Source organism: Amblyomma maculatum, chromosome 8 (genome assembly GCF_055883805.1).
Source record: "Amblyomma maculatum isolate TAMU_Amacu chromosome 8, ASM5588380v1, whole genome shotgun sequence".
In the NCBI taxonomy this organism is placed as follows: domain Eukaryota; kingdom Metazoa; phylum Arthropoda; class Arachnida; order Ixodida; family Ixodidae; genus Amblyomma; species Amblyomma maculatum.
Window position 1 is genome coordinate 120218510 of NC_139351.1, and position 107762 is coordinate 120326271.

Consider the following 107762-nt stretch of genomic DNA (forward strand, 5'->3'; position numbering starts at 1 on the left):
CTTTGAAATGTTATATATACAAAGTTTTGCGGAGTATTGTCAATACAGCGAGCGGCCCAAGTTACAGTATGCTGCACAGAAGAAAAGAACGATTGCTTCAATAGCCACCTCTGTCAGGAATTGTTATGCTGTCAAGAAGAAAAAATTTAAGCACGATTTCCCGCTTTTTCGCCTGACTGAAATTGTTTGAGAGAGTTGTGTGTGTATAAAAAGGTGCAAAGAAAAGGGGTCGAGACACAATAAATTCCATTAGCAATCAAAATAATCGGAAAACGCCGCAGTATTGCCCACGACGACTTAGGCGATATAATGACAGCGAAATCAATAGAGACGGGAACGGAATAGGGACGGGAACTCAGCGAGATCGGAGTGCGCTCAAGCAGGAAGGAAATGGCTGGAGCGAAAACTAGAGCAGCCGTGAGCTAGTTTTTCGTCCCAACGCGAGGAGCCGCCTCAACCAGCAGTTCCTTCAGGCGGCTTTATGTAAATCGTGTTGAGTCGAGTCCACTCAGCTTGAGCCGCACTGTCGGGTCTTTATAAGCAGGTCTTGGGTTGAAAATCAGTGAAGTCGACTGGACCCAAACAATAAATCCGCCGCAAGGAGTGAGTTTTTCTGAGCCCCCTCTCCAAATTACCCTTAACCCTCTTTCCCGCTTGGAGAGAACATTTTCTGCAAAGGCGAACGTAAGCGGGAGCCTATTTGCATACGCTCGAGCCTCGCAAGGCGCTCGTATTAAGCGCGCTATAGAATTACAGCAGACCGGTTTCTGTTGCGAAAGCAACACTATTGCAGCCAAAGCGAGACCTCGGGTGGCCGCAGCTACGCCCTGAAAATGTGTAGCTACGGTCTTCTCTTAAAAAAATCAGCCTGCCATGACATTTGAATTCACGTTACCCCTATGCCACGGGCAGGAGCTGCCAACTCGAGTTGCTTCTTTCATATAGGAGAGTGATATCGGAATCAGCCTGCCAGAACCGCTTGCATTCTCGTCACACTTACGACACGCAGGCACGTCCATACGGCTTGGTTGAAGCGTGACTTTATATGTGGGCTGGTAGCTTATGCTCTCGCGTCATACCCTCGAAGGATGAGCTTAAAGGGCCACTGTCCAGGGAAGGCCCTTTTAAGCAAAGGAGCCCAGTGTTTCGATCAGGTACCGGAGATAGTCTGTGCAAAATGCTAGAGTGACACGCGCGCCGCAAAGCATCGAAAATACAATTCAAAGCTCTCTCATGCTGTCCTTTGGGAAGCCAGCTTCCCCGTTTCCTGCGCTGGCCCGACGGGCCCCAGTAATGACGTACGTACCGCGAACGACGTCCATTGGTCCGTCTCGCTGACTGACGGGAGAAGGATGGGTGTCTACCGCTCGCTGCGCGCTTTTCCCACGCCACGGCCAGACTGAATCTAGCGGCGCGCGCTCCCTCGCCTGTTTTTTTTTTTCTTTCTTTCTTTCGCGCTCGCGGAGTGCCCCGCCCCATCTCCCGCCAAACGCGGAGGAGGAAGGGGAATTTGTCTTGCGGAGGCTAGACGACCTCGGGCAGGAGAGTGAAAAACCTTTGTGAGGGAACGGAAGGAGAGAAGCATGACAGAATCGGGTGATTGCGGTGGCTGTAACTGCGTTATTAGCTACTTTTTTCAAAAACATTTTGCGGCCTTGCGTTCTAGGGGCGAAGTCTCACAGTCACTGGGAAAGAAAATATTTTTGACCGGAGGGTGGACAGTGGGCCTTTAAGTGTCCTAAATTATATAGCATCTTACATTGATAGGGCGTGATAGGGGAATAATGTTACGGGCAAAAGAAGCTTCCGACGTTGCTTTCAACTTAAGCTAACCAGAGCTAAACTACAGCCAACTATTTATTGCGTCGACATCATGTATAGGTTTTCTGTATAGGGAGTCGCTGAGCAAATAGAAAGTACAGCGAGACACAACTGTGCCTTGTGTGTTGCAGAAATCACCAGCCTCACTACACGCACTGCGGAACAAAGCTTCTTCCATATCCTACACAATTTCCGACAGCTTATTAATATTTATTGCGTCGACATCATGTATAAGTTTTCTGTATAGGGAGTCGCTGAGCAAATAAAAAGTACAGCGAGACACAACTGTGCCTTGTGTGTTGCAGAAATCACCAGCCTCACTACACGCACTGCGGAACAAAGCTTCTTCCATATCCTACACAATTTCCGACAGCTTATTAATCTCATCCGCCCACCTTCCATCGGAATCTAGTATGTCACAATTACCGACCCTCAGTTACCTTTCCTTCACATTATAGGTCCTGCCCATGTTAATTTCTTCTTTTCTTTCATAGGAACATCAGTAACTCGCGATTCTACCTATATCCTAACGTTACACATATTTTCTTTTCTATAACTCTGAGCTGTCTTTAGTTTGAGTTGAATACTTTTCGTTGGGTTGTACGTTTCTTTTAATGCCGGACGGTTGTAGTAGTGTGCTGTTCTCTGCTGTGATACGGTAACCTGTCACTCATGATGTGGATGAGTACTTGCGCAGTGTGCTCCATCCCACTCTTCTAATTATATTTTTTTTCCATTTCGTGGTCCAGGTTTAGTGCCTGGCTATACCTGCCGTAAACTGCCGTTCCCTTCCGAGGCTTCTGCGTATTAATTTTTTAGGCCAGCCATTCTGCTCTAGTTATCTAGGCCATTAATCATCATTTTCAGGTCGGCCCTTCAGTTGCAAGGCAATGTCATCTGCTACTGAGATATTCTCTATTACACTTTAGGTTTACGTAAAAACATTCCCGGAAAAAATGCCCCCAGAAAAAACCTCCCCAGATAAAAAGGCCCCTGAGAAAGTGCCTCCTAGAAAAAAAGCTCCCAAATTAAACATTTGCCATAAGAATTACTTGTTTTTGGGACCGACTCCGCCAACAAACGAAAAAGTGTCTGCTCCCCAGTTCCCCAGCTCTTTAAGCATTCAATAGCAAGTCTCATCAGCTGGCCAATATTACTTAATAAACATACTATAGGCTGGCCAAACTGGTGGTTTTCGAGAATCGTTCGCAGAATCGGGGATCACTGGAAGAATCTTTAAGGTGCTCTTGCCATGAGCGTCAACCCTTTCGGGGGCGACAGTGTAGATTTATTGCCCCACTTCCGGTGGTGATTGCGATGTGTACTAAGGACGGCAGGCCCAGCTCTAACAGGTCGTTCACCATGGCCACCTGAAGCCCTGCTCGAAGCGTCCGAGCCACCAAAGGCGATCATAGAGAATCATAATACATAAAGAGCGGACACTCCCGTATAGCCCAGCGGCCGAGCTACTACACTGCCTCCAGCGCTCCGAGCGGCTGGTCAGACCGCTAATTTCGTCTTCCGGGATTTTAGGCGCGGGCTTTTGCTCTCCTCAGTTTCGGGTTCGACAGCAATGCTTCCGATTCTGATTTACCTTTGGCTGTTAAAATAATAAACTAAATCGCCGATACATATAATAAAGCGGCGGATCGAAACTTTTTACTGGAAATACCGCCGAGCTTCTCGCAGAACCTAAGCACGGCTGAAATGGTTCATGCAGGTTGCAGCGACGGAATCGGAGCTGTTCTTATTGCAACTTTTTTGCCGTATTGAGCCGCTTCTTAGTGGGAGACAATAGTTCTTCCCAAAAATGTTTATATTTATTGTTTACATTTTGAATTGCACAGAAAAAATACTGGATCACACACTGTATGAAATGCGCCATATTACGAAGACTAACAAGAAAGAAAGAACTGTGCACAGTGTCACGAAGAAAGAAAAAAAAATGCACATGTCCACGGCGTGTTTCTACTCTGAAACATCACCCTTGAGAACAACAGAAAGTAGTTGTGAACGGCTATGCACAATTAAGGAGAAAAAAAAATGCACATACAGCCCGCGCGGAATTTCTACATCAGCCTTGAGCTATAGGCTTTTCAGAAATTTAAACACAATATACTGAATACAAAATAGTGTCACAATAGTATGATTGGGATCAAAACTGCCGGCTGTCCGTTTGACAAAGATATTACAGGGGGCCTATACTTGACTAAAAGCTGTAGATGTCCTCAACAATGCAGGTCACGAACAGGCAGCACCGCTTTTTCGATCTCAACGAGAATGTAATGTTTAAGCCATGACAAGGAACGCGACAATTAAAAATGGCGCTTAAGAACCAGCATTGTGCATATACAGTGAGGCCAATATAATTCGGAAATTGATCCCAAATGCGCAATAAACTGTTCTCGTCACGCCAAACAATGTTTGGGTTATGGTAAGGGTCAGATATTGATAAATGCTGGGTTTTAAACCCTAGGTCTTGCGAGTCACTCAGGAAAGTACGCACTGGAAGCGATGCACACGTTCTTCAGAAAAACACGACCCAAAAACAGTGGCTGCACGGAAAAAGTGCGTCACGGCTCATATTATATATTACGCGTGCAAGGTATGTTCACACAGCACAACAAGCGACTTGCTAACAGCGTTCTCAGTTCAAGAAACACCAAAATAATTCTGCAAAAAAAAAAAAAAAAAAAAAAAAAACAAGTTACCGGAAAAACGAGGCGACACGTTGAAAAGCACGGTGAGGGGGGCGTATATCCAGCGGCACATGACTGGCGCCTTATCAACGTATATGTGAAAACGGTACTGCAACCCGGTGTATGCATCATAAGCTGTCTACCTTTTAAGTTAAGGCACATCGCTACGCCGTCTCGCGGGTGGCCAGAGCCTTACTCGCTCGGCCGCGAAACGGCTCAAGTGTCCGCTCTTTACGTATGTTTCTCTATGAGGCGATGATCAGCGCACCCTTTATCTTGCAAAAATAAGAAAGCGAAAACCAGGACGCTGTTGACGCGGGGCTGCTGCTGAAATACCAATCACACCACGACAGTGCAGTGCAGGTTATTTGATATTGCATAGAAAGGGAACCAGCGAATACAGACGCAGGACAATAGCAAAGAAGGCGCACACCACAACGCTGGTGTTGTGGTGTGTGCCTTCTTTGCTCTTGTCCTGCGTCTGTATTCGCTGGTTCCCTTTCTATGCAATATGAACCAACTAGCCCAGCTGTTTACACTCCCGGTTATGTCATGAAACATTACACTAAAAACCCTTCGTCTAGTGATATCGTTCAAGCACAGAAGGATCCATGAAAGGTCCTTGCCCTCTGCCTATAATTTTCTGCTACCATCATTATTTTTGTTATGAACGGCCTGCAGCAGTATGATGTTTTACAGTTCGGCCACTTCAAATCCGACGGGCGACAGAGTTGTATACCATACAATATTGCAGCACGCTACGGGGAAACGTAGTCTGCGCCTTATAGTACGAGGGAATTAAAGAAAGGAAAGATGAAACAAAAGAGGAACTAGGTTCAAGTTAAAACCAAAGAAGATTCAAAGTAAAATCAGCTAAAGCCAGTGACGGTAAAACCAATTCATCACTGTAATCCAGGTATCGGGCAAAGCGAATGATACGTTCGTTACAGGGTACAGCAAGTTTGACGACACCCGTTAGAGGCCTTTTGTCCTACTTCGGAAATCGGAACTTTTCTTCCGTGGACGTTTTTTCCTCGGACCGTTTTTTCCGGGCGCGTTTACTCCGGGGCAGGTTTATTTCGGGGGACGTTTTTACCGGCACCCATTAAACCTTACTGTTCGCTGCACCTTAATCTCGGAATACTTCCTCGAAACAAGCGCTGAATGTGTGCCTCCTTGCCTAACACCCTTTCTTATGAGGACTTTATTACTTCCATTATGGAGGACTTTCTTTATACAAATGCGTACGTGTAAACGCGAAACCCCATCGCAGTGAAGCTAGTGGGAAGCTATATAGAAGACGTATGCTAGGGCGGTCCGATGAGACAATGGATGCTTAAGCTGAATGCGATGCTTATTCATTTGATTACTTTTATGATTATTTTTTTTCTTTTTCCGCATCGCATTGCCTTGAGTTTGCACCAATTAATTACGTCAATTATGGGCTGGAACTCTAATTCGCTGCTTCTAGTTTAATTTACGTTTCGCTTTAGTTCAGCTGGCCTAGTGCTCGTTAATTAATTTTATGCATTAATAGTTGTTACATTACACTCATTTAGCATGATCAGCCGATTACGCTTGCAAAAGGAACTTAACGGCGGATGGAGCGAATCGGCGGAGGATGCCTCGAAGCCTACAGCGGACAAAGGCGGCGAGAAACAGGAAATTGCTGTACGTAGGGGAACACAGCTAATTCGAATGCTGCGATCTACCACTGTAACGAGTGTTTTTCGCATCTGGCGCTGCTCCTACTCTCCCCGATTCACTTGCGTCGCAAACATGTTAGTTTGGCCTGTGGGCATTCAACTCCGTCTCTTTGAGAATATACTTGTGCAAAGCGAGCTCACCTAGATAAGCATCCTTCCTGTTTATCCGAAATCTCCGAGACAACGCACCGAGGCATGCATCCCCTCTTCGTTTTCTTCCTTGCATGCTGCGTCATCTTGTACGTTTTCATCGATACGCCGTGAACTATTGCCAACTTATTTAGGACGTACACGTACAGTCTTTGTCAAACGTGCAGAGTCCAGGGGGTCTGCTTTTGAGCCGCTTCATGCGGCTTGTAATGCATGTCCAGTGTTCCGAATCTCTCGATGGTAAGATTTTTTGCCCTACCCTCTCCAGTGGGAAGGACCCCCACTAACGCTAGATTAGCGCCGCTATTTGGCTCAAAAGCAGACCCCTCGGGCTTTACACAAAGGCTGTACCTGCTACTAGACACACGCCACCGTTTTTTTTTTTTAAATGGAAGTATACAACTGATGCTGTCGAGTTTAGTTAAAATGCCGAAATTTTTTTATTGCAGCTTGGGTCAGCGTTGCCGTTACATCGAGACCGAGACATTGTAAAGTGTTTATTCACTGCGCAATGACAGAACCAGAATGCGTGAATCTGGCTTGCGAGTTCTCCATCGATGGGTTCGTGGCGCGGTCGCAGTGACTTCGATGAAGTTAAAATTGTCTTTTCATATTAAAAGTACAACGACATCTAAATGCGCCGGTAGGGCATTCATAAAGGCGCCACTAAACGGTTGCGCGCGCTGCCGATTCTTGGGTCGATCGGATCGCGGCACTGCGGCAGTGTGACTGCGATGCCATATAAACAGCCAAGGTTTTGATCCTAAAATAAGTAAGATTTTGATCCTGAAATTACAATGACGTGTGAATGCTCCGATAAGTATAATTCGTAAAGGAAGCATTAAAAGGTTCCATGTGCTACTGATTATTCTTAGGCTAGAATTCTGGGCACGCGTAGTGGCACCCCGCCGTTCCCCTATCAGCATAAGTCACGAACACACTACTTTTTGGTTAATTTAACTTGTTATTTTATTTTTACTAGACATTAGTTTACTATCCCTTGCTCTAAAACTCGCGCATATCTGGGAGCCAGCTGCGACAACTCGTTCCTCACCATGCAGAGGAGTAGTGCAGGTCCTGTTTTTTAGTGTGTTCTTGTGTCCACGTTTCTTGCGTTGCTCCGCTGCATGATGCCTCACCAACTGGCCCACATGAAGGTATTAATCATTCATCACATATGCCTCTCCACCAGCGCCATCGATAAACCAGATATCGGCACTTGGCGCTCCTCCTTCGACCGAAAGTTCTATTCAGACCGTAAGACACCAGAAGGCCGGCGTCACACCTCCCGCGTCCCGCATTCGCAAAGGTGAGCCCAGAGGCATCGCCGCAGATGTTGGTGCTCCCGTCTCCGAAACAGGCGCGGTGCTGTCTCGGTCTCACCGCCGACATGACCACCGACAACCGCCGCAGACAGCGCCTGGTGACACGAATGGAACTGGTGGGGGCGCCATGGAGGAGATAGCGACTTCTGGGCAGAGGTCAAGGCGTCGACGACGTCCGAAGCGTCCGAGGAATCCACGGAACACGAAGGTGGCCTCCAACGATGGCAGCGGCACAGCTGACCCGCGGCGGTCTAGGCGCCACCGGACGCCCGCCGAGGCAGCGGACAATCCCCAGGCCTCGCCTGTCCGGCGCCGTCGGAAGCCAGAACCTGCGACGCCTCCTATTTTAGGGAAAGCCCCTTCCAACGCCGCACGACCGGCCATGTGATTAGCCGATGACAACTGCGGCATATTTACGTTGTGTGTAGTTCATAGAGGACGCAGTACAGTGAAAAGGTACTTTTATCAGGACACATAACCGGCTGCTACACTATGCACTGCTGGTTCTTTGAATAGCTGCACTGTGTCCAGCGTTAATTCTTGGGACAATCATTTTGCCCCTCACTAACGAAGGTTTCTCGCAGGCTTGCGCACTTTATCTATAGGATTGATTTCTTTCCTCATTGCCAATCGATGGTTGAACCTGTTGGCTCGCACAGAGAGAGCATGCAGTGCGGGTTCTGTGCAGAATCCAGAAATGGTAATGTTGTACAGCATGTTTTGCGTTAGTTTATTTAACACCTTTACAAAGCAGAGTACAATAATAAAATCATGTCGCGCTCATGTCCGAGTGCCTTGTCACGCGACGGTCGCGGACAGTCACGTGACCATGCAACGTCAAGCGCGTGACCGTGTTTCCTTTGCGTTCTGACTTAGCCCAGCCCGTCACAATGTTTCCAGTCTCTACACCTCACTGTATACATTACACTATAGCAAAATAAAAATTGCGGCCTTCGTCTAGGTTAGCGCTTGACGCCATAGTGTAAACAATTGATAGACATAATTGGTTAAAGGTTTCGTTAACGAGAACATCGGGCGTCGGTGTTGTGAGCGAAAATACACGGGAATGGCGTTGGCAAGTGGTAATTATCATCAGCCGGACTATACCCTCGGTAGGGCTAAGCCTCTCCCATTTTCCTCCCATTAACCTGATGCTGTGCTAGCTACATCCACTTGACCCCTGGGAACTTAACCTCATCTACCCACCTTATTTTCTGCCACCCGCCTGCTACGCTTTCTTTCCCTGGAATCTATTTGGTTATTCTTACAGACCAATGGCTATTCTCTCTTCGAGCTACATGCCCTGCCCATGCCCATTTCTTCTTAATTCCCAATATTTATTTCATTGGCAGGACATGTAGCTGACCCACTCTGACCCATTCTGCGCGCTCGCTATCTTAGCGTTACACCTACCATTTTCCGTTCCATGGCCCTCTGCGTTGTCCCTAACTTAAGTAGAATCCTTTTCGTTAGCCTCCATATGCATGTTTCAGCCTCATAGGTCAGTACCGGTAGGATGCAACTGTTATACACTTTTCCTCTTGAGTGATACCGTTAAGCTGCTAGTCATAATGTTTGAGTATACTTCCAAATGCGCTCCATCCCAATCTTATTCTATTAGTTATTTCCCTTTCGCAGTCCGGATCTGCGGTTCCTACCTGTCCTAAGTAGACATATTCACCTACCACTTCCAGTGCTCCGCTACCTATTTTAAACCGTAGTTCTTTTTCCAGGCTGTTTAACCTTTTTCAGCGTATTAATATTCAGGCCTACCTTTCTGCTTATCCTGTCTAGATCATTAATCATTAGTTGCATTTGGTCCCCTGAGTTACTTAACAAGGCAATGTCATTAGCGAATCGTAGATTACTAAAATATTCTCTATCGATCCTCATGCCTTACTGCTCCTATTACATATTTGAATAAACCCTCTAAGCAAGCAGTAAATAGCACTGGGGTGATCGTGTTTCCTTTTTCCGTTCCATGGCCCTCTGCGTTGTCCCTAACTTAAGTAGAATCCTTTTCGTTAGCCTCCATATGCATGTTTCAGCCTCATAGGTCAGTACCGGTAGGATGCAACTGTTATACACTTTTCCTCTTGAGTGATACCGTTAAGCTGCTAGTCATAATGTTTGAGTATACTTCCAAATGCGCTCCATCCCAATCTTATTCTATTAGTTATTTCCCTTTCGCAGTCCGGATCTGCGGTTCCTACCTGTCCTAAGTAGACATATTCACCTACCACTTCCAGTGCTCCGCTACCTATTTTAAACCGTAGTTCTTTTTCCAGGCTGTTTAACCTTTTTCAGCGTATTAATATTCAGGCCTACCTTTCTGCTTATCCTGTCTAGATCATTAATCATTAGTTGCATTTGGTCCCCTGAGTTACTTAACAAGGCAATGTCATTAGCGAATCGTAGATTACTAAAATATTCTCTATCGATCCTCATGCCTTACTGCTCCTATTACATATTTGAATAAACCCTCTAAGCAAGCAGTAAATAGCACTGGGGTGATCGTGTTTCCTTGCCTAACACTTTTCCTAATAGGAATTTTATCACCTTTTTTGCACTGAACTATGGTTGTTGTGGAACTATGGAAGGAAAGCGTAGCAGGGGGCGGCAGGAAGTTAGGTGGGCGCAGGAGGTTAAGAGGTTCGCACAGAACAGCTAGCACAGAACCCGGTTAATTGGAGAAATATGGGAGAGGCCTTCGCCCTGCAGTGGGTATAGTCAGGCTGCTGATGAAGACGATGGTTGTTGTGCAGCTACTATAGATATCTTCCAGTACTTTCACATATGGCTAACCTACAACCTGATCCCGCAACGCCGGCATGACTGCCGAGGTCTCAACCGAGTGAAATGCTATCTCGTAGTCAACGAATGCTGTGTATAGGGGCTGGTTATATATACCTGGTTGATAGTATGGATATGATCGTTGGTACCCTTTCTGAAATCCTGCTTGTTTTGGTTGATCAGTCTTAGGTTGCCCCGACTCTATTAGCGATTAGCTTCGTACCTTGCACGTAGCGAATAGTAAGCTGATTGGTCTGTATTTTTACAAGTGGCAAGTGGTACCTGGCGGCTAACGTGGCCGAGCACCGATTTTGTAGCGAGAGCAACCCATTACGTCAACCACTTCGCCTTTTCGCCATGGTCGCACTTTCGTCGGGGTCGCACCTTGGCCGTGGTCGCACTGACCTTGAGCCGAAGAAAAGAAGAGGAGGAGAAGGAGGAGGCAGAAGAAGGAAAAGAAGAAGAAGAAGAAGACGAAGAAGATGAAGAAAACAGATAACTGGGTAGTTGGTAAGAGACGAACGGCAACAACGAGTTGCTATAGCACGGAACCATAGAGTAAACTACTATGTGCAAAATCAATTTCTTTACTTTCAAGCCGAACCTAAGCGTAGCCATGCAGATTGCTCTCGCATAACTCGATTTAACCACACGGTTTCCGCGACTTAACGAGACCGCGTGGTATCAGGCGTGGTATAACGTGGCAGGTTGGTGCTATATTAGGATCACAACATTAAGTAATGGGCAAATAAGCTTGCCGCAATCGCGTCATACTCTTAAAGAAGGAGCTTGCATTTCATCCATAGTCCTTGTTTTTGCAGCGAGTTGTGCTAACCGCCTCATCATAAGGGAAAGTGTCATTGTGCCTAGGAGTCTGCATAACCGGAGGGCGGTCAACATAGAGGGCTACGTAGGATTGCACAGACGTTACTGGAAGATTCCACGTCTCCACGTCGGTGCACCCCATTAAGTAGTCCGAAGCCAATGATGTCAGTCATGAGAGCGTAGTTCTATCGTTGTTTGAGCGCATACACACTAGGACCTTGACAAAAAAATTGCAGGACTGCGCTGAAGACTGCTTTATTAAGAGCGGAAATGGTGAAAGCTACTTTACAGGAGTGCTTTCACTAATTGCATAGTCATTGTCATCCATACTATCACCACTATCGGTAGCATCATCGTTATCAACTAAATGCACCATCATATTGTCATCGCTACAATCATCACACTAGACAAGGAGAATTGCAATGTTTCTGACGAGCCCGACGTGCAGTAGTGGTTTGCGTGATCAAAGGGATTCAATCTGCAGAAAAACCATCGTCTTTGGTTGCTGTATTGGCGGCGATGGGGCTAAAGCACAGAACACAAGGCTGCTGCCCGTAGCCTAACCAGGGCGAGGGAGCGCACCAGAACGGTTTTTCACATGCTCACACTTCGTCGCAGTCATCAGGCGCCCCGCGGGACCCCTGGCGGGATATGATACTTCTTTCCCTACGCGGTTTTTTTTTCTACCAGTATAAAAGTCAGGTTTTCTAGGCCATCTTCCGAGCAAAGATCTTGGAAGGGGAGTCTGTATTGATGGAACGATACCATTAACAGGAGCGGAAGAGCTAACGCTGTTTGTCACTTCCTAGGAAGTCATGGCGGCGGAGTCACAGCTGTCAGTCACTTCTGGTGGAGCCTCGTCAGCGGAGTTGCAGCTGTCGGCCACGTCAGTTGGTGCCACATCTGGGAAACGGAAGAACGTGTTCTGCTGAAATCCGCCTTCGTCGTCGGCAATGGGAAGCCTTCGCACGTGGTCGACATGTCTCCGATGAAGTGGTCCACCGTCATGCAGAGATGCCTCATAGGACAGCTTACTAACCTGTCTGGTAATGCTGGCAGCCAACCACTTCGCTGAGCAAGGTTCTCTTGGCACGTAGACTGGAGCAGATTGGCTTTCGCATTCCTCTACCGGCGCACTTGTTGGATGAACCAAATCCAACGCTGTCCTAATCAGTTGGGCTGGCATCTAACGAGTTGTCCCAAGAACAGCCGTGAGTTGTGTGAACAGGAACCTTGACAGGGTGGAATGACGCACTTGTGACGTGTCAGATGTCGTTGCTCTGCCAAAATGTGTTAAATTCGGTTGATGTAAACGAGGAACCATTGTCGCCGACAGCCATCTCTACAATGCCAAATGTGGCAAATATAGAACGCAGCTCCTGGCTGACCGTAGCTGAGGTTAAATTTCGTACGTGGAGAACTTCAAGCCACTTCGTGAAAGCGTCAACCAGGATGAGGTAACAGTTCCTGTTGACTGGACCTGCAAAATCCAGATGCAGAACTGACTAGGGAGTTCCATGTCTCGTCCATGTCGGCACAGAGGCCGCGGGTCTAGCTCTGGCATAGGACTGACATATGACATCCAGCCAAACGCTCTTCGATATTGCAAAGCCGTGGCCACCACAGATGACTGCGCGCAGCTTGTTTCATAGCTGTCATTCCTCGATGACCGGCGTGCAGTGTCGGACGGCCGCTTCCAGGAGACCAGAAGGAAGACCACATGAGATCCCCAGAGAACGCATCCCTTGTTCAGATTTACGCGCCTTGTACGGAGCAAAATATGGTCCAACCCACGCTGTGCAGTCGCCGGCCTAAAGAATGCATTACGGCCAGGACAGGGCCGGTTCTAGTGAAATTCGCTGGATTAGCAGCCGTTAATGGAGCTACGTGCTTTGCCTCTATCGTAAGAATATCTCCCGAAGTCGTAGGCTCGTCTCCGGTGGCTATAAGCTGTGTAGCTATAAGCGCCCAGCAAGAGGCACTATCGCATCATCCTTGGAGGCAGATGGCCGCAATTTGATGATCCGGTCCCATTATCCCCAGCAGCGACTTGTGGCCTGTGAAACTTGCAACCTCCCATTGTCGGTGTTGTGAAAATTACTCGCAGGTATGTATTTGATAGATATAGTAGTTTCCAGTCTACATGTTCTTGCACCGACTGGTCAGCGGATTGTGTGACGTCATAAGATCACGTGGCATGGCAGACTTGGCAGAGATGCTAACTCTGGCACCTATTCTGAGATGGAAGAATTTAACCCAACGGGACATTTGTATACAGAGTCGCACATACTGCCTCTTTTTCCTCCTTTTCTCAATGAAGGTAGCAGTGTGATAAGAGAAAGGCTGCACTGTGTTTCAGAAACTTTTTAGATTAGCCAGCTCTGGGTGCACAAGCAAGTTTGTATGGCTTGGTTATAGCGTGGATTTATTCAATCACGTGGCCTAGCTTTCACATTAGAGACTGAAATTAAGGGATTATGATTAAGAGTAGCAAGGTGCATGTTTGCTGAATGGTACGGTTTGGTGAATGGGTAATGGATGGCACTTTTAAGGATAGCGATGAGCGAGGGTAGAAAGTTTGGCTGATGGGGGGCACTCCTGAAGGGTGGAGGCTCATTAACTCTCCCAGTGTCCAGACATTAGTCTTTAAGCGCAACAGCATTATAGACAAATGATCATGCATGCCTCTGGCTGGTTCCTTTAACTCTTTGTAAAACTCCAAAAGTTCACATTAGAAATTTGGCAGGAGCTGCAACTCGGCTTACTCATTTCAGGTGGGAGCGGGGGATAGAAATTAACCTTCGATTGCTCTTGGATGACGAGTCAGAAACGCTATAGTTCTAGTACGTACCCGCGTGCACTTTGAAGCAACGTTTTGTTTCGGGCCGCATGCGCGCGCGGAGAATGAGACAACTGACAGCTGGGCGTCTCTGCACATCCGATGTTTCGTGAATGTGAAGGCCCTCACTGTAACAATGTCGGGAGCTTGCGTACGACCGGAAGCTCTATAACGTGGTAATTTAAATCACGATCAGCAAGACTATACCGAAGTACTGCAGGGCGAAGGCCTTTCCCACATTACTCATACCCCGGTCCTGTGCTAGCTGCAACCACTTGACCCCTTCGAACTTCTTAACCTCATCCACCCACCTGACTTTCTACCGCCCCCTCCTAAGCTTTCCTTACCTTGGAATCAAATTTGTTACTTTTGGCGACCACCGGTTATCCTCTTCGCACTATACGCCCTGTCCATGCCCATTTCTCAATTTCCACCAGACCTCTCGAGTTATTTCTCAGGCCCACTCTGCACGCTTCCTATCTCTTACGTTACACCTACCATTTTCTGCTGTGTAGCTCTCTTCGTTGTCCTCAACTGGAAGCTGGTCTAGTTTAGTACTGTATGCTAATAATAATGTGCGACATATTACAGCTCTCTAGAGTGGATCCGAAAAGTCGTGAGGCCAGTTTACAATTTGATGACCGTCTCCAGCTTGCAGCGAATTGAAAAAATTGTGAAACGGCAGTTCGTTTTCTTCAGTTACCTTTCGGCAACTATGTGGTTCTTTAGCGATAGTGCGACAAACCCCTCAAAAGGAAATAAAAACAAAATATTAGGGAGACAGTAAGCAGAGCGAGCGAAGAACATTCAGAAGTGAAGTACGCATAAACACTATCTGCTCTCTTTTTCCCTCTTGCCACGAGGCGCATCCGCGGTAACGCACGAAGCCTTCCGAGGATTCGGACAGTTTGGCTGACTGCTGGAGTGTTCTGATACGCACAAGTTTCGATTACTGCATGCCAAATCCGGTATGAATTCGTACGACGTGCCTGTGCGACTATCGTTAACATTGCAATCGATAAAAAAATGTTAGACTAGTTCTTTAAGTGCAAACAGATCGATTAGGATGGTCATCATTCAATCTTTCTTTTAGAACATACCTTTCAGGTAAGGCAAAAGGCATGCGGAATCTACTATAAACCGACGTACCCACGGAAACATACCGCCCTGCCCGTGTGATGACGAACCTATACGAAAGCCTCGCCACGTCGGATATGCTTGATTTCGAAAACTGACGTAGTCGCAGAAAAAGTACCGGGTTCCTTCGGGCAATATACCTTTAACCACATGCACAGCATCAAAACACAGCAGGCCCGTACGACGTGCCCGGAAAAAAGAAAATACCGGGTCTGTTCGACATAAGTTAAGTCAGGGCCTTATTTCAAACACCATCAAGCAGCGACAGCGGCTGTAAAACAGGCCAACAAAGTCAACAAAGGACACGAAAACGATTAGCGGGATGTACCCCAAATCAATGCTATAATCTCACATTCTCACAGTTCGTTCGCAAAGTCACAAAGTAATGAAGTCTGTTCACAACAGCCTTTCTTAATAAGCTAGGAGGTGCGCAATGCGGCATTGCAATCACGTGACTATGGTTAAGGCGTCCAACTTCGCCAAAGGCCCAGCGCGCGCATCCGCACCACCCTAAGGCGAACATAAGTCTGCAGAAAAATGCGGCGAGATGACATTTCGATCACTGCACCACGCACAACACATATAGCCACATTGAAGCACGTGAGTTCGATCATGATTAGATGGTCAGTGCATGATATACTACAACACGAGCGCCACCTACATGAAAGGCATTAATGCCTGCCACGGCGGCGGGTGAAGTGCAGCCTTTTCATTAGTATAGTCCACGCGTATCGTTTCTATAATAGGGGCGTGGAAACAAACTATTCATTCATATAGTGCCGAATAGTCCTTGCTAGCGGAGCCTACTGAATTGTCGGTTCCTTCATTCCGAATAAAACAAAGCAATGCAAAGAGAAATTATAAATAACACAGCGCGTTACACAATAAATACAGTATATACAGTGCTATGTACAATAATATACAGGAATTTATACATGGGTGTGCGCCTATTAAACCGAGTGCTCACCACTCTACGCGCAAGCGCTCGGTGCCCTAAAGAGGCCTAGCACTACGGCGCGTCGTCGATCAGGAGGTAGTGGCCGCCAGCGCCTTGGTGAAGTTTATCTGCTTGCGGGCGTAGCTGACGAAGATCTGCTCCAAGGTGGTGTCGCTGACGTAGAACTCCTTGAAGCGGTACTTCTTCTGAATCAGCGCCATCTTGGAGAACATCTCGCTCCACGTGGTGTAGGTCGTGGCGATGTGGTACCCCAGCACGCCCTGCGTATGTCGCGTTTAAGCTGACTTTTCGAAGCTATAGAGCAAATTACAGGCCTACAAGAAGCCACCCCGAAGTTATCTAAAATTGCAAGCGCTATTCCGTGTAACGTAGATAAGCGCAGCAAGTTCCGTGCAGTAGCGAAATGAAAAGGCCTCTTTTAAGAATGTCGATAGAGGAGAGGGTATACAAAGTGGTGTATACCCACATGGTGTATATTTTTATTTTGCCGTCTGTCCTGTGCTATTACCTTTAACATGTGGGTAACTACTAGCACTTTCTCATTTCTGTTTCGGCCTCGTCCCCAAGACTGGCCACTCAGAGGTCGTTGCTATGTTGGCAACAGTGCAGAAAAGAGCTGCAAACAACACTGCGCAAGGTGTGTGTCGGATATAAAGAAAGAAAGTTTATTCGACAACTCACGAGGGAGCTCATTGCTGTTTGAGGCTAGGACAGGGGCCCTCAGAACAAAAACGTACAGGAAAAAATTCCAGGAAGTAGATATATTATGCGCGGCGTGCGGAACTGAGGCGGAAACAACGGAACATGTTGTTCTAAGGTGCCAAAAACTTCGTCATGCCCTTCCCGCGGGAAAAGCGGCAGATCTGGAGAGAGCACTGGGATTTGCTGGGGAAGATGGACGAATGGATGAGGAACGCGTTTTGATAACAAAAGAGAGGTTAGAGGATTGGTGGAAAAAGTCAAGAGAATAAAGAGAAGAAAAAAAAAGGGAGGGGGGCAGATACGAGCGAATTAGAAGCTAAAAATAGGGAAGAGATAAATATATTTCTTTTAATTTTTTGGCTAGGCGGCACAAGCTGCCGTCCGATACAAAGGGCAGAGCCACTATCATCCATCCATCCGTGTTTATTTTTGCTGCCCATGCATAAACGGCCCTCTTCGAGTCCTAGTATACAGGAGCAGCGCTCATTGTCTTGTTTGCGACATGGTCCCTAACAAGTACAGTGTCCCTGCTTAAGCCGCAATCCCAGCAGCCACTAACAAGGTGTTAAAGGCAAAAACACCAGCGTTCGATATTTCTACAGATAAGTCTTGAAAAACGGTCCCGTCCACTGCTCACGAACTTTTGCGGGAGCTGCTTTATAGCATACGCGTTCATCCGACTTGACCACACCGTCTCCAGGACTTCAGTTGAAAATGACCCCAATATGTGTGCGTGTCCCAAACGACCAAATAAGGCAAAATATATGGCGCCTGTATATACGACAGCATTTTCGTTGAGAGGCACGGTTGCTTTAACAGGACAGAACTGGTTGTGCCATGGTTACCGAGGTTTTACAAATATAACGGGGGTGTAGAGAAGAGATTCAGCGTGGCATCCATTTCAAAAGCCACAGACGAGTGCTCTGCATGGACGGATAGCTATCTGTCGTTACCGCTAGCTGCCCGCCATTTTTGTGTTGCCACGCTAAACGTGGCGTAGAATACAATCGCTCTATATATATCGTCATCAGACCTACCGTTCGTTGCATATCGTGGCTCCTCCATATACTTTACATGTACCTATATACACACATATACCTGGTTTTGCAGCTAAATGTTACCAAGAAACTAAAAAAAATGTATCCTAATGCCAGTGAAACGAAATGAGAGCTTTTGTGTCATTACCAAGCCTCATCTTTTTCCCTCCAACCACGAGTATTTGTAAGACTAATTAGCCAACTATTTAATTATTGCAATAAATAACGAAGTGCCAATACAGAAGATGTGGATCATCTGCAAAATCTGCTGACTGAGGTGTTTGCGCCAAGGTGCCGTTTGCGTAAAGTAGCTTCTTTTACCGGCTTTAAACGACAATTCGCGCATTAAAAAAGCACCCACGTGACAACGGCGTGACCTCAGCGTCCCGAGAAACATTTCCGGAAACGAAAATCGTTTTAATCTACAGCACTGTCCAAATGGAGCTTTTCGCATGCATTGGGAGAGAGAGATGAGCCAAAGGATGGTCGCGTGATATTGTGCCTTGATGCAGACATCGAAGCTTACTGGTGTAACATTTCAATTTATTTTCTTTCTCCATATAAGGCAGACAAGGCCAGGCGATAGCTCGTATGGTTTGATTGGACTAGGACATGGCTATATGTTTTAAATGTTTTATGACATTTGATTGGGAGAGCCGGTGTACTTTGATACTCCTGTCACACTCTCGCGTTCTCCTGAAATCCATGTTGTCGCCCTAGGAGCCCATCAACAAGAAGGGCATAGCTGCAGTTGAAAAAGTGACCTGCCTGGAAGGAGTGGTCCAGCTGGCAGCCGTGGAACTCGCGCTTCATGTCGTGCGTGAGGTCCTCCTGGTACTCGGAGTCGTCGAAGCTCTCCTGACGCAGCTTGATGGTGATGGTGTAGCCGCGTCCGAACTTGCTCTTCAGCTCGTCCACCGTGCCGATGCACTCCAGTTGCCCCGAGAGCAGGATCGCGATGCGGTCGCACAGCACCTCGCACTGTTGCATGCTGCAGTATTTCAAAACACTGTTGTCACTTATACTTTCAGCCATCGACAGATTTTATAATTTTGTACAATGCAGAACGCCAAGAGATGTCCTGGTACACTGTTTTCGTTCCGTATTATCTTAATTATATTATATTTATATTATATTATATTATATTATATTATATTATATTATATTATATTATATTATATTATATTATATTATATTATATTATATTATATTATATTATATTATATTATATTATATATTATATTTATTATATTATATTATTTATTATAAGACGTGCGAACATTTTAATCACAGCTGGATTATCACGCCAATAAAAAACGTATTGTTAGCACAAAATACGCCAGTCTGACCTATGTTTGTTTTGGTTTGGCTCATCCCAAAGCCACAAGGGCTATCAGAGACAGCGTAGTGGAGGGCTCCGAAGATTTTGACTACCTGGGGTTCCTTACCGTGCACTGACATAGCACAGCACATGGGCGCATTGCTTTTCGCCTCCATTCCACCATTGGGTACAACAATCGAGCGCCCTAACCACTGCGCCACCGCGGCAAGTGTGTGACGTGTGTTTTCATCAAACGTGACGCCAGGTTTTGACGCCATAGCGAGCGTGCCTCGCAGGAAGAAAGAAAAGCAGCTGGAAAGTCACAAATCGCAAAAGCATACAGCAACTGCGCTGAATATAAGCAAAATGAGAACCATAATTGTCGAGGGGTATTTTCTTGTCAAGGCGACTGCTTTTGAGGAGGTCTCTCGCGCGCGTCTCAACATACGTCATTTGATCCTTTTCTCATTACCCTCGCCCCCCTCGTTTTATTACTCAGTCCATAAAATACTCAAGCCTGCCTTTCTTTCCTTTCTGTCTTTTTCTGGGGCAAGAAACTGAAGCAAACGTACGACTGCATAATCTACTTCGGCTTTCCATCGTCGTCCTCTCCGCCATGGGCCCACACACAGAGCTTGGAACTTCCCTATATGGCACATGTATATAAAAACTGCGGTCCTGATAGGTCAAAATCCGGCTGTTTACTGATAGTGGCGACTCTTCCGGTCATGAAAATAAACTGCGTCCACGTTTCAAAGTTTCAGGCTGTTAAATTTACGGCTACCTGACAGCACAATCAGTTGGGGAGATGCAGTAGAAAAAATTAGCTGTGGTTTTAGCTTGTGGTTAAACCTGGAGTTATGTGAGAGCTATCTGCATGGCTACGCTTAGGTTCGGCTTTTGCACATAGTAGTTTACTCTATGGCTTCAGCTTTATTTATGCCATAGGGGGCACTTTTGACCACTAAAGTGCGGTGAGGCGAAAGCCTCTATCGCGCGGTGGTCTGAAGCCCTCCACTACGGCACCTCTTTCTTTTGTTGACACTCCCACCTTCGCGATGACGCGATAGCGTAAGCTACCAGCCAACATATAATGCCCCGCTTTAACCGAACCGTTTGAACGTGCCTTCGTGGCCTAGGGATAACGTGAATGCAAGGGGTTGGCAGGCTGATTGTGATATCACCCTCCCATATGAAAGGAGAGTCCCGAGTTGGCAGCTCCTGACAAACGTAATATCAGTAAGCCCTACGTCAAGTTAGTGCTCGGCCATGTCAGCTGCCAGCTACCGCCTCCCACGACTTCTTCTTCTTCTTTCTTCGCTCTTCGGACAGGCACGGACAGGCACGCCGAAATGGCGAGACTGTGGCCAATGTAGCTCTCGCTACAAAATATTTTGCAATGTAATAACCGTAGAGGCAATTACATGAAAATGCGCTTTTATTCAGTAGATGACAATTGCAGACAACTTTCAGTGGCTACTTTCTAGACGGTACAATAATCCGCAAAAAACAGTGCATATTAATAATGTCACTTTTCTGAGCACTTTTCTAATAGGTATGATAAAAAGCTCTGCCTAAAGATACGGTCAAGGCGTAGTGACAGACGGATTTAAGGAATTTTTAATGTCTAGAATATTGTCTTTAAGTATGAAAACAGTAATCTTTAGGGACGGTTGCAAACTCGAATCTTAAAAATTCAGGCTTCCGGCGCCGCTGTCTGAATGGGACAGTGCTAGCGTATGATGAGCACAGACAAGATATTAGGAACTCGAGGGCCGGCGCGAACAACGTGTTTCTAATTACTCTCAGCCATTCTCGTCTTAACGCTACGCCGCCGGCAACACTGTGGTTTACGAGGTAAGTCAGTTACCTGCAAGTGAAACTCAGCGACAGAGAAAGCATGGAATTCTGCAGTCATTTTCAAAAGGTATCCGCTTCTTTCACTCAATGTATTCTCTTCACTATGATCCAAGCGTCAGACTAGTACTTTAGCTCAGACATGGCGGTTTTCCTATTTCACCAGTGCAAACACCCGCAGGGAGGAGGGAGCTCTAGAGAGTTTCATGACGTTCTTATGAACGCACGCCCCAGCAGATGAAAACGAAATGTGCGTGCTCTGGGTTTACTCTTGCTCGCCGAAAAGGGCTGCACGCGTGGCCAGCCGGAAGTACACATCATTTACGTCGTAAAGTGTTCCTCATGCAGGGCTATATCGTTGTAAAAATGGACAGTGAGTTCACTGGCCGACCTGTTCACGTGCATGAGCTTAAGTAAGCCACATACAAAGCTTGCACACGTACTGCTCATTAAAGTGTATCATAGTGCAAAAACAAAGAAAAGAACAATCAGGAAAGAGTTTGCGTCTCGTTATTATGTAGGGGAGCCCTACATCAACCGTATATACGTCAGACAGTCCCAGAAAATAATAATGTCGGTTCTTCTTACCTTACACAGGTTTATGACCCATGCTCAAGGGCTGCTTTACGCGACTTAGAAACAAGTCCTACTGTCTGGTTACTTTTGGACAAAGATGAACCTTCATGTACGCGTTAACCTGATACGACTGAGCGACGAGGATATGAAGTAAATACAGAAAGATGAGTATTCGAATGCGGGTGCAGAAAGGCGAACCTTCGCTCCTTGCTACAATATGGCACACATTCTCACGAGGTTCTACTTTGCTTAGGGTTTCGCGACCGTATGCCTAACCCGTTTTGTGTTCTCGCCGCTGCACGGCAGCACAGGTAACTTTCGATCCTTGCTGCATTGTTCCAGCTAAGAATATTGGTAACTGCGGCTAAACAGGCACTGCATGCACCTACCTGTTGGAGGTGAGCAAGATGGCGCAATCGGTCTTCTCGCGGATGATGGCTAGACTGCGGCGAATCTGGGCCCTTGCGGAGACATCGACACCCGTGCTCGGCTCGTCGAGGAGGATGACGCTTGGCAGACCCGCGATGGCCAGTGCGATGCACAGCTTGCGCTTGTCACCCGGGCTGCAGCGTCACAAAACGCTCTCGCACCACAGCGGTAGGACTGCCATCAAAAATTAACATGCGGAGGGAATATGACGGCTAGGTGCAGCGCAGTTCCTCCACGTGGTGGGTAGGCGTAAATGCATGTCGATGCAATAGCATTTAAGGTCCAGTTCTCCAGAAAACCAGACGCTGGACGGTAAGCAATCTCGGGCACGGGTATGCTGGTTGTTGCTGGCCAGAATGGTCGGGCGCTGATTGTGGGGTTGTCTGACATCACGCGACCACATCCGATTTTGCAGGAGCCGCCAACTCTGGTCCCTTCTTTCAGACGGAGGGCTGAGATTAGAGTCCAGACTTCAAGTAGGAGCCTTGTATTCCTAGTCAGACAACCTTCCACTAGGGCATGTAGGCACGTTCGCACGGCGTGGGCTTATCTTTGCCTGATTTATTTTTAAGGCGCAAGTCTTTCTAGGCTTATGGTGGGCGAAAATGTTCCCAGGAAATGTCCGCAGGAACTGTCTCCAACGTGAGCCTAGCCACTATCCCTCCGATCCCCTGCCGAGAGTGCAAACCACTAGGCCAGACCGGAATCGTGAGAAAGTGATCGTAATTATCCTTGTCTAGCATGAGGATAAATAATAGCGGTGGCAACGACGATGCAGTCACTGACAATGATGATGATTGCAGCGATGACAATGGCGGTACATTTAGTTGATAGTAATAATAGTAGCGATAGGGATGGCGATGATGGTTGGAATGACAGTGACGATGCAATTAGTGAAAACAGTCCTGTACAGTGGGTTTCGCCATTTCCGCTCTTAAGCAATACAGTCCTGCATTATTTACATATGGCTGTAGGCTGAAGTGCATGTGTAAGGTATCAGGGGAACAAATTAAGGGAACAGTAATCAGGCGAGTAGCACAGTTCATTTACGCGGACAAGGATACGCAAGGAGAGCCGGCAAACGGAGCCTGATGTGTAAAATAGGGAGACCCTATATCAGTAAGGGAAATAGGGACAAGAAGGAAGCCAGTGTACATGCGTACCCCCCTAGTCACACCCTCCGCCCTTTCATCGCAGCATTCTGCGCATTGGCACTCCCGTATTCCCCTATCTCCATAACTGGTTTGGTTTGGTTTTGGGGTTTAACGACCGAAAATGGACTCAGGCTATGAGAGACGCCGCAGTGGAGGATTCCGGAAATCTCGACTACATCGGGTTCTTTAACGTGCACTGACATCGCACAGCACACGGGCGCCTAGGTTTTTGCCTCTATGAAAAAGCGGCCGCCGAGGCCGGGATTCGATCCCGCGTCCTTGGGCATAGTAGTCGAGCGTCCCACTGCGCCACCCCGCCGGGACCTATTTCCCAACTGATATAGGGTCTCCCTATTCTGAACTATTGATTAACTCTATTGCGTCATACCCTTAAAGTCGGAGCTTAAGTGTCCCTTCAGATTTGTTAACAGACGGCTTGCACGTGATTTAAGGACGCCGCGATGCACCATACGAAACTTTCACCAAGTTTCTACGGAGAATGGCGGCAAGAAGAAGATCAGAAATTTTGGGATTCAACAGCGAAGTGGCGGTACTAACCTCAATAGAAGCAGTGTTCAGTAACAGAGTGAAACAACCTAGCGTATTCCCTATGGTTCAATGTACGTGAAGATGATTGGCCCAAATGTTTAAGGTTATCCGACTGTCACATCGCTTCACATAAAATCAACGGCTAACTCTTCTTCGTAACATGAACAAGAAAAGATGCAGTGCGTCATTCGTCGGCTATAAAGCAGTTCCAACTCCTACTAAACATTGAAATTTGGTAAGACTTGCACAGTCAACTGGCTCATCGTTACTTGAAGGCATAATTTTCGAAAGTTTTTCAGCACCATGCATAAACGCGTCATCTTCCGCTGCCAATAAACCATAGCTACACAGATGGTACCAAAAAACGATTTGTGATTGTTACCTGGTATGCCCCTCCTGCTTGGGCCATAAGGCCTGCAGTATTTTGAAGTAAATAAATAAATAAATAAATAAATAAATAAATAAATAAATAAATAAATAAATAAATAAATAAATAAATAAATAAATAAATAAATAAATAAATAAATAAATAAAAGCGACCCCTTCAGAAAATATGCTAGAATGAGCGAGGATGTGGCAGACTTTGCTGATGATGCTCATTACGATTATGATAGGCGAACATGAGGTGGCTCTTACGTGTAGCTCCTGATGATGTCATTCGCGACGCTGGATAGTTCCATGATCCTCAGCAGGTTCTTCACCATCGCTTTCGTGTCATCCAAACGGAATCCACGCAGGACACAAAAGAGCTCGATGATCTGCGAAGTTCGCATCCAGCTCTGTAATCGAACATCAAAGCTGCGGCGACGTGAAAAATATCTCGCGTTAACTGAACACGCTTAGAGAATTGAATGATTGCGTGTGAAGTCTGTCTTCGACTGGAATCGCTCGTAGCTTTTGAAATGGCAATATCCTCGAATTGCCTTTAATAACGACAGGACAGTATTTAAATAAGAAGAACAGTGTGCATCACCAAGCATGGTAGCCTTTAATCGACTACAAGCAAACAATGAAATCACATGCAGAATGTCATAAGCTGTAGCCGGTATTGCCCTAGACGGGGCTACACCATAGATGCTTGGATCAACCTAACATGAACCTGTCGCGGAGCAACGCTGTAGACTCCATTACGGAACCATTTGCTTAGACTGCCTCAGTCTTAGACTGCCCTCGATTTGGCCGCATCAGCCTGCACTCCAAACCCAGGAGGCCTCTGAGTTTTGCATCGAGCAGCTTGGGGCCACGCCCCTCACAGCTTCGATAATACCAGTAATCATATTCGATATTAATCATATTCATCTATTCGATCATATCGTCACAAGCTTTCCTGCTTTATATACTTTCACGGAATTTATAATCCGCGGCTTCATGACAATTTCTTCACCCATACACTAAATAGTTTTCCCTAGCATAACATCAATTACAAGATCAAACGCATAACATGCCGCACTTCAGGGTATGCCACATCATTGTTACCCGAAACCTTGTTACTGACTGTAACCAGCTGCCACTTAATAACGCCATTGAAATTATTGCGGCAGTATTTCTTGAGCTAAAATAGATAGCAATATGCTGTTTCGCTGTTACCTCTCCTGCTTAGTTTGTGCTTATTGTTCAATTTCCGTATTGTTGTTCCATTTTATTTTCATTCTGTTCGTTTCTCATGTCTATTGCAACTTTCCAGCTTTTTCATTTTGTGAGTATTCCAACTTTTGTTCATTGTTTTGTTGGTCCGACTAGTCAAATTTCTTGCATATGTTTTGATTTTAATTGCTTCCATGCCTCAATGATATATCCTAGAATGGCTTTAAGGGTACCCTGAATTAATAAAGTACGCCTATAGTGTGGCGCGACTAGACTACGTGGACGACTGTATACTCAGTTCATCTGGGGGTCGTGCTGTCGCACTCACCTCTCGGCCGGTCAGATGGTCGGGTAGTCCTAAGCTGTCCGGGCAGTAGCCAATCTTGGAGGCGTACTCCTTGGGCGAGCGAGACAGGGACAGCGAGCCCAGGAAGACGTCGCCGGACGAGCTCTCCGATAGGCCGGTGAGCAGCTGCATCAGTTCTGACTTGCCCGCCCCGGTCACGCCGATTATCCCAAGGCACTGGAAAGAAGGGACGACAGAGGGGAATACGTTTACTGCATATCCGCTTTTGCCTGGCGAAGAAAGCTTAGCCTGCCCTGGACGGTGTATTGTCACGTAGTGGTGACAAGGCTGTTGACACCAAGAGAAGACACAGGCCAGATGGTACTGAAATTATTAACTCTTTATTGGGCTGACTTGCGCCCGCAAAAGAACTAAGCAACTCGGCGGCGGCGATAGCAACAAACGTGCTCGTCGATCGTCGAACAAAGAATGCTCGAGTCGTCACACTCGTCAACGCTCCATTTAAAGGCTGCTCAGAACAATGTAGATAACGTCGCAAGCTGCTACTAGCACAACCTGGAACATTGTAGAAACATACGCAAGTGATCGGAATCTTCGAGAAAGATTTCGGCGCATCTTTCGCGATAAAGAAAATAACGTGTCGCATCGCGACAACGAGCATGAACGAACAAGGGATACAGAATTGATACGCGTGCCAGGATCGTAGTGATAAGCCCGCATGCCGGCGGCTGTTAAAAAACAACAAATACAGTTTTGAAGGTTTCGTGGCAGTATATAGTAACGCAAAAAAAAAAAATGGCCCAGTTTAACCCTGCTAAACCTAGTTAGGCGAAACATCGTTTTGCTTGGTATTGCTTTGGTTAGGCTTAGGGTTATACATGGGCAGACATGATTTTGCAGCGATTAAATTAGCGAGACTATTCATGACTCGAGGATGTCATCGTCGACAAGAGGGAACAAATGATGCTCTGTCTGCCGTCCAAAGATAAAGGTCAAAGGTCAAGTGGTGGTACGCCATAGGTGGTACCATGGTAAATCTATTTAGCCACACTGACATCTGGCTCAAGGAAGATCAAGAGGACGCCCATGGGTGATACCGACCTTGGAACGACCTTGGGTGATACCTGCATGGCGTGGCGAAGCATTTCCTTCAAAAAACAGGCTAGGACTGTGGGCACGAAGAATTCCCTTCAACTGCTGTTCTTCGCCTGTACCTTGTTTGCGATGCGCATCCTTGCCAGCTGATTTTTGGCTCATTAAATGTTTCAAATAAGTGGCTTTATTAAATAAAGTTGAATGTTATTGCCTATTCTATCCCCTTCTGTGAGATTCAATTATTTCGCCCTTCTCTATAACGCATTTTCCGCCGGCACGTTTCGTGCATATAACGAATTCCGCCTCTGTAGGCCTTCTGGTACTGGTGCAATTTTTTCTAACCGTAGAGCCAGTTCCGAGCTCTACACGAAGCGCGTTCAGCTAGTGTGGTCGAAAACGCTTCGCCGTCGCCGTAACCCAGAATTGGGAAAAACGGGTCGCAAAAAAAAAAATACGTGCGCGATTCCGTACTGAAATCGTGAGGCAACTTTTATTTTTGTAGCGTTACGGATGACGTCATACCATCTCGCTTCGCATTTAGCATCCATCTTCTAGTCACGTTGGAGGCTAGTTTGCGAGAGAGATTCAAACCAATGACAAATATATGCACCTCCATCTGCATGCCGCTCACTGTAAATGTGAGTGCGCATGTGCATCGAGAAGAAAGATACAGCGCCTTCCTTTGCCCCTTTGCATGCTGTGTCCATGTCACTGTTCACGACGCACGCATGCGGCACACTGTGCAAAACACTAATGGCCGACTTGGGGCGATCGGTCGTTATCGTCCGGAATAGCACACGCGGAACATTCGGTCACAGCGCATCTGGCGAGGTGAAACAGGCGGGACGTCAAGCCCGCCTGTTCGATGTATTCACATAGGCTCACATTCGTTCGCTCGTGGACGCGCGCACTGCCCGGCGGTCACAGGGGCACAGCTACCTTTATGCCGCCAGGAACACGCGGCGTGGTTCGGCTAGCGTGGCGCAGTGCAGAAGAACATGAGGGTTTCTACCGCGCCGCAGCCGTAACACATGGCACTGGTGGCGATGCATGAGCCAGTGTGCTGCGTCAGAAGGTGGTCGGTAATCGACGACCACCTTCGCTTTACACTTTTGTTTCTACCTTCTTTCCATGCATCGCAAGAGGTGAGCGCATTCACAGTGTCAGCCGCCGCTCGATGATTCGGCTGCAGCGCTCACTGATCCGCTGTGCGCGCACTGGATGCGTGGGGCCTGGGGAACGACTAATGCGCCACGGACTCGCCACCAGTGACGTGCGTGATGGCTGCGGCGAGGCAAGAAACCTTCGAACATCTTCTGCAGTGCGCTGCGCTAGCTGACGACGCCACGTGTTGCTGACGGCTTACAGAGCGCAGGGGTTAATTACGCACAGCTGTGGTCGCCAGGCAGTGCACGCGTCCGCGAGCGAACACATGAGCCTGTGTGAATACATCGAACAGGTGGGTTGGATGTCCCGCCTGTTTCACCTGCCCAGATAGTACACGCTGTGACCGAATGATCCGCGTCTGCTATTCCGGACGATAACGAGCGATCGGCCATCAGTGTTTTGTACAGTGTGCCGCGTGCGTGCGTCGTAACCGGTTACATCAACACAGCACGGGCGCGGATCGTATCTCTGTACTTGGACCTTTGTGCCTCTGCACTTGGAGTTATTGCGGAGGCCCGCTTGATGTGCCGAGAGCTCAGAGACCTAAGACATCTGCGGGCAGGCTCTAGCAAACTACTGTATATTGTGCCATAGTGTATATATTTTTACCTACCTTGTCCTTTCTCCCTATCACACCTCTTTGATTTCCTCTACCGGTTCCTCACCATCCCTTTATTTCCGCCGCCGCAGTACAGGTAAAAAGGCTGGCAAATAACTTTTCCTTATTTTTCGATATACAATAAAATAACCACACACTAGTTCCTCCCTTCTTAGATGCCCAACTGCTGTACCGGAGTACTCAGGTTCGATCCCGACCGCCAGCGACTGCGTGTCGATAAAGGGGAAACGAGGAGGCGTCCGTGTGCTGTGCGATGTCAGTGCATGTTAAAGATCCCCAGGTGGTCGAAATTACTCCTTGGCCCTCCATTACGGCACCTATTTCTCCCTTTCCACTTTCTCTCCCACATTGCCCCTTCCCTTGCGACGCGGTACAGGTGTTCACAGAACAAGTATGGCAAATACTGCGCCATTCCTTTCCTGTGAACCAATTATTTAATTCGAAATAAGTTAGCCCGGGTTCGAACCCGATCGCCGGCGGCTACATTTTCGGTGGAGGCGAAACAGAGAGACGTCCGTGTGCTCTGCGATGTCAGTGCTCGTTAAATATACCCAGGTGTTCGAAATTACTCCCTAGGCCTCCACTAAGGCTCCTCTTTTTCTCTTTCCACTTTCATTCCCAACTTCCTCCCTTCCTTTGCAGCGCAGTCGTGTGTCCACGGAACAGGTTTGACAGATACGGCGCCTATCCGTTTCTTGAACCAATTATTATTATTATTATTCTTATCATTATTAAAGAAGTTACTCATGTCCTCAAATTTTATGAAAGGACGGTGTTAAAGGTGCTATCACGTCTACTCTTGAGGCGAAGCTTAAGCGTCCTCCTAATTTTTGTAGCACTGCGCAGAGCAAAAACTGACAGCACAATGCCTGCTATCGGCACATATAATCATTCAGTGAGTTTGTAGTGCGCTATGGAGCGTGCAGACTGTTGCAATGACGTCATGAAGACCCAATTACTCCACACGGGACTGCTGCAGATGTGACGTGGGGACTAGCCGCAACACAATGGCGCCTATGGGTCGCTCACCGAGCTTCCAGAGTTGGCAGCTCTTTCCAACTCGCCCATGTTATGTAGCCTCATGAGTTGCACAATCCGCTGATCGGTTCCTGTCTATGTCACGCGCCAACGACGATCCCTCCTAGGTGCGATTTTTCGCCCAGAACGCTGATGCTAGAGTTTCTTTTTTTCTCTGCTGTAAGGTTTAAACATGGCGCAGAGTAGCTTATGCGGCTTATGACATATGCCTGCATAAGTATGATCAAGCTCCTTTCTTTTAAGCATCGGCCCTTCAATGTTATTCTCCTGGATATGCCTAGTTTCCAGTTTCTTTATTATCCCGTCGTTGTATCCGTTCTCTTGAATGTATAGCCCTAGGATTCGTATTTGGTCATCCTTTCTTACGGACAATCCTTCCACTTCTTATCGCTCTCACCCCTCTCTATGGGCATTGTGTGGGGCTATGTAGGGATTGGGCACGTCGGCTGACACGAGTGCCACCAGACATTGATTAATGCGACGGCGCCAAAGACCCCATTCTCTTCTGCGTGCATACGGGTAATTTTAAAGAGCTCTGTGCTGAACGGGGCGTATACCTGTCCACGCTTGAGAGCGAAGCTGATGTTGCTGACTCCCCGGCAGAGGCCGAAGGACTTTGTAAGCTTTCGCACCACGAGCGCGTACTCGGGCGGCACGGGACCCGCGCCGAGCCGCTCGACCAGATGGGCCTCGTTGGCCACGTCCGAGTCGAGCGGTGACGTGGTGAGCCGCGGCCCTACCTGGCCATCGGACGGCGAGCCGTTGACCTCGCTTCCGTGCAGGCGTACCTGTACAAAAGGCGCGCAGAGTGAAGCATCACATATGCGCCGTGGATCAGCACCTTTTCTGCCGCCAATTCGCCGACAGTGCCGTCGTCAAGTCTGCCAGTGAGCTTGAAAATAAGCAAAACATTTTCATGAAGACGAAGAAATTGGAGGTTACGGTGTTTTCTCTTGCGAGAGCTCTATCTTCATATTGCTTATTAATCTCTTTTAAAGCCGGCTCGGATAGCAATAGTCTACAAGCGTCCTGCAGGCACGCTAGGTGTAAAGCCCTGCACGTATTGCTGTCCAGTGGATGGGTGAGAATACTCCGAGACGGAGAGGATGGTCATAAAACAGAGAAAGTGAAAATAAAGCTTCAAGATGATATTGAGCTGCGTGGTTTAGGGTCAGCCTATGTGACTCGCAACCCATTGGTCACCGACTCAAATCTCGACTAAAATAATTCTTAAAATATTCGTTTGAATGAAAATCACTTACTTATAACAAAGTTTAACTATTTGAGACATGTGGTGACCCTTAGTCCCAATTCCGTAGCTTGTTTTATTCGCGTTCACCAGAACGTCACGACACACCAGTTTCCCGACACGTCGACGCAACCTTTCCTGCTGAACCGGAGCCTTGAAAAATTCCAGGGGTGCACTTACATCTGCTTAGATGCAGTCGTGCGAAAGCATTGCGAGCTCTGCCACGCCGCCTGGTGGATTCGCCTGGCACTACACTAGCGGACCTCGACCGCACTCGGCCAGATGGTCTATGTGTATTGCGTACATGTGCAGGTTAAATGAAAGAGCAGCGCAAATGAAAATTCGGGAATGTGATGAAGTTCACTGCACCGCGGGAAAGTGAGTTGCAGTTTTACACGAGGCGTGGTCGACAGCGGCGTTAGTATGGTGCTCTTGTGCACGAGCCAGGGATGCCGATGTGTTCTTTCTGGCACGGGTTGAAAACTGATTGAAAACCTAGCGCAGTCTTGCTATCTCTACCCTGCGCTAGGTTTTCAAGCCGTCGGCGTGGCATCGTGGCACCATGGCGAAAAAGAAGAGAAAGAAGAAGAAAAAAAGGAAGAGAAGAAGAAGAATTAAAAGAGTTAAAAGAAGAAGAAAAGGAAGAGACAGAAGAAAAAGACGAAGAAGGAGAATAAGTAGAAGAAGAAGACATAACTCGGCAGTTGGTAGAGGCGAACGACAGCAGCGAGTTGCTAGGACAGAAGTTTAGTTCGAACGTTGTGACGGCGGCACATTATATCCAGGTGTCCGCCGAAAAATTCGCTGCAACACTCACAGCTTTCGCTCTATCACTAGGTTGAAGCATTGCGTAAAACCCCCAAATTGTTTCCTCTATTTACTGTTCGTTCGGATACCCTTTGTCCACAGTTCCTGTCCCCGAATCCTCTCCACGGCATTCGTGAACCAAGAAATGCTGTCGCATTAAGTGTGGAGGCTAAAATCAGCGCACACATAAAGATTGACGTGTTTTTGTGAGGGCGTACCGATCCGATCAGCTTTTTGCGCAGTCGTCCGTACGCTGTGGCGTCCATGATGGCCACGAAGGTGAGCAGCACGATCGCTTCGGCCAGCATCACGTACACCTCAATCATGACGGCGCACGTCGGCTCGTAAGGGTGCACCATCGTCTGGCGGGCCTGGCCGGCATTGACGGTGGTACCGTTGCGAGAAGGAAGCGCTGTGTAATGATTGAACGTTGGTAAAAAAAATTAACCTAATAAATTAACGCAACTTATTTCTGCTACGTATAAGGATAGCATCCAGCAATATACAACCTTGGCTAACATTGGCGCAACGACTATCAGAGCTCAACCTCCTGGCCATCGCAATAGGCCAAACCCTTATGAGCAAGATACACCTCATAGTATCCTACACGGTTGACCAAAGGACGGAACTTCATCTACCAATCCGCAAGAACATCTCGTCCACTGAATACCCACAAGTATGCACCCGGCACATAACGCGGAGCGAAGAAGCGCCAGAGCCGAAAGCCTGCGCAAGAAATGGAATGGACACCCGGGCACGCTCTACGTGGACGCAGCCGATCCAATCCAAGGGCGGATGACCATTGCCATAACGAATCACGTGGGCAAATTAATCAACTACGCGTCAGTTCTCACTTCCAACCCCACTCACGCAGAGGAGGAAGCCATTGCGCTAGCGCTAACTACCAACCCAAATGCTACTGTACTCACAGACTCGGAAATTCCTGCAGAAATATTAACAACGGACTAATCCATCAATCATGTCTCATGCTCTTAGCAAAACGTCCCCCTACTCCAGCCTCAATCATATGGTTTCCGGGTCACACGGAACCAACGGGGGGGGGGGGGGGGAGGGGGGGGGACGCAGGCCACTGGGCTTCCGGACTAAGGGGACCACCCAAGGTTTTCGAGACCACATGACACCGATGCTGCAACGGCTCGATTGTTTGTGACGTCAGGCAAAAGCAGCTTGTTGGGGGTCGGTTCACTATCATAACATAGATCACAGAAATATTTAGGATTGCGCTCATTGCCCGAAAGTAAGATTAATAAATAAGCGTATCCCTTCGGTGTCATCAGGTACTATAAGTTCAATGAGAATGTGGTAAAAAATGTGTGGTAGAAACGAAAAGTGGGAAAAATAAGTAGCACACACGATGCAATTGTAATGTGTTAAAAATGGCAGTCATTGGAAGACAAAGGTAAATAATCTAATCTTGCTGGGCTGGCTTAGTTAAGAAAAACGAAGAGCTATATGTAATAATAATGACAGGCGCAGATTTCAAGGTATTCTTTCCTATTGGGCAGGCGGGAAACATTTTAGAAGGCTGCAAACCAGCATAAAATATAGATAATTAATAAATCTTTTTGTCCCATATATTGGAAAGATGAGATGCTGAAAAAAGGGGAGTGCCTCCCCTTTGCTAGTGTGACCCTGAGTGATCTGAGTTTATATTTATTTATCTGATATTTATCTATAACCTTTGAAATAAAAAAAATATTGCACTGAATAATTTGAAACGCCCTGTATGTGTGATATAGTCTTCTATGTGATGGTGGTGACGGATTCCTCTTTTCACGTTATCTCTCAATTATTTTTGGATACAAGACGGGAAATGAGAGTAGAGGTAGATTGTCACGGTTGGTATTTGTAGGAGGAGAGATATTCGTTGAACCGTTGTTCCCCAATGTACTTAATGGAGAGTTCACTAATAATTTTACTGCACTCTATAGAAGTCCATTAGTCTAATGCGGGCAAGTTTAAATAGCGCCACGAGAGGGCTCTCCTGTCCCAATGATTTTGTGGGCATAGTGCATGTTTAAGAGGGCCTTAATTAAAGAGCCCCCTTCATGGATCACTGCCTTGTCGTGGCGGAGGGGCTTGCGAAACTCGATGAAGTCGTGAGCTCTGCTGTGTAGGGCCACCCAAGATAGACAGGTCACGGCAGAGAGTTCTGACAAAATGTGATTCACTGGAGAAGGTAATGGCAACCCACTCCAGTATTTCCTGCCAAGAAAACCCTATGGCCAGTCACAATACCATTAAAGATATGGCGCCGGAAGATGAGCCCCCCAGGTTGGAAGGCGTCCCACATGTTACTGGGGATGAACAAAGGGCGATTCCTAGTAGCTCCAGGACGAATGAAGCGGCTGGGCTAAAGCCAAAAGGACGCTCAGTTGTGGATGTGTCGGGAAGCGACCGGAAAGTCCGATGTTGCAAGGAGATATATCACATAGCAACATGGAATGTAACATCTATGACGCAAGGTAAACTGGACATCGTCAAGCGAGAAATGGACAGATTGAACATTGATATCTTGGGTATCAGTGAGCTCAAGTGGACCGGAATGGGAGAATTTAACTCCGGCGACCATTATGTCTTTTATTGTGGGCACGAATCCAAGAGAAGGAATGGGGTCGCTCTCATAGTAAACAGAAGAATGGGCAAAGCAGTGCTAGGGTACAACCCCAAAAACGACCGAATGATGTCACTTCGGATCCAAGGTCACCCTCTGAACATAACAGTTATCCAAGTCTATGCACCGACCACTACTGCTGAAGAAGCTGACGTTGAGAGATTTTATGCGGACCTACAATGCCTTTTAGACCGCACCCCATCATCAGACGTCGTTTTTCTCATAGGAGACTGGAATGCTAAGGCAGGGAGTGAAGAAATATCCGGAATTACAGGCAAGTTCGGTCTTGGTGAGCCAAATGAAGCTGGGCAGAGGCTAGTAGAGTTTTGTCAAGAAAACAACCTGACCATAGCGAATACTCATTTTCAACAGCACAAGAGGCGCCTGTACACATGGACTTCACCGGACGGTCTGTACAGGAATCAGATCGATTATATTATTTGCCGGCAGAGATGGAGAAGCGCTATACAAGCAGTAAAAATAAGGCCTGGGGCCGATTGTGGCACCGATCATCAGCTTCTTGTTGCCAAAATTAAGCTTCGATTGAGGAAAACGCAGAAAACTAGAAGGCCCTTCAGGTATGATCTGGATCAAATTCCATTAGAATATGCTGTGGAAGTGAGGAATCGATTTCAAGAATTAGATCTAGAAGACAAAGAGCCCGAAGAGATGTGGACGGATGTTCGTGATATAATACAAGAAGTTGCTACTAAGGTAGTTCCAAAACAAAAGAAATGCAAGAAAGCAAACTGGTTATCTGAAGAGGCTTTGCAAATAGCTGAGGAAAGGAGGATGGCAAAAGTTATGGGGAAAAGAGAAAGATACAAGGTTCTCAATGTGGATTTTCAGAAAATAGCAAGGAGAGATAAGAATGCCTTCCTGAACATACAGTGCCAAGCAGTTGAGGACAACTGCCAACTAAGGAACACAAGAGCTCTGTATAAGACAATCAAAGATATCAAAGGAAGCTTCTGTGCTAAGCTGGGCGTGATAAAGGACCAACGAGGCAAGGACCTCACTGAAGCCTCATAAAGAAGAGGTGGCAGGAATACACAGAAGAACTGTACAAGAAGGACCCGAATGTGCAAACCCAACATCAGACGGTTATGATCACTGATCTCGAGCCGGGCATCCTGAAGAGTGAAGTTGAATGGGCCTTAGCCAGCCTTGCTAAGAACAAAGCTAGCGGAATTGATGGCATTCCAGCTGAGTTGCTTCAAAACCTCAACCATGACGACGCTGTTAACATTCTGCATACATTATGTCAGAAGATTTGGACAACCCTGCAGTGGCCACAGGATTGGAGGAGGTCAGTTTACATCCCCATTCCAAAGAAAGGCAGTGCCAAAGATTGTTCCAACTACCGCACGATCGCGCTTATTTCGCATGCTAGCAAGGTGATGTTGAAAATCCTCCAAGGTAGGCTGCAGCAGTATGTGGATCGGGAGCTTCCGGACGTGCAAGCTGGGTTTCGCAAGGGCAGAGGAACTAGAGACCAAATTGCCAACCTTCGCTGGATCATGGAAAAAGCAAGAGAGTTCCAGAAACCCATCTACTTCTGCTTTATTGATTATGCGAAAACGTTTGACTGCGTAGATCACAGCAGATTGTGGCAAGCTCTCCAAGAGATGGGAGTTCCAATTCACCTTATCTGTCTCCTCAGGAACCTGTATGAAGGGCAAGAGGCCACAGTCAGAACTGGGCATGGTCTTACTGATTGGTTTCCGATTGAGAAAGGAGTGAGGCAAGGCTGCATACTGTCGCCCTGCCTATTTAACCTATATGCAGAGTGCATCATGAGGAAGGCCGCTCTGGACGAGTCTTCAGCTGGAGTGAAGATTGCTGGAAAACGTATCAACAACCTTAGACATGCGGATGATACCACTTTAATGGCAGAAAGTGAAGTGGAACTCAAGAGACTTCTGATGCGCGTACAAGAAGAGAGTGAGTAGTTTGGGCTTAAACTGAACATCAAAAAGACAAAGATCATGGCGTCTTGCCCTATCAAGTCTTCGAGCATCAAAGTACAAGAAGTGGAAGCTGTGACAGATTTTCTCTTCTTGGGCTCGATGATTACCTCGGAAGGAGACTGCAGCCATGAAATTAGGAGACGCCTGCTTCTGGGAAAGAGAGCAATGGTTAGCCTTGATCGCCTAGTAAAGAGCAGAGACATTAGTTTGCCAACCAAGATCCGTATAACTCGTGCTATGGTCTTTCCAGTTGTGATGTATGGATGCGAGAGTTGGACTGTGAAAAAGGCTGACCGCGGAAGAATTGACGCGTTTGAATTGTGGTGCTAGCGAAGACTCTTGAGAGTTCCTTGGACAGCCAGAAGATCAAATCAGTCGATATTGTCGACCATAAACCCGGACTGCTCATTGGAGGGTCAAATTCTAAAGTTAAAGCTCAGCTACTTTGGCCATCGGATGAGAAAAGAGGAGTCGCTGGAGAAAGATTTGATGTTGGGAAAGGCTGAGGGTCGCCGGAGAAGGGGTAGGCAGCGAACGCGATGGTTAGATGACATCCTCGAGGCACTGCAGATGAAGTTATGTGATGTTAGGAAGATAGTGAGAGACCGGAAAGCGTGGCGTGACATGGTCCATAGGGTCACGAAGAGTCGGACACGACTGAACGCCTGAACTGAACTGAATTAAAGAGCGATACCCGTCCAGTACTGCGGACCTGACTGTAGGTGCTGATCCTACGTACCGCGGTTTATCTCCCGACTGGCCATGGAACACTTAACACTCCCCAAGCTTCCGTGTTTTTAGGAATGACACTTCTGTCGAGGACGCCCCTTTTTTATACCACAGCCCCCGGGGAAATATGGCGACTTTATAGCAGCCAGTTACAGAAACACGACGCAGCGGAACGTAAGTTCGGGCCATTCTTGTACTGCACAATACAAAACAAGAATTTGCAGAAGCCCAAATCAAGTCACAGCTAAACAGACTTCTACAAACGAGGACGGGAAGACGGGTGTTGGAAAGACTGGGATATAGCACACACCTACAGGCTTATAACAAGACAAGAGAGGTATCGCGGGAAGTCAGAAATTGGTACCGAGTTCGGCCCATACCAAGAAACATGGACCCCCGCCTACACCCGGGAAGGAGACAGGCAAGGGCAGAGTATTATCAAAAAACAATCGGCCAACAAGACACGTCAAGGTTCACCGACGCAGCCTTATTAGAAACGAATGCAAAGAGGGCGATAGCCACGGTCACAGACTGCGAAGGCCGGGAGGTAGTTAGCGCCTCGATCCAAAACTGTACAGTCACGGAGGCAGAGGAAGTGGCTATCGCACTGGCTATTAGGCAAGGAAGAGAAACGGGAGAGAGTCTGACGATACTGCCGGACTCTCAATCCGCGTGCAGAAATTTTCAACGGGGTAAATTATCTAAGGTAGCGCACCAAATCCTTACTTCCACAAGCGAGCCAACACTCAAACACTAGTGTGGATTCCGGGGCATGCAGGGATCACGGGGAATTTGTACGCAGACAGGGTAGCCCGAGGACATGCAACCTACCGTGCGCCCAACAGTCTCGCGACAGAGGACCTGATTCCGCTTGACCCTGACTACACCACAATACTACAACACTACAGAGGCTTGCGGAAAGTATATCCGGAGCCGCATAAAAAGCTCAGCAACGAGGAGGCCATAGATCTGAGGCGGCTAGAGACGGGCACCTTCATTAATTTACACATATTGCACATGATGCATCCCACGACATTCGGAGACGAGTGCCCGTGGTGCGGGAAGACCCCTACCCTGTACCACATAACATGGGAATGCATCTCACATCAACTACAAAAAATTGAAAACCCAAATAAAAGACAGTGGGAGCCTTTGCTGGCCAGTTCTGACCCGGAGGCTCAGCTCTACCTGGTCACAAGAGCTCGCAAACTGGCGAAAGCCAGTGGTGCCCTGGACTGGGGGCGCCAACCGCTCGTCAGCCTCGGTTGAAGAGGCGAAGAAAAAGATCCCCGAGCAGTTAATAAAGTTTACTCACTCACTCACTCACTCACTCACTCACTCACTCACTCACTCACTCACTCACTCACTCACTCACTCACTCACTCACTCATTCACTCACTCGGGCCATTAGGGCAATTTAGCTTGCCGGATACGTGCTGACGTAGACGCAGGCGCAGTGGGCGCTATTGTACTCACCTCTGTCAATGCGCGTGCGCAGGAGGGGTCCGCCAAACCGGTATACGTCTAGTCAGTACGTCTCAGGCAAGCTAAATCTCTCTATTGACGGAGTCATTCGGCCACTCTATAATAGAGAGATTAGAGACATCAGAGCGTAGACGTACTATACCGGTTTACAGGGCATCTCTTGCGCACGCGCATTGACAGGGGCGGGAGCAATTGCGGCCACTGCGCGTGCGTAGGAGGCATCCGGTAAATCGGTATACGTCTAATTACTCGTCTTCTCTGTTAAGAACTATTCAGGGCGTTTTGGCGTATCGACGAGGTACTGGTATACTCCTACGTTAGTATGTCTCGGCTATGCTAAGAGCCTCAATTATCTACAAGAGCGATTTAGCGCACCGGAGTTGTAGAGGCATAGGCTTATGCCGGTTTACCGGAGCCTCCTACGCAAGCGCAGTGGCCACATTTCAACCCTCCCCTATATCACTGCGCATACGTAGCAGGCGTATGGGTAAACCGGTATACGTCTGCGCTGGTACGTCTCTACATTACAACCCTTCCCTTTATCACTGCGCATACAGCGGGCGCAGGGATAAACCGGTATACGTCTGCGTTGGTACGTCTCTATATTAAATGTCTTTCTGTGACGTCGCGAAGACGTATACTGGAGGAGGAGGGGGCCGAGCAAAAGCGCCACCGACGCCATTTTTTATCAACTCCAACGCTGTTCTGATGGTCGTTTAGAGCTCCTGGACAATTCATTGCTTCACAAACCACATGACTTCTGCCATGCTCCTCATTTTCGTGCAGCGGTACTGTAGGGGTGTGGCTCTCAGTTCTTTCTGCTGGTCGCAGCCACACCACCTTTTCGCTAGCCAAATAAAAGCAGATTTCTAACACACTTCGCAAAAGAGGCTATCCTTTTGGGTAACCTATCGTTGAAAAGCAGATGAGATTAGAATGCACTAGCCTGGCAATATGGGTATTTTCAAATCATGTGATGCAATTATCAATGGAATGCTGCAAATTCTGCGGCTATATAACTAAGACAGCATTCTAACAGCGTTTGTAAAGTGAGGCTATATACTAACTAGTAGTACTGAAAGGTTTTCTCCGAGCAGACTGCCACACTTGTTGAGAACTGAGGTGCTAACTCATTGGTATGAGCAAGAATTTTAGGGAGTAGTACTATAATCAAAATAACAATTTATTGCGTCAAATGTAAACAGTGTGTATAAACATTGAGTCTACCAGCCTAACAAGACCTGAGCGGCAGAACCAGGTAGAAAAAGTCGTAACCGCGCATACATGTACAAAAGGCATGATAGAGCATGTTAACATAATAAAGCGACACAATTTCATTAACCAAAATAAATACAAAAAGTATGCTTCGTACCAAATACTGCGCCAAAAATAGCGACGAAGTGAGCAATAAATTATACGCCAACATACAATATTGAAATAAAGTTGTGAATGCAGTATAAGGTCTCTACCAAAAGCTTCGTTCCAATAACCCACCGTTACGATGTAAGTTTACGTCATTCTTCTTCCTTCTGGTTGCAAATGAAGTTTTTCAATTAATCAATCGATTACAAGAAAATTTTTAAGCTTGGAAGAGGATCCTAAATTCACAAGAATTTACGTGAAATTTTCCCTAGCACGTCATGATTAACACACTATTTGCTACTGTTCTCAACACAGTTTAAAGGTAATGTTTAGTTTTTAAGTAAAAAAAAAAGTCGTTTGTTATGACGGCCGCGCAGATCACAGCTGCAGGTGCAACGTCCACTTCGGTAGCGCGCATACCGTTGCAGCAGTACTTGAGCGAGAGCGTGCGTTCCAGGTCGACATTTCGGCAGGCGTTGCTGAGGAACTCGCCGCCCAAGAGGCAAACGTCGTTCTCACGTCGCAGCTGCAGCAGCTGAGACATGCCGCGCGTGAGCGTGAAGGTAGGCACGCTGCGTAGCAGCACGTTTAGCACCTGCGGGAGCAGCGACAGCATACGCGCCTCGGCCACCGTCACCGTGTAGTGCAGGATGACCGGCTCCAGGGCGCCCATCAGGCCTGCGCCGAACGAAGGCCAGTGTGTCTTCACAATGAATCCGAAACAAAGCATCCCCCCGATTCGAGATATGACAATGTTGGGGCATTTTAAATACAGTTTTCCTCACGTTTCATTCCATTTTATTTCCGTGGAACGTTGCCACAAGCAAGGAGGCTAATTAAAAACTGCCTAATGACGTCATCATTGTTGTACTCTGTGATCGTTATGGGGTGTTATAACTACTTGTGTGAGTTCGTGTGGTTGTGATGTCACGTTCTTTACGAGCGATATGGATTTTCGTCGCGGGACATAAGGATTTTACCAAAATTATAGCCTCGGGCAGGATTCGAACGCACGGTGGCGCGAATTGATCAGCTTTTCTTGCGGCCTTTTTCTCCGAATGATGCCAGTGCTGCCAGCTTCTAGCGCGACGCTCACACGTGCTGCACGCAATAGTTTACGAAGCTGTGCACAGAGGGCGCCAGAAATGCGTTTTGCCGACGATTAGGTTACTTCCTAATGCGAAATTTGAGCGCAGCTTATCGGCTGTTTCAGCTTTTCGATAGATTGAGGCAAAGGTTTCGAGCAAGACATGTATGTACAATTACAAACTTTTTATCTTTCACATATATTCCTTCAAGAAATACTCCACTAACAGTTCTTGTCTGTCACGAAGGAAGCTTTGTGGTTGGAGAAATGAAGAGAGCAATTAAGTTATCGGGTGGTCACGGGAGGCAACGCGTGGGCCCATAGGAACGTTGCGCGGCGAAGGGGTATAGCAGCGACTGACTGATGGCGCTGACGCCGCTAGCGAGTCAAGTCAACGTGGCTCTGCACGCACCGTGATCCTCTGATGCCGAGCCGGCGCTGCAGCAACCGGAGCACACCATTGCCGCCACGCAAGACGTGGGAGAGGGGTACACGCAGTGGCGAACGGTGGCAGCAGGAGCGCGCGCTGCCCCGGCTGCGGAGCTGGTTACGAGGGACAACGCCGACGGCGACGGTGACGCGAAACTCAGGAACGGGCGCCAAAGAGTTGCGCTCTAAAAAGCAGCGTGAGTGCTCACTAAATCGGAACTCACATGCCAGCGCATACAAAGGCGTGCGCAAGGTTCTGCATTAGGGGGAGCGGCGTTTCATCGCACCGCACCCTTCCTCCAACCAAAGTCCCTACGGCCAAAGTACAGAGAAAAGTTGAATTGTTATCAAATGAAACATAGAAAGAATAGTGCGCGCCTAAAATTAAAACAAGCTTCACCATATACAAAGAATTCAAACGTAAGCGGACGCACTCTAACAAATGTTCCTTGAGTCCTCGATCGGCTTTCTGCAGGTAAAGGTGGCAAGTGAGCAGTTCGTGTAATTCAACATCACAGGTCCTCAGCCGCAGTAAAAAAACCAGCATGGCCATAAATTTACACATCTACAGACTACAACTGACGACACAGGTCCGGAAGAGTAAACGTGCCGGGCAGACTTGGCCCCCTTCTGAAAAGATTAAGACTCCCCCCCCCCTCCCCCTCTGCCCACCATGTGCGCACGCCAATTAGCACATCCACTCTGCCTCAGTCGCAAGCCCGTGAATTTGTGTAGAACGACGTTAGCATTACCGAGCCATCACGGAAGTGCGGAACGCACCGATAAAAAAGAGAAAGATGACCGTGATGGAGAGGCCAAACGAACTGTCGCTGAACATGCTGGACAGCAAGTAGCAAAAAGGCACCATGGACAGCCCGTGTGCTATGAACAGTACCGCCAGCATCACTGCAGGAGACGGAGGGAAAGCGTTACTGCAGCGTGACAAATGAAGATACCGTGATGTATGGTTCTTCTTTGAATGATGCTGAACACACCAGTAAATATAATCACTATGAGTAATCAGCCAAACGTTTTTATGTATCATTTTTTTCCCTTGGACAGAGCGTATCTAATAACAAAAACTCAAATAAAATGGCATAGTTTCTGATTCAGAAGCCGAACGATGGCTATGACGTCACAAGCAGGAACGAAGTCACGTAAGGCGCAAATAATTTGGTTACGTATTGCTTCAGTTCGTACCGTCGGAGCTAGCGGAGGCCCATAATGAGAGTGAACAAGCAGCTGTGTAAACTTTAAAGGAAAAAGGGTGCGCGATGGAGCATCCTCGCGATCCGGGATCGCACGATATACTCGCCAATGTACTCGGCTTTCATGAGGCACCGGTGGCTGAAGCAGATGGTGGGCACAAAGAAGAACGCGCATGCGCCGGCGAGCACTGTGTCGAAGATGAAGTTGCTCAGCCAGTAGATGGCGCCCGGGACGCCGGTCATCAACTGCAAGTGCTTGAACTTCGAGCAGCGCTCAATGATGGGCAACACCACAAAGCTGGCCGCGTGGAAGCACAGCGCCAGGGGCGTGAAGATTCCCGTCAGCACTTCGATGAGCACGGCGTCGGCGGTCAGCGGCAGCCCCGCGAAGAACAGCTTGCTCCTGAGGAGTAGGTGCACGTCCAACTTATCGCCGCTGCCGGAGACGCCGCCATGGCGGCGTTCGGAGATGGTCTCGTTGCTGTACGGCTGGTTGGTGAGCTGGAAGCGGGCCCTGGGACTGCCCGTGATGTTGCGCAGAAGAGCCGAGTGGTAGAGGTTCACCAGGAGCAGGGCGGCGTGAGGGCACTGGCCGTTGAACCAGAGTGTTGGCTGCGCAAAGATTGAGCGTCGTTGTTGAGCGATTGAACGACGCCCAGTCGAAAAAAAAAACTAACAGAAATTATTTCTGTTCTAACAACAGTATATTTGTGGGGTTTTTAACCGTGAACCTGTTGTGCCAAAAGAAATTTCTGTAATAAACAAGAATTTCGTGTAGTTATAGAACAGAAGAGCACTGCAGAAAATACAGAAGTACAAGAGCTGACGTTTGGACAGAGGTAAATAATATTTTGCGCATTTGCGACACGGTTTTGTAGTCATTTTTTTTTCGACAGGGTATATTTAAAGTTGACCACAGCGCAGCTTATATGCAGCGTCTTAGAGCATTAATAGCCCTTTTGCGCGTCTGCAGCAGGCCAACTTGGCTCTGATCACTTAGTTGTTACCCGTTTGCTTAGCATCCACTGAAGCTGTAATAAACCATGTTAAAATATAACTAAATTGTTAAAATTGCTGGTCAAAACTGCGGGTGCTGAGAAACAAAAGGACTAAGTTTATGTTGTAATCCATATGGCAAACAAATCATGGCATCAACATCGCCACCATGTCATCATTCCATTTCCTAATGTATCGTGCTACGAGATATTTCAGGTCTATTTAGTACAGTTGGGTTATATAATGACCATGCAGTGGCAGTGGTATGGACGATTAACTTCATAAAGATGCGCGTGGACTACATGGAACGCTTTAGTGAAAGGCTCCGGATTAATTTCACCACCTGGTGATTTCATAGTGTGTCGCATTTCTTGCCATCTAACCATAGTAGCAATGTGCGGTCAGGGATTCCGCGGCTTCAGCCAATCGGCCGCCGCTTCGAGTCTCTCGAGGTAACCAAGATACAATACGAGTTCTGGTGGTGTGCCATACCGCCGTGTTTCCCTTGAAGATGGCGCCAAAGAGCAGCCGGTAGTTGTAGGCCATGGTGTTCTGGTCGGCGAAGTCCAGTAGGCGCGAGCTGGTATGGTCGGCACTGATGTCGGTCAGGCGGATGTCCTGCTCGCTGAAAAGCTTCTTGAGGTGCCTCATTACGGGATCAACGCTGTGGTTAGCCGTGATGAAGGCCATGGGCACAAGGCGGTGCAGTGCCGTGGTGGTGTACACCAGTCGGTCCGTGTAGAAGTCAGACGACACCATCTTATCCTCAGTGAATATGTGCTGCAGGTACGTGGCTAGCAGCAGCACGCTCGCCGGAACCACCCAGCGCACCTGCGCAGCAGGGTCAACTTCCTTCTCAAACGCTCCCTACTAAAGGTGACAGCAGCGGAGTTACTTTCTATTTTTTCAGAGTGGCCTGAACATCCGTCCATCTAACTTTCTGCCGCCCCCTGCTACGCTTTCCTTCCCTTGGAATCCAATTTGTTACCCTAAGCGACCATCGGTTATCCTCTCTTCACACTATATACATGTCCAGCCCATGCCCATTTCTTCTTCTTGATTTCCACTAGAATGTCAGTAACTTGAGTTATTTCTCTGACCCACTCTGCACGCTTATCTCTTAATGTTACCTCTTCTATTTTTCGTTCCATAGCCCTCTGCGTTGTCCTCAACTTAAGTAGAACCCTCTTGGTTAGCCTCCACGTTTCAGCCCCATAAGTGAGTACAGGTAAGATGCAACTGTTGTATACTTTCCTCTTGAGCGATACTGGTAAGCTGCTAGTCATAATCTGCGAGTGCTTGCCAAATGCACTCCACACCAATCTTATTCTTGTTATTTCCTTTTCATGGTCCGGATCTGCGGTTACTACCTGTCCTAAGTAGACATATTCGCCTACTACTTCCAGTGCTTCGCTACCTAACTTAAACTGCTGTTCCTTCCCGAGGCTGTTGAACATCACCTTAGTCTTCTGCATATTGATTTTCAAGCCTATACCTTTCTACTTTTACTGTCTAGGTCATCAATCATTTGCAGTTCATCCCCCGAGTTACTTAGCAAGGCAATGTCATCAGCGAATCGCAGATTAGTGAGGTATTCTCCATCTACCCTTATCCCCAACTGCTCCCATTCCAAGTCTCTGAATACTTCCTCTAAGCAAGCTGTGAATAGTAGATGGGCGGATGAGGTTAAGAAGTTCGCAGGGGTCAAGTGAATGCAGCTAGCACAGAACCGGGTTAATTGGAGAAATATGGGAGAGGCCTTCGCCCAGCAGTGGGTATAGTCAGGCTGATGATGATGAACATCCGTTAGTTGTCTGCATCGTGCGATGTCCATGACAGCACAAAGAGTCCGTGTGAATTTCAAATTTCTCATATATATCCTACGTACGGGGCAAGGGGCTACTCACAGCCATTGTGGGTATCGTCTCCGCCATAGTCGGTTACAGTGCGCGGTTCGTTTATCATGCCTTTTGACAACTGCTCTTTCTTTGGAGCTCTCAAGGCTGTTTGTGAGAACTGTCATCTTAGCAACTCACACCGCGGGGCCTCTCCCGTTAACTCCCGTCGACTCCGCATAAACCCTGCTTCGTGCTAGCTGCGGACACTGTTACCCCCACACGGCGACACTGGCAACAGCGCACTCGCTTAAGTCACAGACTGAAGCTAGGTTTTCCTTGTGGTTTCCACACGAACGATGCGGCAAAAAACAAACGAAACTATGAGAAGCTTCATATGGACCATTTGACCAGGGCCTCTAATGGCCGCAGAGCTAATGAAACGAAACTTTGCATGCATATAGCTTTAACATGCCTCTACGCCCGTTATCATTTCATCTTCAGATACCAGCAACTTATGGGTACCGCGCGCATGTGTTCACTGGTTTCCAGGTACATGCCCTACTCAATGCTACACCTTCAATTTCCATGCTGCCGAGAAGCGTTCCCGGAAAGTTTTTTCAGCGCGGTATTGTTTGTGAGAAGAACATCTGAAAAACAATTCTCCCTTCATAAAAAAGCTACGCATTGCAGCATATTAAGGTTATTAGCGCGCAAGCGCTTATACGGACATCTTGTCGCGCAATAAAATTGGAACTTGTGTCGCCCAATTGTCGCAGCAACAGGGTCGCCGTGCTTATGGTAAGCCTAAATTAGTGCGATGTTCAACTACTAGTCAGCCCACAGTAATTACCCTTGACAGTAGATCCTATCCGACTGATCACATTGTAACTGCGGCAACAGTGGCGACTTCACAGTGCTTTCGCGCGTATACATCGCATTAAGGTTAAGCTCCAGCTAATGTTTAGCCCTGCTGTTCCAACCTTCGAAGGGGTGGGAAAAAGGAGCCAAGCGACGGGTGTAGGACAAAGAAGCCGAGTTTGACAAGACTGCGCGTAGCCTACAGCGTACCACGGGCGGCTGCCAGTCCCTAAGCCACATGTAAAAGCGCTTCTTGAGCAGCCAAGCCAGCTGCCGAGGGCCCGTACTCTTCACGTCAAGGGCTCTGTCGGGCTTGTACACGTAGTCGGTTTCGGACATCGCTGGTGTACCAGCTTCGACGCCGGACTGGAAGCTCGGGTCGTGAGTCACCTGGACAATAACAAGACGTCGGTGGGGGGGGGGGGGGGAGCATGAGTGCGTAAATTATGAGAAGTTGTGAGCTGCAAGCCGGTTATTCATCCATGTATGGCTAAATCGAATAACGAGCGATATTTAATGCTACCCACCACGCTCACTAACAAGTGTTCTGCTTAAGTTTAAAACAAAGCAGAGAGCTATCGAATGGAAAATGGCAGGTGTAACGTTAAGGGATAGGAAGCGTGCAGGGTGGGTCAGAAAAATAACTGCAATTTGACACCCCACTGGTAATCTAGAGGAAATGAGCATGGTCAGGGTATGTAGTGCGAAGAGAGGACAACCGATGGTCGCCTAGGGTAACGAATTGGATTCCAAGGGAAGGGAGCGTGGGGGTAGGGGGGGGGGGGGGGGGGCAGATTAGGTTCAGAAGTTCGCAGGGGTCGAGTGGGTGCAGCTAGAACACTTAATTGGAGTAGTATGGGAAGGCCTTCCTGTGGTGCGTATAGTCCGGCTGATGATGATGAGCACGCTCGCGAAGACGCTGCGGCGCTCCCGAGTTTTGTGTCGGTACATATACATTGAATCTTGGCTGCGGCGGCCATGTTTGGTACAGGCGGAGTACAAAATCGACAGCGTACTGTGACAACGCCAGTGGACCTCTAATCTCACAGCTCCCCCCTTCTCCTCCCTCCGTAGAAAATGAATCCGGGTCCATCGCACAAGCTGCTGTCATAGTGAAAAGGCAGCTTAGCGACTTCAACCTGCATCCACTCAGGAACAAGCGTAACCGTATCCCGCAAACTTTTCATACTCCCACGTGTTTTACCGGCCCAAGTGACGCTTGCTTCCAACATAACTAGGCTGATATAGCAGCGGGGATGAATTGGACTACTACTGTGGGTGTCATCAGTTGATTGCTAGGGTATCACCGCGACTCGACGAGACGTTTTGTTCAGAGCTAATGTAGCGATTCTCTGTAGAGATTTCAACCAGCTTGTACAACATCAATCAATTGCAAAGAGGTGGCTCCAAGTCCTGGGTCACAGAGCCCAAACTACTGCTTTCAGCCAATTTCAACAGCGACACGAGGTCGCGTCTCCAAGCTTTGAGGGCCCCACCGCGTCAGCGCTGCGGTACGTGCTTGTTACTGAACGGTAAAGGCCCATCGAACGGCTGTTGCTTCGCTAAGGAAGGCAGGTTTATTATGCTCTTCTATAAGCTAAATTGCTGGCTTGATCTTTCTCAACGCTCGCGCAGAGGAGGAATTTCGCAACGAATCTTCTGTGAATCTGTACTTCGCGGTTGTGAAGGGCTTTAATTGAGACGCACCTTGTCCAAGACCTCCTCGAGCGACGACATGGCGACGCTCATGGCGCCAATCTTGAGGTTGTTCCGCTCGCGGTCCAGCTCCTTGAACATGGCAGTCAGGCGCCGGTTGCCCGGATTGGCACCGATTGCGTACTCCACCACCGAATTAGTGTCTTGCTTGACGACCGCATGTGGCATGTGACGCTTGAAGAGGGCCTCGAGGGCTTGTGCGTTGCAGCCGGGCTCCTTAACAACACGGATGTTGTAGCCGGCGCGGAAGCGCTCCCGAAGGAAACCAGGCGAGCCACAACACCAGAGCAGGCCCTTGTTCATGATGCCGATCTTGTCGGCTAGCACATCGGCCTCGTGTAAGTTCTGCGTGGTGAGCAGGATGCAGCAGTGGCGGCGAGCCTTGAGCAGCAGCTCCCACACCTCGCGCTGGCTGTGCGGGTCCATGGTCATCGTCGGTTCATCGAAGATCATGATCTTGCACTGCGGAATCAATGTGTATGTGAGCAGGGATATGCGATAGACTGGCCTTCTCGTCCCATTTCTTGCGCGGCCGTCCCTGTTGGTGCTGAAGTTTAGGGTTCATGGCAGCACAAAAGGACGTGAAAAAGTTGAGAAAAACCAATAGTCTTCTTTAGCCTAGCCCCACCTTGACGGCGGTACACCCAAGCATTGAAAGGCAAAACCTGAGCGATACTAACTATGAGACTGGACGTTTGAGCCAATTTGTGTGCATTATCGACTTCTTGAACAGCCGTCATTGTTATAATACTTTAGTTTAGAGCGCATGCCAGTACAAACGGACGCGTACAAATATGAGTAATGTCAATGTCTTATCTGGCCTAGCCCTATATAGTTGAGGGTACCACGCCAAGCATTGAATGACAGAAAGTGGGCAATCCGAATCAAGTCCCTGTGGAGGTTTGTATAGTTTGTGTTACATTGTCAAAACAGTCTAAGCCTCTTTTTTCGGTCTGCTCCCCTGAGCTTCACGGCCTTTGCTGCAGGAACATCGTTGCTTGAGATGGCACATCATGGTAGGCCCCCTTCTGACAGACACCGTGCTTGGAATTTTTCATCGATTCAAGCGGCCGAGCTATGGACGTATTTGGACGGTTCGGTGATGGCACTTATTCAAGGTATCGGTCTCGATAGGAGATCGCAGCGATATATAACAATGTCAAGGCACCTTTCCCAGCTCCTTGGCAAATTCTACAGACCGTGGCGTCGCAAATGTGGGCTCTGTATAAAGGCATTTTTACTGTAAAACCATGCTGGCCACCGTTTCTTGCTGAAATGGAGTTGAAATAGGCCCGTCCCTCCATGTGTGGTCCAGAAGCATGCGCCTGCTCAAACAACTGGCAAATGACGTGTGCTAACAGCTGTGGAGTATAGTCCACAGTTGCTAGCCCACATCTTTTGAGTGGAGGCCCTGAAGCAGTGTTGATAAATAGGAAGCGTCGTCGCTAAAAACAGACAGCCCTAGCCGAATTCGATGACTAACCCGTATGTATAGCCTAGTTCATACGACACCTTCTCTGCGCAATATTTCTCGCCTACACCGCCTCTCCTCCCCATTTAATCGCACCCTTGTATTTAATATATGCTGTAAGCCGTAATGTCAAGATAGAAGATTAAGATGGTGCTTTATGGTGTGTTAATACTGGTCACTGTCCTCGTCGACAAGGGCAGTGACCAGTATTAAGGCACCATAAAGCACCATCTTAATCTCTCTGGAGTTGGAATGCGTTAATTCTCAATAAAGCATGCTGCCGGGCTAGTTGGTCTAACATCTTTTAAAACTGGGAAAAAACCCTCCCGCAATCAGTTGAAAGTTGGCGCCTGTCCGCTGTCCCTTTGTCTCTTTCATTTGTGTGTGTGAATTTTTCGCGCCAGGGTTTTTTTTTTTCCCAGTTTTAAAATGCGTTAATTCTATTGAAACATTATCGTGGTCGTGAATGTACACGAAGGCGGCCGTGCAGATCTTATGTGTGTCACACTCATTGAATTCTTTTTAATGTACACAGATCCATCCCTGCAACCCTGCGTGCTGCGAGTCTCGTACTGCACTGCTCACCTTGGAGGCTACCAGGAGCGTTATGGCGACGCATAGAAGTCGTTTCATTCCGTCCGACAGCGTGGATGGGCGGTAGCTCATGTAGGCAGACATCTGGATGTCAGTGAGCAGCAAGTTGATCTCCATCCGTATTTTGTTCATGGCCAGACCCTTTAACTGCAATGCGCAGAGAGCGACGTCACCATTTGAGCTCTGTTTTTGCGCCACAAGCCCAATTATTTTAAGGTGAAAGTATTTTATGTCACATCCCCAGAAAAACGCACTGTCCAAAAGAGCGGCATTAATCACCGAGATTGGTCAAGAGGACTGTAATGTCATCACTCCGAGGACCAATCAGGACCAGGCGCTCAGTTCGAAAGGGCCGCTGGGCCGAGCGGGAAATAGGCGTGTCCTACCGTACCAGTCAGTGGTTTAACCAGGAAATTGGGGCTTTCGCGTTTACAACGCGTAAGCAGTCTCAAGTGCCCTCCGTGCATTTATTAACATTGAGATTCAAGCGAAAGATCCGCTGCTAACACATTTAATATGACAGCGAAAGCTTGAGTGCCCATGGTTACGTCATGCCGCCATGCCGCGGTGCTGTCGCTAATGGTCCAATAGCCCGGTCTCTTTCCACGGAGGCTTGAAAGCAGCGGCTTCGTCAGTCAGCCAGTGGCAATTAAAAATAGCGAATCAGGTAGACAACGACACTCGCCGCACTGGCTACTTCATGCCGCCATGCCGCGGTGTTGTCGCTAATGGTCCAATAGCCCGGTCTCTTTCCACGGAGGCTTGAAAGCAGCAGCTTCGTCAGCCAGCCAGTGCCAATTAAAAATCGCGAATCCTAGGTAGACAACGACACTCGCTGCACTGGGTACGTCATGCCGCTATGCCGCGCTGCTGTCGCTAATGGTCCAATAGTCCGGTCTCTTTCCACGGAGGTTTGAAAGCAGCAGCTTCGTCAGCCAGCCAGTGCCAATTAAAAATCGCGAATCGTAGGTAGACAACGACACTCGCCGCACTACGTCATGCCGCCATGCCGCGGTGCTGTCGCTAATGGTCCAATAGCCCGGTCTCTTTCCAGGGAGGCTTGAAAGCAGCGGCTTCGTCAGCCAGCCAGTGCCAAATAAAAATCGCGAATCGTAGGTAGACAACGACACTCGCCGCACTGGCTCCGTCACGCCGCCATGCCGCGGTGCTGTCGCTAATGGTCCAATAGCCCGGTCTCTTTCCAGGGAGGCTTAAAAGCAGCGGCTTCGTCAGCCAGCCAGTGCCAATTAAAGCACCAGATGTATCCGGCATGGAAAATCGAAGCTTATAAAGTACAGTCCCTGGTTCATTGAATTTCAGCGCTTGTGATCACCCTCCTGTGTCTGATTTCATTATTCTGCGCTGCTGATTCACACGAAGCAGACCACTAGTTTCCGGTGTCTTTAGCTGTATTCAGAACAGAGCGAAATTATACGAGCCGCTCACCATCGCGAAGAACAGTAGGTGCTCCTCGACGGTGAGCTCGTCGAAGAGCACGTCGTGCGCAGGACAGTACGCAATGCGCTCACGAGCTTCCTCGGTGTGCAGAACCACGTCGTAGTTGTCCACTATTATCTGGCCACTAGAAGGATGCACCATTCCTGCATTTAGAGGTGATAAAGCAACCTCATGCGAATGTGCCTGTAACTTTCATAAGAGTTTAACAGGTCGCTGTAGTATAGACCAGGCGTGTATCCATCAGGTCCTTAAGCTTTCATATGTTTCTACAGGCCTCTTGAAAGAAACGTTAAAACTATACCAAGGAGGAAGGCAGCCTCGAAGATCTTTTGGGGAAACCATGCCACCAAATTCTTCAAAAATCTTAATGATTGGGAACGCCTAATACGACAGGAATGTGCTTACCAAATCCCGGAAGGTGCCTGTCTGCCGACGGGTGGATAGCTAGTCATAAGTACTCGGCAGCAAGAAAGCCATGCCATTCTATGTTAATGCGGCGAGACGCCCTCGAGATAAGCATTTACAGCAGATGTCCATGGGAAAGATATTAGTTGGAAGAACTAAGTCTCGACTCGCTAAGCTGTTGTGACTAATTAACACGCCGCCCATCCTTCATATAGGTGCCGTCTCACAGATGTTTCCTTTCCAAATGTGTAATCGTCTAGGAGATGAGATAACAGAATACAGAAACCAAGCCTCGTAATGGTAACCTCTAAAGCACGTCTGACGTTTTCAATGCCACTTCGAAATCCCGTTTATATTTTGTTATACAATAGTACGCTTTGCATAAGCCTGTACACGTTTCTCAACTCATGGAGTGCATACTCTGGCATCAACATGAAGAAAATAAGAAGGAAGGGAGGGACTCACCCGTCACCATTTTTATTATCGTTGATTTTCCAGATCCCGCCGGGCCAAGAAGAACGGTGATTTGGTGTCGGAAGATCTTCAAGTTGATGTGTTGCAAAAGGAAGTTCCGATAGAACTGCAACGAGGAACAGGACGCCTCTAACTATAGGTGAACACTTCCGGGATTGTTTGGGATGAAAGCGCTTATTTGTTGTCATTGAACTGGTTATTTTGTGAACACAATAAGTGCTCAAATCATCATTGATCAATTATTTGTTCCTCCTAACGCACACATATATATTAGGGCGAGGGATCTCGAAGTGACCAGCAGACGGAAGCTGTTAGCGATGTCCCGTCGTTCCCTTAAATGCACAGCTTAGTGTCCTCCATAATCTTCATGTACCCTCGAAGTCGATGTGATTGTCATGTAAGTGAACATTGTTATCTTAATAAACCTCTGAAAGGTCCTGTGCTGTGCACCAAACAAATGAGAGGCAAAAGGTGCAAAACCTGCCAACAGTCCAAAACTTGAGTCTTGTCGATTGTGAACGAGTTTTCCAGTTAAAAGTTATGACGTGGGACCTAATCTGAGCGGCCGTCATTTTCCAGGAGCATCTCACCTTTTTCAGGCTGGTGACTTGAATGGCGGGAATAAGATCCTGGGGTTCCGACTCGAAGAGGCTGGGGTCAGCATTAGGCCGGCTCTTTACGTTCTTCGCGGGCTGAGGAACCCAGTAGCTCTTCTGCAGAAGCGGAAAGCCAACAACTTTTGTGCGAGTTTTTGCGCTCTCTGCTGGATTAACTGCCTCGGCGGAGCGTTGCCCCAGTTCGCTTTCATCGACTGTCGAGAGTGGCACTGAAGTTCTGGTAATTGAATTATGTTAAATTAAGATTACAGCTTGAGGCGATGTGAAGCAAAAGATGAGACAAATAATCCTGGGAACATGTACTTACATATGTGTGGACAACCCAAAAAACATTAGAAGCAGTTGATGCCTTTACGTGGCATTTTTGTCATTTCGTGGCTATGTATTCGGACTTCTGCAAATTTGTCCAAGCAGACCTTTTATTTTTTTTTTTGTATCATCAGCTGTTAATCAGATGTTTTCCGGATGATGTCCAGTGGAGCCGCGAAGGAAACAATAAAGATAAAATTCCTAAGTGGAGGTGTCACTTCTGCTACGTCACTTTCTGTAGCCAATGGAAACTTTTTACCATATGGTGATGACACTCCGCTTCTCGCCATCCAGCCACCGAATTTTATGACAATGCATTTGTTTTCCTGGTGAGGCCTCTAGAAAAGCATTAAAATCAGAGGCCCAAGGCTAATAGCTCGAAGATAGAGAAAACGCAATGGTTCTAGAGACAAAACTCGGATATGTTTTTGGTTGTGGGTACGCAAGAGCTCATGGAGTGTAACGCTACACAAATACGATGAGAAGGACAAAACGAAGCACTGGTAGGAAAAGAAAATTATTTCTTAGAATAGTCCGTTTTTGGGCTAATTGGTGATCCATTGAGACAGTACTAGCGCAGACAGACATGAACTGTCCATGTCTGTCTGCGCTGCTATCTCAAAACTATGTCGTGTGCCCCAAATACAGCTTAATATAATTGTGCTACAGCTAGTATTCTGGGTGATTTTTTTAACGATTAAAAAAACTTGTGTAGCAGTTAGCACTTACAGGCCTTTCGATCCCACTATAAGCCATTGTTTGCGTTTGTGTTTTTGTGTGAAGCCTCCAGGCTTCCGCAGCAACGACGCTCGTATTTGTGTTTAAATCAAGCCAAACCATGGAAAGTGTAATAAACCCTGCGCTACCAAGATTTTAATCGAGCTAGCACACAGAAGTTTGTGATTAGCCCTAAGCTAAACTATGTGCAAGCGATACGTCGATGGGGACGGTGCAAATATGCACGTCGCGAACATTGTAATATCAACAATTAAACGACTAATTAACGAAAATAATTTTTCTTTTATTTTGAGCATGTTAACAATGAAGGTGAGCCCTTCATATTTTCTCGATCGACGATGCGATTCCTAAATATCAAACTTCAAAAATAGACGTTGAAAGCTCGTTGAGTTGACTTTCCCACATTGCATATACATAATATGGCGTCGCTGCACGTGGCATCGTTTTTAAAATGAAATGACCCCCTTTTAGCATCATCAGATACACAAACGGTCTGTACGTATTTAATACACAAGAAATTAGTTCGCCGCACTTTTATATATATGCATTACGGAAAAGCCAACGAGCTTTCAAATGAGCATTTTCAACGTTCGATATTTCGAACCACACTGCTGATAGAGAAAATTAGAAACAGGTCCTTTAGCGCTGACGCTGTTCAATTTCGAAATATAGCCTTGTACATAATCAAGAAATGAAAGGTTAATTAAGCAACTTAAGTTAATCTCCTCACCATTGACTCATAGCAGGTAAGTACTAATGCATAAGACGTACAGATATGCCCGCTTCACTCTACATTCCACCTGCACACGGCACAGTGACGTTCTTAAAATAAACTCTAATCGTTACAATGTTAAATCCTTCCCATGTTAGGGGAATCCTTCTAATGACGTGGGAATACAAGGTTTAGGGAGTGAATTCTTAATCATTAACATATTCTAAAGCGCACCCAGACTGCTACAAAGGAAAAGTATATAATTTTCTCAGAAAAAATGGTGATAGTATACATTATGTGTATAGCCCAATAATACATTGCATCCGTATCCTAGGGACGCGCTTCTTGAATTGACGTGCCCCCGAAGGCGTTCTGCCAAGTTCAGCTGGCTACACTCTTAAGCCGGCAACACATATGTTCCAGTCTTAAGTACACATAAGCTGGAGTCTTAAGTAGAACACTTTAAACTTTTCCACTTAAGTTCCATTTATAACTGGAACTTATGTGGAACCGGATCAGTTGAGAGTATGAACATTTGGCCCGACTTGCTTCGCATTGAAGCAGACGCAAACGGTGCTTTGGGATTAGCCACTGCCTATCAATATGTCTAGCTCCGTTACCAGGATACTGTGGGTAGAATAATCCTAATGGAATGTACTTTAGGCACAGTTAATTTCCGCAACAGAGCGAAGCGCGCTAGGTGAGGGCTGCACCAATGCATTAGCTAATTAGGTTTTCTTCACTGCGTGACCATGATGTATTGTAAAAAATGCGCGCGAAAGACAGATGACTAACCTCGAGCACAACCCACGTTCACATCGCCACCATGTTAAGCCGCTCTAGGGCAGCCAGCGGGCGCCTCGCCACGCATCTGACCCGTTCCACGCGCGAAAAGTGACCAAAAAGTCATGTTCTGTGTATGTTGAATAAACGACGAAATTTCAGTTCGATATACTGCGCGACTTTCCTATACTTTTGCACTGTAATTTGAAAGGGATAATCAGCGTGTTCGATATAGCCAATAATTCGAAATTTACCTATATACCTGGGCTCATTCTATTGCTCTCGCATTTTAGCCACCAACTGGTCGAATTGGCTGCTTGTTTGGTCGCCGCATATTGCCACGAAAACCTGCTACTAAGCACTTGTTAGTGTTGAGCAGCGATCAATATTTATATTTCAAAATACTTATTCGCCAATGACTTCCCGTCGCAGCAGGTCGCGGTGCACGTACCAGGAAAGGGAACCATGGCGGCTTGTGGATGCCCGGCCCCCATGGTATGATGTTGTCCGCGTACCAGATGAGGAACACCATGAGGAAGCAGGTGCACACGTTAACCATCATCAGGTCCGACAGACTAACATTGTCCAATGTCGACCCGGAATCATGCATGTTTTTCCAGTTTACGCCGCCTCCTGTCCAGAGTGAGAAGAGTACGACCACTCGGGTTAGACATATGTGCTGCTCTCTTCACCAAACTCTATAACAATCGCTAGGACTAACAACTTCCCCTTGCAAGTGCACAGAAAGAGTTAGGATACCCCTCCAGGATAACAGGGCCATGCCACAACTCTAGTGTACTCACATTTTTGAGAATGTGCATGCTTGATGGAGAATTTCGATCGCTTTTCCAACATCTTGAACTATAGTAGCGCTACATTCCTTGAAGTTCCCCATTTACACAAAGACAAGCAGTTTTTTTTTTTCAAAATCCCAACAGAAAATTTTTAAATCATCCAAACGAAAGCAAAAGCTTGTTTTGTGGTCAAGGCCGATGCTTCGGTTGACAGAGCAATGACATCATAAGCATTACCAGAAAAACACTCGAACTCGCGTTGGTTATAGGTGAAATGGCGACTGAAAATACGACTCGATTCCCAAGACTACCTGAAACAAGCTTTGAAATTTATTCTCACGGCGAGGGCCAGAAACATGTGAGTACTGTTTGCGACGTCGGAAACCCAATGTTGCTTGGAAACGTTATTATCGGAACGTCTAGCTCCCATACGTCGCTCACATTATCAGTGTTAAGGAAAACCTATACAGTGAACGTATCATGACAAGTCGTGGATATCGAACCCCGGTATGTCTCTGGAACATCTGCTGCCTCATTGCTTTGAGCGCCACATCTCTTCCTTACGAGCTCTCCTTCGCCTGGAAGCACGAATAAGGCGGCGAGAAGCTTTCACATACCTTGATGCTTCAAACCGCTAAGTTGGTAGCCTTGAGACGACTCATGTAATTCACCTCATTTGATTACAGGACCTGTCCCGTAAGTCTCCTGGTGCGCACTCGGGAGGTATATTGGTGCTTACACTAAGGAATCACAAAAACTATTCGGCGCACAGTCGAATGGGATGTCATTGTAGCCATTTAAACGATTTAGGCTTAATCCGCTGTCAAAGAGGCAGCTTGCTTTTACGGCTCCGTTCTCGGGCAGGGCTTCATAGACGAACCGTTTGCGTTGGTCTGCGGTCGTATATATGATCCCGTTGCCATTACGTCCGCCGCTGCGTACGCTTACGGAATCTCTCGAAGCGCTCGATGACCATGAAGGCCCAATGGAGGCCCATGCCGGGCGACACGGACGTGACGATCTTGGAGGCGCGACTCAGCAGGTAGTACCCTCGGCCCAGAGGGTCCTGCAACATCAGGTAGGGGAAGGCGATGCTGCAGATCCAGTAGATCATCGAGAAGATGGTGGACATGCGACCTGCGGAGAAGCGAAGGAATCTGTTGGCTAAACAGTGAACTTGACGCTGCCTTAAAACGACCGGATTTCTTCTATTTTTGTGCGTGTGCGTGCACGCGCGCTGTGTAACGTAAGGGGGGGGGGGGGGTTGCGTTTTTTCGGAGGGTGTTCTAATATTTTACCGCGTATTTTTTCTTGCGTTTGAGGTTTTTTTTCCCAAGACGCTAAGCTCGGCATGCTTTTACTACTTGCTTGTTTGGCAAAGGGAGAGAAAAGTGAGGTCCCCAAATCCTCCTCTTTGATCGCAAGCCCCATTCACAGCAGTAAAGTAGTAAGGCGATGATGGCGGTATAAAACAAAGCAGAGAGCGCCGCGTTCAATACCCGATAACAAAATCTACAGAACTGCCTCTGCCCCGCCGGGGTGGTACAGTGGTAAGACGCCCGACTACTGTCTGGAATACCCGGGTTCGAACCCGACCTCGGCGGCTGCGTTTCGATGGAGGCGAAACGAAGAGGCGTCCGTGTGCTGTGCGAAGTCAGCGCACGTTAAAGATCCCCAGGTGGTCGAAATTACTTCGTAGCCCTCCACTACGGCTCCTCTTTCTCTCTTTCCACTTTAACTCCCACCTTTCTCCCTTTCCTTACGGCGCGGTTCAGGCGTCCACAGAAACAAGTGTGACAGATACTGCGCCTTTCCCTTCCAGTGAACCAATTTATTATTATTATAGAACTGCCTCTTGATTCTCATTAGAAGATCTGGGCGTTTTGTATTTCCCTTCGAAACAACCACTAAGAGATTTCCTCATAATTCCAGTAAAGGATTTCGTTATGCGAATCCATTAGCGAAAATGATCATAATTATTTCGCTTTGGTGCAATAAATCTATGCATTACTTCTTTGAGATCAATGTTTTTTAATTAAGAATCATTGGTTCACAGAAAGGAAAGGCGCAGTATTTGTCCCTTATTCTGTGGACACCTGAACCACGCCATGAGGGAAGGGAGGAAGCGAAAGCCTTTCCAGGAAAGCCTAACTCTCTCGCAGAGGATTTTGTTCCAGCCTGGAAAGGCTTTCTCGTGCGAGAGAGTTGTGCGCGAGATCTGTCAATGCCTCCTATGAGGAGGCATTGGATCTGAGCGCATAATAATAATAATTGGTTCACTGGAAGGGAAAGGCGCGGTAACTGTCTCACTCGTTTTCTGTGGACACCTGAACCGCGCCGTGAGGGAAGGGAGGAAGATGGGAGTGAAAGTGGAAAGAGAGAAAGAGGAGCCGTAGTGGAGGGCTACGGAGTAATTTCGACCACCTGGGGATCTTTAACGTGCGCTGACATCGCACAGCCCACGGACGCCTCTTCGTTTCGCCTCCATCGAAACGCAGCCGCCGAGGTCGGGATCGAACCCGGGAACTCCGGACAGTAGTCGGGCGTCTTACCACTGCACCACCCCGGCAGATTTCACGAGATGTGTTTTTGTCTAGCGTTCCTGCCATTTGCAATTCCACGATTGAACGCGCGTCAATGAACGCCACGCGACTGGAGCAATGGTATAGCGTCCTAACACACTTGCCAGAGAAAGTGACATATACTGCGCCTTTCCCTTCCTGTAATGTAGCAGTCCAACGAACGCCGATAAGGGGCAAACGATGAGAGGCAAATAATAGGAGAGAAAGGGCAGGCTTGCGCGATTCTCCTTTTAAAGAACTTTTAATAAAGCCTCTAATTTTTCTCGGAACGAACTTTTCTCGCGCACCATGCCTCCTTTCAGATAAAAAAAAGTGTGCGAAGTATTGCATGATTTGAGAAAAAGCTGATGATAAGGTCTCCACAAGTGAAATACGTGAATTGTTCTGCAATACTTTAAAATTTGCCCACTACTCTACACAGGCTTCATTGCTTGACGTTCAGGCACCTGCATACTTTTTGGTTGCCGAGGTTAGCAGTAGGTTCGCGTACCGCGTATTCTAGAGAGGTAGCTGTCATATGGAGACAATTACAGTTTGATTCATACCCAAACCTACATAATACGTGAATTGTTCTGCAATACTTTAAAATTTGCCCACTACTCTACACAGGCTTCATTGCTTGACGTTCAGGCACCTGCATACTTTTTGGTTGCCGAGGTTAGCAGTAGGTTCACGTACCGCGTATTCTAGAGAGGTAGCTGTCATATGGAGACAATTACAGTTTGATTCATACCCAAACCTACACATACTAAACAAAATTACAAAATTACCATATAGACCGGCACCGTGTTTACAAACAAAGGAGGCGCTCGCGGCGTCGCAGCCGACTGGGGGTGAAAACAATAGGGCTAGCGCCCAGAGGATTACATGGAACCGAAATATCTCTAAGCAGTTTTCTCATTTCACGGGGCACCTGTGATGTCGTTATTCGGTACAAATCAACCACGAACATCCTAGAACAGATCGTCAAAATATGAAATCTCATTACCGAGGCGAAGTATTTTTAAACCACCGCGAAACATGTTGGGGTGCGGAGTTGGGAGGGCGACCCGCAGAAATACATGTAAAACACAACTCACCGGAACATTTTTCTCATTTCGCAGAGCATCAGAAGTGGTGGCCGGTCGTTAAATGTTGACCAGCGCTTTGAAGAAGCGTGTAATAAAGTATGGTGCGTCATTACGGAGGCAGTCTACTTTTAAAACTCCCCGAATAACCTGCGTTATGAATCCAGACACCGCACCGCCAAAAGGCGGTGTATGTATTCCTATGGGCGCTAAGCCTATTTTTCACCCCCAGTTACTGTATCCCAGTCGGACCACGCTGGCGATAGAAGCGCCACCGCATCATGCTTACGTCACAGATCGGTGTTGGTCTATACGCGTACAGATGCCCGTGGTGCGATGAAAAACATCACATGGGCCTGTCAAAACATAGATGTGGTCCCCAAAATTCGAAACCCGAGTGCGGAGCAATGGGAGACTGCTGTCCAGCGACCGCTGCGAAGATCACCAAGGTCTGGTACAGCGAGCCCGACGGGCGGCAGTAGTCAGCGGAGCCCTGGACTGAGGGCAACCGACCATTGTGCAGAAGTGGACGAGGTCGACGGACAAGACTCTTGTGGATTCAACAAGCAGACATCTCTGAAGACGTCTCAAAAACCGCCAAGTAATATAGGGCTAAATAAAGTCTTTCCTTCCTTCCTTCCTTCTTGTAACATTCAGAGTAAATAAGCTGAATTAGAACAGTACTAATACACGTTTGAGGAAATTACTGCTGGCCGAAATGACAACGTTAACATCAGTAAGCTGTCCAGTCTTCTTGAGGCGGTGTGACACGTTGTGTATGTACGAACGTCGGCAGCGTGACACCAATGGAAACGAGTACAGATAGGAGGGCCTTTATATAAGCCCAGATAAATTAAGGTCATTTTAAGAAACCTGGTGATGGATGGATGACAACTTTTATTGTCCACCTTAAATAGAGGCCCCTTACTCCCCTCCCCCGGCACGCAGACCTAGGGAATGGGGGCTGGAGCCTCCGCGACTAAAGGCTAACAAAACATCACATGGTGGCGTCATCGGCCATGACGTCATGAACAGATGAGACATCATGATGTCACATCCGGCAATGCCTAATAACCATAAGTGATAATGGCGTCACATTCGGTCATGACGCCATGACTGGTGATGATGTCACCAGGAGATTCACGCATATACAAAGCTGTCCCCGGCGGGCGTTCGATCCAGGCGTCCCGGGTTTGACGTCACGATGACGTCACATCCGGAAATGGCGTCACGACCGATGACGTCATCATACGTCAGTCTTCTGTCATTACTCATGACTAATAAGAAGTAGTTAATTACTAGTCAATCATTAGTACTGGTTAGTGAATTAGCCTGACTGGGTAATTAACTATGTAAACCCAAACTCACTTTGGGTACTACCACACCAACCCTCTAATTAGATAAGCAATTACTCGCCTAAGCACAATTGGTCTCGTTTGAAATTCGAGGCTGTGACGTCACACCTCGATCGACCAACTGAAAAGCGGGAAAAGCGAGACATTTTTGTCGACACATTCCTGCTGACATTGATGAGCTATTAAAGGCCTTAATATAAGCACTCGCGTTTCGCAATAAGTTTGTAGACACCATGCGTAACTACGGATATCTTCTAGAGCACTATACTACGGCGGTCTCGCACTGCGCATGCCGGGCGTTCGTACGGTGCCTTTCATTTGGCACCTCCCGGAACAACAACAACAACAACAACCACACAGCATACAGAAGCAGACGCAGTACAGCAGGCATCAGCGGCATTTCAAATTGGTTTACAGGAAAGAAAAGGCGCAGTATCTGTCACGATTCTCAGAGTACTCCTCCGAGCCATAAGGAAAATGAGGAAGGTGGGAGTGAAAAAAGAAAGAGGTGAGAGGGCTTCGGAACACTCGGCAATAGCGGCTTTCGCCCTATCGCAGTTTTGTGATCCAAAATGACCTCTACAATTTTTTTTTCTTTGTATTCAGCCTAGAAAAACTCATTAGCAGGTTAAACCAGCGCTAAAGTTGCAAACGGGACAAGACGGTCCAGTGGCGCGGGTTTCATCGTTTCTGCCTCGCCTTGCGCCTTAGTCTTACGGCATGTGGTTGAGAGGCCATATCAGCATTGAAAGGCTTTATAACGCAATCTAAGTCTACCACTTTCCAGGCACTTCGTACACTATAGTACGTGCTTTTTAGACGTGGGATACTGGCACTTGAGTGCGGGTTGTGTGAAGGATTTTCGAAGAGCGCAATACTTTTTCTAGTTTAAATGACTTAAACACAACGCTCACAGAGAAATTAGTGGTAAATACACTTCATAACAATAAGCGAAAAGTCGGGACCAGAAAAATCGAAAATCCTTTATTCATATCCTGTTTGACTCGGCCGAACGTCAGCATGGCGGCAGCATCAGAGCAACGTAGAAAGCGGGCAATATCATAGAAATCACAAGACAGCGGTTCTTTGTCAATGAACTCCTGACTCATTCACTTTCCATGCATGGATGTTTCCAGAAGATAAAATGTGGGCGAAATGAAAAATGAATCCTTTTTTAGAATACGACCCCAGTTTCGTAATTTATTGCTCTTATGTGGATGGAAAGATGGTGATGATATTATGCTTTTTGGCAACTTATTCCTTACGCCTAGTTTTTTGACGTTTGATTTGTTTAGGAACTCTGTACCGGCATTTCAGCTCACGTCTCCGAAAACTCCTATGTACAGGGGGCTCGAAATAAAGAAAGGAAGAAACTATCAGTGACTGTGGACATAATGAATCATATCCGTAATTAATATTTAGTTAACCCGATTTAGCGGTCGGCGTCGATGCAGAGTTCGACGCCACGGACAAGAAAAGCCATATCAGTTTTTGAAGCTAAGAACCTCTCATTTTCCAAAGCTCTGAAGCTCCAAGGAATCCGGCACTGTTTTTTTTTTTTTTCGTACACTAGATTCGCATCCTGATGACGTGTTGATGTGACTACAGCGAAAATTCGAACTGCTTGCGCCGAATCATGGGGTTTCTTTTGGTCCTTCGCTTTGAAAAAAATAGCCACCGTGCAGCTTGCAATAACTATCAATAATTGTTGCAATAATTGCAATTGCAATAATTATCAACAACAAAAGCTTAAGTGACGTAGGTGCCCGGAAAAACAAATTATTAAAAAACAAGCTTGCAATAACTATCAATAATTATTGCAATAATTGCAATTGCAATAATTGTTAACAACAAAAGCTTAAGTGACGTAGGTGCCCGGAAAAACAAATTATTCCAGCGCAATAATACGGTCTCATCTTCTATATGAAGGTGTGAAGGGGTGTACGTGCTCCTTCCTCTGACGACAAATCAGGCGACTGGGTATATAGTGAGGTAAACCTACAATACCGAGCTTACTGCGTAATTAGCGAATTACTAGGTCTCCTGTCATCGGTCAGTCAGTTCCCAACGAGAGGAGCAGGCAAATAGCGGAAGGGTGGAAGGTGGAAGTGAGAACACAGATGGAATTGAAATGAATTAGCTTGAAATTAAATCCGTTTCATTGATGAAATGTTTTCCATGTGTTCTCACAGTAAATTACGTCCGCTGCAGTCACGCGCATATTTTTGAAACTTTTCTTAACCTCAGTTTAAGGGCAGACGCAATAGCGCCTTTAACACCGCCTTTTCATACCGCGAATTTCTTGTTTTTATTTTTTCAGCGGGGGGGGGGGGGGGGGGGGGGGGGGGGGGGGGAGCAGGGGGTGGAGGAGGGCGCAGTATCTCACGTTTCAGCGGACAACTGCGCTTACAACCCACGGCATACGATTGGAGACACATATCGTCGGTTCGAATCCCTCTCCCAAACATAGTCTCAAACCTAAGTAGCCGATGAATGCTTAAGGGGAACCGAAATGCTATGACGCCACACTGAACTCTGCGCAACAAACTGCTGCGCCAAAGTTTTGATACGAAATCACATGCGCAGTTTTTTCCGACATTTTTAAAGCGATATTTCAATCCTGAGGTAGGGCTGGACTTTCCGGTCGAACGATCCAATTGTACGCTATCGCGTAAAATAAAGTATCCGTACTTCGATAGTATTTTGGGCACAGTTAAAGTGAATAGTGGTAGACGTTGGTCGCAACGAGTACTTTCCTGTTGTATTCTTTTCGAAGGACAGGCATAGGTGCAGTTTGTTGACCTATGACGAAAGCGGAGAACAGACAACAGTAACAGTGCTGCAAATGCAAATGGGATTGAGAACGCAATCGACTGGGCCTTGAGGTGTAGAAAATTTATTGCCTGCGGTGGCTACTACTGATGAAGAGCGAGGATTACGAAGCCTCGTTCTTGTGTCGTACTCCGAATTTGCTTTGTTTTCAGAAGTTTCGTTACCTCCCTGACCTCGAGTCATCTGATTGGTTGGAGCACAGGAACTGGACATCCCTACAACTTCCGGTTTTGGCGTTTCCACAAATCAAGACTCGAGGTCAGGTAGATAACGACACCCTGAAAACAAAGCAAACTCGGAACAGGACCGTGAAAATGACGTCACCGGAAGCCCCGCGCAAGGAGGAGGAAAGCCTTACTGCTGGTGAGCAGGACCGAGACGAACATGGCGTGCAGGATGGTGAGGCTGTTGAAGTTGAGCAGCACAACGAAGACGAGCAGCGGGTCCGAGTAGCTGAGCACAGGGTTGGAGCCGAACACGTAGAGGAAGAGCATGCAGACGCAGCTCAGCAGCACAGTGGTGAACGACGAGCTTAGGAAGTGGCTGCCCCAGTACACCAGCTCACTGGTGCCGGCTATGCTCAGCAGCTCCTGCACATTATTTATAGTTCCCTGGCGGTCATCGATACAACATTTATGGAGCTGAACACTGTTTGATAACATACATCAGAGCAACAATCAAGACCTGATTGTTCCACTCTGGCTTTGAGCTGCGCCACTGGTTCGTGCGTATGGACTGCAAAGCGGTGCTGCGGTGTCGCAGGTTCAGAACGCCACTTGTTTTAAGGTGTTTTCCCCGTGCTAACTAATACGTACCCATGCCACTGATTTATAAGCACGCCATCTGGGCAATAAGCTTTCAGTGAGCGTGAAGCCGGTGCGAAAATTGCCTGGAAGCGTTGGGCTCCACAAGGCCGTCATTTAGGCAGAGTCTGAGGCTCCTCGAGGACAGATTCTTGCGACAGCAGCTCTTCTAGAGAGAACTACCGAGGTTTGTTAATTCGGTCAATTAGGAGTGAAGTGCCGAAAATTAACTGACCTAAGTAACAAGTAAACCGCTGAAAATAAGAACTGATCTAAGTAACGCCAAAACGAGGTCTACACCCATAACGTGCCATCACTTTAATGAGGAACGGCACATGAAATACATTTCACGTACCCTCTATCACCTAGCTACGGTAATGAGGGAAGCCGCTGTCATTTATTTCAGAAATGTTAAAGTGGCAGAACTCGGGAAGAGCAGAGGGCAGAAGGCATAGCGAAAGAATTGCAGTACATATGTATAGAGAGCCAAGCACATTCAGCGCTGTTGCTACACGTCCGCTTTCTTCCTGAGCGCCCAAAGCGTATCGTTTCTCGCAAAAAGTATTGCGCGCGTATACGAAGGCGGGCTATGTCGAGACGTAGCGTTTGTTCACGGTTCGTCGACTTGCGGCTTGCAGCTCACGGACAATAGGCGACCGGTGATGCAGCGATCGAAGAAAGCCTCTCGCCGGTGTCGCTGAACAATGACGATGCCCTTGTGAAGTAACGAGTCCATTTTGCATAGGGAACCCCGCTTCATCATCAAGTCAGCTCATCACTTCTATAGAATGAGAAGGCTCATATTGCGATTTTCGTTTTATCTCTCATAACGCGTGATGATTATCAAATTCATTTAGTTCCTGTATCTAGGCGGTTCTCACTGCATTCGGGAAGCTGATATATATTCGATTCCTCTTTGGTTTCTCGCAATGAAGAAGCGGATATCCAGCATTCTGCACAGCTGTTGCGCAAAGGAACTGAAAATGTACTTTGCTTTGTAGTAAATTAGAGGTTAAGTCTGAAACATGGCTCCTAAACGGGTTACGTCAAATGTACACATTATCTAAACGGGCTGATCTATATGAAGCATTAGATAATTTGGCAGCGTGGTATTTTGAGACAAATGGAGTACTGAAAGGCATTGATGTGGGCAGTTTCAGTCTGTTGACTGCCGCAGAGTCACCCATGATATTACTGACTATAATACCCAGTTATAATCAATTATAGGTCATTTGGATGTCCAGAGTGCATTGCTCTCAACACGGTGGCATTGCAACGGTGGCTTGCCGAGGCATTTCTGAGCGGGGAGACATAACATAAAATGAAATGAAAATTTTCATGTTATTGCTCCGTTGATGTTTCGCGAGTTGTGCAAATTTTTTAGATTCGACATACCTCGTAAAGAACACATAGGCATTCGCCAAAATGCGCAAATAGTTACCGGTTGTGTTTCTCTCTTTTCGATAAGAATGTGCAGGCCCCTGAACACAGGGCTGTTACTTGGACCTCATCACACAAAATTATATCCTTCACGTCGTGTACATGGCCTGCTCAAAAAGCTTCGTTCCTTTCTTAATATTTGCGCCTATAATTTTTTTCAGCTCCATTAACAGCTCCAAATACCGCCTCTACATTCAGTGGTACACCGCTAGCAGACGACATCCCTAAGAGACGCTTAGGGAGCCTTCATGACAGGGACGAGGAACCAGCCGCGTGGGGCGCTGAACGCAGCCTGGTGGCGGCGCCTAGTGTGTGCAGAATGCCTATAGCACAATATAGCACAACTGTGAAAAAAATAGAGGACGCTTAGGCTTCGTCTTTAGCAGTTCAACGGGATAACATTATCGGGCCCCGTTCGCATCGCTTTCACATGCTCTTCGCCGAGCAAGAACAGACGATGCGCCATCGGCGCTCGCAGAAGATTACTCATACGAGCGGCCTGCGCTAGAAAAAGGCACTGCCGGTGCCGCATCCATTGCACACACGCTCCAGAATGCTCCAGATGCACATCCGTCTATATCGCTTGCTTTTTTCTACGATTCCTCCATCTGTAGTGTTAGATGGGAAATAAACTTTGACTTTGACTTCGTACGATGCATCGATGGATGACGTCAGCTCACGGCACCTAGCCGAGTCATGTACTTTGTAGAACCGTGCGGCGGCTCGCGCCATCTGTTGTTGCAACTCCGTACGATCGAAGGAATTTTTCAGTGAGCGCCGCTTCGCAGGTAAGCAAAGCAGAAATGTCTTCTGCTACTCGCTTAACTATTGCTTCCGTAATTAGCGTCTTTGTACTGACGCACTTAAACCTTAACTAACAGTCATAAGACAATGCACACATGTCTACGTTTATTCAGAAAAAAGCAAATGGGGTACTGTGGCGGAGTGGTTACGTGTTTACCTCGCACTGCAAAGAAACCGTATTCGACACTGCAGGTTTCCTGAAAACATTTAGTGTTTCTTTACTTTCTTCTGATTTTCGCGTTACAACTACAACGCCGACACCGGAATTTTTTAGACATGAGGCCTGCGTTAAAAAGTCGTCACTATATTTAGCCAAACTGCCAGGATTTGATTTCGCGGCCTGTGATGTCACGGGAGGATGTTCGAAATCGCCACTAGGCCACACGTCCTCACATATACACAGCTTTTCACAAATGTTTTCTCTATGGTGACACTGCGGTTGAGCCGCAAATCATTCCTGGTTCCAAAAGTTTAGAAGGGTGGATTTTCTGAAAACGCCAAGGGTGAACGCCGGGCGGGATGCCTTTACAAATCATACTCGTCGTCCGCATCATATTTTTAGAGCGCAGCTTTTTGGAGCCCGTTCCTGCGTTTCGCGTCGTCGTCGGAGTCACCGTCGTTGTCCCTCGTAACATCCTCCGCCTCCCTCCCCCCCTCTTGCTGCGTGGTGGCGACGGTGATCTCCGGTTGCCGAAGCGCCAGCGCGAACTTAATTGCTCTCTTCGCTCCTCCTGAAATGCCACCCCTGTGCGGCGGAAAGCAGAGCGCCAAATCGGTGGCGGTGGATCTCGATATGTGCATCGCCCGAGCCGAAACACATATCCGCCGCTTTCCGCCACTGCGAACAGCCTGCCTATTATCTGCCAGTTCTTTCTGAGAAATGAACGAGGCAACTGGTAGGAGTCCGTCTGCCGTTGCTGCTAAACGAGCTGCCAGAGCAGAGGCCCAGCGCCGTCGCCACCACAATCCAGAGGTGCCTGCCTCCGAAGCAGATCTCTTACCGTCGCCGCCGTCAATATGATCCAGGAGTGCGCGTAGCTGAAGCGGAGGCTAAGCGCCGTTGCCGAGAAAACCCTTCCGTTCGCGCCGCCGAATCGGAGGCTCATTGCCGCCGTCGAGAGCAACCTGGAGTAAACGACAGTAAAGCAGAACCTAGGCGCCGCCTCCGAGAGGACCCTGCCGTTCGCGCCGCCGAAGCGGAGGCTCATCGCCGCCGTCGATAGCAAGCTGGAGTAAATGATATTGAAGCAGAAGCTAGGCGTCGCCTCCTAGAGGACTCTGCCGTTCGCGCCGTCGAAGCGGAGGCTCATCGCTGCCGTCAAGAGCAACCTGAAGTAAACGACATTGAAGCAGAAGCTAGGCGTCGCCTTCGAGAGGACCCTGCCGTTCCCGCGGCCTAGGCCGAGGCTCATCGCCTCCGCCGAGTGCAAACAGGAGTAAGCGAAGCTGAAGCAGAAGCTAGGCGTCGCCTTCGAGAGGACCCTGCCATTCGCGCGGCCTAGGCCGAGGCTCATCGCCTCCGCCGAGAGCAAACAGGAGTAAGCGAAGCTGAAGCAGAAGCTGGGCGTCGCCTCCGAGAGGACCCTGCCGTTCGCGCGGCCTAGGCCGATGCTCATCGCCTCCGCCGAGAGCAAACAGGAGTAAGCGAAGCTGAAGCAGAAGCTAGGCGTCGCCTCCGATAGGACCCTGCCGTTTGCGCCACCGAAGTAGAGGCTCATCGCCTCCGCCGAGAAGACTACCGTTCACGCGGCCGAGGTCAAACGCAAACAAAGGCTCGCAAAGAATGACCGTGCAACAAAGGCTTTCCGGCGGTAGTTTAGAGACAATACATTTGGAAGTGTGTGTTCAGTGTGTGATCGGCTCTGGTTCCAAAATGAGGTAAAACCGCTTCCGGATACGTGCCGTGAGAGTCTCCAGCGGGCGTTTTCCAACTCGGACTTGTGTCAGTTTAGACAGTTCTTCGCGCATGCAATCTGAGCGGAAGAATGGCATTCCTCATCTTTCGACAACCAACGGTTACAAATATCCCTCGAGGCCAGCGCACCTTCCACAACTGAAAGCGGTGAGTGTGACTCATATCTCCGCGAATCCCATTCATGCATGTGCGACGACTGATGAACGGCAGAGGCCAATACGGCATTAATGGACCCGCTGTGAACGTTTGCGTTGACGTGGACGACATGGTTGCATCGTTGCCCTGTGCTATCGAACAAGACCGCGCCCTCAATGTGCATCTGAATCGGAGTATCCTAGCGAATAGCACGTACTGGCAGGGGCAATGAGAAAATGTAATTTGCTGAGATGGCTCAAAGTACATTGCGATAGCACACTTACAAGCACTACGACATCAAATTCGACTTTGCCCGTTTGGGTGATATCGTAGGATTGGACAAGCAGGACGAAACTGAGTCGCTCCCGGAATGCGCGGACTTGAACGATCCCATCTAGACGGGCCACAGCCATGACGCTGGCTCAGCACACCTTGATATGGGATGAAGACAAGTTTCTCGTCATTGCTCCCGGTGAGAAAAAGAAGCCCCTGAGCATTCTCTACGGCGAACATGCGGAGGAGCTCTCGATCCCGCAATTTCCTCGGTGAGCCACGCCGAGTCGACGCCAGTGCCAAACTAACCGTCTTCGCACACGTCATGAGCGAGATCCGCAGGTCTGACCGTCGAGGTACCACCCCACAAACGTACTGTACACGGCCATAAAAGTTTTTAGGCACCGACTGGCCAGCGACATGTTTGTGGCCTTCCGCAATGTCAACCTTAACAAAGCAACAGTTGCTCGACAAGGACTTTGTGCAGGAAGCGATAGAACATGACGTGACTTCTTTGCATGGTATACCCAATGCCGTGCCGTACTGGGCTAGGTGCAAGAAGGGCCTCTTTGCCATGACCGCCAACTGGGTAGCCTAAGGCGTTCTTCACACTGCTGCCTCGGAAATGTACTGGCCCGAGCTGTTAGTGTTGCTTCAGTGCCTTCGTCTACAACCTGATGAGACTGCAGTTGCCGTAGAGGGAATGAGCGTTATTGTGCCCAGCTGGTAAATGACGATCGAGTAGTCTGTGCCATCTACTTCGACCGCCTGGTGCGCGTCATTCTAAACATACTCCGGAATACCCGGACGTCCCCCTTCAGGCCATATGGAATACTTTAAACGCATCGAATTTCAGCACCGCGGGTCGGTGACACGCGCACATTCTTCTCTGGCTTGATAATTCCCCCGATGAGGAAATCTCCATGCGCATGCCCCGACCTCTGGAAATCGCCACCACTCTGCTTTCGCTGGACACTACGTACTTGAAGCGGGAGTGCACGCAGATGCACCAACACACCCACACCAGCTACAAGCGCAACGGCACCAAGTGCCGCTTTACGCCCCCTTCATGCCCACTGATGAACCCATGGCAGTAGTGCCTTTCCCGAATGGGGAGAGAGGTGCAGAACAACACATCGAGAACCTCCAAATCAAGTGCAATGCCATGCACCAGGCCTTGGAAACGACCTACTATGATTCAATAGAGCAGTTCTGGAAACGTAGCGGCGTCACGGACAGGGAGGAGTACACTTCGGTTCTCCGAGCAGGTACACCTCGTCCCACCGTCATGCTACTCCATACCGTGCAGCGAAAGTGTGTGTGTGTGTGTGTGTGTGTGTGTGTGTGTGTGTGTGTGTGTGTGTGTGTGTGTGTGTGTGTGTGTGTGTGTGTGTGTGTGTGTGTGTGTGTGTGTGTGTGTGTGTGTGTGTGTGTGTGTGTGTGTGTGTGTGTGTGTGTGTGTGTGTGTGTGTGTGTGTGTGTGTGTGTGTGTGTGTGTGTGTGTGTGTGTGTGTGTGTGTGTGTGTGTGTGTGTGTGTGTGTGTGTGTGTGTGTGTGTGTGTGTGTGTGTGTGTGTGTGTTGTGTTTTGTTGGGTTTTATGGCACATAGGTAACTAAGGCCATCATACGAGAAACTCAGGGTAAAGCAGTTCTTGTTAAAAATAACTCCGAGTTTGTTTATTAGCTTTACTTCTTTAAAAAAAATCAAAAATAGAAAATTCGACAATGGCGTTCTCTTCTAGCAAAAGACTTGGATGAAATGGAATATAAAAGTGGGTTAATGATTTCACCAATGGGTGGCATCCGTTCTGGACACATACATGTATCTTCAGATCGTGCTCGACACGTACGCGTGTGCCGCCTACGTGATGGAATATGTAAATAAAGGCAACCGAGGTATGTCCAATCTGAATAGTGCACTGAAAGAAATTGTAAAAGGGGGACACGGATTACACGCAGGCACTGAAACAACAGGGGGTGAAGATGCTCAGCACAGGAGGCCGATTGCTGTTTGCTCAAGCAGAACATGACGGAGGCGAGTCGCAAAATTGTATTTGTAAACCACTGCATGGCCTGAGAAAAGGACGCGCATCCGAAGTCTAACACTCAAATCTAGGAGGAGTGTTTGGAAGAATCTAGCACGAACGTTTGGAAAAGGACTATGATCGAGCGCTACGAAGACCGCGCACCTGAATTGGAAGCCGTCACTCAGGCAGAGTTCGCTACAGACTATAACATCTACACCTGCAAGAAGAGATTTCAGCGAAACTTCAAGAGAGAACATGTCCTACTCTTCGTTCCGTTCCATAAGGAGGTAGACATCTTAGACCAAATTGTTTCGAGCGGCTATACGAGGAAAGCATTGACGTCATTCGGGAGCATAGAGCGCGCTACCAGAGTGATGTAAATATTGAAGACCTCCATGTTGTTTTTAATTGCCTGATACGATCCAATAACGAGGAACGGGAGACGGCTTCTAAGATATTCGATGTGAGAGCACCCGGCAGCTATGGAGAATGACGACTCTGATCTCCTAGACATCGGTGCAGTAGAGTCCAATGCCTCGTTTAAACAATGCCCCGCCGTGTGCATGCGCCAAGATGTCATGAGCAGAGATCAGTACCTGGACACCATGCGGAAGACAAACGAAGAGCAGTAGAGATCGTCCGAAAGGTCCTACACCGACTGGCAACACCGGGCTCTCCACCACTGCAAATATTCTTCGCGGGAGTGGCTGGATGCGGCAAAACATTTGTACTGCGCCTGATCATGGACCTCTACAACAGGTACTGTAACCCTGCTGGCTCATACAATCTAAACGCATATGTGGCCTTCGCTACAACAAGAAAGGTGGCGGTGGCACTTGGCGGAGTAACTGTGCACGCAGCGTTCAAGCTCAAGACAGACGGCGGACTCAGGGACGAGTTGAACACATTCCTCTATGCTTTCAGGATTGTCAGATGTGTAATTATAGACGAAGTTGCCATGACAAACAGGAATGTCTTACCACTTATGCGGGAGAACATCCCGTTCCTCTCGCTCGTATCGCCTGTGACGGCTGCGACAACCTCGCGAAATACTTGCATAGACCTAGTTTTTGGGAACCAGGCAGTGATGCAGCAAGTTGAGCATATATCAATCTATTTCTCCGACCATAAAGCTTTCTTCATGACAGTCAAGAGCTGTTAGTGGAGTGTTTCTTGAAGGAATATGTGCGAAAAATAAAAAAAAAAGTTGTCTGTAATTGTACACACATGTCTTGCTCGATTTCCTTGCCTCAATTTATCGAAAAGCTGTAATAGCTAATCAGCTGCGCTCAAATTTCGCATTAGAAAGTAACGTAAATGTCGGCAATTTTTCAACGGTCGTGCGACACTTGTTCTCAAGACCTGCGTTATTGCCTCATTTTAAAACATGTGCATCGTACAGGACCTTTCTGGGACACGTTAAATTATCAGCACTAGGCTTGGCATTTGTTCATAGGGTATACGAGCGACGAAACCATATTTACCACAAACATGCATATTGCTATTGGCGAGGAAGAAGAAGTGGTCACTGGCGTGGGCAGGCACACTCGCGCTAGGTCCGCCATCTTTTATTAAACATCATCTACCGTCGCAATCGGTGGTGTTCTGTCTCCTTTATCGGCTTGCCGCCTCGTACCATTTTGGTTGGAGGCGCGGGTAACGTCATCATATCTTTAGTCATCCTGGCCCGCAGCTTCGGCGGCCTGTGCCTTCTTGCGCCGTCAGCAACGGGTTCCTGGGACGACGCATCACCTGACGGATCCTCAGCCTGTCGGACCAGACACGACATTTCCGTTCAACCCATCTTCCCCCTCCCTCGCCCTGTCCCCCACCCTGACTACAAGACACGAAGACAAATAGCCGGAATGTTAAGACCCCGCCGACCCAAGACGACACGAACACGCGAGGACACATCACAAGACACAGGCTCACGAAAGGCCTGACCAAGGGATCCGACCGATCCAAGACGCCGACCAGACGAACGCATCGACCCGATTACAACACCACGTGAATACATCACTCCCGCCTGTGCCGTTTGATGCGTGCCTGCGACCCAACCGTAAAATCCTGGCGACCGGTGCAGCTAAAGCTTCCTGGGTCAGGCTTCATCGGCCATCATGACGGCAAACCGTTACCTTCTTTCTCTTCTGTCTTCACCGATCCACACAAGATCATCGTCATGTCATAAATCTGATCACTTTGACTTCTTTGTCCGCTGATGGGGACAATCGCTCGGTGGCCCCAGGTAGTGCTGGGCGACGAAGAAGCAGGCACTGGCGTGGGGCGCTCTCGCTAGGTCCGCCATCTTTCATTAAACGGCATCTACCATCGCCATCCGTCATGTTCTGTTTAATTTCGGCTTTCCGCCTCGTATCAATATTTATCTCATAAAACGATACTTATTATACCCCATCGTGTGGTATACGATTCACAACCGTCGCAAGTCACGGTCACCGGCAAACGATGGAACAGCGGATGTGCGACTGATTGCTAGTAGGCATTGTTCTCGTGTACTCTCCAATAGTGTCAGAAATTGAAAGTCCGCAAAAAACTGTGTACCTTGACAGGTTATGTAAAACCCATCGCGTCATATATTCCGCACGTTTGCACACTAACTATATTAGATAACCCTGCTGCGAGTAACAGGGGAAGGAGGGTAGAAAGAGGGTAAGAGTGCACACCCGCATTCCGGAGCACTTTTCGTCGGTGATCTTGGTCACGACGGAGGCGAACGGCAACAGGAATCCGACGCCGAAGTGGAACACTAGCCGGCTGTACGTGGTGTTGAACTCCTCCGGGTAATAGGCCGGATAGGGGAACCTCTGCAGCTGCACCTGCTCGTCGCCAGGAGGCGCGACTCCGAACCGGTTCGCCGCGATCTGCAGCAGCAGGTGGCGCTCCAGCGAGTACTGCAGGGGCAGCAGGGCGAACATCTCGGCCGAGGCGTACACTGGCTGAGGGCCCGGAAGCTGCGAGCGACGCCATTGAATGTCTTATGCTGAGACTCGACACAATGAATTAAAGCGGCTCAGCAGCAGATGTGGGTAACCTCATGAGGCATCAACTTGGCGTCATGAAGTTGCCCTACGACAGCCAAAATGAGACCTCGGGTGGCCGCAGCTACGCCGTGAAGAGGCGTAGCTACGGCTTCCTCTTTAAAAAATCAGCCTGCCATATGACATTTGAATTCACGTTGCCCTCATGCCACGGGCAGGAGCTGCCAACTCGGGTCGCTCCTTTCATATGAGAGGGTGATATCAGAATCAGCCTGCCATAACTGTTTGCATTCTCGTTACCTCTACGACACGCAGGCACGTCCATACGCCTTGGTTGAAGAGTGACTTTATATGTGGGCTGGTAGCTTACGCTCTCGCGTCATACCATTAAAGGATGACGTAAAGTGTCCTCAACAATGTAGCACCTTACACTAAAAGGGCGTGACAGGGGAATAATGTAGCAGGCAGGAGCTTCAACCATTGCTTTCGCAATTCAATTAGGATTAACCAGAGATAAACCACAACTATCTTTTTTATCTGCAAGAGGGGAAGTAAATCTCTCTCTGAGCGATAAGTTTTACGCACGTCAACCAGGCTAAACTTCTATTCCTTTTTCGAAAAATGTATGGGTCGAATTTTTCTGTCGCTAGGCTAGTCGCCGTTTGTATTGGTGCTCGTATTAGTAAAGCACTTACATCCCAGGGTCGACTAAACACCTAGGCCATTTCTAGTTGAATCCGCTTAGCTGCGAACTATATCTTGAGGACAGTTTTCTGTGGATGCTGCGCGGGCGCAGCTTCCCTTACAGTATTACTACACCAAATAGTTCAGACATGCCTGGCCTCGGTTGCAATTTCGGTCTCACTTCTCTCTTTGCGTCGAATGGAAAGTTTTCAAGCAACCAAATACGCAGAAATGCGTTCCTTCACACAACTGAAAGCCTATTCCTACGCGATATTTCTATTAATTATTAGTCTATATGGCATCCGTTGTCAAAACGAGTGCGATTGCGAGTACGACACGGCAGACTCGATCGCGGTCTGCCTACGCTTCGCGGGATTATCAACAGGTGGCGCAGAGATCGGCATGTGCCCGGCGTGGTTTATTCTTGCTTTACTGGCTGAGTGGCTATTATTATAGCATAATGTTTGTTTAATAAAACGCTAATAATTGCCTAATGGTATGGTATTTCAGAGCAATATTCGAGGAATTTCTGGGGGCACTCTTGTGCATGCGAACCGATCTGCCGCATTCCAGCTGTGTAGCTTCCGTCGCATAGCTGCAGCACGCTGTCCTGGATTTAAATGCACTTGCGCTGTAGATACACACGAGTAAAGTGGTTAGATGCCAGCGCTGCGGTGCGCTAGCATCAAGACACTCTACACGCGACGGACACATACCGCCATCTCTTGCCAGTACTGCAGCTGGGTGTCGAAGCTGAGCCCCGGAATGCGGACACGGTATCGCACCACTTCGGGTAGCTTGTCGACGCGGCTCATGTCACTTTCGAAGATGACGCCCACCACGGGGCCGGCCACCAGTTCACCTTCGATCAGCAAATCCAGGGCGTCCGCTGTGGGCACCGCTTGTTCCACCGGAATGGACAGTTCCTCGCGAACCTTGCCCATCACCTGCGCCATGACGGGCAGAAGACAGGGAGCCCAGCACGTTTCTCTTTTGCCTCCCCCCACTCAAAAGAAATTTAAGCTTTTAATGAATATATGGCTCCCGACTTTAGGATTTGCCCGAGTCCCCTTACAGAAACGCCACATCGGCGTGAGGCATTGTCAGCAGCCGCCAGCGGAGTGTAGCCTGGCGACATATTTAGCAGTGCAAAACGTACATCGCACGTGATATTTTTAAGATTTTCCAGTACGTCTGCCCCTTGATTTGTGCGAAAGACATGATTTCATTACTGTTGTGTTGGATAGCGCAACAACAGTTTGCGCAGAACGACGAACCGTGCTTCTTAAAAAATGAGAAGGGTTAAACGCTGCTGAACAGAATATGGAGCGAAAGCATTGGCTGCGGGTGACCGAGCGTTCTACTTCTTTTTCTTCTTCTTCGCGGCTGTTCAAGGTCATTCGTGATGCGGCCACGGACTACGCGACGGGCCCAAACCTGGCGTAGAATTGCCCTCGCAATAAAATATGGGGGACATTTAAGCGCCGCCTTTAAGAGTATGACGCGTAGCGTAGGCTACCAGCCCACACACAAAGCTCATTTTAACAGAGCCGCATGAACGTGTCTGCTTATCCTAGGGGTAACGTGAACTCCAGGGCCCTGACAGGCTGATTCTGACATCACCCTCCGGTATGAAAGGAGAGGTCTGAATTTGCAGCCCCTGCCAGACGTAAGATCAGGCAAGCGAAGTTCATTCGTACCTTCGCGAGAAGCGGCACGTCGGGCGTGTAGAGTATCTTGGTGGCGGTGTGCTCCCACAGCTGGAGAGGTTGAACCCGCGGGAAGACTTGTGCTTGGTGCGGTTCACCGAAGCGAACCTCCAGCGTGTCTGTGCCGATGCCGTACATGGCGACGGCGGCGAACGCCAGCTCCAGCAGGGTCCACACCAGATGCCGCCGGATCTGGTTGATGTACACGTCCTTCCAGAGGATGATGTACAGCTGTCGGATCGAGCTGCCCATCTTCGGCACGGCCGAATATGTACGGCCGAATTTAGGCCTAGAACTCTGCTCCTCGTCGGCGGTGTATCCTCGTACCTGGGCCAGCGAGACTCGGCAGAGTCAGGAGGGTTTCGGGGCAGGCCACGGAGATAGAAGGCTTTTTTGCTCCGTAGTGCAGGCACAGGATTGGCCCGGACCTGACGTGGGGAGAACAACGTTGGCTGTGCCAAGGGTGGTTCGTTGCCGCGAGCTTGCGTTCGGCGGTTCCTTCTCGCGGAGGGCTCGAGACTGCAGTCACGTGCCAGCCGCCATGAACGTTTCGCTTCCTCTCCCTCTGCTTCTCATCGATGCCTGAATAAAGGTTTGGTTTGGTTTGTGGGGTTTAACGTCCCAAAGCAACTCTGGCTATGAGAGACGCCGTAGTGGAGGACTCCGGAAATTTCGACCACCTGGGGTTCTTTAACGTGCGCTGACATCGCACAGCACACGGACGCCTTGCTTTTCGCCTCCATCGAAAAGCTGCCGCCGAGGCCGGGATTCGATCCCGCGTCCTTGGGAACAGTAGTCGAGCGTCGTAACCACTGCGCCACCCCGGCGGGGTGATGCCTGAATAAAATAAAGATGTTTTGTTCTTCTCGGGCGTGGGCATTTTTCTTCGTTTAGGCGGCCCTCCTTCGTCCCATCTACACTCCAATTTATATGGTGAATTATTAGCAATAACCTTAGAGCCCCACGAAAATCAGAAAATTATGTTTGCTAAGGCAAGATTATGACGAAACCTTTTTTTGTAACTTTGTCCTTGGGGAATAAACGGGGTTGTTAAAGAAAATAAAGTGAGGTTTAATGGCATCAAATGAATGAAAAAACATTGCCCGATCTAACAAAGTCCACGAGGCAGCGATGATGTGGCCCTTGCGTCCAAGCTATATGAGGATTGAATGTTCGGCCTCAGACACGCTGCTGCCAGGTGCCGAATTCTCGTTCCGTTCAGCGTCGGGCAAACTCATTACACTTAGTTTGAAAGTTGCAGACAGGACACCCTGGGAGAGGATATGTGTCGAAATGGAAGGCGTAAGAGTAAAGGTGGGATTGAGGGCAGCCCCAACCCGGATCTTCCAAAGCGCAACTTACTCTGCACGGCTAAGACAGCGGTGTAGGGTTACCTCACACGGAGGAACGAGAACATGTATGCTGCGCCAGAGGTGTACCTTCTTGTAAAAAGGATGGTAGCACCATCTATGCTGAGGAACCGAGGGGTCGCCAGGCGGGTTAAAAAACCTGCTGAGCTTTGTGAACTGAGCTGGTCACAAGGGCCCACTAAATGCGAAAGGGTTGTGATGGAGCTTGTTTTCCATTATCCACAACGGCACGGGCATTATACGCCCATTAAACTCCTTCATCTCGCTGTACCTATAGGTTCGGTATGGTTGCTTTGGGTACTTGAGCAGAAGGACTTTCCCTTAAATTAGGTTGTATCGAAGGCACCTTTGCGTCATCATTCTTTCTGTCCAACCTGCGCATATACAGCTTTGACGAGGTTTCGCAGCTACAAATATTTTCTTCTTCGGCACTGACACTATCTCCCTTGTACATCGGAATCTATCCTTGAGTATAGTAACGACTGGCGCTGTCGCACGCTGGAAGTCACGTTCACGCATTTCGCAGGCTCCACTGCTAAATTTCTCCCGCCACATATCTGGTTTGGTGGTTTCCCCAGTGTGTCCGTTTTGTGCTGAATCTGAGATAATAGGTTATTTCCTGTTGTTCTGCCATCGCATCTTCTCTTGGAGGAGGCGTGATTAGAAATTCTGCTTTACAAGTGTCTGTTCACTGAGTTTGTTCTTTGTATTGGCGCTTCTGTGCTTGAACGAAACGACAAGAGTGTGCGCTCTGACGTGCAAAATTACCTTCTAGAAACGCAGCAGGTCCCATTATGACGCTTCCAGCATCAACCACTGATGTCCAGTCAGTGCCTTACATCCAGATCCCAGATATATCGAAGACGGATATGTCGAACTATTGCTTATATGAAACTCTGAGTATATCTGCCTGAAATTCCCACGCGAAAGTATAGGCACCGTGCGCATCTAAGTCCGGAGTGATACGCAGCTGCCCACACTTAGAGTGTGGAGGCTGCGTAACTCGCCGCAGCGGTTGCAATCTGACCAGACTACCGCGGTAGGCCGCAGAGCTCATTTAGGGCGCAAGTGAGCCCTGCGAAAAGTACAAGAAATCTGTCTGCTATTTGCGAGCTGCCACAGCACCTGAACGAATTCTCCTGGGACCAAATTTAAGTTTCTTCACCAGGCATTGGAAAGACGACGCCTGTGCTGTAGCTATACTAGTTGTACGCCACTGTCCTGATTATACTTACTGCGATGGAAGTCCTGGCTTTACCTATCCTCTTTAAGGTTATGAAAAATCAAACAATTCGCTATTTACGCCAATCTTTTTTTCCAAGTAAAATGTCTCTCTTATTGGTCACTCTGGGGTGAATTTTTGAAAACGAAAATAGTCAGGTACCTCCGAAATGCAGAAGTTCTGTACATAACTGCAGCGGCCGCTCGCTTGCAGTCGTTTTTTAGACAGTAATATGGATGCCTGCGCGTGAGCGACGCGAACTCGTTTACCTTTTCTATTTTATAATTCTGTACAAGCTCTCACTGTCCTTCTCCTCGCTATCCTCTCCCTGTCTCTTTTCTTTCCGCCGGCCACAGCCTGGGTTCTTAATATATTAGCGATTGCCCCACCCGACAGCATCCTTTCCTTCTTTTATATTTCATAAACCATCATCATCCACCCAGCGCACGGGGATAAAGGCGCCGATTAAACCACCCTTAGAATCCTTTATATCGTTTTTTTTTTTTTTTTTTTTTTTGTTAAAGAGGAAACATGGCTGCTTCAAAGGCAACGTGGAGTACATTGTATCTTTTGTACCGCTATAGAGGCTAGCACCACTGTACAGTCATTGACAATTCGCACGATGTGGGATCGCAGAAAAAAAAAAAATTATTCCGGTGCGGTCGGGCAACGAAGGTGAATCAAAGGTATTGCAATACGAGGGGAGCATGACCGCTTCATTCACAGGAAATATATTAGCAGACTAATTAGTGAGGCAAAGCACACTAATGCCGCATCCCCCATCCACAACTGAACTCCTTTAACAGCTTTCTTTTTCGAGTCGTCCGATGAGGTTCTGAGCTTCAAGTAGTTACCAGAAAATTTATACAGTCCTCTCGGAAGGTCATCTTTGGTTTCTAACCAGTCTACCGAGAACCTAACTTGGAGATTTCCCAACGATCCATTGTTGGAACGGAATCGCTATTCCTCACGTTTGAGGGTGATGGGGATGATTGTGTGTTGTTCCACTTAAGAAAAACTGCCACATTTTCTGAAATGCCTGCCTCGCAGCTGTAGTTTTCATCGACAAAGTATCTGCCGATGACATATGTCTGCACGAGGCTTGGCTGACACCTCCCTCTAGTCTTCAGTAAAAGTCACTTCACATTGTCGACACGGCCGGACTTAGAAGCTAGGTTTTAGCGAAGTTTCAACCGCAAAAAAAAAAAAAAAAAAAGAAAAGTCAGCCTAAACATAGACTGGAATACAGCCACGGCGCGCAGGCTCTCGTTGCCATGGTGGAGGAAACTGTCTTCTATAGTGCGGAGCCTCCACACTCAGGACGCCAGACTGTCCACTGCATGGTGGCGCTGAACGCAAAGCCGCTGGTGGAGGCTCCTGGCGGGCGCACGGTATCGTTATTCGCATTTATCGAGCTTTCAGCGGAAGTTCGAAATATCGAACTGAACTGTACGCCGTGCGACTACAAGAAGCGCTTCTTCTGACAGTTATCCGACGATCCCTATTCTGACATAGTGCTGCGCCGGATACGCGTCCCTTGAGCATCTGCTGGCTGCGCTAACGCCGTGAACGGCGTGAAGAGGTCCTCATATCTAGGGCGTTTGAAAGTGGCCTTCAGTAAGGCGTGATTATTTTTTTTATCACTGCACTTCCATCACAGGGAAAAGTCAACTTTTGGTGTCCTGGTTGTTACGCGGTAAAGACAGCCTACCTAGCCGAATGCATAAGGCAGAGTGCCTGTCTAGGCATCCCACCTAGTGTATATACCTCTCTGTAATACAATAAATGTTTTCACCACCCCCACCACCGCTTACGGGATACAGTTAAAAAGAATTACAGACGAACTCCTCTACAACGAACACTTCTGCAGCGAAATGGCCAGTGTAACAAAGGAGTTTGCTAGTCATGCCCGCATTCCTATCTTTCATACGTATTGAAAACGCCTCTACAAGGAAGACCAGCACAACGAATTTGCCTATACAACGAAGAAATTTGGGCATTCCCGATGGCTAATTCGCTCCTTTACAGCAAGCATATGTAGCGGCACTGTCCTCCGCAGCCCCCATCGAGTTGCGAGAGCACAGAGAACACCACTGCAAAGACCGAGCCGGAAATTCCAAACTTCGCAGTAGCCATGGTTCCCCCACAACAATGCACAAAGTTCGCGGAGAGCAGCGCTACCGAAATGTTTGACGAACGGAGTAGCCTGCCTGCAAAAAGCAAATCTAAAGGCACAACGGTTCTCGCGCTCCCTTCCGGATGTTGCGCTAAGTAGCGAGCTATAGTGAACCGCAGTAAACTGTGGTTAGCTGTAGACATTGAATCCAACAGTGGCGACCTCAGTGAACAACACGAGCAAACACGGCGAAGAAGCCGGTGTCCGCTGTGGCAGATTTTGCCTGGTTCGAATTAGGAGTCTACAGAAATGGCGCAATCTTCCAACGGTGACACTTAAATTAATGTTAAGATTTAGTCGTTCTGAACATGCTTAACTTGCTCTATTGCGTGCGATACGGTCCGTGAATTTACAACGAAGTGACGTGTATAAAGAAGTCCCAAGCGCTTGTTGTAAAAGCGTTCGACTGTAGACATCTTATAATCTGTGTTTGCTTTTCCCTAAGCACCATCCACTGCAGCTTTGTTGTAGCTGCAGTGACATTTGTGGAGCGCGGCGCGAGGCGCGCGCTGCGCGAACTCTGAAGCTCCAGTTTGCCCCTGCCACATATTTGGCACTTGCACTCGCGTCTTCGGTGCGGCATGTGACAATGCGCCCAGTGTGCTCTCCCTTCTGGTGCCTGACGGGAGCTTGTGATGCTCGGCGTTGCTAAGCGCACGTACTCCTCGAGGGTCGCCGGCACTCGTCGTGCCCATGTAAAGCAGTCTGCAGGAAGCGCACCGCTAGCACGGTGCACTGTATTCACGCTGATGGACTGAAGCTCATTGGCATAGCATGTTTTATATGCACTGTATTCACGCTGATGGACTGAAGCTCATTGGCATAGCATGTTTTATATACCGAACTATTCGCGATCCCAATTGAGTTCAGTATATCCGCGGTCGACTGTATCCGAATTCGTGCATAAAGTTCCGTATTCAATCCTCCAGTTCACAGGCTCCGTGTATTTCCGCAGTTCAATCTATCGGAAAATTATTTATTATTACAATTTGATTTCTTCCCCTTAAAACGTTTTTGTCTTCTGGAATTCACCGCCTGTATAATGATTGATTTGTGCACTGCGAGAAAGGGGAGAGGGGGGCTGCTGGAGGGGAACAGTCAGATGAAACCCAGGAGGTAATCACTTACCATCATCATTGCATTATCACTGAATAGCTAGAAAAAAATACCCGCATCTAGATAAGTGCTTGAAGAAGCAAGAAGAAATCACCATCACACTCTTGCGGACAAGCTCATATCTTGCTGCTTAGTACACAGATTCAAGCTGTACAAGTGTGGCGTAAATGAAGCAAGTAAATAAATTCCGATCTGTGTGTGGATGCACGCGCATAAAGTATACCCAAGAATTGCGCTAGAAAAACATGCTGACAGCGAAGTCGATGCCAGGTGGAGTAAATGTAACATGCAAAAATGAAGAGAGTGTGAAAAGCCATTGAGACAAACGAGCAGAAGTGCAGAGAAATGGTGAGCTATCCTGTGTCGTCACAGCTCTTTGCTATGCTGACTCCATGTCACAATTGTTTGATGACGTCATGTTGTTTACCTATGTACACGTTGATGATGCTGATGCTGGTGCGTTTTTGTGACAGAGATGTCACTGTCGATGGCTTTTGAAAAACGAAGTCCTTGCCTGGCTTGTATTTAAAATCAAATTAAAATATCTTTGCGGCAACATGAGAGGTTTGGATTACTTGGGGAGCATCTCTGTATAACCAGGAAAGCAACTGCATTCCTTCCGACGCTTCAAAAATTGGTGTTTTAAGTTCCGTAATAGCTCCTTTCAATGACGCAGCAGTTCAATAGCATACACTAGGCACACTATTACTCCAATGAAGCAACGTGGTTCTGTGGTGTATCGGTTGCGTGCTTGCTCCGCAGTCTAAAGAGCTGGAATTCATTCCCCGTACGTTCCTTGTATATTTTCCTTGTAGATCCTCGTAAATTTTCACGTTACAAACCTTGTAGATTTTTACGTAACAGCAACACTGATGACGGCTTTTCTGGAACATGGTACATTTAACACTATTGCAGGGGTGGAAGCAGGCTCAAGCATTTTGGAGCAGCTTTGGGAGCAGTAATAAAGCCATTTCGGAGCAGCTTTGGAGCAACGAAAAGAGTTTTGGAGCATTTGAATTATGTTTTGGAGCATGTTTCTAAGGCATATTCCTTTGATAATTGACGCTTTTTTTAGTTTTGAAATATAAAATCTCCCATCTGATTCCTTTTTATGCAAGTTCAATGCCTTTCCAACTTTGCACTCCTCTCAGACAAGACAAACGACCAAAGCATGTAAAGATATATAATGGAGGCTGACCTTAGCAAGAACATGGAAAAGACTAGCAGCAAACAGAACGCTTGCAGGTGCACTTCATAACTGAACACCCAGTCTGGCCCGAAGTGTTCGCCTATTATGACTTGATAGATTCAAATGTCGAGTCTATCACTAAGATGCTCTAAAGTAGTAGCACTAATTTGGAGCTCAGATTAACGGGCACAACATTTCCGTTCTCTATCTTGTGCATATCCTTTCTGATCTCACCCCTATGCCGATAAATTCCTGATGAGCACTGAGCAGTAGTGCCTTTAGGAAAGATAGATGGCACTGAAGGGTAACCTTCATCCTTCAGCTTTCTTTTACTGCACTGCCTGTTGCCAATAGTTCATTAACCTTTCTAGATACATTATATCTTTGCCCCTGGTGCTGTGACCTTGCTCCTGTGTCCTGCTAAATTCGACGGCAGAACATCAAGGCAGCTAGTTTGGAGCAGTTTTGGAGCAATATTGCATTTTGGAGCAGGATGGAGCAGGGAAAGCAGTTTGGAGCAGACTGGAGCAATTGGAGCAGCGCTTCCACCCCTGCTATTGTGCAAAAAAAAAAAAAAAGAAGAAAACAAAAAGACTTTATTTTGCCACTACTGCGCGAGCAACAATACACGTGTAGATCACCCCTGGGCGGACAGAAGGCGCTATGCTAATTCCCATCAAATGTAATCAAGATTAAATTAGAACCATTTGGAATGTCTAGTTGGTTACGGTAGAATTTTCAAATGCTGTTTCTGAGGACGCTGCCACGTTGAACTTGCGATCTGTACATGTTCGGAATGAATCATTACGTTAAGGAGTTGCATGTCATGGCAGTTTTGTTGCAATGACGCATCAATACAAGCTAAATTCACACTTCTTTTATACCAGAGACAAGAGTGAAGAAACAAAAATAAATGCGTATACTCATGCGTATACTAATGCGTATACATCAAGAATGCATGTTTATCTTGTACTATGTTAAAGGTTATACGCTCAAAGAGGTAACATCACGGTGATGACACATTTGAGCCACTTGAAACGAGACACTTATTCACAGTATCGTTAGCCTTTACAGAAGAGGCAAAAAGAAAAGGAACCTTTACCCGGGCTTTGTGTTTCTTTGCCATCATCTTTTTCTCAACGTATTGTTCGCCTCTCCCAATGCTGGTGACTACAATCAAGGTTATGCTTCATGCAACAGAAATAACTTCGTAAGATAGAGATGAGGCAGACAGCACCATAGTTCGGCTGGCCAAACGCTGCATGTGACATACGGAGGTTGCATATTCAGCTGCTACCCTCAATAGCATGTAGCATCACCTTCTACTTTTGGTTTGATTATGAGGTAAAAGTCCCAAAGTGACTCGGGCTATGGAGGCATAGTGGAGGTAAGGTTGCCAACCGTCCCGGGTTCTGTGCGACTGACCCTCATCTTCATGTGAGGTCCCGAGTTCTGAAATGCCCTTGAAATGGTAGTTGACGCGGCAATGTAAAGAGTACAACACACAACACACGAATGGAGACCGCGGCGACTGACGACTGTGCACGACGGCAGAACGGCAGAGCTGGCACTGGCGGATGCTGGCGAGTAGGTGCAGCAAGCGGTGCCTATTATCGAGGCTATACCGAGTATGCTAAGTTCCAATGGCATGATCAGCCGATGATATGAGACATGGGTTTGAGGTTGCAGAAAATAAACCAAAATGGCAGCGGCCAGAAAAGCAAAATGGCACTCACATTGTTTGCGTTTTTGGTAGCTCTTGAATCGTGAATCGAAAGAAAAAGTTCGAAAAATCGAACGAGAAGGATTTGAAGCGTCCAAAATTTCGGTCGGTGTTATACATTAATTCTATGGAGTGCGTGGCAGTGCCATGGCAAGGTCCGGATTTTCAGGCAGGTCCGTAAAATTGGCCGTCCGAAATATCGGTCGGCGACTGTAGTACTAGTGCATTGTTATGGCGTCATCCTCCTTTCCTGCTCTGCATGAATTGCATCCCATGTATGACCTTGCATTGAGCTCTCATTGTTGTTTATTTGCCATTGCTTACAAACAAACTGTTTATCCTCAATGATGCAGTACACATTACAGACACCGTACAGAGGCAGACTTTTGTTGCCTCACTTCTCTTTGCTGTATCATTGTCATTACTTCTAAAGAAGCTCCTAAATGCTGAAAACACTAGACACATTACTATGGGCAGTTGCTGGTTTCAAACATTGCAAAAAAGTATTGACTTGTGGAACCAGAATGTGCTTTTTCTTTTGCTAGGCATGTGGAAAGTTGTTGCACCAAAGGGAGCATGACATACAGTACAGAGCATGGTAGGTGTGTACAGCCGCTCAAATCTTTAACTGGCGCGTGTGACGGCCGCATTTTGTGCGATTCTTAGCATTAAATAGGGACTAACCAGCGAAAAGATAAAGTATAAACAAGGTCTCACCAAACCCTTCCTTAATCTTGACGCTTCGGCAAGTTTTCTCTGCCCTAAGGCGCAGGAGCTCAGAAAAAGTGGCCATCGCGCACGCCAGTTAAAGATTTGGCCGATTGTACACACATACACAAAACCATTATAGTTCCAACAATCGTGCTGTATATTCAGTTTTTTACAGTATTACTGAAGAATGATGTCATTTTCTTATCACAGCACTAAAAACTGCCCCAACATTATTCAACACACTGCTAATCATGAATTGATTGTCCCCAAGCAGCAAAAGAGAAGACCAAATAAAAAGCCAAGAAACTTGTGTGATGTTCACCTCAGCACAATGTTTATTCTTTAGGCTTTTCGAAACTATGTGGATCATTAATGACTCTCACAAATACTGCGCAGCATCCCTTCAAAAAGACAGGAATGCTCAGGGAATCCCAAGCCCCGCGCGCTGATACAGCGCGCAACAATATAAAGTATGTACACATCACAAGCATTATTTACAACATCACAGTCTAGAGATCAGAGAAGACAAAAACATTCCAAAACACCTTAAAAATGATTGCAGTCGGTTGCTTCCCACAATAAAACTACCTTCTTGCAAGGGCACAACACTTAAGGAAAAGACTAGCATTGCATGCTCATTAACCGCAGAATCGTAACGCTGGGGTCTATGAAGCAGGACTAATTTCATGCGTTATCACGTCGCAGACCATACAGCGCAAGAGAAATTGCACAACACACTCCAGGCTACTTATTCACACTGCACATGGCTGAAAGAAAACATATAATAATGTGAGCCAAAGTTCCATTTAAAGGCTTGGGTGACTGGCTCTTTCGGAGAGGTAGCGCGGGAATAACACTTCACAATATAAATATCGAACTTGACCCCATCAAGTTTAGGACTGGCAGCAGCCCCCAGCTGACAGAAGGCAATGTCTGTGCATACTTTGTACTTGAAGCACGCCACGCTTTTCATCCCATGTTCACTGATTTCTATACAATGGCTACGACAGGTCTGCCATGCATGATGGGAGAAGCTGATCCATTAGAAGAGGGGTATACCGTACAGTGTCGTCGCAGAGATGACAATCCCGGCACCAAGGAAGAAATTTCTGTTCCAAAAAGAGAAAGAAGGCTAGACTCAGCAGAATGTGAAGCAAGCATGGTAGCGACGTTTGAAACTAGCACTGGGCCAACATTTGATACATGAGTGTCATCAACTCCACTGGACAAAACCTGTGGCACGTATTGGCTTAAAGAGAGCCTAAAATGATGTTTATCTTCCTATTTATGAAATACTGTGGACATGTGGCACGTCCAAGCTGGACGTGTGATATTTTAGTACAAAAGTTTGTAGGAGCGGTCATTTTCTTTTTACTATTAGAGTAATTTTTATGTGGATCTTAAAACTTACAATAATTTTTGAAAAATTCTCTTTGCAACTGATTGGGATGATACCTCCCCATATGTTCTTAGACTCCCTTGCTCCGTTGACAGTGAGTGGGGAAACTGAACAATCCTTCCCACTGGGTGCGCACAAGTGGCATGGGGTGCAGTTAGAACCTGTGTTCATTTTTTTTTTTTTTTTTTTTTGAGCTAAAAAGGGAGTCCAAGAATGTTTGTAGCATGGTGACAAGTGATAGAATATTGATCATTTGTGTGTACCATATAAGGTACAAATTAACAGTCTTTTTAAATGCAGCGTTTTGGTTTAACCACTGTGTCTTTGATAGATGGTTACTGTTTCCTCCCTTCCTATATATATTTCGGTGTACTTTTATACAAGAGAGTATTCTTACCAAGCACTTGTTGCTTCTGCTGTACTGCATTCTTACAAATTAACTAGTGGCTTTAAAGTGCCAGTACCTGTTTGTAAAGTTAATTGTTCTCAACATTGCCCATCGACTGTCGAGCAAGTGCTATTGTAACATTCTACATGGTGCTTCCAAACCATTAAATAACCATTAATACAAGGCCACTAAATGCACACAACTTCTGTAAGAGACTCCCTATATTAAAATTTTTTTTAAACAGTGAACTGATTACCCTCCTTTACGATTCAATGAATGAATCTAATTGGGCATATTCAAAACGAAGCAGTCTGGTAGTGAAATTTAGGAACAGTTATCGAAAAATAGTTATGAAGTTCAAGTAAACTGTGCTCACTGTAACGCCACTTGGCATGCGACCACGAGTAGCCAAGGCAAGTTGGAGGGTTCAGGGCTACAAGGTGGCTCGTTCAAGCGCCGTCCCTCACAATGCTCAATGTACAGCTTTCAAGATAAACCAGAAACTAGTAACCATGCCCTGCTGCCCAAGCACAGAATTCCCGACTGTTAAGTAGCTCTTGAACCTCTAATCTATTGAGGCCCTCGTTTACTCCCTCTCGTCTTAACTACTACTGACTGCGTCGTGCACCCTCTAATGAAGATAAGCATTGCATCTTTTAAAAGGTTTTTGTTATATCTAAGTTATAGCATTGTACTGCAATATGGCAGGTGGCACCTAGCTATTGCGTGCAGTTATGTGTTTGGTACGAAAAATTGCACAAGTGGTTAATATTGTTGAAACCATTGCGCTCGTAATATACTTGTATTTGATTTGCTTTGTGGCTATTAAATAACATTGGTATTTTATCCGGTTTTGAAAAAGTACTATTTTAACACCCAAGAACTTCTGAGGTCTTATGCTTTTCAATGCAACATTGCACCTCGGTTCACCCACGTTTGGAGGTCAGATTTTGTGTGAGCAGAGAATTTGTGGATGCAACGGTGTCAAACCAAGTGCCAAATGATTGTTAAGGACAGCAATTTTTTTTTTTTTGTTACAGATAAAAGCTCGGTGTGCAAAGCACCTGGTCTTACAATGGTAATTTTGAAAACATGATAAATTTTAGCAGAAGTTTTTCTTTTACTCAATATATGCCCTTTTATTTATGCGTTCTGGCACAGATGCACACAATGATGATAAGGTGCCTAAGCTGAGGAGCCAACAGTAGGCAATAACAATAGGAAATAACAACTAAAATAATATTTCACTGAAAAATATGACTACAGTCCTGGCTCATACTGCCACCACTGTTGAATTACTCTGAGGCCAATAAAATACATGCATTTATGCATGAATATGTATAAAAGCAGTGATGTACACTGCTTTGTAAAATAAGCATCTCTCACATCAAAAGGTGCTTTGAAGAAAATTCAAACAATATAATTACCCTATATGTATATAATATATATCTAAAAAAAAAAAAAACATTTTTAAGAAGCAGGATGCTTATATAACAACGGCAAAGTTGTATTGGTACACAGTCATGTTGGTGCAATGCATTTATTTTGCCAAAATTTTGACACAGAACATAGATTTATCTCATTTTAAGCAATTTTTAGAGCCATACATCTGAAATAACGCTTCGAACACAAGCAGGGATAGCTATACGAGAATAACGGGCACAAAATTGAGAGTTAACCACAGTCACAAACATGCTTGCACAAATTAATGGGCACGGCTTTTGTAGTTCTATGACTACATCCTTAACAACTGTTCCTTGAGACTTTTCTGCGGGCACATTGGCTTTCATTCTCCATTCCCTTGTTTTCTACTACTCACTGGCCTTGGAAGCACCCACATGAATGCTTGCACAAAAAAAGAAAAAAGTGGCACTTACCGCGTGGGTAGAAGATCGCCCAGCAGGTAATAGGAGCATATGGTCGAAAGTACGATGGAGATCGACGTTGCAAAGCCCTTGAGGATGCTGTCAGCATAGCGCACCGCCAGAGACACAATCAGGCCACCAAAGGTCTGCCGAAATAACAGTTTTGCCCTGTAGTTGGGACAGTTACCTCCACTCACTAACTAAACATGCAATTAGTGGATCAGTATGGAACTTCATTCACAAATACTCCTTAGGTTCGAGCCACTACCACCCAGGCTGTGATAATTATTTAACGAGAGAAGATACTAATGGTGCTATATTCAAATGAAATGTCGAATGCCCAGCATCGCATCCTTGACATCACTGCAAAATGTCGCAGAAGAATGTCAACATCTGTTGAGTACAGCAATACTAGTCAGATGTTTCTACTTCTTGGGAAACACAGACAGGGCCAATGGCAGAAGCGTGCTGCAATGCAAGCATCCTTTAATGATAGTGCTTTATCCTACTTATACCAATGTTTTATTGCACATTTGTTTTCACTGCCCACTCACACAGAGCTCTCCAAGGGCAAAGGGCAAGGGTAAGAAAAGTTTCATGACAAATCTGGATAAAAGCAACATTAATCGGATACAATTTAAAAAAAGAAAAGCTGGCTTTTGCCCTCAAAGGTACCCTTCAGCAGCCAATGGCATCAACCAACTCTCATAATCCCCTTGGACCTGCTAGTGGGGCAACACAGGGTGTGGCAAATGAAAGGAGGCTCACCACACCTTGCACAGATAAGCCATGCCGTCATGAACCTTGGTCGATGCCATGAGCCAAAAGTCATCCTTTGACGGGCCTTGCCGCTTTTCTTCTTGGTTTGTATCAGAGTACAGGTCGCAAGGCTTTGCACCATTCGTGAATGCCTGTGTGCTACGTCATGTTCTACATGAAGTGCGCATCACCAGCACCGACTGTTGACATATGTGAAAGCATTTCTAGTCGTTTTTCACAGCCATATTGTTCACGCAACCCTCAAAACATGTTTCATTAGGCCATGGGCATTGAAGTTGCTTGTGAAGGTTGTTCACAAGACTCAACAAAATATGCACGTTACATAAGTAGCATGCAGTTTTGGGGCCAAATTTTGACCATAATCTTGTCCCCATACGCATTTACGTTTTCTGGAGTACAGGAAGATTTCTTGACGCGACTTGGTCTGAGAATACGCCGAGCGCCACTCACAAATTCCAACAGACCCTTAAGTGGAGCAATGGGTGCTCTGTCCACTCAATGGAGTGGAGGTGGAGCGTTGAATGAAGGTGCATTTGTGAATTCAGATGTTAATCTTCAGCAGCTGGATTAGGCCTAAAATAGACACCAGCGGTGCAAGACTATCTAGGCAGCTATCAGATAGTTGATTGAATGGCTGCCTGCATTTGCGTTGAGATTTCCTAAGCTTCTACACACCAGTTTCCTTCCGTTCTTATCAGTCTACTTGATAAGTCCAATTTGCTGGCATCTCCTAGAGGCACAGAATCTGTTCCATCTTTCTTACTGTGCTCTGCAGTATTTGTTGTTCATCCTGTCCTCGTCATAATGGTTCTCAAAGAAACGTGACCACACCAACCTTGGCATACGGCATGATCGAGTAATGACAATGCTAACAAGATGAACGCTTTAACAAGAGCTGTTGTCGGGCTTGTTGGTGATCATTTGCAGAAACCATAGGAAAATTGGCACAAAAAACACGACACACAAGAGAAGGACACATATAACAGGACGGGCACAAACTATCAACTGCTTTCTTCAGGGGCTGCACATCTAAATATAGAAAGGATGGTGCAAGTGTGCAGGGCACATACACATGCACCCACATCAATCCAAAAATTCTAATTGGTTTTCTTACATACCCTGAAGGCGTGGCAGCCATCTGCAATTTCTGCAATGTCCAGATAGGCTAGGACTGTTATCTCTGCCTCCTAATGAATATTCAGCGCTCCCCTGCGCAGCCATTTATGCAGTGTCCTATGTAGGCCTTTCCACGTGTTAGCGGTGCTACGCATTTTACAAATGGCTTCCCATGCTTTCTGTCGCAAGCACTTTTTCTTTTACGCTTTGCTGTGCGAGAGCACAGCTGGCCTAACCTCTTCAGTGCTGAGAATTCCATTGGTACTGCGCACCTGCACCGAAGAGGCTAGGTTAGCTGTGCAAAGCGTAAAGAAAGAAAAAGTACTTGTGAAAAAAAGCATGAAAAGCCCTTTGTAAAATGCACGACAGCTGGGGTTTACACGATACCATTAATGTGTGGAAAGGCCTACATAGGACACTGCATAAATGATTACACTGCGTCCTTGCGCCGTCTTTTCTATAATTAAGATAAATCAGCTGACAGTTTGTGCCCATCCTGTTTTACGTGTCCTTATCTTGTGCGCCATGTTCTTTTTGCACATTTTCCCACGGCTTCTGCTGAGATATTCGTTGCGTGACCACATCTCGCATCTTTCTCCTTTCTGTCTTCTATGCTCCTCTACTTCTGTTCCTGCAACTATCGTCTTAAGTAAGCAGGGCTATTTCACTAAAGACAGCAGTTGCAAAAACTTCCCAGTTCATCCACTTACATGTGCACCTCCATTTGCTATGGCAGTCACGTAACCTTCTGCCAGTCGATCAGCACATCCCTAGTCGCATGACCTTCACCAGAGTGGTCTGTCATCTGGACGGGCTTTTCCCGTTCAGCCACGGTTATGTGTCGACGTCACATGTCTTTTGCTAGGGAACCTACCTGTAATAAGATGACCCCCCAGGTGACTGCGTTGTAGCCTTGGAAGAATCCATCCGCCATCACTGCATTCCAGTCAGACACCAGCATGGCCACAATTCCTAGGAGGCAGCCGAAAATTGCTGTAGAAGAGAAGGGTGGTTCCGAGTCGTAAAAATTCAACTTCACATCACCTTATTTCTACCAAAACAACCAACTTGCTCGAGAAGCCTGAACAAAATGCTCAACTGCTTTCAGCCTAACACAGCATTTAAAAATTCAACTTCACATCACCTTATTTCTACCAAAACAACCAACTTGCTCGAGAAGCCTGAACAAAATGCTCAACTGCTTTCAGCCTAACACAGCATTTAACACCCTGCAGCTTATTGTGAGCTGCTCATGAGCATATTTCACCAATAAAAGCCATATGTCTGAATGCATTTAAAAGGTTTCCCAAACCATACAGTTCAGATTAAACACTTTCTTTTATATCCCAAGTGCTGGTTTTGTTTGGTTTAATGTACAGGGTTTAACGTCCAAAGCGACAACAGCTATGGCGGAAGCCGTAGTGGAGGGCTCTGGAGATTTCGACCATCAGGGATTCTTTACCATGCACCAACAATGTACAGTATATGGGTGCCATGGGTGAAATAATAGGGAAGAAAGTAAGTTAAATGAACAAAAGTAGAACACACTTGCATACATTTGCATAACTTCAACTTGCAATATGACTAGCCCATACTGTGCCCTGGCTGACAAGAAAAAGCCTACCATGTGAAGAATCCTTTAAGACATGCGAATTAAGCCTCCTAAGGCAATAGAAAGGAACACAAGCTCGCAGATAAAAGAGAACATGCACGAGTCAAAATCATTACTCGAGCCAGTCGTAAACAGCTTTGCCAAGTCAAGTCCTCTAAGGTGTTCTGAGTGACGGGCCTGGCTATCATTTTCAAAGTCGTTATCTACGTAGTTACATCATTCTCAAGAGCATTTGATGAATGCTCAAAGGTGTCAGAGAATCAACACTGCCGGTTCAAAAAAAAAAATGGTTTGGCTAGACTGGCTCTACATTGTCATCACCTATGTAGTCCTTATTTTTCATTATGAACACAGAACATAAACTTATTCATAACAGAGATATCAAAGGTGTAATCAGTTTTGGTTCAATGCCACCTGTTCAGGAGTACAAATGACTTCAGTAAATGCAGCTCAAGAGAAAGAATGAAAGTAAAAGAAATTGCCTCAACTGTTTGGTCTGTTCAATACTTTAATAAAACTGAAAAATCTGAGAAATCTAGTGGGAAAGCTTTTCTTTCTAGCAGAGAAGTCAAACACATGAAGGGGTATTGAAAGTGTGTCAACTGAGGGTAAGCAAAGCCGATAACATTAACAGATATTAACAGGCAATGAGGGTTTTAACACATATTGATATCACAAAGCACAAATCTGGTTTGAAATTTTTCCTCCACTGAAAATTGACCACTCCGGACGGGATTCAATGCCGAAGCCTCGGGCTTAGATCCGAAATGGCAAAACCATGGTCAGTGGATTGAAGCTTTCCATCCTCCCTTATTTAAGTTTGAAGAGCCACCTTCCCCACCTCTCCTCCTCTAAGCACAGTGTCGGCAATGCACATAGCATTTCAGATTACCACAGTGTTCACGAAGAGCGTGTGTCCCGCAGTGGGTATGACATGGCCTACCTAGCTGAATATTGCGGATCCATAGAGACCAGGTGATCTCCTTCAGCAGCTTCTCCAAATAGATGCCGCTGAAGCCACTCGACAGGCATGAAGTGAGCACGGCCAGGAGACCTAAGAACTGGCGGGCTCCATTCTTGCCTTCAACCTCTGCAGCTGGTTTCCCAGTCCCAGTCGGCATCTGCAAGGCAGCCTGCCTCTATCAACACTGCTGTCCCCATTGTGCAAAGGGGTTCTCTCATGCATTGGCAACGCTGTTCATTAAACAATTTGTATTGCCATGAGTCCCGCAAAGACCAACTTAAAGAGAAGATGTAAATTTACATTGCGATTATGTTCTCAGCGATGCATTTTTTTTTTTGCGCAGTCCACAGTACAGCGGGTACTCCTATATAGTGCTCACTTGCTATGCAACTAATATCTGTGTTGATGATAAGCCCAATAAGCTCAGGAACCAGACTGAAGTTTCACGTTTATTGAAGTAAAAGGCCATTCACCAAGAGCTCTCATGGTACATTCAACTAAGTATACCATAAATCCAACTAACTGCCACTTACAGTTAGTTCGGTCACAGTTTCCTGCAACACAACAGCACCAAATTAGAACATCTAACTTGTCACGATCCTTGCTAAGCTTAAGCGTTTAGTCACAAGCTGCACAATTCAAAGCAAGATGCTGAAGAAGCATCATGTCATAAAAGGTGAATCCAAACATTCAACCTTTGGAAGAAATGTTTGCTTGTAGTATCTAAAAATAAAGCAGCAAAAAGATACAAACCTGGACAAGTGCAACCCCAATGATGAGAAGCACAAGCGAGAACCACTGCTGCTTTGATATTCGACGATTCAGCATCCATACACTAAACATGGCAGTCGTCAAAATCTTGAGCTGGTAGGTGACCTGCAAGGAGATAGGTCACGGTCAACAGAGAAAAAAAAACTGTGTGCACTGGTTTACTTCTAGCCTTGAAGTATTGTAATGCCACTTAATCCAATGTCCTTCCATTTTATCATTGTGACTTGTTTGCACGGACACACGACAGAGTGAAAGGGCAGTCAGACACGATTGGAAAGAAAAAGTGCAATAGTGTTATCAGCCAATAAAGGCTATGAGAAATGCCTTCTTAACAAGATCTCCTTTGTCACCCCCCTATCGCATGTCGCATGTTTCGTCTGTCGACAGTCAAAAGCATCTGCATATCACTGTGACTATATTGGTTCGGAGAAAAAAAGGGTCTCCATTCCCGCAAGAATACTCGCTCTGAAAGGCCTACAGAAAAACTTTGTTGATGTTTTTGTTTTTAATTCAGGAAGAAATGCATTATACGAGGAAACGTCCCCAATTTGTAAAAAATGTTGAGTATTGAATGAAGTGCAAAGACATTGGAATTGAGACATTCACTGCGTAAAAGTGTAGATTAGCATTTATAGACATCAAGTATGAAAAGCTCCCTTTTTAGCTTCTCGCAGAATTCAGTCCATATTTGCCTTGTCCTAACGCGGAAGAGATTTAGTAACGAATCCGGTTCGTAGAAAGCAATGACGAGCCGAAATCGCTTCCTTGGTTGTCTCTGGAAGCTTCACCCGCTTACACCGGTGACATGTGGAGAAGCCATCGCAATGGCTTAGAGTCAGTGTGTTTTTTTTTTTTTTTTTCATTCTGCATTCCTCAGATCCGGCTCGCTCGTATGCAAGCGAATAGCTGTAGTTTTCAAATGGTTCACCCCCTTGCCCCTAAGGCCACGGAAAGACGCCACCGCACCTCGTATGTTGGTTCGCTGCCTTTCTTTGATGCTTTGCCCCTTTGCATCTAGGTAATGCAGGAAAGCAACCATGGTGAGTTAGTGCTGCTGTTCAGTCTTTCATACCGCGAGCGCTCGTTACACTAGGTATGGCTGATTGTAAAACGTTTCATACGACAGCAATTTGTTGAAATTTCGAAGATAGTAACCAGGAAATTGTCTTATCTGGCAATGTGTTAACCGGGAGAAAAATGATGCAACTATCTGTGAGGCTTTTTTTTTTAACTGCCTGCAATTTTGAGCTTATGAAATGAGAAATCATATGAACCGGGAACGTATCAACGAGGTCCTACTGTATACTAAATCCATGCCACGTAAACGTTTATTTGCCAGTAGAGTGCAAAGAAGACAGGTGTTATGGTGCATAACACCTTGGCGGGCTTTTTGTGCCCGCCAAACAAACAGGCACATTGGGTATGGTGTTTCCAAATATAACGGCATGAAAAGAAATCTACAGAGAACCCTGAAGTAACCTGACTCTCCTCCCACGATATGCGATAGAAATCGGCATATTTCTTACAATTTACATGTCTTAATTTTTGCTCTGAATTTTGCCCTACTGCACGTGTAGTCTTTTTTTTTTTCTTTTTGATTAATGCTACACATGTGCATAAATATGCACTGTGGAGAATAAGTTAGATTGAGAGTCAGTGTGCGTCCTCTATCTATCTTTCCTTGGTGTTCATGCTTTGGACGGTTTCGAGCAGAATGTATTATTACCAACTCAAATGCAGATAAATAAGGTGTTCCAACTGACTTGTGCAACACTTGACTACAGCACAATACACTGTACAGTGTACACTGCAACATAAGGAACTGCAAGAACAAGTGTGAGAGCTATAACCTGGTAGTATAATTTAAACACCTGATAATGTAATTATACAATTATTACATTACAATGTGAGCATTACAGTACAAATCCTAGGCAGACTAAATAAAACATAACAAATTAAAAGTGTGATGAAGTGCCTTCTTAGACACAAAATGAGCAAGACGTAAAACTACAAAGAACAGAAGTGAACAGAAAAAAAATAATGCCAATGATATTGCATATCAGATCACGAAATTATAATGGAGTATGTTTTTTAAGCATGAAAAGAACAAATATAGCTATAAGGGACTGAAGTAAAAAGAAAGAAAAAATAACGCTAATATCACTGCAAAATTGGATCATGAAATTTTAATGCCTCATGTGCAATAGCTATGCGCTAGTAAATTCTTCCACTTCTTCGACTTAAATATTAGACTTCGAAAATACAGATGAATGAAACGTGGTTTACTTAACTTCGTATGGATCACTGAGATGTGGAAAGGCCAACAGTGACAGGAAAAATATTATCATGAAGCAATGGATAGCCATGTAGTTTATTAATATCGCTCGTTACGCAAGCTGACAGAGGTTACATTTAGTGGAATTTTTTTTAAACAGTGACATTAGAAGTATGTTAGCAGCCTGACAAAATTTAATGTGTAGCAGCATGGTTTAGCAAAGACTCAACATTAGCTATGAGATAGTGTCGGTCTGGGTTCCAAATGACTGACGCAGGAATTGCAGGTGATTGAGTACTATAAATGCAAGTTTCTTCAGATGCTTGAACAGCCTGCTTGAGGTCATGCTTTAGAAGGTCAATCAAGTGGATAGTGGATGCTAAATTTAGGTTAATGTAGTAGTACCATGTTATGCCTTGCTGATGGCAAGCCCCGAGGTGTTTAGAAGCAGTGGCAAGTTTGACAAAATCGTTACTTAACAAGTTGCGGGCATGTGCTACAACTGCAAACAAAAGACATAAGCTCTGCTTTAGAATTATTAAGTGGTATTCCTACCGCTGCTGAAGTAAATTTCAGTCATGACAGCATGTTGTAGGGTATGGCTTGCAAAAAGACAACCGCAACGGTTCACGCTGCTCCGCGGCTTTCTTTCATTATAAAACGCAACTATAGAGGAAATGCCATGGTGGCACCATGAGCATTGATGTGAACTGTTTATGCAATGTAAATATTTTTGCACATCATTTTGGCCATAAAGATTCCATGCCTATTCCCCAAGATTCATTGATCACTGTTAAAAAATTAGCTGGGGTTTAGCTTCAGTTAAACCTGGTAGGTTGCGTAAGCAAAGCCGACGTAGCTTTCCTTTCTGTTCCTTTTTTTTCTTCACCTTCTTTTTCTTTTCCTTTTTCTCCTTCATTCTTTTTTTCTTTCTGTTCTTTTTCTGCGGCACGGCGTGCCTACCGACCAGGATTACCCGACGGCTTGAAGAAGGGCCCCATTTGCAATCGCTATAAAGGTCAAACGTGGCTACCGGCCAGGTTTACGCAACGAGCTGAAACCTCGCGTAGCATTGCTCACGCAATAAAATATCACGGATAATGTCACAAGTCGCATCAAGGCGCAGCCAATAGTGAAAGGAATATGTCCAAATGTATGGAGCTGCTGAGTGTAACAGAGGCAATCAACTCCAGTTTACATAGGAAAATGGATTGGTTTGGTTCACAAAGTTTAACATTCCAAAGCGACCTGGGCTATGAGGGATGTCACAGAGGAGGGTTCCAGAAATTCAGCCAACTGAGGTTCTTCAACGTGCAATGACATCACGGAGTACATGGGCACCCTGCCTTTCGCCTCCATTCAAAAGTGGCTACTCCGGCCATGATCAAACTTGTGTCCTGAGCGTCCTAACCATTGAGCCACTGCAGTGGAGCTATGTGCAAAAATTAGCATTCTATAAATTTGCCTGCAATGTCTCTTGTAACTGAAAAGTTTGGAAAGCACAGATTTTTAACTTCTGATAACAGAAGCCATGAAAACTTGGTAGTCATTTCATGTTGACTCCACCTCTGTCTTATCAAAAGTGTTTTATTTTAATATACTCAAATTAAGCGTTGACTAAATTTTGCTACCTGCTGCGGTGCCAAACTGAAAATCAAAAACTGCAAACATGGGTTTAAGCATAATGATGTACCTGGTAGGTGGCAGCATCCAAGAGTGACAGTGCAAAGAACAGCAGGTTGTTCTGAATCGTGTAAAGTCCCGCAGGAATCAGCATCTTGCAGGTTTCTTTTGGCTGGCCCCACACATCACTGTGGAGCTGCCGGACCAATGACATGACAGAGAAGCCTGTAACATAAAGAGTTCCCAAGGTGCACACCTCAAGTCATTATGAAATGCAAACATACTCGTCGATCAAATGCCCACAGAGAAGAGTAACATCTTATTCCATGCTGACTGTACCTATCCAAACCACTACACAAACAATTTTTTCACCCTTTGCAAGCTTGAACATAAAGCTCAACAATACTCTCGACTTCACAGGAACTGAGACTGCACATAATAACTACTGCAAGATAACTAGCTCCAAGGTTGTGACATGACTCAGTAGTATAGCATTCTAGTATCACAAGCAAGCAAGGGTCACTGCGTCTGTGCTTTTAGTAAGCGACATACCACCAGCCTTGACTGTCACACTTCGAAATTTGAGAAACAAAATCCATGCTGAGGAAAAGCTTGGTGGCAGACCCTGCATTCTGATTCATATTGAGAGAAAGCTTATTTCTTTACTCTAAGTAAGGTTATTTTAATGGCAGAAAAATGTGACAACACCCTTATATTGAGACACTGATTTGCGTTAAAAAAAAAAGTGAAAGAAAAATCCCGACTAGTTGGCTTAAATTAACAGAGGGTTCACCACTATTACAGCATGCCTCATAGGCCAACAGTGTTGCTTTGCCACACCTAAATATATTAATCGATACTGTGACCCAAATTATTCGGAAGTACCGGATTCCAGTTTCAGGCTAGTTACACACTGCGGAAACATACAAGCTGAAAGCTAAAGACAGGCACAGAATTGCATGTACAAAGGATGGCCTTTTCAATGATGTTAAGAGAATTCGGGTCCACGGCACTGTCGCCACATCGTTTCCACCTAACCATTTATGTTCAAAATGAACGGAGGCAGTAGCACCACTGGGAAACTAACATCTGGTCGGGGAGCTTTTCAATAAATGAGCATCACACTAAAAGGGCGAGCGCGAACATACTAACACAGCATTTCTTTTCCCTTAAAATACATCACCGAAGCAAACTTAAAAGTGGCCTAAGCAGACTCCAGCATAGACAAACATGGTGATCAAGACGACTGAAAAGCAGCTGTTAGGAAAACGACCTTACCATTCTCCCACAGCAGCACGGCTAGGCAGGTGAGGATCTTAAGGAATTCGGCACTCACAACAGCTGAGCTGGAAAGGTAGCGCGGGCCTTTTACAATTTGAGTACGTGAATACCGCAGTAGCAACACCATCGTGGTGGTTTGTACCACGATGAAAACTAGTGACGAATACTTGAGCAAGGACGCCATCTGAAACGATATCGACGACATAGTCAATATACAACACAGTGCTAGAAAAATTATCAAGCACTCATTCATCGCGAAACGTCCGCCTCAGCAAGCGCAGCAACACATGCGCACTCCGCACGCTTACCGCGATCGTGAGCTACTTATGCAGTCTGTTTTATTGTTTGGCGCTTCTGAATATCAGTGTGCACAAAATTATGAGAAAAGTTTCATCATGTGAACCGGTGATCATCAGCCAGACTACGACTACGGGCAGCGCGACATGTCTTTTACGTGCACTGGTACGGAAGCTCCGTGATCAGTTGTTGCGCGCCACGCAACGGTTAGCTGGTTCCCCTTTCGCCTAGAATGCGGGTGTCAGATCCATGAGACCTCTGTAGACTAGGGATTAGGCGTCTTACCGTAGCTAAATGCGAATGATCGCTCGAGCCGGTAGTCAGTACCCATGCCTGTACCTTTCGCTTAGGCGGCGGGGACGGCGACGCCGGAGGCGGTGGCTGCTTCATGATAGACTGCGAGATGCGTGGCGACCATATCACAGATGTGCCAAGAGAACTACGTCAGCAGTACAACGGTAGTTAACACAGTTAACACACTGCCAATGCGACACCTGCGCCCATGCTCAGATCGTCGCTGTGAAAAGTTGCAATCCTGAAATACATGACCGGCGAGCTCTTGACCGGAAAAAAAAAATCAAAACGAAGTAACAAGCAAACCAAAATTGGATTTGGATTTGGATATATGGCTACGTCGGCCAAAACGAACACAAAAATAACTAGTCTTCACGGGGATTTCTCTCCATCAGTTTGTTGTTTTCACTAGAGGCACTTTACTTTCACGGTTTCTTGCATGGAGGGTTTCTTCCGTGTCGGCTGCATGTCGGCTGTCTCCGCATCTCTGGCAGCCGAATCGTCACCAAGCAGTCGCCGAGGCGGGAATATAAGTGCTTTTTCGAAAGTCATTCCGGCCTGAGGGTGTGGCTGGAGCATCGCACAAACCAGAAAAACGTATTCTGTGGTCTAATTTCTTTGATTGAACACTGTACACACCACATCTGTTCTGTATGCATTCTGTCCGCTGCACTTCACCTACCAAAGTTTCAAAACGTGGGCTTCGAAAAGCTGTGATCTCTCTCGACGGAGTTGCCATAGAACTGTTCCCGCTTGATCTCCGTCTTTCCGGCGCGACACATGTAGATTTGGTTTGGTTTGGTAAAACTTTATTTCCCACAGTAGATCTCGGCTTCTTCTCAGCTGTCGCCTTCCATCATTCCGTCTCAGCCTCTGAAACCCGCTCATGCAGTGTGGCAGAGCTCAGGCTTGTGCCCTTCAGTGGCACAAATTCAATCAGCAAGAGACTTCAAATTTGGCTGCTAGCCCGCGCACTCTCTTCAATCTTAAGGACGCTCCGGACTACAGGAGGCAGTGTTCCATCCGATTCACCCAGCGCTCTTGACCGATGCCCCAGAGACATATTTCAGCTTCGCCACTTCCTTCCGGGCCTCGTTTGAGGACCATCCGATGTCTCCCTGTACCACCTCCTCGATGGGTGTCATCGATGAGCACCAATAGCTTGTCTTCCCAGGTTGATATCAGAATCAGCCTGCCGCGACATCTGCATTCACTTTACCTCTAGGTCACGTAGGCACATTCATACGGCTTTGTTAAAGCAGGGTTTTATGTGTGCATGATGGAAAATAGCGCGAAAGTACACGAAGGACGGAAGGAAGACACGGACAAGCGCTAACTCGCAACTGCAGGGTTTATTGCTGAAGCACGCAATAAATACAGGTCACATGAAAAAAATAACAGAAAAAACAAACGGGAAGAGAAGAGAGAGAGAGAGAGAGAAGCAGCCTCCTAAATGGGAAGCTAGGTCATAACATAGACAGTGATACACAGTAACACGTGCCACTCATTGCTGGGGGGGGGGGGGGGGGGGGGGGGAGACACAGCTAAGTATAGATAAGTAAAGTTAATGTAAAGTAGAGTCTAAGAAATCAAATTCGCAATCTACCATCTACCAAGTTAAGAAGAAGGCAGACGCTGGGCAGTTGATGGTGTTTTTCACAGCTAAGTCCCACAAAACAGGCATGCCTTTCCGTTCTATTGCTTCTGAGCGTCACACTTGGCAACACTCTGTCGCCCTTTACCTGCAGAAGCATCTGACATCATTGAACGTGCTGGATCCATTCGTCATCCCAAATTCGGAAGCGCTGGTTGACTTTCTGAGGACCAAGAACCCAGGGCAGTGTGGTGTTTTTAGCATTGATGTCGAAGATTTGTATTATTCTATGCCTCATGATGAGTTAATGAAAAGTGTTAAGGGTTGTATCATGAATGATAACGATGAACTTGCCTTTGTGAACAGTTGCGGTGTGTCTGTAGACTCATTCATGGAAATTCTGTGTTTTTATCTTTCATCTACAGTTATCGGTTGGGAAGGAAGGTGCTACATTCAACGCACTGGTGTTTGTATTGGTTCGTGCGTTGCCCACGTACTAAGCAATATTTTTCTCGCGCAGGTAGACAGGAACATTCTTCGTAATTCAGTTGGATTGGTCTATAATATTTGCAGATATGTGGATGACTACCTAGTGTTTACTGTTCAGTCTGATCTAAACCATAGCATTCCTGACATTTTGAAGGTTTTTATAGATTGCAGCTCAGGCCTGAAGTTCACCGTTGAGCAGCCTAAAGATTTGGCACTACGGTTCCTCGACTTATCCCTGTCCGTATGCTGGGATCACATTTGTTGGGCTTACAGCCCCCGATCTGCCAAAGCACTTCTTAGTTTTGCCTCTGGACATTCAAAAATTATTAAGAATGGTATCGCGACGTCCTGTCTCAAAGCAGCAATCACAAAATCCTGTATTCATTCCTTGCAAAAGAGCGTCTTTGCACAGGTCAACAGGTTGAAGGAATCTGGCTATCCCATGCATGTTATTAAGATGACTTGTGGAAAACTGGTGCATTGGATTAAGGCAGGCCATAAGTCAAAACTTGTTACACGGGAGCGTCAAAAGGTTGGCGTCGTGCCGTATGTCCATAGGATGGCACACGGACTAAAGAAGGTGGGAAGCCGCTATGGTGTTTCCGTGGTTTTTTCTGGACCGACAAAATTGAACAGTTTGTGCTCTCATATCCGAAATCGGCAGGAAACTGGCGGCGACAAGAAAAAGAGGCGTGGGTGCTCCGTTAAACACCGCTCGCCGTTTGTACCCTGTGGGATCGGCGTGGTGTATAAGCTGCCTTTGTCTTGCGGAGGCGTTTACATAGGACAAACGGGGCGGTGTCTCAACGTTAGGCTAGGGGAACACCACAACTCCTTAAAAGAACAGTCTGGTAATCTTCCGGAGCACTGCCGCGCTTGTAGCATTAAAGAGAACCATAAGGGGAATCAAAAGTGCACACCGCTTTCTTCTATGGCCACTGTTCTTTTTAGACATCGTGACAAGCTGGTTCATGAAATTATGGAGGCTTACTATATTGAAAAATTTCAAAATTTGTGTGTCAGCGAACCGTCGGTTAACTTGGTAGATTGCGAATTTGATTTCTTAGACTCTACTTTACATTAACTTTACTTCTATACTTAGCTGTATCTTTCGCACATTACTTTTATGTGTGGGCTAGTAGCCTTCGCTGCAGCGTCATACCCTTAAAGGCGTAGCTTAAGTGTCCCCATAATTTTTTCTTATCCGACGATGCATAATTTCCACTTGATGAAAGTTGAACTTCCAGGTATCGGTACGGCAACACTGATGAAATGACCCAGTCCTGCAAATTTAGCAGTTGCCCAACCCTCGGGAAACCCAGAGGTTGTTATTGAACTTTTCTTGATACTGAGCTGCAGTTCTAAATGACTGGCTTGCAGGTTGCACACGTATATAAGAGCTGTTTAGCCCCTCTCTCGAGTCCGCCACTTATGCAATATCATATGCGCACAGCAGAGTGAGGAGCTTTTAGGTCTTGGCTTCCCCTTCAATCATATAGGACAAGTTGAACCCTGGTCTTCATGTCTGCAGGTTGCATTCCAAGTCGCTCAGCATCAACATGAACAGAAGTGGGGATGGAGGACATCCCTGTTTCAGACCGCATTCTATACTGGCATGTTCTAACTGAAGGGCCTGCCACTCTGCCACCACGGACAGCCGATCCACCTTTGTTGGAGGCAGACCCTTTTCAAGTAGTTTCTGTCAAAGCAGCGCATGGTTGTTTCTATCATATGATTTCTCTACGTCCAGAAACGCTGCCCATGGCTGACGTCCTTTCACACGTGAACGAACTGAATCAGCGTGCACTGAATGAGTGATGGTGATAGTGGCGACGATACCGACTCGGACATTTTGTATCCACTTTCGGGGCGTTCGAATGCGTTCGCTTTGCTTGTCTAGTCACATCGGTCACATTACGCAGACCATTCGCTCTGGCTGGTGGTAGCTGGCATGGCCGGGCACGGATTCTTCGTTGGTTTGCGCAACTTAAACAGACCATGCACATACTATCAGAAAGATGCCGACTCAGGTTGCTCATTGGGGGTGGAAGCTGGAACAAGAATCAACCTTCCAGTGCTCTTGAATACCGACTCTGGCACTCTACAATTAGGTCACGTAAGCACGTTCATATGGCTTGTTTAAAGTGGGGCTTTATAGTGGGGTGGTCGCTGAAGGCGGAGCTAGTGTCCCTCAAATTTCCTTTCTTATTACCTTGTCGAGCCATGTGCTATGTACTGCAGCACTTTAACGAAGAGCCTAACAAAATGCGACAGAATTCCAGTAGCGGAGCAAGGTTGGATCTTGGGTAATTTGAGGTAACGAACGATTTGTCTGCGTCTCACTGAAAAGCATGTTACCAGTGAGCAAAACACACACACACACACACACACACACACACACACACACACACACACACACACACACACACACACACACACACACACACACACACACACACACACACACACACACACACACACACACACACACACACACACACACACACACACACACACACACACACACACACACACACACACACGCACACACACACACACACACACACACACACACACACACACACACACACGCACACACACACGCACACACACTATGCAGCGACCATCGTTAGCAATTTTATATCACTCGAAATGAAATGAAATGCCTGGCCAGAAAACGTTCCCCACCCCTCCTAATGCATCAGGAGGGCTAAATTTTCTCCTGCTTTCTACTTTGTTTACTGCGAGGCATCACTAACAATGAAGTGCTGCAGCCGTCGCTGACGTTGCTCTCGCAATATATTACCTAGTTTCTTTTTTATATTGCATTTGTTATTTCACTGCTGTGTTGTATATGTTTATTTGTTGTGTTCTATAATGATGCAGAAAAGCTCCAACTGGCACTGTTATTTTTGTTTATTTTTGCCTGTTTTGTTAAATTGCTTACTTTGTATCCCCATCCTGCTGAAATCCCAACTCCGGGATTGCAGTATCAAGAAGTAAATAAAAATAAAATTTCATCCACTGCTACAGACTGTGCTCTGTGTCGTCAACCAAGCCGGTCTCGAAGCGTCGAATTTTGGATTAAATATGGTTTGAGACGATGCTGCCATTTCCCTGGTGATGACTGCGGACTGAGAGAACGAACCCTGTCATTCCGAGACAGAACGCACTGTGACGAGGCCAGCAAGTGCACACATCTTTCCCTAGCCGCGGTGGATCAGTGGTTAGGGCGCTTGGTTGCTGTGCCCAAGGCGCCCGTGTGCTGTGCGATGGTTGTGCACGTTAAAGAACCCCAGGTGGTCGAAATTTCCTGAGACCTCCACTACGGCGTCTTATGGCCTGGGTCGTTTTGGGACGTTAAACGCCGCAAACCAAACCAATAAACGATCGGGTCACACGAAAAAAATACAGTCGAAAAAAAAAAATCTGCTGGGCCAAATACTGTATGCGTTTTCAGCTCGTCCTCAATGGGATCAACTGGAAAGGAAAGAAACTAAATGGCTCTAAATCAATTTTCAGGCCCAGTTGGCTACCCAAAATTTGCTGCCCCGGTAACAGACAACGCTTTTCAGTTCTAGACACCTTTGCATTTGCGATCTCGATTCTAATATGGAGTTACAGTACATTAAGAGATAGAAAGCGTGTAGAGTGGGTCAGAGAAATAACTCGAGTTACCGACATTCTAGTGGAAATTAAGAAGAAATGGATATGGGCAGGACATGTAGTGCGAAGAGAGGATAACCGATGGTCGCTGAGGGTAACAAACTGGATTCCAAGGGAAGGAAAGCGTAGCAGGGGGCGGCAGAAAGTTAGGTGGGCGGATGAGATTAAGAAGTTCGCAGGGGTCAAGTGGATGCTGCTAGCACAGAACCGGGTCAAGTGGAAAAATATGGGAGAGGCCTTCGCCCTGCAGTGGGTATAATCAGGCTGATGATGATGATGACAGTTCCATTTGACAGCCATATTCTAATCGATTTTTCTATTGGGACTTGCTTTCCCATAAGGCGAAATAAGTCCCCGTCCCAAAAGGACGTACTCATTGCGATGCGTCATGCGACTTCGAGCGGATTTGTTTGACAATGAACTTAAAATGGACGTGTCTTTGTCTTTACCATATAATCTTAAACGCTGGCGAAGGTAAGGGGACGTCTGTGGCCGCTAAAGGACTTCGATTTTACAGCCTGCCTATATTTTCCTCGTCCTATAGAGAACCCCAAAACAAACCACTCTACCAATTTTCAGTGAGTCAAAAACCTGCAGAAGACGCTCAAAGAAACTAGGGATGAAGGAAATGTAATGGTTTTGTCAAGATGTTTAAAGATATTTTCCGAACACATCCGACCACTGATATTGCCTACCTGATGCACGAAAGACGAAAGTGCTAGGTATGTACGCGGACGGTAACTACAATAACTACAATATGCTTTCTTGTGACAATGGAGGAATAGCTTCGCGTGACTGACTTCTTTG

The 107762-nt window shown here is 46.9% G+C and overlaps 2 protein-coding genes across 4 annotated transcripts; both read right to left on the reverse strand.

Moving 5' to 3' along the window:
* Positions 1 to 15510: 15510 nt before the first annotated feature.
* LOC146182343 (phospholipid-transporting ATPase ABCA3-like) lies at positions 15511 to 77584 on the reverse strand. The gene is made up of 24 exons (XM_084577431.1): positions 77026 to 77584; positions 76042 to 76272; positions 74327 to 74614; positions 64607 to 64838; positions 57361 to 57549; positions 56070 to 56251; positions 53050 to 53172; positions 52451 to 52565; positions 51569 to 51723; positions 50114 to 50269; positions 48049 to 48519; positions 46552 to 46731; positions 44138 to 44476; positions 42757 to 43261; positions 42222 to 42347; positions 40346 to 40603; positions 31963 to 32156; positions 30631 to 30675; positions 30246 to 30428; positions 25791 to 25985; positions 24515 to 24636; positions 22136 to 22309; positions 18761 to 18983; positions 15511 to 16513 (listed from the first exon to the last, which is right to left on the reverse strand). The coding sequence occupies exons 1-24, from the start codon at positions 77284 to 77286 to the stop codon at positions 16322 to 16324; spliced, it is 5139 nt and encodes a 1712-aa protein (XP_084433557.1). The 5' UTR covers positions 77287 to 77584; the 3' UTR covers positions 15511 to 16321.
* Positions 77585 to 86118: 8534 nt separating this feature from the next.
* LOC146182344 (UDP-N-acetylglucosamine transporter-like) lies at positions 86119 to 101490 on the reverse strand. Of its 3 annotated transcripts, none has more exons than XM_084577435.1 (8): positions 101198 to 101490; positions 100613 to 100799; positions 99405 to 99559; positions 95419 to 95541; positions 94645 to 94822; positions 92964 to 93082; positions 90206 to 90339; positions 86119 to 87650 (listed from the first exon to the last, which is right to left on the reverse strand). In XM_084577435.1, exons 1-8 carry the CDS (start codon positions 101300 to 101302, stop codon positions 87584 to 87586), a joined length of 1068 nt encoding a protein of 355 aa, XP_084433561.1. In that variant the 5' UTR covers positions 101303 to 101490; the 3' UTR covers positions 86119 to 87583. The 3 variants fall into 3 exon arrangements, with proteins under 3 accessions (XP_084433561.1, XP_084433562.1, XP_084433563.1); XM_084577436.1 differs by having other exon boundaries at positions 101252 to 101489; XM_084577437.1 differs by lacking the exon at positions 101198 to 101490 and adding an exon at positions 100924 to 100943.
* Between the last annotated feature and the right edge of the window lie 6272 nt (positions 101491 to 107762).

Coding starts and splice junctions, on each gene's coding strand:
- LOC146182344 (XM_084577435.1), bottom strand. CDS start 101,302: ATGAAGCAGCCACCGCCTCCGGCGTCGCCGTCCCCGCCGCCTAAGCGA. Junction 94,823..95,418: donor TTGGGGTTGCACTTGTCCAG/GTTTGTATCTTT, acceptor GCTGCCTTGCAG/ATGCCGACTGGGACTGGGAA. Junction 93,083..94,644: donor GATCCGCAATATTCAGCTAG/GTAGGCCATGTC, acceptor TCTCTTCTACAG/CAATTTTCGGCTGCCTCCTA.
- LOC146182343 (XM_084577431.1), bottom strand. CDS start 77,286: ATGGGCAGCTCGATCCGACAGCTGTACATCATCCTCTGGAAGGACGTG. Junction 76,273..77,025: donor ACGTGCCGCTTCTCGCGAAG/GTACGAATGAAC, acceptor GTCATGGCGCAG/GTGATGGGCAAGGTTCGCGA. Junction 32,157..40,345: donor GCTCAAGTACTGCTGCAACG/GTATGCGCGCTA, acceptor ATCATTACACAG/CGCTTCCTTCTCGCAACGGT.